Source organism: Mobula birostris, chromosome 1, assembly GCF_030028105.1.
Source record: "Mobula birostris isolate sMobBir1 chromosome 1, sMobBir1.hap1, whole genome shotgun sequence".
Classification (NCBI taxonomy): Eukaryota; Metazoa; Chordata; class Chondrichthyes; order Myliobatiformes; family Myliobatidae; genus Mobula; species Mobula birostris.
In genome coordinates this window covers 142925700-143058335 of record NC_092370.1, presented here as the reverse complement: position 1 = coordinate 143058335, position 132636 = coordinate 142925700, and the positions used below count along the sequence as shown (strand labels likewise).

Below are 132636 nucleotides of genomic sequence, written 5' to 3'. Positions count from 1 at the left end.
CTGTATTTTTTGAAGTGGTACATGTATAAGCTGTACCGATTTAAAACTTTAAAAGCTATCTTGGCTCTAGATGAACGAACATTATAAGAACAGTAATAGGTATTTATTTAATATTGTTCCTTAATGTGTATCATGCAGTGCTGAAGAGCAGAAAAAAGTCACTATACCAGTAATACATTCTCATATTTCCTCACAATTTTGAAAGAGGCTTTTTAACCTATTTTGTCTATGCCAGCTCTCAGAACTAACCAATCCCATTTTCACTTATATGTTTATCAACATCCCCCAGTTCCCAATTCTGCAACCACTTATACCCGTCTATCAATCTACCAGCACAATCTACCCCACCAGCGCCCGCATCTAGCTCATAATTCTCCAAAACTTCCGCCACCTCCAACTGGATCCCACCACCAAACACATCCTTCCCTCCCCCCCACTTTCTGCTTTCCACAGGGATTGCTATCTACGCGTCTCCCTTGTCCATTCATCTCTCCCCACTGATCTCCCTCCTGGCACTTATCCTTGCAAGCGGAACAGGTACTTCACCTGCGCCTACACCTCCTCCCTCACTACCATTCAGGGCCCCAAACAGTCCTTTCAAGTGAAGCGACACTTCACCTGTGAGTCTGTTGGGGTCATATACCGTGTTCAGTGCTCCTGGTGTGGCCTCTTGTGAGACCTGACGTAGATTGGGAGACCGCTTCACCAAGCATCAAGGCTTCATCTGCCAGAACAAGCAGGATCTCCCAGTGGCCACCCATTTTAATCCCACTTCACAGTCTCATTCCAATACGTCCATCCATGGCCTCACCACTGTCGGGATAAGGCCACACTTAGGTTAGAGGAACAACACCTTATATTCCGTTTGGGTAGCCTCCAACCTGATGGCATGAATATCGATTTCTCAAGCTTCCAGTAATGCTTCCATCCACCCCGCTTCACCATTTCCCATTCCCTTGTCCCTCTCTCATGTTATCTCCTTGCCCACCCATCGCCTCCCCCTTTCTTCTTTCTTCCATGGCCTTCTGTCTCTCTCAACAATCAACTTCCCAGTTCTTTGCTTCATCCCTCTCTCTCCAAGTTTCACCTATCGCCTGGCATTCCTCTCTCCCCTCCCCCACCTTTCAAATCTACTCCTGGGCTTTTTTTTCTCCAGTCCAGCTGAAGGGTTTAGGTCCAAAAAGTCGACTGTACTTTTCTCCATAGACGCTGCCTGGCCTGCTGAGTTCCTCCAGCATTTTGTGTGTGTGGCACAATATTGGGATCTGGGAAGAAAATGGAGCAGTTGAGGGAAATCCATGTGGTCACAGCAAGAACTAACTCACAATTACTTTTCTGGAATATCATTTGCTAACTATTTGCCCATTCTGCAAATATATAGTGGAGTACCATAGGAAATGGTACTGGGTCCATTGTTGTTTGTCATCTACATCAATGATATAATGTGTTATCTGGATCAGCAGATTTGTGGATGACACTAAAGTTGGGGATGTAGTGGACAGCCAGGAAGACGATCAGAACTTGTAGCTGGAAAAAGGAGCTGAAAAATGGCAGATGGAATTTAATGCAGACAAGTGTGAGGTGTTGCACTTTGGTAGGACCAACCAGGGTAGATCTGACACAGTGAATGGCAGGGCACTGAGAAGTGTGATAGAACAAAGGGATCTGGGAATATAGGTCCATAATTCCATAATTCATTGAAAGTAACATCACATTGAGTAGATAGGTTTGTAAAGAAAGCTTTTGGCACTTTGGCCTTCATAAATCAATATATTGAGTACAGAAGGTGAGGTGTTATGTTGAAGTTGTACAAGACATTGGTGAGGCCTAATTTGGAGTGCTGTGTGTAGTATGAAAGAGTATGGAGAAGATTTACAAGGATGTTGCCGAGATTGGAGGACCTGGTTTATGAGGAAAGATTGGATAGGATAAGGTAAATGCAAGTAGGCTTTTTCCACTGAAGTTTGGCGGGACGACAACTGGAGGTCATGCATTAAAGGTGAAAGGTGAAAAGTTTAAGGGGAATATGAGGGTTCTGAGAGTCTGGAACGAGCTGCCAACACAAGTGGTGCATGCAAACTCGATTTCAACGTACATGGATGGTAGGGATTGATGAGAGTAGGCAGTGTAAATGGTTCGCCAGAGATATATGGGCTGGAGGGCCTGTTTCTGTGCTATACTTTGTTATCACATTCCCTTAGCATCTATTACTAAATCCTGTACTTTTCTATGACTCTGTGACTCTATATTGAAATTATATTGTTGCTGGTCTCGTCAGTTTTAAACGTCTCTCCCAAATTTAATACCATTCAAAAATTTATAAATTGCATTTTTGATTTCAGACTCTAAATCATTAATGCAATTTTAAACTTTTTATTTAGAGGTATAGTATCCTAACAGGCTTTGGGCCCAGTGAGCCCAGGCTGCCCAGTTATGCCCAAATAGCTGTAAGTCTTCGGAAAGTGGTAGGGAACCGGAGTACTTGGAGAAAACCCATGTAGTCACAGGGTGAATGTACAAGCTCCCCACAGACAGTGATAGAATTGAACTTGGGTTGCAGCTACTACTGTTATAGCATATGCCAACTGCAGTGCTACCATGCCACCCACTAATTTTGAGCAGCCGTGTTCCCAATACTGACCCATGAAACACCAAATCCCTGTGTCCTCAATGCAAGATGACCACCTTTTCCACCCCCTTTCTGTCCCAAAGCCAGCCAGCAATCCATTCTGCCCCTTAACCTCCAATTTAGTATTCCCTTCCTTTAATCAGTAAGCTCTGTGGCATTGCATTTTTGGAACCTGGATAAATTACACAGACTGCATTACTGTCTACTCTCTCAGTTACCTCTTCAAAAAAATCAATCACCAGAAAGAATTTGTCCATTTTCTCATTTGGTAATGACACAGGCATTGAATATACTCAGGGGCCAGTTTATTAGGTACACCCGTACACCTGCTCGTTAATGCAAATATCTAATCAGCCAATCATGTGGCAGCAACTCAATGCATAAAAGCATGCATACATGATCAGGAGGTTCAGTTGTTGTTCAGACCAAACATCAAAATGGGGAAGAAATGTGACCCAAGTGACTTTGACCATGGAATGATTGTTGGTGCCAGATGGGGTGATTTGGGTGTCTTAGAAACTTCTGGTATTTTCATGCACAGAACTTACAGAGCATGGAATGAGAAAAAAAAATCCAGTGGCTGGCATGTCTGTGGGTGAAAATACCTTGTTAATGAGAGAGATCAGAGACGATTGCCTAGAATGGTTCAAGCTGACAGGAAAGTGACAGTAACTCAAGTAACCACACGTTACAACAGTGGTGTGCAGATGAGCATCTCTGAATACACAACATGTCAAACCTTGAAGTGGATGGGTTACAGCAGCAGAAGACCATGAACATACACTCCATGGCCACTTTATTAGATACAGGAGGTATCTAATAAAGTGGCCACTGAGTGTAGATCTATAGTTTTGTATCCCATTAAAGCATAAGAATTAGAAAAGTACAAAATGCAGCTTCTGGTACTATTTTTGTGCTGAAAACAATGATTTCCAGTTGACTCTTTTCAACAGTAGCTCCACTGGGTTCCAGATTTGACACAATAAATTTTTAAACCGGGTGTACAGTGATATAACTGGTTTAAAGTGGATAAACTACAGGCAAACAGCTGGCGGTTTGAACCACTGACTCAGAGGCGTGAGTTTGAAGCTGACCAGCTTAGAAGTTTAGATTCCTGTGTAATTAAATGTGCCCGCTAGAGAAAGCAGGATCTCCCAGTGGCCACACATTTTAATTCCACGTCCCATTCCCATTCTGATATGTCTATCCACAGCCTCCTCTACTGTCAAGATGAAGCCACACTCAGGTTGAAGGAACAACACCTTATATTCCATCTGGGTAGCCTCCAACCTGATGGCATGAACATTGACTTCTCTAACTTCTGTTAATGCCCCACCTCCCCTTTGTAACCCATCCGTTATTTATTTATTATTAATTTTTTCCCCCTCTCCTTTTTCTCCCTCTGTCCCTCTCACTATACTCCTTGCCCATCCTCTGGGCTTCCCCTTCCCCCTTTCTTTCTCCCTCGGCCTCCCGTCCCATGATCCTCTCCCTTCTCCAGCCTCATATCCCTTTTGCCAATCAACTTTACAGCTCTTAGCTCCATCCCACCCCCTCCTGTCTTCTCCTATCATTTCGGATCTCCCCCTCCCCCTCACACTTTCAAATCTCTTACGAGCTCTTCTTTCAGTTAGTCTTGGCGAAGGGTCTCAGCCCGAAACGTGGACTGTACCTCTTCCTAGAGATGCTGGCTGGCCTGCTGTGTTCACCAGCATTTTTTGTGTGTGTTAATTAAATGTGGATTTTTTTTCAAAAAAAGAACTAGCTTGTAAATACAAAGCCTCCCAACTGTCATTAAAAATGTCTAGTCTTTCAGAAAAGGTAATTATCATCCATACATAGATTTGACATATATATCACTGATGCAAGACCCATGATTGTGGTTGACCCTTAACTACCTTCTCAATTCAGAGGGAATTGAGGGGTAGACATTATCTATTGAAATAGTGATCTATGTCCATCTCTGTGAATAGATAAATAGACAACAGTCCATATTCCATCTCTGCATGAAATCTATATATTTCAGTAATTCACATCTGGCCTCTGTTCTGCTCTACCTCTGTTTGTGCTCATGTGTTTTCATTTTACTGAATAGAATACACCTTCCTCTCTACTTTTCTACATTTCATACCTCTAAAAAACATCGCCAAACTCTATTTTACAATTGTTCTTTCACTAATCCTCCCCTCCTCTTCTATTGTTTGGTCTCTCTTGTGGAAGATTTAAAAAAATGCACTAAATACATTCAAGTTTTTTTCTGTTCTTTAATCAACATCGGTTATTTTGCATTAATAGAATTTCATAAGTGTAGAAGCCATGCATCTATTCACTACTTGCTTTGTATCCTGTGTCTTGGTTTATTATGTTTATTACGGTAACTAGTCACATGAGTGGGGGCGTGGTAAAAGCGAAGGCAATCAGTTATGTCTTCATGCTTTGTTCCAGGCAGTTTGTAGCTTGGGACTGGTGAATGTTTTGCTGATGCTTAATAACGTTCAATTGTGCTTAACTTACACTTGGATATGCTGAAGTTTCATCACTTCAAGATTGTATGTTTGCTAATTGTTAATAAAGGGTCAAGTAAAGGATTCAACTTTTGGAGCAATCATTGGAGCTGGGGGCGTGTCAAGCAAGTATATCAAATCCGTAGGTTGAAGGCAGCTACAATTGTTTTGCTTTTGGTTTTGCCGTTACAATAAGGTTAAATTTGTATCAACAATTACAGTTTACATTTATATAATTTCCTTGACATAATACAAAGGTTCCAAGGCAGTTCACCTAAGAGTTAGTAGACAAACCCAACACGCCACCAAAGAAGGAGATTTTAAGAGAGCTCATCAATGCAGATGCACAAGGAATGTTTTGAAGCAAGAGAGAGTTGTAAAATGATACAGAGTTTTAAAAAGAGACTTTCACAGGATTAGCAATTGAAGGCATTAGCTAAATTCGGGTAAAGAAAATTAGGAATGCATGAGAAACTAGAAATAAATGAAGGAAAATGCCTCAGAGCATTTAAGTGCCGGACACAATTAAGGACATCAAAAGAGGTGATGTAATTGAGGTATTTGAACATATTGATGAGAAAATGTAAGCATTACCAGACTTCAAGACAGTGAAGCTCGTGGGCAAAGTGAATACAGGAGGTGGAGGAAGTTTGAAAATAGACCTGGATGCTTGAGCTGAGGGTGAATTAGTGTTCCACACGTCTTCCTTTCTCTCCTTCTACATGCCTCAATTATAAAGCTCAGATCCCATATGCTTTTTAAACTCCTTTCTCCACCTGTGCACATAAACCCCTAGATCTCACTTTCGTTGGAATTGTGCTCTGTATACCCAAGTCCACATCATTAATGCATGTTGAGAAAAGCAGCAACTTAGTACAGAACCACTTCTCCATAACATGAGATACAATTTCTCAATACTCTTGTTTCATGCTGCTTAACTGTTTACTTTCCACACTTTGTTAATCTATGCCTAAATTATTATCATGAGCCTCGGATGTGGCACTTTTTCAGATTCCTGTTAGAAGTTTACATTTACCACACAAACTAAATGTTCCTTATTTACTCTCTCTGTTACTTAATCAAAACACCTTTTTAAAATATTAAATACCACTTCCCTTAATTCATCCTAGCTTTCTCTAAGCCGCCAACAATATAGAAGTGATAGTTAATTCTGATCCTGATTATTGTTTCAGGAGTTTTCCTCACCACAGACACTATATATTGCCAGATCTGTACTTTGTAAGTACATCCCTGCTAATGATTGCTATTGTCCATTCTTCAATCCCCTCCCCTGAATACATGGATGTTTGACTGATTATGGCCAGGGTTTCTACTATTTCCTTCCTTCCCTCAAAAACTTGGGATTTATCACTTTAAGTACAGCTAGCTTTTCTATCTTTATTTCTAATTTTTTGACCTATCAGAATCTCAACCACATATTCTTCTGAGGCTCAAGCAGTCTTCATCCTTCTGAGAGGGATGTAAAGAACTCATTCATGTATTCTCCCAGCTATTCCCTTTGCCTCCATGAATAGATTTCTTTCTTAGTCTCTGATCAACAATTTCTTTTCCAACCCCACCTCCTCCCTCTCTTACAACCCTTTTCCTGTTCACATATACACATACTACTTTTGAATATTTCTATATTCACTGACATTCTTTTCTCATTCTCACTTTTCTTCCCGCATTTCTTTTCTCTTATTTCTGCTTTGAAGATTTTGTAATTTTTTTGTAATTAGTTTAATTATCATTTTCATACATATTTCTTTATCTCTAAAAAGTTCTAAGTATACTTATTATCAAAATCCATAGAGCCGGCCGGTGGTGTAGTGGCATCTGCACCAGACTTTGAGGCAAGTGGTCCCAGGTTCGAATCCGGCCGGTTCCTTGTACCCTTTGTATCTGTGCTGGGCTGAGCATCAAGCTAGCAACTTGGCCTTGTAAAAAAAAAGACAAATGCTAAAGAAACAGCAGTGGACCCCCAGTGGGCCACTAGGTACGGAGAGGAACAATATGTATGTCTCCATATACAACCCTGAGATTTATTTTCTTGTGGGCATACTCAATAAATCCATAAAAGAATAATAACCATAATAGAATCAATGAAGGACTGCACCAACTTGGGCTTTCAGCCAATGTGCAAAAACCAGCAAACTGTGCAAATACGAAAAGAAAGAAATAACAATAATAAATATTAAGAACATGAGATTCAAGATTGAAATCAGCAAGGATGAGAGTGGAAGCCAAGCAGGTGCTCAGCGCTATCTGCCTGTGTTTGATCAATCTCTCTCTCTCCCTCTCGCCCACTGCTGCTAGAGGAAGGGGCCTGTGTTTGAACGGTCTGTCTCTCTCTCATTCTCACATTCTGCTCCTGGAGGAAGATGTCTGCACTTGACTAGTTTCTCTCTCCCTCTCAATCAATGCTGCCAGAGTTTTGAGCTTGGGCAAAGTTTAATTGACATGACTAGATGCAGATTGGACTCTGCAGCTCATGTTATGTGCTTCTGGTTACTCCTTTTGCTGCTATCTTGTGCGATCTTGGTCGCAGCAGACCGGCTCTGCAGTTTGCGGTCAACGAAAGATACAGCGCTAAACTGAAATGAACTGAACTGAACTAAACATTCCTAGACTGTTTCCATGACACTGTGATTTGATGTTTTATATTCTGTGTTTTCTGCTTGCTTTTTGCAATTTGCATGATTTGTTCTTTTTTGGGAATTTTCTTTAAAGGGTTTTCATAGTATTTTTTTGTTTTGTGGCTGTCTGTGGGAAGACAAATCTCAGGGTTGGAAACTGCATACATACTTTGATAATAAATGTACTTTGAACTTTGAAGAGCCCCTGAAAGTGAGTCCATAAGCTTTGGGAACATTTCAGCGATGGTGCAAGTGAGGTTGAAACATAGAAATATAGAAATTTGCATCACGTTACAGGCTCTTTGGCCCACAACGTTGTGCCAATCATGTCTAGAAACCGCCAAGAATTTCCCTCATGCATAGCCCTCTATTTTTCTAAGCTCCATGTACCCATCTAAGAGTCTCTTAAAAGACCCTATTGTATCCACCTTGCTGGCAGTGCATTCCATGCACCCACCACTCTGTGCGAAAAACTTACCTCTGACATCCCCCTTGTACCTATTTCCAAGCACTTTAAAACTGTGCCCCCTCATGTTATCCATTTCAGCCCTGGGAAAAAGCCTCTGGCTATCTACATGATCAATGCCTCTCATCATCTTATGCACCTCTATCAGGTCACCTCTCATCCTCCATCGCTCCAAGGAGAAAAGGCCAAGTTCACTCAACCTATTCTCATAAGACATGCTCTCCAATCCAGATAACATCCTTATAAATCTCTTCTGCGCTCTCTCTATAGTATCCACATCCTTCCTGTAATGAGGTGTCTAGAACTGAACACAGTACTCCCAAGTGGGGTCTAACTAAGGTCTTCTATAGCCGTAACATTACCTCACGGCTCTTGAACTCAATCCCATGGCTGATGACGGCCAACACACCATACACCTTCTTAACAACACTGTCAACCTGCACAGCAGCTTTGAGAGTCCTCTGGACATGGACTCCAAGATCTCGCTGATCCTCCACACTGCCAAGAGTCTTACCATTAGTATTATATTCTGTCTTCTTATTTGACCTACCAAAATGAACCACTTTACACTTATCTGGGTTGAACTCCATCTGCCATTTCTCAGCCCAGTTCTGCACCCTACCAAGGTCACACTGTAACCTCTGACAACCCTCCAGACTATCCACAACACCCACAACTTTTGTGTCATCAGCAAATGTACTAACCCACTCTTCTACTTCCTCATCCAGGTTATTGATAAAAATCACAAAAATGAGTGAAGTTCAAAGCTTTCAAAGGTACATTTGATGTCGGAGAAATGTATACAATATACATTCTGAAATACTTTTTCTTCGCAACCATCCATGAAAACAGAGGAGTGCCCCCAAAGAATGAATGACAGTTAAATGTTAGCACCTCACAGCCCCCCACCAATTCCCTCTCCCACACATAAGCAGCAGCAAAGCAACAATCTCCCCCTCCCCCATCAACAAAAAAAAATATCGGCACCCACCACTGAACACTCAAGGTGTGCAGCAAAGCATCAGCAAAGACACAATCTTGCACTACCCCAAAGACTACTCATTCACCCAGCATTCGACATACCCAGACTCTCTCTCTCCCTAATGGGGAGAAAGAGGTGTCTCTGTTTCACAGTCAGAAGGGAGACATAACAAACAACTCGCTGATTTATGATGTTATAAGTCAGTTGCGTTGCTTTTTCCAAGCTCTGTGCCCAAAGAACTCAGGTCTCTGGGCACACAGCCAGCAGCCAGCTTGCTGCTTTCGATCTTCCATCTCCCACAACGCACCAGATTCCGGCAGAGACACTGACTTTCGGTCCACCTGTCTCCAGAGCCACGAGATCCCGGAATTCCAAAGATGAGCTAAGCCCTTAGGCTGCATCCTTGGCACGTCGAATAACAGCCAGTCATGAAATCCGAGAGCGGGTCCCATTCCCACAAAGAACCAAAGTCAGCGTGTAACTCCAGGTCAGGGTCTTCAAAAGAACCCTGAAAGGGAAAAATAAAGATATTAAAGATGGAAATAGAGCTGTTTCCAAAGATGCAAGTAAAGGAGTTTGGTGCCATTGTCTCCTCCTAAGCTCCTTCTCTAGTTATCCCCTTTGGTTCAGGAGCCCGATGACTGAGTGGTAAAAACTATTCCTGAACCTGATGACTGTGTAGTAATAACCGTTCCTGAACCTGATGACTGAGTGGTAATAACCGACCCTGAACCTGATGACTGAATGGTAATAACCGTTCCTGAACCCGATGACTGAGTGGTAATAACCGACCCTGAACCCGATGACTGAATGGTAATAACCGTTCCTGAACCCGATGACTGAGTGGTAATAACCGTCCCTGAACCCGATGACTGAGTGGTAAAAACTGTTCCTGAACCCGATGACTGAGTGGTAATAACTGTTCCTGAACCCAATGACTGAGTGGTAATAACCGACCCTGAACCCGATGACTGAGTGGTAAGAACCGTTCCTGAACCCGATGACTGAGTGGTAAGAACCGTTCCTGAACCCAATGACTGAGTGGTAAGAACGGTTCCTGAACCCGATGACTGAGTGGTAATAACCGTTCCTGAACCCGATGATTGAGTGGTAATAACCGTTCCTGATCCCGATGACTGTGTGGTAAGAACCGTTCCTGAACCCGATGACTGAGTGGTAACAACTGTTCCTGAACCCGATGATTGAGTGGTAATAACCATTCCTGAACCCGATGACTGAGTGGTAATAACCGTTCCTGAACCTGATGACTGAGTGGTAATGACTGTTCCTGAACCTGATGATTGAGTGGTAATAACTGTTCCTGAACCTGATGCTGCAAGTCCTGTTGCTCCTGTACCTTCTCTGTGATGATGGAAGTAGTGAAAAGAAAGCATGTCCTGGGTGGAGAGGGTCCCTAGTAATGGGGATGCTGCTTTCCTGCGACAATGATTCATGTAGACATGCTCAGTCGTGGGGAGGGCTTTAACCGTGATGGTCTGGGCCAAATCCACTATTTCTTGTACGATTTTCTGCTCCAGGGCATAGGTGTTTCCATATCAGACTGTGATGCAGCCAGCCAATATACTCTCCACCACACATCTATAGAAGTTTACTCTCATTTATAAAAAGTAATCTCTAGCTTACTCTCTAAAACTCCCCCCTGATGGGAGCTGGCTACATAGTATCCACACCAGGATCACCATGCTCAAAACGTTACTTACCCTAAGCAGTAAGGCTGAACAACACTTCCACCTACTAACTCACCCCTCCATCATTACTTTGCCATTTTCTGTCAGTCTCACCTTACATATGTACAGACACTCCTGTGCCTAGCGTCATTTTTGGACATGCAGTCAATCTATGTACGCAAGCTATTTTACGTATTTATACTTAGTGTTTTTTAAATTATTATTATTATTGTGTTCTCTATCTTTTTGTATTTTTTTTTTGTGCTGTATCGGATCTGGAGTAACACTTAATTTGTTCTTCTTTGCACTTGTGTACTGGAAATAACATTAAACAATCTTGAATCTTAAGCTGGATCAAAATGCTGGAGGAACTCAGCAGGTCAGGGAGTATCAATGGAAATGAATAAAGTCGAAGTTCCAGGCCGAGACACTTCATCAGGACTGAAATGGAAGGGGGAGGACGCCAGAGTAAAAAGGTGGGGGGGAGGCGAAGGAGGCAAACTGGAAGGTGATAGGTAAAGCCAAGTGAGCAGGAAATATGTAAGGCTGGAGAAGAAGGAATCTGATAGGAGATGAGAGTAGACCATAGGAGAAAGGGAAGGAGGACGGGTCCCAGCTGTAATTGATAGGTAGGTGAGAAGAGGTAAAATGCCAGAGCAGGCAATAGAAGAAGAGGGAAGGGGGAGGGAAAAAGAATTACAGGAAGGAAGAAAAAATTGACATTCACGCCAGCAGGTTGGAGGCTACCCAGAGAGAATACAAGTTGTTGCTCCTCCACTCTGAGGGTGGCCTCCTCTTGGCACAAGAGGAGGCCATGGATTGACACGTCGGAATGGGAATAGGAATTGGAATTAATATGCAGTAAAAAGTTACTTAAGCTATATGTAGCAGCCAATTCTAGCCAAACCAAATTGCCATGCTGGCTACCCCCCATGGGTTTGTTACTCTTGTATGACACACCCTCAGCTCCAATAATGATTGTTACAAAAATCAAAGATATCTATTTGATCCTTTATTAGCAATTAGCAAAGATAAAAGCTTGAAACAATGAAACTTAAGTGTACCCAAGTGTATGTTAAGCGTAATTGAGTGGTCAACAAAAGATACGATATCTGTCGGTCCCCAACTGCAAACTGTACTGAACAAAGGAAGAATATGCAACTTATTTCCTCACTTTTACCATGCCCCCACCCATGTGACTAGTTACCATAATAAATTCAAAACACAGAATACAAAGCAGATGGAGAACAGAGGCATGGCTCCTACACTGTAAGTGTCCATGAATACTACATAGAGTTGCATCTCTCAGCAACACTCTTTCCTGTATAATGCAAATGAATAACAATCCATGGATAGTGATGAAGCCTGGGTGTTACAGAGCCCCACTGCTGGGGATGTTGGCCTGGAAAAGGACAGCGGCATTGCTTCACTATTTTTCCAGTGCTTTTGAAGGACAGTGTTTAGGAAAGAGTGACAATATCTTACCGGAGCCTTGAGTTGTCTGTTGGAGGTAGTCCAGGTTTCCTAATTGTAAAGAAGAATCAGGATCCCTGGCGCCAAGAAGAGGATTTTTATCTTCAAACCCTTTACCTAATTGACCTTAGGTAACGATAGCACAATGTATTCTATTGTTAGGATTAACCAAGAGGTGGCTTCTAAGATTATGGAAAGTGGCTCAGATTTTCCAAAATGTTGACATGAAACTTTGTCAGTGGTTGGATCTAACTACTATAATACATCAAAAATCATACAATCAGATGTCACTGAATTCTTTAAACAGCAAGCACTAAATACCATTACAATAACATCTTAAGAGCCGAAATATTGCTTTAAATAATTTTGTTCTTAGTACTTGACATCCAGTTCTATCAATGCGTCTTGCAATTCCATTTTTTTTAAAGTTATGAATAACTCAGAAGTTGAGTTAAAAAGTTATTTCTTAGCCTTTTCCTTATTTGGAAAAAAAGTGAACCGCTCTCCGAAAGGAGATGTGAGAAGTCTGGACAAGGCAGGGGAAGAGCACCTTACCTCGGGAGGAGGAGGAGGAGGAGGCGGAGGAGGATCGAGATATCGCCTTCATCGCCGTCTCATGTCTGTGCGGTGACGTAGAGCGTCTGCTGACCTTTTACCTCGCGGAGTCGAGTGGGGAGAGAGGCTGCGGGGCCGAGCAGGATGTGGGGAGGGCACTGATTGCTGGCGGATTGGGGAGGGGGGGAAACTGACCGGTTGTTTCACTGTCCGCAACGGATACCTGGAGCGGTGGGGGGTAGGAGGAAGGGCTGGGCGCAGATTAGCCCGGCGGAGGCCAGGCGTTGTTATCTGCCTGTGTGATAATTAATCGGGGGGCGGGGGAGGGCCGGCGCTAGCACCCTTTGGTGTGAGGTTGCTGTGGCCCCGGGCGGATGCCTAGGTGCAGGACAGCCTCCGCCGCTTGAAGTTGTGTTGCTGTCCTTGGGCTCACTCCCTCGATCTCCCTCTGGCCGTGTCCCGTTCCCCTGTCAGCCATCTACTATGGCCGTCTCTCGCTCCACCAGCTGTTGTTCCTCATTCTCCAGCGGCCAGAGAAACCCATTGTACTATTGGACTCGGATATCGGCTTTCATTGTTCTCGGCTTCATCAGTGAGTATTGTACTTCTAATCTGATCAAATCGCACCTGCAAAGAAAACATCCTGTGTATTTCTATCTCTGCCCCGAATTGGAAAGCGGACACTTCGTGTATTCAGCTTATTGTTAACAGTTGTTGACTTCTCTTCTGTTGATTTTTGTTTAGACTCCCACATCAGAAGATCTAGGGGCTTTAAGTTTTAAAGCGGGTGTTATTTTAAGATTTGTAGACCTGTTTCAGAAAAAAAAAGACTGATCTGCTTATTGTGCCAGTAAATGGAAATTAGATTTTTTTAAAATTGTAGTCTTCCTCCCTTCCCCCCCCCGCCCCCGTCTTGATTGTTGTGCTATGCTCTGGTCTGTGCTCAATGAGTTTAGTTAATATTGTTAAAGGCTTTACTGCTAGTTCTGTTGCAAAGCAGATGTGAGGGTCTTATGGTATCTTTAAATAGTCTCAGTTAACCTGTCTGTTTTTTTTAAAAAACTAGAGTTTTTAGACTCGGCTTTATGTATCTGTAGAGTCAACCTGCCATCATGAGCATGCAATATAGGCTGGTCTGAATCTGCATTTCATCATGTACCCCACTGTATTTAATTATGTTGCCCCTTGTCCTGTGCAGAACATATGAAAGCAGTAAAGCGTTTTCTGTTTAATGTTTGCTCCTGTCAGAATTGCTTGGCTTCCTCTTTAACTAATCCAGCCTGCTGGCCTTCTGTGAACTTCATACTTAAAAACTCCCTTAATTCACAACAACCTTTGCTTCCTAGCCCTCTCCTGATGATGCTGAGCTACAATTGATTTTGGGTTCTTGAATGCTTTGTTGTTAAAATTGTTTCCATTGTCTTCAAAACCTACCATGGATTAGTTAGACTTTTTTCCATTTCTTTTAGTTAGAAAATTCTGAACTACCTGTGCTGTAATAATTTTCCGCTGCTTGTATTTAATTGTTCACCTTTTGATGGACAATACCTCAGTTGCCAAGGACTAAGCTTTCCTGCCTCCCTACTCAACTTATCCTTTTAAATTGCTTTTTAAAATTTGCCTCTTTGATCAAGAGCTTATGGATAATGCTGGTGTTTCAATGAGAACTAACAGTGCGCAGTCATTTCATTACAAGGAATATCCAACTTGAAGATATTCCAAGTCTAGAGCATAGTGGGTGACAAATGACAGTGCATGTGCCTCTCTGCTCTTTCATTGGAGTTCAGTAGTAGAGGGCAAAAAGACTTACTGGTATTTAGTGGGGGTTCCCAACTTGTGCTTTCCTGGCCTAGGATCAGAAAAGACACTCGTTTCAGTGAAAATTCTCTGATGAGAAAATGAGAGAAGTTTTTACATTTTAATGCACTTATTGAGAAATGTTTTAAAGTTTGAATTTATTTTATTTTTCTACACTTATTTGAATGTCAGACATTTAATGTTTCCTTTTAATATCCTTTACAGAGAGGGTTTTATCCCCAGTTTAGCCAACTGTGAAAGCACAGCATTTTGGGATGGGGCCTCAGCACCTTGCTGCTGAGACATACTCATCATTGAGGCTTTGGCTGCACCTTCAAGGAGATCAGTTGAAGTTTCTTTCCACATTCAGGCCAATGAAATGCCGAGAAATGGAGTAAGATATTTCTGGGAATATAAAATAAGTTCCAGTAACTCAGAGGTATAAAGAAGTACGTGGGTTAGATTCTGAGAGGTGCAACAATGAAACTACAGTAGTAGGAGACTTCAGCCACACAGGCATGAACTGAAACTGTAGTGGTATAAGGGCAGTTAAAATTACAGCTTTCAAATATTGTGTAGTGAGTTAAGTGAGACGGTGTGGTACCTAACTTTGTGTAGATTATGAATCTGGACCACCAGAAAGGATGACAATGCCAGACCATTTTGAAAGGGACCATTATGGAATTACTCAAAATAAACAAGCTTGAGTGTAAAATTGGGCATGGCTTCTTTTGCTACACTGAGAAATAATTTGTTAAAAGAGGGCTAGAGAGAGCTACTTGAGGGGAAATGAGTGACAAAACAAAGGAAATATACAGAGGAGCTGGTGATGGTTATGACCAGATATTTAAAAGGGAAGGCATGATCCCTACACCAACCTTAATATTCTTCCTTTTAGTGTTTGATTGGTTTTGAGGAACATGCAGGACAGAATAATAACAAAAGGAAGTGTGTATATAATGTATATGCTTGTATATGTGTAAATGTAATACATCTATTTTGAACTACAATGGGTTTCATAAGGTATTTCATTATATATAATGGAATAGGTTATGAAACCCATTACCACACAATGGAAAAGGTCCAAAATGGAAAATAAATGTGTAGCTCCTTTTTTATGCAGATGGTATCAACACTGATGTTAAGAAAATCTGGGTGTATTAACTGGCCTAGCATTTTTTAAAAAGTAGATAAATTTATGGAATTGGATTGAATATATCTGAGGCTCTTAGAAGGATCAAGCAAGCAAATGGTGTTCTGATGATTTTCCAATCCTCTTGCATTATTGGAAGTTGTCTGGTGGGGCTGTTCGTTGGTCAGGGTTGACCATGGATGTTGCTTCTCAGCTGTCTGTGATATGCAAGCCAGAGTTGTACAAGATGGAGAGCAAGCCATTGCCCATGTAGCAGCCCACCCCCAGCGCTGCTGATGAATCCAAAGGAACGTCGGAGACCGATGCCGTTTGGCACCAGCAGTGTTGCAGGTGTTGCCAGTCAGCATTGAACTCAACGTAAGACTGCCTTTCGGACTCCAGCTCCAGATTTTTCCTCGGGATTTACTCCTGAAGCCTTCCCATGAGTGGGTATAGCCATAAGGCAACAGAGATTTGAGATCAGAGTTTGCCTTCTAGATGAACTGCCAACGACAACTGACGAGCCCTATTTCCCCAAAGCGGCTGGTTTTAAAGTGCCAGTAATGTGCCTTTGCCCCTTCTCCTGTCAGTAGAAATGGTTCTGCTGGGTTTAGGAGCTAAGCCACAAGTCAAGGTCAGGAGCTGGGCTTGGTTGTGAAAGACTATTTGAGACGCACACCTTTAGGAGCATTTAATAGTTAGTAGGAGCATATATTTAAGGCTTGTGTGGTAAAAAGGGAGAATGGGAAGATTAGGTAACTACAAGCAGGAGTTCTGGTGGTGGACAAGTTTTTGGAAAAATCTGATTGACAGTATTTGGAGAGGCAGAGTTAATCAAGTAGAGATTGAATTTGAAAGGAAAGGTCATGCTGTAATAATCAGATTGCAGAATTTTGGAGGAGGATTGATGCAGTCTGCATAAATTGATGTCAATTTCTATGGGAATTTAAAGTTTTACATTTTAATAATCTTGAGGTGACTTGCAGCTTTGTCTTTAAACATTAATATGCTTTGGCATTGCCTGCATATTGCAACACTGACTGAAGTTGGAGTTTTGGAGTGGAGTGACATGGGTTGTATATCCATTTATTTTGTGGTTCAGCGCCCTTCTGGTGTGAAGGTTGTTGGTGATGAAGTGCAGTATTGAGAGAAGTTTTGAGGTATTCTTATTGTCACCAGTCTGAGCTGAGATTGGACCTGTTTTACACCTTTTTGGTTGATACTACAGCTTGCATGCCATCATGAATCGAATGCAAGAGGGAGATGAGTTTCCAAGAGTACCTGAATTTAAGAAGAATTCTTAAACTCCTCCTTGATTAGCAGAGATGAAGGGGCGGCACGGTATCGTGGCAGTTAGTGTAACACTATTCCTGCACCAGTGATTCAGTTTCTGTTCCGCTGCTGGCTGCAAGGAGCTTGGACACGGCTGTGTGGTTTCCCTCCCACATTCAAACGAGGTGAGTTTGTAGGTTAATTGGTAACATGGGTGCAGTTGGGCGGCATAGCCTGTTACTGTGCTGTATCCCTAAGTAAACAAAATAATGGCTTTTGTGAGGCCTAGGTAGGCAGTGCCACTCAGTGAGAAAGCTGATGATGACTTTCTCCCTGGTAGAGAACAGGAAGCCCCCTCTGTAGTTACTGAAATGAGAGTTGTCACTTACCACAGAGTTGAATACTGTTATGGTATCTGACTGACTGACTGACTTACTGCCTGTTACACCACTGGCATTTAGGGCAGCAATGAAGGTCCTCCATCTCTGGGGGTGCTCGGGGCTTCCTTCATTGTGTCAATAGTTTCCTCTCGGTTTTCTTTACTGTCAGTCACGCAAGTCCTGGTGGAGACTCAGGAATACTATCGCATTCCAATGTTGGAGGATTCATCATTGTTGATTCCATAACAATTTTGTTTTACCTGTCAGGATAGTTAGCCCTAAGTTAAGCTCCTGAACCTCAAGGACTGGTGGACCACTCTTAGTCTGTCCTCTACCCTTTGACCTGTTTGGCATGGATAACCCTGCCAAGAGCTGAAGGGTAAAGCCCTGACTCCAGCTCACATAGCTCTCCAGGTCATTGAGGTATGCAAACCTCCAGACTATGACAAGGTTGTGGACCTCTTGGAGGTGTAACATTTGAAGTGCTAGAGTAGTATAGCATGGAAACAGGCCCATTGTCTCGACTCATCCATGTGAACCAAGATACTCATGGAAGCTAATCCCATTTGGTCCATATCCCTCTAGACCAGCGGTTTCCAATCCTTTTTGTGCCATGAACCCCTATCATTAACCTGTTAGGTTAATGGACATTGTTAGGTTAGTGGACATTGTTAGGAACCCCTTCTCTAGACTTCCTATCCATGTACCTGTCCAAATGACTTCTAAATATCGTTATTGACCTGCTTCAGCCATTCCTGTGGTAGCTTGTTCCATGTAGGCACCACCCTGTTCATAAAGAATTTATCCCCTGGGGCCCTATTAAATCTTTCTCTTCTCAGCTTAAAACAAATAAATATAGATAGCATAGATTTTTGATTCACTTTCACTGGGGGTGGGGGAAGAGTGCTCATTCACCAGAAAATCTGCAGATGCTGGAAATTCAGGCAACCCGCACAAAATGCTGGTAGAACACAGCAGGCCAGGCAGCCTCTATAGGAAGAGGTACAGTCAACGTTAAGAGGTACAGTCAACGTTTCGGGCCGAGACCCTTCGTCTTGTCCTGACAAAGGGTCTAGGGCCGAAACGTCGACTGTACCTCTTCCTATAGATGCTGCCTGGCCTGCTGTGTTCTACCGGCATTTTATGTGTAGTGCTCATTCACCCTATTTTTGGCTTATGAATGCAAAATCAAGGATGCTTTGTAGACGCTGGTGAGGCCTCATTGAGGTATTGTGAGCAGTTTTGGGCCCCTTATCTAAGGGAGAGTATGTTGACATTCGGTTCAAAGGAGGCTCATGAGAAAGATTCGGGAATTGAAAGGGTTATCATATGAGGAGCATTTGATAGCTCTGGGCCTTGCTGGAATTCAGAAGAATGAAGGGTGATCTCATTGAAAACTATCAAATGTTGAAAGCCCAAGATAGAGTGGATGTGGAGAGGATGTTTCCTATGGTGGGGTCTAAGACCAGAATAGGGGGAACGTCCATTTAGAATGGAGATGAGGAAGAAATTCTTTAACCAGAGAGTGGTGACTGTGGAATTTGTTGCTATAGGCGGCTGTGAAGGCTGTCATTAGGTATATTTAAGGCAGAAGTTGATGGATTTTTGATTAGCCAGGGCATGAAGGGATATGGGGAGTAGGCAAGAGATTGAATTTGAGAGGGAAATGGATTAGCCATGACAAAATGGTGGAGTAGACTCAATGAGCCAAATGGCCTACTCCTGATTGTATATCTTATGACCTTATGTCACCATATACAACCCTGAGATTCATTTCCTTGTGGACATGCTCAACAAATCTATAGAATAGTAACTATAACAGAATCAATGAATGACTACCAAACCAGGGCTTTCAACCAGAGTGCAGTAGACAACAAACTGTGCAAATGCAAGAAGAAGAAACAATAATATAAATAAATAAGGAATAAATATCAAGAACATGAGATGGAGAGCCAATTAAAGTGAGTCCATTGGTTGTTCATATATGCTTATCCGTATATGTTGGGATCGTGAGACCATGAATAATTGCCAGCAAATATCTTCTGGACATTGATTCTAGTTCTCGGGTATTCCTGCAAAATAAATATTGCATGAAGATTGATGCCATCATATCTTTTGTTCAATTTACATGTGTATTTTATCATTTGTTAGCCTTCAGCAAAGTCTGTTTATTTCAACAGTTTAAAACGATGCACCATTCTCAAGTGAAATACACAAATTAAAATAACAACAAAGTTATGGGCTGATGTTTGTGTATGCACGGTTTCAACAAATTACATAGTGAAACCAATTATGATTTGGAAGCTACTTAATCTAATTTTAGTGGAAGACACTGTTCCTTAGTAAACTTGATGATAAACTTGGCTTTAATTCGGCTTTTAAGGAGGTGCTCATGCTGGTGCTTTATTCATTATTCATGCTGGGCTTTTATTCAGGCGTACACGTGAATTGAAGTAAATCTACTGTGCATCCATAGAAAATTGTGTGGCACCATAATGTCTAGCTGGTTTTTGTTTACTAAGGCTGATTGTTACTTACTGTGAATGAATGGTCTCGAGTCAATTTCAGTTCAGTGACAGCCTCTGGACTGAAATCTTTTGTTCTTTTCCAGCTCTTCCCACATCCATCTGCTCTTTAACTCTTCTGTTTTTTCTTAAGCCATCATGGCACTACCAAATAGAAATCCAAACATTATACTATAAAAAGGATATGATTAAACTAAAAAGGTGCAGAAAAGATTTACAAGGATGTTGCTGCAACTGAAAGACTTGGGTTACAAGGAGACTTAAATAGGCTGGGACTGTTTTCCTTGGAGTGAAGGAGGCTGAGAGGTGATCTTATCGAGGTTTATACAATCAGGAGTGGCATGGATTAATACAGAGAGGTGCAAGGTTTTGCATGTCGGTAGGAACAACCAGTGAATGGTAGGGCACTGAGAAGTGTGGTAGAACAAAGGGATCTGGGAATACAGGTCCATAATTCATTGAAAGTGGCATTACAGCTAGAGAGTCGTGAAGAAAGCTTTTGGCATATTGGCCTTCATAAACTGAGTACAGGAGATGGGATGTTATGTTTGAAGTTGTACAAGACATTGGTGAGGCCTACTTTGTAGTATTGTGTGCAGTTCTGGTCATCTAGCTACAGGAAAGATGTAAATAATGTTGAAAGAGTACAGAAAATTTACAAGAATATTGCCTGGTCTGGAGGATGTGAGTTACAAGGAAAGATTAAATAGATTAGAAATGATCTAAATGATCTCTCATCATGACCTTTTTCCCAGGTGAGGGAAAACTTTAGAGGGTCTAGTACAGACAATTGTGACAACCTCGGGAAGGGAAAAGAAACACTTTGGTTGGCATCGAGCCAAAGTGCTTGTTTCCATTATCTATAACTCTGCTACCTTCTGCCTCCTACTATTAACCCAGTTTGTCACAACCCAAAATGTTAATTGTGCAGTTCCTTCCACAGATGCTCCCGGAACTGCTTCAGTACCTTCAGCATCTTGTTTGTAAGTAATCAATTGGTTTGCTCACCCTGAATCTCATTTGTTCTAACTTTCTTGATGATGTGGGATTTTGTCAAGGCCTTGGTAAAGTTCGTGAGGCACAATTTTATACACAGCAAAGCCATACTGACTATCGCTAATCAATCCTAGTTTTTCCAAATGCAAATAAATCCTGTCACTCAGAATCCATTCAGTAACTTTCCACCTCTGGTGTTAGATTACTTGACTGGTAGTTCTCTAGCTTGTGCTTAAATAAAGATGCAGCATTAGCCATCCACCAATGTTCTGGTACCTTGCCATTGGTTAACTAAGATGTAAAAATCTCTGCCAGGGCTTCAGCAATTTCTTCCTTGCTTCCCACAATGTCCTAGGATACATCTGGTCATGCTCCTGTGATTTGTCCATCTTTATTAACTAATAACCCATCATTACTTCCTCTTCTATAATGTCAATAAAATGTACAGCACAGAGTCCATGCCAGAACGATTTAAACTGCCTATTCCCATTGACCTGCAATGGGAACAAGCCCTCCATACCCCAACCATCCATGTACCTGTCCAAACCTCACTTAAGCTTTGAAATTGAGCTCACATGTGCCACTTGCTGGTGCTGGCAGCTCATTCCATACTCTCATAACCCTCAGTGAAGAAGTTTCCCCTCATGTTCCCCTTAAATTTTTCACCTTCTACCCTTAATCCATGACTTCTGGCTATAGTCCCACCCAGTGTCAGTGGAAAAACCCTGCTTGCACTTACCCTATCTATACCACTCATAGTCTTGTATACCGCTGTCAAATCTCCTCTCAGTCTTCTGCGTTCTAATGAATAATTTTAATCTATTTAATCTTTCCTTGTAACTCACATCCTCCAGACCAGGCAACATTTTTGTAAATTTTCTGTACTCCTTCAACATTATTTACATCTTTCGTGTAGCTAGATGACCAGAACTGCACACAATACTCCAAAGTAGGCCTCACCAATGTCTTGTACAACTTCAACATAACATCCCATCTCCTGTACTCAGTTTATGAAGGCCAATATGCCAAAAGCTTTCTTCACGACTCTCTAGCTGTAATGCCACTTTCAACGAATTATGGACCTATATTCCCAGATCCCTTTGTTCTACCACACTTCTCAGTGCCCTACCATTCACTGGTTGTTCCTACCGACGTGCAAAACCTTGCACCTCTCTGTATTAAATTCCATCTGCCATTTTTCCCAGCTAATCCAAATCTCTCTGTAAGCCATGATGTCCTTACTTGCTGTCCACTACACCCCCAATCTTGGTGTCATCTGCAAATTTGCTAATCCAGTTAACCACATATTGTTGTTGATATACATAACAAATAACAGCAGTCCCAGCATCAATCCTTGCGGTACTCCACTAGTCACAGGCCTCCAGTCAGAGAGGCAACAATGTTCTATCACTCTGGCTTCTCCCACGAGCCCAATGTCTAATCCAACTTATTATCTTATCTTTAATGTGGAGTGACTAAACCTTCTTGACCAACCTTCCACGCTGGACCTAGTCAAATGCGTTGCTAATATCCATGTAGACAACATCTACTGCCTTGCCTTCATCCACTTTCCTGATTGCTTCCTTGAAAAACTCTTAAGGTTGGTTAGACATGACCTTCCATGCACGAAGCCTTACAAGTCAAAATCTGTAGATGCTGGAAGTTCAAGAAAAACACACAGAATGCTGGAGGAACTCAGCAGGCCAGGCAGCATCTACAGAAAAGAGTAAACACTCGAAGTTTTGGGCCGAGACCTTTTATCAGGACTGGAACAAAAGATGAGTTGGAGCAAGAAGATGGAGGGAAGGAAGGGCCTCAATATCTCCTGAAAATCAAGGTTCCCTATACCTGTCATATTTACCTAAAAGGATGAGGTCCTGAAAAGAGAATATAGGGAGCTAGGAAGGGAGTTGAGAAAAAGGACCGCAAAGGTAGTAATCTCGGGATTACTGCCTGTGCCACACGACAGTGAGAGTAGGAATGCGATGAGGTGGAGGATAAATGCGTGGCTGAGGGATTGGAGCAGGGGGCAGGGATTCAAGTTTTTGGATCATTGGGACCTCTTTTGGCGCAGGCATGACCTGTACAAAAAGGACGGGTTGCACTTGAATCCTAAGGGGACCAATATCCTGGCAGGAAGATTAGCGGGGGCTACCGAGGTGACTTTAAACTAGAATGGTTGGGGGGGTGGGAATCAAATTAAAGAGGCTAGGCGTGAGGAGGTTAGTTCACTACACGGGGATGGGAACCAGTGCAGAGAAGCAGAGGGGTGTAAAGTGAGGGTAGAAACAAAAAGTACTATGGAGAAAAGTAAAAGTGGCAGGCCGACAAATCCAGGGCAAGCATTAAAAAGGGCCACTTTTCAGCATAATTGTATAAGGGCTAAGAGAGTTGTAAAAGAGCGCCTGAAGGCTTTGTGTGTCAATGCAAGGAGCATTCGTAATAAGGTGGATGAATTGAAAGTGCAGATTGTTATTAATGATTATGATACAGTTGGGATCACAGAGACATGGCTCCAGGGTGACCAGGGATGGGAGCTCAACGTTCAGGGATATTCAATATTCAGGAGGGATAGACATGAAGGAAGGGGAGGTGGGGTGGCGTTACTGGTTAAAGAAGAGATTAACGCAATAGAAAGGAAGGACATAAGCCGGGAAGATGTGGAATCGATATGGGTAGAGCTGCGTAACACTAAGGGGCAGAAGACGCTGGTGGGAGTTGTGTACAGGCCACCTAACAGTAGTAGTGAGGTCGGAGATGGTATTAAACAGGAAATTAGAAATGTGTGCAATAAAGGAACAGCAGTTGTAATGGGTGACTTCAATCTACATGTAGATTGGATGAACCAAATTGGTAAAGGTGCTGAGGAAGAGGATTTCTTGGAATGTATGCGGGATGGTTTTTTGAACCAACATGTCGAGGAACCGACTAGAGAGCAGGCTATTCTGGACTGGGTTTTGAGCAATGAGGAAGGGTTAATTAGCAATCTTGTCGTGAGAGGCCCCTTGGGTAAGAGTGACCATAATATGGTGGAATTCTTCATTAAGATGGAGAGTGACATAGTTAATTCAGAAACAAAGGTTCTGAACTTAAAGAGGGGTAACTTTGAAGGTATGAGACGTGAATTAGCTAAGATAGACTGGCAAATGACACTTAAAGGATTGACGGTGGATATGCAATGGCAAGCATTTAAAGGTTGCATGGATGAACTGCAACAAATGTTCATCCCAGTTTGGCAAAAGAATAAATCAAGGAAGGTAGTGCACCCATGGCTGACAAGAGAAATTAGGGATAGTATCAATTCCAAAGAAGAAGCATACAAATTAGCCAGGGAAAGTGGCTCACCTGAGGACTGGGAGAAATTCAGAGTTCAGCAGAGGAGGACAAAGGGCTTAATTAGGAAGGGGAAAAAAGATTATGAGAGAAAACTGGCAGGGAACATAAAAACTGACTGTAAAAGCTTTTATAGATATGTAAAAAGGAAAAGACTGGTAAAGACAAATGTAGGTCCTCTGCAGACAGAAACAGGTGAATTGATTATGGGGAGCAAGGACATGGCAGACCAATTGAATAATTACTTTGGTTCTGTCTTCACTAAGGAGGACATAAATAATCTTCCAGGAATAGTAGGGGACAGAGGTTCCAGTGAGATGGAGGAACTGAGCGAAATACATGTTAGTAGGGAAGTGGTGTTAGGTAAATTGAAGGGATTGAAGGCAGATAAATCCCCAGGGCCAGATGGTCTGCATCCCAGGGTGCTTAAGGAAGTAGCCCAAGAAATAGTGGATGCATTAGTGATAATTTTTCAAAACTTGTTAGATTCTGGACTAGTTCCTGAGGATTAGAGGGTGGCTAATGTAACTCCACTTTTTAAAAAAGGAGGGAGAGAGAAACCAGGTAATTATAGACCGGTTAGCCTAACGTCGGTGGTGGGGAAACTGCTGGAGTCAGTTATCAAGGATGTGGTAACAGCACATTTGGAAAGCGGTGAAATGATCGGACAAAGTCAGCATGGATTTGTGAAAGGAAAATCATGTCTGACGAATCTCATAGAATTTTTTGAGGATGTAACTAGTAGAGTGGATAGGGGAGAACCAGTGGATGTGGTATATTTGGATTTTCAGAAGGCTTTTGACAAGGTCCCACACAGGAGATTAGTGTGCAAACTTAAAGCACACAGTATTGGGGGTAAGGTATTGGTGTGGGTGGAGAGTTGGTCAGCAGACAGGAAGCAAAGAGTGGCAGTAAACGGGACCTTTTCAGAATGGCAGGCGGTGACTAGTGGGGTACCGCAAGGCTCAGTGCTGGGACCCCAGTTGTTTACAATATATATTAATGACTTGGATGAAGGAATTAAATGCAGCATCTCCAAGTTTGCGGATGACACGAAGCTGGGTGGCGGTGTTAGCTGTGAGGAGGATGCTAAGAGGATGCAGGGTGACTTGGATAGGTTGGGTGAGTGGACAAATTCATGGCAGATGCAATTTAATGTGGATAAATGTGAAGTTATCCACTTTGGTGGCAAAAATAGGAAAACAGATTATTATCTGAATGGTGGCCGATTAGGAAAATGGGAGGTGCAACGAGACCTGGGTGTCATTATACACCAGTCATTGAAAGTGGGCGTGCAGGTACAGCAGGCGGTGAAAAAGGTGAATGGTATGCTGGCATTTATAGCGAGAGGATTCGAGTACAGGAGCAGGGAGGTACTACTGCAGTTGTACAAGGCCTTGGTGAGAGCACACCTGGAGTATTGTGTGCAGTTTTGGTCCCCTAATCTGAGGAAAGACATCCTTGCCATAGAGGGAGTACAGAGAAGGTTCACCAGATTGATTCCTGGGATGGCAGGACTTTCATATGAAGAAAGACTGGATGAAGTGGGCTTGTACTCGTTGGAATTTAGAAGATTGAGGGGGGATCTGATTGAAACGTATAAGATCCTAAAGGGATTGGACAGGCTAGATGCAGGAAGATTGTTCCCGATGTTGGGGAAGTCCAGAACGAGGGGTCACAGTTTGAGGATAGAGGTGAAGCCTTTTAGGACCGAGATTAGGCAAAACTTCTTCACACAGAGAGTGGTGAATCTGTGGAATTCTCTGCCACAGGAAACAGTTGAGGCCAGTTCATTGGCTATATTTAAGAGGGAGTTAGATATGGCCCTTGTGGCTACGGGGGTCAGGGGGTATGGAGGGAAGGCTGGGGTGGTGTTCTGAGTTGGATGATCAGCCATGATCATAATAAATGGTGGTGCAGGCTCGAAGGGCTGAATGGCCTACTCCTGCACCTATTTTCTATGTTTATTCTGACAGGCACAGACAAGCTTTGAACTCACTTTTGAAGGCCTCCCACTTACTAAGTACAGGTTTCCCCCGCCATCCGAAGGTAGAGTGTTCCTATGAAACGTTTCGTAAGCCAAAATGTCGTAAATGTCGTGGAATTCTTCATTAAGATGGAGAGTGACATAGTTAATTCAGAAACAAAGGTTCTGAACTTAAAGAAGAGTAACTTTGAAGGTATGAGACGTGAATTAGCTAAGATAGACTGGCAAATGACACTTAAAGGGTTGACGGTGGATATGCAATGGCAAGCATTTAAAGATCGCATGGATGAACTACAACAATTGTTCATCCCAGTTTGGCAAAAGAATAAATCAGGGAAGGTAGTGCACCCATGGCTGACAAGGGAAATGAGGGATAGTATCAATTCCAAAGAAGAAGCATAAAATTAGCCAGAAAAAGTGGCTCACCTGAGGACTGGGAGAAATTCAGAGTCCAGCAGAGGAGGACAAAGGGCTTAATTAGGAAAAGGAAAAAAGATTATGAGAGAAAACTGGCAGGGAACATAAAAACTGACTGTAAAAGCTTTTTTAGATATGTGAAAAGAAAAAGATTGGTTAAGACAAATGTAGGTCCCCTATAGACAGAAACAGGTGAATTGATTATGGGGAGCAAGGACATGGCAGACCAATTGAATAACTGCTTTGGTTCTGTCTTCATTAAGGAGGACATAAATAATCTTCCGGAAATAGTAGGGGACAGAGGGTCCAGTGAGATGGAGGAACTGAGGGAAATACATGTTAGTAGGGAAGTGGTGTTAGGTAAATTGAAGGGATTAAAGGCAGATAAATCCCCAGGGCCAGATGGTCTGCATCCCAGAGTGCTTAAGGAAGTAGCCCAAGAAATAGTGGATGCATTAGTGATAATTTTTTCAAAACTCTTTAGATTCTGGACTAGTTCCTGAGGATAGGAGGGTGGCTAATGTAACCCCGCTTTTTAAAAAAGGAGGGAGAGAGAAACCGGGGAATTATAGACCGGTTAGCCTAACGTCGGTGGTGGGGAAACTGCTGGAGTCAGTTATCAAAGATGTGATAACAGCACATTTGGAAAGTGGTGAAATCATCGGACAAAGTCAGCATGGATTTGTGAAAGGAAATTCATGTCTGATGAATCTCATAGAATTTTTTGAGGATGTAACCAGAAGAGTGGATAGGGGAGAACCAGTGGATGTGGTATGTTTGGATTTTCAAATGGCTTTTGACAAGGTCCCACACAGGAGATTAGTGTGCAAACTTAAAGCACACAGTATTGGGGGTAAGGTATTGGTGTGGGTGGAGAGTTGGTTAGCAGACAGGAAGCAAAGAGTGGGAATAAACGGGACCTTTTCAGAATGGCAGGCGGTGACTAGTGGGGTACCGCAAGGCTCAGTGCTGGGACCCCAGTTGTTTACAATATATATTAATGACTTGGATGAGGGAATTAAATGCAGCATCTCCAAGTTTGCGGATGACATGAAGCTGGGTGGCGGTGTTAGCTGTGAGGAGGATGCTAAGAGGATGCAGGGTGACTTGGATAGGTTGGGTGAGTGGGCAAATTCATGGCAGATGCAATTTAATGTGGATAAATGTGAGGTTATTCACTTTGGTGGCAAAAACAGGAAAACAGGTTATTATCTGAATGGTGGCCGATTAAGAAAAGGGGAGGTGCAACGAGACCTGGGTGTCATTATACACCAGTCATCGAAAGTGGGCATGCAGGTACCAGCAGGCGGTGAAAAAGGTGAATCGTATGCTGGCATTCACAGCAAGAGGATTCGAGTACAGGGGCAGGGAGGTACTACTACGGTTGTACAAGGCCTTGGTGAGACCACACCTGGAGTATTGTGTGCAGTTTTGGCCCCCTTATCTGAGGAAAGACATCCTTACCATAGAGGGAGTACAAAGAAAGTTCACCAGATTGATTCCTGGGATGGCAGGGCTTTCATATGATGAAAGACTGGATCGACTAGGCTTATACTTGTTGGAATTTAGAAGATTGAGGGGGAATCTTATTGAACCGTATAAAATCCTAAAGGGATTGGACAGGCTAGATGCAGGAAGATTGTTCCCGATGTTGGGGAAGTGCAGAACGAGGGGTCACAGTTTGAGGATAAAAGGGAAGCCTTTTAGGACTGAGATTAGGAAAAACTTCTTCACACAGAGAGTGGTGAATCTGTGGAATTCTCTGCTACAGGAAACAGTTGAAACCAGTTCATTGGCTACATTTAAGAGGGAGTTAGATATGGCCCTTGTGGCTAAAGGGATCAGGGGGTATGGAGGGAAGGCTGGTACAGGGTTCTGAGTTGGATGATCAGCCATGATCATATTGAATGGCGGTGCAGGCTTGAAGGGCCGAATGGCCTACTCCTGCACCTATTTTCTATGTTTCGAAAGCGAAGAAGCAATTACCATTTATTTATATGGGAAAATCTTGTGAGCGTTCGCAGACCCAAAAATAACCTACCAAATCATGCCAAATAACACATAAAACCTAAAATAACAGTAACATATAGTAAAAGCAGGAATGATATGATAAATACACAGCCTATATAAAGTAGAAATACTTCTCTATAACGATTGCCTGCACAGATCTCCGTAGCGAAAATCTCACGCAAACACTGTTGGCATAAACGCGCTCTCTAGTAACCTATAAACTATGAAGCTGCCAAATCTACCAAATAACACGTAAAAATACACAGCCTATATAAAGTTGAAATAATGTATGTACAGTGTAGTATCACTTACTGGAATTGGGAAGACATCGAGCATACTGATGATAGTGTGTTAGACTGAGTCGTCGCAGGTTGGGGTGGTGCAGTGGCCCCCACCCTCCAGGCCGCCGACTGATACATTGCCGCGAAGCAAGCAGGGGTAGCCAGGAGGCACTCAGCACATCTTTAAGAAAAAGCCGAAATAAACATGCTAATTAATTAGGTGCTGCCCGGCACGTAAATGTTGGCGCAGATCAGAGACGATTGCCGATTGCATCGGCACTGATCTGAGCCGAGAATTACGTGCTAGGCAGCACTAATTAATTAGCATGTTTATTTCGGCTTTATTCTTAAAGATGTACTGTGTGCCTCCTGGCTGCTGCTGCATTCTCCGCAAATTGGTATAGTATCTGTCCGGGGCCCGGGTGTTGGGGTGGTGGGACATGGGGGTGTCATCTCATTGTCGGTCAGGGCGGGCAGCTCATCTTTTCCTATGACTGCCTGCCTGGATGTCAAAGGTCGAGGTTCATCGTCTGCTGTGGCTGATGTGGAAGGCTTGCTTGACTGCTGAGCCTCGCGCATTTTTCTATCACACAGTTCTTTGTAAGACTCAAAACATCCTGCAAATATCCCCTAAACCTACGTACCCTTTCAAAATTAAAGTCGTACCTTATCATTGCAGCGAAAATCTCACGTAGTTGCTTCACGTTCAGTTCCTGGATGACTTCACTTTCGCTACTGCATTCGGTTTCGATTGTTATCCTTTCCTCTTCCAAGTGCATCAGCTCTTCATCTATTAGTTCTTGGTCATGGGATGCCAAAACCTCATCAACATCATCTTCGTCAGCTTCCACAAACCAAACTCACTTTGTCCTTGCTTCGTTCACCACGATTGAAACGTTTAATTATGTCTAGTTTTACGCTAAGTGTAACACCCTTACGAGCTCTTTCAGGCTTTTTTGACACCTTAGAACTCATCTTGCAAACGGCTGCTCACAGGCTCGTGCTTAAGCAATGCTGTTCCGAATCCGGGGGAGAGTGGCTGCTCGGGGCACGCGCTGATTTTTTTATCGCGCGCTGCCTTTCTTCGTAACAGTGAAGACACGTTCTGAAAGCAAAAACATGGTACTAATGTAGGTTTTTCGTAACAGTGAGGTTTCGTAAAGTGAACGTTCGAAAAGCGGGGGACACCTGTACACCTTTGCCAAATAACAACTTGTCCCAATCCACATTTGCCTCATCCTTTCTGATACCATCAAAATTGGTCTTCTCCAATTTTGAGTTTCAAATTGTGGACCAGACTTAACTTTTTGTATATTTCCTTTGAAACGACAGTCGACCCTCCTTATCCACAGGTTCCGCATGCGGGAATTCAACCAACCGCGAATCGAGAAAACCCGGAAGTGCTCTTCCAGCATTTGTTGTTCGAGCATGTACAGACTTTTTTTTCTTTTCATTATTCCCTAAACAATGCAGTAAAACAACTATTTTATGTAGTATTTACATTGTATTAGGTATTATAAGTAATCTAGAGACGATTTGAAGTATACAGGAGGATATGTGTAGGTTAAACCTGGATCGGGATCGAAAGGAAACCGGAAGTTCTCTTACTAAGTAAGTCGGAACAGGTACATCCGGTATAACAGGTACGTCCGGACATGGCTTTAAGGTAAGGGGTGGGAAGTTCAAGGGGGATATTAGAGGAAAGTTTTTTACTCGGAGAGTGGTTGGTGCGTGGAATGCACTGCCTGAGTCAGTGGTGGAGGCAGATGCACTCGTGAAGTTTAAGAGACTACTAGACAGGTATATGGAGGAATTTAAGGTGGGGGGTTGTATGGAGGCAGGGTTTGAGGGTCGGCGCAACATTGTGGGCCGAAGGGCCTGTAATGTGCTGTACTATTCTATGTTATTTAGCGTCAGTTAGTCAAACGTTTGTCTTAGTATATAGTATATATTTTACCTTTCTATGCATATAAAACACTTAAGAAACGTATGTTTCAGAGCTGGGCCCAGTGACAGACCGCTCCCGAGTGCGCTGTCCATCTATGCTGGGTTGATGTGAAGGATCAAAAACCCAAAACCGAATAAATGAACCACTGCGTTGCTTAGTAATAATTGTAGCTTTCATCGAGGCAGGGCCTTTCTCACTTTATCCTTTAAAATTGTTCCGATCGTTGACCGACTGTAGCCTAACGCTTTTCCAATGACCGATGGCGTTTCACCTCTTTCTGACCGCTTTAGTATTTCCACGTTATTTTCCATTCGTGATCGTGATTATTTTAGTGAACAGAAACACTGCGGATTCAGAGCTCTGCTGCTGGGTCCTAATGTCCACCGCACTGAGACAAGTTAAATGAGGTCCTGGGTTTTGCTGGGTCCTAAGGTCCACTGCATTGAGCCAGGTTGAATAACGAACTTGAGCATCCGAGTTTTTTGGTATCCGCAAGGGGTCCCAGAACCAGTCCCTTGCGGATAAAGAGGGCCGACTGTACTGGCATTGTAATCACTATATGCAAAGTATTCACCTACACAAACTTCTGTCACCTGCCCTGTCTCATTCGTTAATAGCAGATCAAGTATCACACACTCTGTCATTGGGATTTCTACGTACTGATTAAGGAAACTTTCCTGAACACATTTGACAAACTCTATCCCATCTCGTCCTTGTACAGTATAGGAGACCCAGTCAATATGTGGAAAGTCAAAATCACCTACTGTAATAGCCTATTGTTTCTTGCAACAGTCTACCATCTCTTTACAAATTTGTTCCTTGAAATCCCTCGGACTGTTGTGTAGTCTGTAATATAGCCCCATTAATGTGGCCATACCTTTCTTATTTCTCAGTACCACCCATAATGCCTCGCTAGATGTTCTCCAGTCTGTCCTGACAGTCACTGCCATGACAATTTCCCTGCCTAGTTATGCCACCCCTCCTCCTTTTATCCCTACAGCTCTGTCTCATTTAAAATAACGGAACCATGGAATATTGAGCTGCCAGTGCTGTCCCACCTACAGCTAAGTCTCACTAATGGCTCCAATATTATAATTCCATGTGTTGATTCATGCCTTGAGCTCATCTGCCTTTCCTACGATACTTCTTGCATTGAAATATACACAGCTCAGGGCACTAGTCGCCCCTGCTCAACCCTTTAATTTCTGACTTTGTCTGAGGTCTTAGGAACATCTGTCTCCTCAACCTCTCCACTAACTGTTCTGGCACTCTGGTTCCTATCCCCCTGCAACTCAAGATTAAGCCCATCATTCAGCACCAGCAAACCTTCCTGTTAGGATATTAGTCCCTTCCAGTTCAGGTGCAAGCTGTCTCTTCTGTACAGGTCCAACCTTCCCTGGAAGAGAGCCCAGTGATCAAAGTATCTTGTGTTCTCCCTCCTACTACACCAACTCCTTAGCCATGTGTTAAACTGTGTAATCTTCCTATTTCTGGCCTCACTTGTATGTAGAAACATAGAAAATAGGTGCAGGAGTAGGCCATTCGGCCCTTCGAGCCTGCACCGCCATTCAGTATGATCATGGCTGATCATCCAACTCAGAACCCTGTACCAGCCTTCCCTCCATACCCCCTGATCACTTTAGCCACATGTGGCACAATGCTGAGATCATAACTTTGGATGTCTTGCCCTTTAAGTTAGCACCAAACTCCTTTTGCAGAAAGATCCGAGATGTCTGGGATGCTGGTACCCAGGAGGCAACATACTATCTGGGAATCTTGTTCTTGTCCACAAAACCTCCTTCCTGTTCCCCTACTAATGAATCCCCTAACACCACAGTTCGCCTGTTCTCTCCCCTTGCTTCTGAATTGCAGACTCAGACTCAGTGCCAGAGACTTGACTTTTCTCTGCTAGGTCATCCCCCCACCTGCAGTATCTAAAGTAATATACCTGTTGTTGAGGGGGATTGCTACATGGGCACTCTATACAGACTGCTTAACCCCTTTCCCCTTCATGACTGTCACCTAGTTTCCTGTGTCGTGCACCTTGGGTGTAAATGTTCTGCACCATTCGTATCTCCTCAGATAGTGAAGCAGTTCGTACCCAAATGCAGCAGGACCGGGACAATATCCAGGCTTGGGCTGACAAGTGGCAAGTAACATTCGAGCCACTCAAGTGCCAGGCAATGACCATCTCCAACAAGAGAGGCTCTAACCATCGTCTCTTAACAGTCAGTGGCATCACCATCACTGAATCCCCTACTATTAACATCCTGGGGGTTACCATTGATAGGAAACTGAACTGGTCTAGCCATATAAACACCGTGGTTACCAGAGCTGGTCAAAAGCTAGAAATCCTGCGGCATTTAACTCACCTCCTGACTCCCCAAATCCTGTCCACCATCTACAAGGCTCAGGTCAGAGTGTAATGGAATACTCACCACTCGCCTGGATGAGTACAGCTCCATCAACACTCAAGAAGCTTGACGCCATCCAGTACAAGGCAGCCCACTTGATTGTATTCCCTTCTACAAGCATCCAATCCCTTCACCGTCGATGAACAGTTGCAGCAGTATGTGCTATCTACACGATGCACTGCAACAATACATCAAACCACCTTCCAGACCCACGACCACTACCATCTAGAAGGACAAGAACAGCAGCTACCTGGGAACACCACCACTTGGAAATCCCCCTCCAAGTCACTTACCATCCTGACTTGGGACCATGTCACTGCTCCTTCATTGTCGCTGGGTCAAAATCATGGAATTCTCTCCCTAAGAACACTGAGTGTATCTACACCTCAGGGACTGCAACGGTTCAAGAAGGCAGCTCATCACCACCTTCTCAAGGGCAACGAAGGATGGACAATAAATGCTGGCTTAGCTGGCGATGCCCACATCCTGTAAATGAATAAATTTTAAAATCCTACCTCTCTATATGTCCTATTACAACCTTAGCCTCCCAAATGATCCCGAGTTCATCCAGTTCCATCTCTAACTCCTTAATGTGGAGTGTTAGAAACTTGCAGTTGTCGTCGCCAGGGATACTGGAGGTCTCCTGGACTTGTCACATTCTGCAAGAGGAGCATTTCACTTTCCTGCTTGGCATCTCTACTGCTCTAACTGAGCAAATGTAAAGGGGTGGGGGAATCTACCTACAGCTTTTGTCTGCTTTCCCTGACAAAAGTCTCGAAGAGCTAAAGCCTCAAACTCTCCACTCTTAACTCTGACCACTACAACAATGGCTGCTTCGCCTTCCCCTGCCTTCCTTTAATTTGTTCTTGCTTATCAATCCCAAATGCTGATTGACCGCTGCTCAAAGCTCCAGGATTGCTGTGAGTAACTACCTTTTCCACTCAATCAGCGAACTTGAATGAACTATGTTTTCTCAGGCTTCTGATCTCTCCGATTGCATGTTGCCTCAGGATATCGCTCCTTTTCTCTGAACTAACTAGTCTCCATGTCCTTCTCCATGTTAAATGTGGATAAGAAGTATCATCTTTTTCGATTCACTTTTATGTTTATCTTGTGTCCTCTTTTTAAGATTCTGATTTCCACTTTACGTGTACTTCTACATCCTTTATGCTTCCTCCAGAGATTTGCCTTAGATGACATACAGTTTGCTTCCTTTTTCCTGACTAGAACCTCAATATCTCTTGTCAGCCAGGGTTCCCTAATATTACCAGCCTTGCCCTTAACTGTAACAGGAACATGTTGCATCCATTGTCAAAAGCCATGCCCTATTCTCGCTACTACCATTGGGTAGGAGGTACAGAATCTTTAGGTCCCACACCCAGCAGGTTTGGGAACAGTTATTATTCTACAAACATCTGGCTCCTGAACTAATGCGAATACTTTCATTCGTGACTGCTCTGAACCTATTCTATGATCTACAGATTCACTTTCAAGGACTCTTTCATGTTCTCAGTGATAGTTTTATTTGCAGTTTGTTGTCTTTTGCACATTCGTATTTGTCAGTCTTTGTTTATGTATAGTTTTTTGTTAAATTATATTGTTTGTTTCTTGAAAATGCCTGCAAGAAAATGAATCTCCATGCTGTATATGTAAACTTATATGTACTTTGATAATAAATATACTTTGAATTTTTCTTACCTCACTTTTTAAATCCTGCCACTTGCCAGACATCTCTTTACAAGCTAATAGCCTCTTCCAATCAACATTCGAAATTCCTTTCAAATGTCATGAAAATTAGCCTCCCAATTTAGGACTTCACCTAGCAGATCATTCCTATCTTTCCTATAAATAGTATTAAGCTAATAACTATGGTTGCTGGTCTCAAAGTGCTCCTGCACTGACACATCAGCCACTTGCCCAGCCTCATTTCCTAAGAGGAGGTAAAGGGTAGTCCCGTCTGTAATAGGGCCACCTATATATTGCTTAAGAAAACTTTCCTGCCTCGTCTAACTCCTAGCACAATGCCGGACCCAGTCACCTACCATTATAATCTTGCAGCTTGTTGCAATTTCCTTATATATTAGCTCCTCTGATTTCTTCTGACAATTGGGAGGGGAGGCAGTCTATAGTATAATCCCAACAGAGTGATCACCCCTTTAATTCTAAGTTCTATACTTACCCCTTTCTATGTTTCCCCTTGGAATATCCTCTCCAAGTACTGCTGTGATGTTCACTCTTAGCGATTTTGCGTTTCCTCGACCTCTCTTGCCTCCACCTCTATCGCACAGGAAGCATTGGTAATTGAAGATTGATTTGCCACTCCTGCCCATCCCTCAACCAGTTTGACTGGTGTAGGATTGCAGAGGTGGATTTCCCAGCATTTCCAGTGCATCTGTCACTTGGAACACTATGGACATGTATGTGTACTGTAATTTTCTTTCTTTTTGTATAGTCAGAGAACCTTTGGCCTTTATGAGTCTATATTGGCTTTCAGATCAATCCCTTTATTCCCACTTATTACTCCTAATTTATTTGCTTGCCCATACCTGCCCCGGTGGATTCAACTCCTGGTCAGCTACATGACGGGTTATTTACAGTTAAACTACAAGCGCATCTTTCAAATGTGGGGAAGCCAGAGCAAACCACATTGATAGCACTTGAACCTGGATTGCTGGAGTTATTAGACAGCTGGACTTCCTTTAGCCCCACCATATCACCCCCCCCCCCCCCCACCAATCAAGTAGGGGTAGTGTAAGTCCAGTAAGTTTATTTTTGGTTTGCTTCATAATTGTCCATGTCTGCCAACTCGATTCAACACATGGCTGAATCCCGGCTTTTGTAAATGCAGGAAATCTAAATTTTTATCTGGAGCTATTGAACAATCGAAGCAAGATTAAACAAACTTTTAACATTATTAGTCTAAATCATGCTTTGTAATTTTTCTAAATGTAGAGCAATTTTATTTAAATTTTTCTGAGTGAGTACTTTCCTCAGTATGGTAAAATCCAGATGGACTGGCAGTAGGTAACATGCAGTTCATAATGATATTGATAGAATTACATCAGTTATTTGCCTTCTATCCTCCGATAAGGAAAGACGACTCTAGCTCTACACATGGATATACTCAGTTGAAAGCTGCACTGTTGCTAAAAGCAGTTGATATGGAGTACATCAAATTTATGATATTACATTGACTTGTCTTTTGGGAATTATGAATCAGCAAATCTGCATGGGAATTCAGCATATGAGCTGTTTCTGAAATATACATGGTCTGCTTGAAATCCTTTTTTTTAGAGGGAAAGGATGAGGGCATTTTCTTCTTTTAAGCAAATGCATGAGTAGACGATTATCACTTTTTAAATAAAATAATGCCTTAGTGATGCTTGCATTCTGTGTCACTCATGAGATTAATGATTGATTGTTGTATCCAACAATGACAGGAAACTGTATAAGAGTGTTTTTAAAGTGGAAAAGCTGGGGCAGTTCCACTCTCTCTACCTCAGAAGTCACAACATGCTGACAGGACGAAGGGTTCCAGCCCGAAACGTTGACCGATCTTTTCCACTGATGCTGCCCGACCTGCTGAGTTCCTCCAGCGTGTTGTGAGTGTAGCTTTGACCCCAGCATCTGTAGATTATTTTGTGTTTACCTCAGAAGTCTAGGTCCAGTGGTATGAGTAGTTGTCACAACTAGGTCCCCTTGGTTGCAATGGATGACTATGATTTCCCTGCCTTGTCATACGCTTCGCTCGCGACGAAGCATTGTGAAACCTGCCTTTCTGGCTGTTGGATCTCACTGTACATCTCATCCACCCAGTCTGCTGGAGCTGACTTTGCGTGCTTGGACAGGCATGTCCCTATCTCACCAGGTATGAGGTCCCTGACTACCCTCACCTGGTTTAGCCCATCTGTTGAAGCAGTGTACCGGGTTGCGGCCGCTGTTGTGTGCAAACAGCTACTTGGAGTCATAGGTGAGAGATGAGTGGGACCAAAGGTGAGTGAGCAACCTTGGAATAGACACGAAGAGCTAATTTACCAGACGTGCTATCCCTCCCTGGACACCCCATAACACTCCTATACACTACCTAATACCTAACGTGGATATAAGGTGACGCTTGTGATGGATACACTTTAAGATTTATTTCCTGTACATGTGCAGTGCCTCAGTTACTGGTTTTCCTTAGTCTTGTGTGTCTACTTTGTAACACTTGCAAACTATATATCCCAAAAACAAGTGTTCAGTGGTTTGTTCAATGAGTTCATGTTCCAGATGGGAGTGTGTTCCAACCATTGCTATTGTCTTTGCAGTGACCTTCTCAGTCGTTATGATAATGAGATTATAATACAGCTGCAGTTCTATCTTTGTTTGCATTTTGCTTGAGGCAAAAATTCTTATTGCATCTTGTATGATGTTTTCATTTCTGGTGTGTATTGTACCTTTTGTTAGTTTGAGTGAATAGATCTTTTGAAATTTCTTGATGCTTTTCTTTAAATATTATTACTTTTGTGTTATGTTACTTTTATCGGGAGTTACCAGTTCTGTCAAAATGAGGTTATTTAACCAATTGCCCTTTTATGTTTCTTCCTTTCCCTGCAGTATTTTGTTAAACTCAAAACAACATTTGTGCAGTTTATGAATTCAATAAAAATAAATGTGGATGGTATCTTAACTAGTAAGAATCACAGTGGTTCTTCCCTGTGTTAAATGTAGTTATGAGACTTTTGCTATTCCTCATTCTTTGCAAAATATTTCATTTCAATTTATCAGGGAAATACTATTCTCTCTTGGATTGTGATTCATCAGCAAGTTAAATGGACATTTCTTTTTGAACTGTGGAAAATTTATTTCTTTCACTAAAAGCAAACAAAATCTACATGTCACAGTTTGAGCTTAAATTTATTAAATATTTTATTTCACTTTAGGAAGCACTGTTCTGGGAGAAAAGCATGGTTTGGCAAATACGCAAGTTTCCGATATCTCCACTGGTATGTTTGCATTCATTCTAATAAGATGATTTTACTTGGGTGGTGGGGAAAAGATGTAATTTGGTACGATGGTTTTCTAATTTGCTCTTGTGGTTGAAGGACATTATTCAGACCTTTTTCAAAGTAACATCTTTATATTGGGTATAATGAAAACCAAATAAGAGGTGAAAGAAAATTGAGTTAATGTAGAACGTTGTATTTGGATATTATTTTTGGAATTGGATTGAATTAAAGTTAATTGTAATATATTTTATTTTAATTGTTATAATAGTTTAATTGATTAATGTGTAATTGATACAAATATGGTGGTCAATTAGCATAATATTCCAAACCCCTGGTTCTGTTCAAAGATGAAAATGCATTGGTGTTTACAACACACACAAAAAATGCTGGTGGAACGCAGCAGGCCAGGCAGCATCTATAGGAAGAGGTACAGTCAACATTTCGGGCCGAGACCCTTCGTCAGGACTAACTGAAAGAAGAGATAGTAAGAGATTTGAAAGTGGGAGATCCGAAATGATAGGAGAAGACAGGAGGGGGAGGGATAGAGCTTAGAGCTGGAAAGTTGATTGGCAAAACGGATACAAGGCTGGAGAAGGGAGAGGATCATGGGACGGGAGGCCTAGAGAGAAAGAAAGGGTGAGGGGAGCCCACCATAGTGAGAGGGACAGAGGGAGAAAAAAAGAGAGAGAGAGAGAGAGAAAAAGGGGGGAAAAATAATAAATAAGGGATGGGGTACGAAGGGGAGGTGGGGCATCAATGGAAGTTAGAGAAACCAATGTTCATGCCATCAGGTTGGAGGCTACCCAGATGGAATATAAGGTGTTGTTCCTCCAACCTGAGTGTGGCTTCATCTTGGCAGTAGAGGAGGCCATGGATAGACATATCAGAATGGGAATGGGACGTGGAATTAAAATGTGTGGCCACTGGGAGATTCCCCCTCCCCCTCCCACTTTCAAATCTCTTACTATCTCTTCTATCAGTTAGTCCCGACGAAGGGTCTCGGCCTGAAACCTCGACTGTACTTCTTCCTATAGATGCTGCCTGGCCTGCTGCGTTCACCAGCATTTTTTGTGTGTGTTGCTTGAATTTCCAGCATCTGCAGATTTCCTCGTGTTTGGTCTCTACAAGTTCATTTGTTTAAATACCCTACATCAGGGGTCCCCAACCTTTAATATTGACAATATTCTTGCGGACTGGCCGACCCGGGGTGGGAGGGAGGGATAGGGTTGCCAACGGAGAAGAGTAGCAGTCAAATACGTTGTTTACCCAGATTGAGACTACAACGACCATGAAGCCTTGCGCAGGCACCAGCGCGCATGCGTGACTTGCGCATGTACCTGCCTATTTCTCCCTACAAATCGTTTTTGGCGATTCTGTTCGGGGGGGGCGGGGCAGACTGTTAATCACAACTGGAATACAGGTGATTAAGTAGCTAATACACTCAATTTTGTTTCTAAAACGGTTTATCTAACGAATTTAATATTAAACACACAGCGCATATTTTCCTCGCATGAATATAGTGATAAGTCAATTATCAGGAGAGCTTGAAGTAAGTGTTGAATTAAATTCCAGTAGAAGTGGTAGAGGCAGGTTCGATATTATCATTTAAAGAAAAATTGGATAGATACGTGGACAGGAAAGGAATGGAGGGTTATGGGCTGAGTGCAGGTCGGTGGGACTAGGTGAGAGTCGCGTTCGGCACGGACTAGAAGGGGCGAGATCGCCTGTTTTCGTGCTGTAATTGTTATATGGTTATATAGGTCTGTCAATAGCATCATAGTATTTAAGTAACGTTTAGATATTAAACACACAGCACATATTTTCCCTGTATGAACATATAAAATCATTGCAACACACCAATATCGCTGCATCAGTGGAAGACCTGGGCTTGTTTCCCTGCAACAACACGGTCCTATTGAGGGGTGATGGGAGACAGCGATACTCGAAGGGAGTTCCTTATGTCCAGTCTATTCTGCAATTTAATTTTCGTTGCATTCATTGCAGAGATATGTTGGAAATGGAAGAAACGTTTTCAGTGCTTTCGTGGCTATCTCAGGATATTCAGCCTTGACTTTGATCCAGAATGCTGGCAGATGTTATGTCAAACATACTTTTAAGCCTGTCGTCATTTGCAAGCTGGAGGAGTTGATTTCCTTCCCACGCGGACATGGATATGCGCGGGTAATGAACTCACGTGCGTTCAAGCTGAACAGTGGGCGTGACAGGGAATGAGGAAAGGTGCAGCTGACTCATATCGCCAAATCATATCGTTTCCTCGCGGCCCGGTAGCACATGTTCTGCGGCCCGGTACCGGTCCGCGGCCCGGTGGTTGGGGACCGCTGCCCTACGTGCATTGTTGAAATTAATGCATACAAGGAGAAACCTAAAATAGATTCATATTGTAGAGCTGCTATTTGTTTGATTGTTGTGACATTGAGGCATTTTGTGTTAGTAAATTCATTCAAATATGCTTAACTGGACATACAACTTTTCCCCCAATGCGTGGGAGGATAACTAAGAAGGATTTTCAGTATGATGCCTTGTCAGTTCTGTATATTAAAGTAACTAAATAGTACAACTTGAAATCCACAGTACAGTAAAACTCTGGCAGTCTAGCAATTGGAAATCCATAATGTTCAGCATCAGGATTATGGGGGGAGTGGGGGCGGATGTGTGCAGTCATAGCCTGGGATCTGGAATGCTTGTAAATTTCCTGCTCCTGTGTATCTCATGTGAAAATTTACTTGACTACAATGTAACTTTTAACAAGTGAAATAAATATTTTTGGCTATCTGATATTGAATACCCAGCAGACTGAAAATCTGAGAGAGTATCAGTAATAAAATTCCAAGGGTGCCAGATTATCAGAGCTTGACTGCACGTGCACCACTCGGTGAACTTACTCTTTCTTTTAATCTAATTTACATTACATTACATTTATTGACACAATAATTAAAAGTTGAATGCCAATTCCACAATATGCTTTTTACTGTAGCAGTAATTGTAAAACTTTAATCCCTGAAAGTCTCTTGTCGCCTTCATGATAGGATCATCCAGCACTGTTTGGTTTAAAAAAGCATTTGAGAATGAAATTTTTTTGTGAGAACTTGCATAATTAAAATTTGAAAGTAAATACATCAGATTTAATTTGGGAATCTGTCTACTATTAGCCACATGAATACAGAAGACATAATATTATAAACTGGTATCGCTCATATAATTTGACCTGGAATTGCTTCCAGGATATCTTGCAGTCCTGCTCTATATGGGTCTGTAGCTCAGTTTGCACCTTGCCTGCTTAAGACTCACTAGAGCCCAGAAGGAGAGGGATGAATGTATGGAAAAAGAAATGTTTGTACTATTCCTTCAATCTTCTCCTTGTTGAATCTGGAGATTGTCCAGAAAGTTCTTCAAAAGTCAAGAATGAAGGGCAAATGTTATGGTTACAATAATTTCATTTGGGGCAGCACAGTAGCATAGAATTAGCACGACGCTTTATAGTACGGGCGACCTGGGTACATTTCCTGCTGCTGCCTGCAGGGAGTTTGTACGTTCTCCCCATGACCACACAGGTTTCATCCCACAGTCCAAAGGTGTGGAAGTTTAATTGGTAGGTTAATTGGTCATTGTAAATTGTTCTGTGATTAGACAAGGATTAAATGGGGGATCGCTGGGCAGCATGGCTCGAAGGGCAGGAAGAGCCTATTCCATGCTGTATCCCAGTAAGTAAATAAATTAATTAATAAAGTTGTTCATTATAGTGCAGGTCAGATAGTCAGCCTGTTCTAGCCAGCTAAGTAACAAAACAGCAGAGAGAAAAGACTAGTACAGAGGGAGAGGGAACGCAACAACAAAAAGCTGCGGGCTGTGTTTTCCCTCTTTGTACTGTAAAGTAGTTCAAACCAGGTAGAAAGGTGATGATAAGAATGGTCTACGAACAAGAACAGTCTTGATTTATGCTGCCATGGTATCTCAGGCTCACAGACAAAGAAACCGCAGAAATACAGAATCAACTATACTACAGATTACTGAAAATTTACAGACAAATTTTATAATAAAACCTGCAACCAAACTACAACAATAACAATTTAACAGCAATTTAGACCTAAATCCAGCAGCCTCGCCTCCCCACTTTGATTCTGAATACAACAATTTGAATCATGGCACTTGAAAATTTAGAGGCAGTAAAACTTGTGATATCAGCATTGAATAAAGAATTTAATCAACTGTGAGTTATAAAAACATAAGGGTTCTTGTACAGTCATGTGATAATTGGGTGAATTGTCCTTATGAGTTCAAACTTGCATGAGTTTGGACAGCTCATTTGATTATGGTCCTTATACAAGTAATTAAGATGTAAAATACAATAAGGCAAACTGGAGGAAATATTCTAACTTGTAGTGTTAAATAACCCCAGCTCCTAAGGGCTGATTTGATACGGTTAGAGAAATCCCATCTATCAGATTGGTGTATCTTGACTATACACACAATGCTGGAGGAACTCAGCAAGTCAGGCAGTATCCATGAAGGGAATAAGCAGACATGGTTTTGGGAAGAGGGAACACCTTGTGTTGCCCCGGGAATTTACCCACTCTAATTTGCCTCAAGACTGCAAACACCTGTAATATGTATAGAGTCCATGAATTTGATGCCGTTTTGCTTTACTTGTATAGACTCAGTCTGTCTCCTAAGTAAATATAGATGCAAAAAATGCATTTAAGATCTTTTGGCTCCACGCATGGATTACCATTCTGATCTTCCAGAGGATGAATTTTGTCTTGCAGTCCTTTTGCTCTTAACGTGTATCTGTAGAATCCCTTGGGATTCTCCACCACCTTGCCTACTAAGGCAACCCTAATGCATTCTTTTATCTCCCCTGATTTCTTTCTTGAGTGTTTTCTTGCATTTCTTATACTCCATAAGCACTTCATTTGTTCCTACCTGCCTATACCTGTAATGCACCTCCTTTTTCTTTCTTAAGCAGGGCCTCAATATCTCCTGAAAACCACGTAAACACAAAATACTCTGCAGATGCTGGGGACAAAGCAATGCGCACAGCTGGAGGAACTCAGCAGGTCGGGCAGCATCAGTGGAAATGAACAGTTAACGTTTTGGGCCAAGACCCTTCGTCAGGACTGAAGAGGGAGGGGGCAGGGGCCCTGGAAGGCCTACCAGCCTTCTCCTTCCCACCCTCCCCCCCCCCCACCCGCTCTATAGGGCCCCTGCCTCCTCCCTCTTCAGTCCTGACGAAGGGTCTCAGCCCGAAACATTGACTGTTCGTTTCCACTGTTGCTGCCCGACCTGCTGAGTTCCTCCAGCATGTTGTGAGTGTTGTCTTGAAAACCAAGGTTCCCTACACTTGTTATCTTTACCCTTTATTCTGACAGACAAATACAAGCTTTGTACTCAATTTTGAAGGCCTCCTACTTACTAATTACACCATTGCCAAAAAACAGCCTGTCCCATTCCACGCTGGCCAGATCCTTTATGATACCGTCAAAATCGGCCTTTCTCCAATTTAGAATGAAAACCTGCGGACCAGCCCTATATTTTTGTATATTTACTTTGCAACTAATGGCATTGTGATCACTAGATGCAAAGTGTTCACCCACCCAAACTTCTGTCACCTGCCCTGTTTCATTCCCTAATAGCAGATCAAGTGTCGCACTCTCTCTTATTGGAACTTCTACGTACTGATTAAGGAAACTTTTCTGAACACATTTGACAAGCTCAATCCCATTTAGTCTTTTTAGAGTATGGGGGTTCCAGTCAATATGTGGGAAGTTTAAAATCACCTACTATAGCAACTTTGTGTTCCTCGCAACAGTGTGTGATCTCTTTACGTATTTGTTCCTCTAAATCGCTTGCACTATTGGTGGTCTGTAATGTAACCCCATTAATGTGGTCATACCTTTCTTCTTTCTCAATGCCACCCATAATGCCTTACCAGATGAGCTCCCCAGTCTGGCCTGACTGAGCACTGCCATAACACCAGGTTTCTTCCTTTAATCCCTTCCATTCTCTTGCATCTAAAACAACTGGATCCTGGAATATTGAGCTGCCAGTCCTGCCCCTCCTGCAACTAAGCCTCACTAATTGGTACAATATCATAATTTCAGGTGTTGATCCATGTCCTGAGCTCATCTACCTTTCCTATGATATTTCTTGCATTGAAATATACACAGCTCAGGACATTAGTCGCACCATACCTCAACCTTTTGATTCCTGACTTTATCTGAGGTCCTAGGAACATCCGTCTCCACAACCTGTCTACTATCTGTTCTGGCCCTCTGGTTCCCATCCCCTGCAACTCTAGTTTAAACCCCACTGTGCAGCACTAGCAAACCTTCCTGTTAGGATATTAGTCCACTTCCAGTTCAGGTGCAAATTGTCTCTTCTGTACAGGTTCCACCTTCCCTGTGGAAGAGAGCCCAATGATCTCTCTGGCCCTACATTCCTCCTTAGAACAGCTGGAGAATAAAGATGCATACGTAAGGCTCCTTTTCATTGACTACAGTTCTGCCTTTAATACCATCATTCCAAATGATTCCTAAGCTCCGGAACCTGGGCCTTAGCACTCAGATCTGCAGCTGGATCTTCAACTTCCTCACAGACAGGACCCAGGCTGTAAAAATAGGGGACAAGCTCTCCTCTGCAATCACTCTGAGCACCGGTGCCCCACAAGGCTGTGTACTCAGCCCCTTGCTGTACTCACTGTACATTCATGGTTGTGTAGCCAAGTTTCCATCAAACTCAGTATATAAGTTTGCTGATGACACAACAATTGTAGGCCGTTATCTCGGGTAATGATGAGTTTGAATACAGAGAGGAAGTTAAGAACCTGGTGGCATGGTGCGAAGACAATAACCTATCTCTCAACGTCAGCAAGACGAAGGAATTGGTTGTTGACTTCAGAAGGAGTAGCGGACCGCATGACCCAAATTACATCGGTGGTGCGCAAGTGGAACAGGTCAAAAGCTTTAAGTTCCTCGGGGTCAGTATCACAAATGACCTGACTTGGTCCAACCAAGTAGATTTCACTGCCAAGAAGGCCCACCAGCACCTTTACTTCCTGAGAAAACTAAAGAAATTGAGCCTGTCCCCTAAAACCCTCACTAATTTTTATAGATGCACCGTAGAAAGCATTCTTCTAGGGTGCATCACAACCTGGTGTGGAAGTTGTCCTGTCCAAGACCGAAAGAAGCTGCAGAAGATCGTGAACACGGTGCAGCATATCACACAAACCAATCTTCCGTCCTTGGACTCACTTTACACCGCACACTGTCGGAGCGGTGCTGCCAGGATAATCAAGGACACGACCCACCCAGCCAACACACTTTTCATCCCTCTTCCCTCCGGGAGAAGGCTCAGGAGCTTGAAGACTCGTACAGCCAGATTTGGGAACAGCTTCTTTCCAACTGTGATAAGACTGCTGAACGGATCCTGACGCGGATCTGGGCCGTACCCTCCAAATATCCAGACCTGCCTCTTGGTTTTTTTGCACTACCTTACTTTCCATTTTTCTATTTTCTATTTATGATTTATAATTTAAATTTTTAATATTTACTATCGATTTGTAAATCAGGGAGCGGGAAGCGCAGAATCAAATATCGTTGTGATGATCGTACGTTCTAGTTTGGTGACAGTAAAGTATAAAGTATCTAAAAATCTTCTGCTCTCACGCCTAAACCAACTCCTTAGCCATAACTGTATAATTTTCCTATTTCTGGCCTCACTGGCATGTGGCATGGGTAGCCATCCTGAGATCAGATCCCTGGATGTTCTAACCTTTTGCTTAGCACCTAACTCCCTGAACTCTCTTTGCGGAACCTTGTCACTCAACCTACCCATGTCATTACATGAACCATGACTTCTGACTGCTCACCCTCCCACTTAAGAATGCTGAGGACTCGATCCAAGATATCCCAGTCCCTGGCCTAACATTGGTGAGCTATGTGGTATGTATTGGCATACTCAACTGCCAAAGACATTGACAGCATTTGCAAACTCAGATGATACTCTTAAGAGCATATTATAGGTCATTTCAATTGGCATATTGTGAGTTGACTGCAAACTACATCAGAATGAGATTCATCATGTCAAGTTGTTAGTGACTGTTCGATGTCTTCTGGGTGGTTAGTGATTTAATTGCTGTAGCCCACTTATATAGGCACTGAATCAGAGGTTACTAGCACATTAATCTCTGTGCTTGTTGCCTCCATCCTCATCTCCTGATACCACCTTAGCTCAATAGCAGTGGCTAGTGTACATCCACTTACTCTTTCCTATAACTTTTACTGCTGAATTAGTAATTAACAGCACCTGATAGAGTCCATCCCACTGAGCAGCTGATGGCTGTTTGTGGTTTCTTGATCAGGACCCTCTCAACAGGAATTAAAGTATATCCTCCTGCTGCATTGCTCTAGAGGGCAGAAACCTGTTGTGAAGCAGACAAACAGCTTGGGTTAGTTTTATACAATAATCAACTAAACTGTCTGTCATTATGTGTATATCAGGTTCTCTGAGATCAATAGCTCCAGCTAATAACATGCATATTTCATTCTGACATCACCTTAAATGGACTTAATCTAATCTTTTTGTTTGGAGTTGCTGTGCTGCATAAGATCATGGGGAGGCCATAGGCCATGTTGCATCCTCCTTGTGATGATGATTGTTTGGTAGTACCATCTATTTGTTTCACCTTTCCTGATGATGTGGACAGTGGAAGGATCATTCAGTGTATATTAGTCAGCATACCTTGTGACATACACTTCCGTGAAATGTGTCCTTTAATCAGAATCAATGTGACACATCAACCTCCATCCTGGAAGGTAGTCATAGATCAGAGATTTTTTGTACATGTAGTAGTGGCTTTCCTTGCCAGAACAACCCCCACCCACCTTAAGACCTTGTCCACTATAACCAGTATATTTGAGTATCCTTGGCAATTCAGTAAGATGATGTAATTCACTTGTAAGTGCAAAAAAATGCCCAAATGGGACTGGAGCACTCAATTGTAGCATTCTGCTGCTCGCAGGTTTATTTTCTGTCTTGCCATGCATATCATTACATTGAGTTTGTGACATAACTTAGGATTCCACCACAACTAGGAAAATCTACCAGCCATCTTTTCCACTATAATGTGTATCTGGGAAGTAATGTGCTTGGGGCCACCAGTCTTTGACAAATACCGTATCTCCATGCTCTGTTAATGTTTAAGTTCCCACTGCTCTCCACTCAGAACCACTTCTTTGTTAGAGCATCAGGCTTCCATTTCTTGAATATCCTGTACATCCTCTTGGAATTGTTCAAATTTGCTCTCACAATTTTAGTTGTTGGATTCACTATTCTCCCCACCCCTCCCTGTGCTACCTTGTCTGATTTCCATGGCTTTAAATTTGAAATGACATTTATATTTCATTACAGCCACTTCTGGCAGTAATTGTATAACGTCCATTAATTCTTGTACCAACTGGTCATTCTTGATTCGGGTTTCTGCAGCCTTAAGAAATCCCCTTTGCTCCATGAATTGTTAAAATCATGAACAATACCAAAAGCATATCAGGAGTCTGCATTGATGTTAGCTGATTTTTTTTTTCCTTTGCCATTTTACAGGTTTCCATCAGGACTTATAGTTCTGTCTGTTGTGCAAAAGCACCAGGAGCCATACTTACTGATGCCAGCACATCAGTTTCTGAGACAATAGCCTTTCCAGCCATTCTAACTACGCCTTCAGGCATTGAGAAGTTGTCTTTGAATTTGATCTGGTTTTGGCAGGGACATTTCTTTGCATCTTCATAACATATTATCTTTGCACATTTATGGACTTTTTGTGTCCAATGGCAACACTGTAGCTGTACTCACAAGATTTGCTTTTTTGATGTCGATGTTAGGTGCCTCAAGAACAATGGACCATTGGGCAACCATTACTTGGTTCTATTCATTGTCAGTAAAGTAGACTCAGGGCATCGGGCGTTGGACATACACGCCTTGATCTAGCATAACACTGTAAACAGCCACGACTGACAGATAATTGCCTTGGTTGCAAATGTGAACACTGTCATTGTGCTACGTTGTCCATCTGGCAGAATAATAGCCAAGGGGAAGCTGTTGGTTTCCTTGTTCCTAAGTGAAGACTGCTGTCATGCAGCCATGTTTCTCATTGACATGGAGGGTGACTGGTTTGCCTGATCCTTCTGTTGTCTTCAGAGTTTAAACAGTTCCAGTTCTCAGTAAGAGTCACGGACTTGCTGTCCTTTAACAGACTGAGTAGTTGAGCATTTTCAATACAGTATATATAGTTGTAGTTGCACAAATTGGAAAAGTTGAAGTTGCTGGACTGGTGCGGATGGTTTTGATAGCCTTCGTATGATCCTTGGTGATTCCCCACTTACTTGGGGCAATTCTTTGTCTCAAGTAAATCCCTTATTCTTGCTGCAATTGTGTCTTGTCCAAGCTTGCTATGTGGCCTTTGAAGGATAAATAATCAGGTAAGAAGAGTACCTTGTGTTCATTTTTGTCTACATTGTCACTGCAATAAGGGCATTATTCATATATTGTATGAAAGTTGAATCAGTGGTTGGTAATTCTGTCAGATGTTGTCAGAGGCAGGTGGTAGACATTTGGGCTATTGTGAAATCCTTGTGGCAGCCTCAACCACTGGTATTACTATCCATTAACTGTAAAAGGCAACCATGATATTCAGGGTACAGTCCAGAACCCATTGACCATGCCAATAACTGTGAACAACCTGTGTGATGGTTTCATTGCATTGAAAATGATTGCTGGATCATCCATTGGAGTGGCTAACTACTGGCAGCCCTGTAATCCACTATCAGTCTCCATGTGTCATTTGCAATCTTAACAGGCTGAAACAGATTGTTTGACTGTGAGTTTTGACAAGAATCCTTTAATTCTCCAGCTAGTTGACAACAGGTACAGTACCTTCTATAATATTTTGCTAAGAGGATGCTGTTTGGCACATGGTGTCACCTTTCCAATAAACTTGACTGGATCCATTTCCAGCAGGCCCCAGTCATTTTTCTGTTTTGATCAATTGGATGAGTTGTTAGTACAGCTTTGACCAACCACATGAGGTTCCAGACAACTTTACCTTTCATTAACTCAAGACATCCATCCATTCCAAGGAAAGGTTGCAAGATGTCTGCCACTCAGAATAGTATTATTCATAGATGAAGACCAAGCTGCACTTCAACTGGTCTGGTTTTGGTTAGAGTAATTTTCTGTCATCCAGCACCATGTGCACATCTGCAAATATTGGGTGGTGGTACTTTGCATTTTGTGCACTAGTTTTGTTTATGCACATTAGCTCAGCTCTGGTATCTATTAAGAATTAAACATGTTCATTCTTGTTCGGGAGTGTAACATATAGATGGTCCTTTTTTTTTTGCTCTATCAAATCAAACAACAGCTGCAAGGAAGTAGATAATTGTTTCTTGACTTTGGGACTGTGTCAATCAAGTCAAAAAAATCCTTTGAGTTGCTGTCACGTTCCTGTCAATGTGAACTGGTCTCGCCATTCTCCTCTAACCCCTCTCATTAACAAGGCGTTTTCACTCTTAAAACTGTGGCTCACTAGATTTTTTTTTTGTGCCATCCTTTGTAAACTCTAGAGACTATGTGAAAATTGTAGATCAGCAGTTTCTGAGATATTCAGACAAACCATATCTGGTACCAACAATCATTCTACAGTCAAAATCACTTGAAGATATTCCTTCCCCATTCTGATTTCTGGCTTCTTAATCATATCTGCATGCTTTCATGTATTGAGTTGTTGCCACATGAATGGATGATTAGATATTTGCATTAACAAACAAGTGCAGGGATATACCTAATAAAGCGTCCACTAGGTATATATTATTGCAATTTATAGTTTATTTTTTACATAAGTACTGTGCAAAATTCAGGCATGTAAAAGAAAATTCTGTAAAGTGAAGATACTTTTAAAAATAATACAATTTCTAAATTCAAAAATTACTATAAAAACACTTTTAAAAAAAAATCAAATTGGTGTTTGAAGTGCCCATCGTTTGCTTTTAACCCTGCATCAGTTATCTTAGGTACACTGTCACGCAGTTTTATAAGAAAACCAGCTGGTAGGTTGTTCCAAGCACCTTGGGGAACTTGCCACAGTTCTTTTGCAGACTTTGCTGTCTTGCTTGCTTCTGTCTCTCCAGGTAATCCTAGACATCCTCATTGATGTTGAGATCAGGACTCTGTGGAGGCCATACCATCTGTTGCAGAACCCCATGTTCTTTTTTTCACTGAAGATCGTTCTTTCTGATTTTGACTGTGTGTTTCTGATCCTTGTCCTGCTGCAGAATTAAGTTGGGACTGATCAGATGTCTCCCTGATAGTACTGTGTGATAGATGAGAATCTGCTTCTATTTCTCAGCATTGAAGATTCCATTAATTATGACCAAATCACCAACTCCATTTACAGAATTCCAGCCCCAAACCTGTAGGGCAGGGGTCCCCAACCTTTTTTGCACCGCGGACTGGTTTAATATTGACAATATTCTTTCATACTGGCCAATGGGGGTGGTGGGGTGGGGTGTTCAAGTTCAACAGTGTGTGACAGGGAATGAGGAAAGGTGCAGCTGACTCATATCGTTTCATATTGCCAAATCATATCGTTTCCTTGTGGCCCGGTAGCACATGCTTTGCGGCCCAGTGGTTGGAGACCACTGCTGTAGGGAACCTCTGTCATGCTTCTGTTGACCACAGACACATTGTCGTAGCGTTGTCCAGCTTTTCTATGGATAAACTGCCTCCTGTTTGAGCCAAAATTTTCAAATTTTGACTTGTCAGTCCAGAGCTCGTGCTGCCATTGGCCAGTTCCCCAATCGTTGTGTTTTTGTGCATAGGTGAGTCTCTTGGCTTTGTTTCCACTTCAGAGGAGTGGCTTTTTGACATCAACTCATCCATGAAGAATACCTCTGACAAGATTCTCTAGACTGTATAGGGGTGTTGTAGGTTCCAGTGATTTTTGTGAAATCAGAGTGCAGAGCTGACAGCTGGGCTCTTTCTGATTTCAAAAGGAGGTCAGTTTGATGTACCTCCCGTCTGCTGCACTCTGTTTCTGTGGCATTTCTGGTCTTTAGCCTTGCCCATTTATCTGTGCTTCTTCAGAAGAGCTTGAACAGCATATCTTGAAACCCTTGTCTGCTGTGAAGTTTCTGCTTGGGAGAGACCTTGCTGATGCAGGATCACCACCTTGTTTTGTTGCTGTGCTCACTCTTGCCATGGTGTAAGAATTGATAATTTGAAGATTAAATTGTCACATCTGCCACACCCTCACCTTTTACTTTGCTTGTCTTTCACCCAGTTTGATTCCTCCTCCTCCTGACTTTTTATGGTGGTTGGTAGTCTAATTTAAAGGTGCATTACCGCCACCAATTAGACTGGAGTGTGGTGTAGAAAATTGGGGGGAACCCTTATTACTCTTTCAAATGAAAGCTAAATTACCCTGAGAAATGAAAATCCCTATAGATTGTGGGTTAATCTAATCTAATCTAATCTAAAGAAAGACTGTACTATGAATTAGAGTCCTCCCATAACTTGGTTTTTAAATGAAAACTATCACCCCACCCCCAAAGATTGTAATGAAGCTTGCATATTTCTTTCAACCTTATATGCCTCACACTGTAATAGTATATGTTCAACTCTTTCATAATGATGGCAAAACCTACACAAATCAGAATGATGTTTCCAACAAGATATAAAGAATAACTAGGCAAAGTATGCCCAATTCTAAGTCGTGTCAAAATAATTCCTTCCCTTTTTGTTTTACCCCCTTCTCCCATCAACCCAACAGTTTTATGTCCTCCCCTTATGCCTATTATCCCACCAGTCTTACCATAACCAATTATTTGTTAACCCTACCAACCCCTTAGCTTCTAAGTGGAAGGTCTATATTCATTGTTCAACTTTTAATAGCTTTCTATTAAAAGTTCAATCCACTCATTCACTTCAACTCCTCTATGTGCAGGGACTCATGAGAAGCAAACATATAAACCAGTACTTTGTATATGAAATAATATTTATTGAGTTTCCACCATTAAATCTCACCTACTGCTAGAAAATCTAATCAAAACTGAAAAGGAATCTGAACAAATTACAACTTTATATGGACAAATTTCCTCCACTCACTGTAAGCCTAAAATGAATGGCAACTAATACTGCTGTATATACTGATAAATGCTCAATAAATTGTTTCTTTATCGTTGTCTATAATTCAGGCACAGAAAGATCCACACCATCATTCCCAGTTAAATTATCTTTTGATCAATCTGTACAAATAGTTAACATACCATAATAATTCTCCTTAATATATTGATGAACCAGCTGACTCTCAGGCAACTTTATTGTCGTGTAAACTAAAACTTAAATTCGTCAGGGGGATAAAAAACAAGGTTGGGTTACTGAGAAAGCTATAGTAGGACATATTGCATAATCCAACAATCCTATATTCCCAGCATGATAAGAACCCAGCCACCTAAAGATATAAACGCTCTTCTTGTGATGTTCCCAACAGCCCTCCAACACACCTTTAATAGAATGATCATTTCTTTGCTCCCTCAGATTAATCCAGTATGTTAACATAAACCTCAACCTCCACGATTATGAGGGTAATTGTCCCATTTCAACCAGTAAAGCAGAAACGGGATGACCTTATTACACCACAACACTGTCTTAAACTTGTATTTGTATCATATCCAAACACTGAAAAGTTGAAGATGAAGCTGACCCATAAGCCACTCAACCATAATCAAGAACAGATCTAATTTAAAAAAAATAGAAATAGTCATTTGATTCCTTCTACACCTGTTTCTGTTTCAGTTAATCAGATTAGTTCATTTAACTCTGTCATTCATCATTAGCACCTATATAGCTGCAAAGTCATCAAGTATTTATTTGTAAAGTGGTCTATTGCTTAATTTGTTACTTTAATGAAATACAAAAAATCCTCTAACTTTTTTTTGAAAAAATGCTTGAAAATCTAAAATCTGTTCTTTTGTACTGATATACTAATGCAGAAGACAAAAAGTAACTATCTAAAATAAAATTTATACATAAAAAGAATCTAGGGTGCCTAACACTTTTGCACAGTTAATAACATACTGGTTGTGTAACAGAATATGTTTGTACTTGTCCATCCTTATTTTGTTGTTCCCTTTTCCTCAGGCATTCTCTGGATCTTGTCCCATACCATTTTAATCCAGAAGCCAGATTCCATTAATGGTCGGGGTCCATGGCATAAAAAAAAGGTTGGGAATCCCTGCATTAGACTCACATTGATAGTATATTGCATTCTGATTTCTTTGCTAATCTTACCAAGTTGAAGTAGTTTAGATAGGAACTCGAGCCCTGAGGTATCTGTTCATGTACAACAACTGGAGGTTTGGTTCCCCTTTTACTTAAGTAGATTTCTTTTTTAAATTTGGCTTTAGTGTTAATTCTCCTCCTACTAGACATGGAACAGTTTATTGACTGCTTACTAGCGCTCAATCGATGGGCTCAAGGAGCTCCAGTATGCAGGTAATTAGTAGGAGAACTTTGCACAACCAAAATTCAGGGAGAGAGAGACAGAGAGTAGCTGGATAGATAGGACTGTAAAAGCTAGGGGCATATTTAGGCACACTTAGGCCACTCGGACCATTAAGTCTGCTCCGCCATTCCATTGTGGCTGATTGTTTATCTCTTTCAGCCCCATTCTCTTCCCTTCACCTCTGACAACTTAATAACTAATCAAGAGTCTATCAACTTCTGCTTTAAGTATACCCAGTAACGGCCTCCACAGCCATGGCAATGAATTCCACAGATTCTCCACCTTCTGGCTAAAGAAATTCCTCCCATCTCTGTTCTAAAGGGATGTTCTTCTATTCTGAGGCTTTGCCCTCTGGTCCTAGACTTCTACACAATAGGAAACATCATCTCCACATCTGTTCTGTCTAGGCCTATCAATATTTGATAGGTTTCAATAAGGTTGCCCCCTCATTCTTCTAAACCCCAGTGAGCACAGGCCCAGATTCATCAAATGCTCCTCTTACCCTTTGATCCCTGGAATTGTCATAAACCTCCACTGATTCTCTCCTTGTTTTTATGTTCTAGTCCTCTCAAAATTAATGCTAACATTGCATTTGCCTTCCTTATCACTGACTCAACGTACAAAGTAACCTTTATGGAATCCTGCATAAGGATTTCCAGGTCCCTTTGTACTTTCGATTTCTGAATTTTCTCCCCATTTAGAAATTAGTCTATGCTTTCATTCTTTCTAGCAAAGTGCATGATCATACTCTTCCCCACACTATATCCCACCTGCTGCTTCTTTGTCCAGTCCCTTAATCAGTCCTTTTACAGTCTCCCTGCTTCCTCAACACCACCTGTCCCTGGATCTATCTTCTATCATCCACAAACCTGGCCACAGTCATCATTTACATCATTTACATCATTGACATATAATGAGAAAAGAAGTCCCAATACCAACCCCTGCAGAACACTACTAGTCACTGGCAGCCAACCAGAAAAGGCCCTTTTATTTCCACACTTCGTCTCCTGCCAGTCAGCCAAACTTCTTTCCTGTAATACCATGGGCTCTTGTTAAGCAGCCTCATGTGCAGCACCCTCTCAAAGGCCTTCGGAAAATCCAAGTGAAGACATCTATTGGTTCTCCTTTGTCTATCCTGCATATTATTTCCTCAAAGAATTCCAACAGATTTGTCAGGCAAGATTTCCCCTTAAGGAAACCATGCTGACTTTAGCCTATTTTATCATGTGCGTCCAAGTACCCTGAAACGTCAACCTTAATAATGGACTCCAACATCTTCCCAATCACTGAAATCAGGCTAACTGACCTATAATTTCCTTTTGTTTACCTTCCTTCCTTTAGAGTGGAGTGATGTTTTTAATTTTCCAGTCCTCACGAACCATTCTGGAATATAATAGTTCTTGAAAGATCACTATTAGTGCCTCCATAAACTCTTTAGCTACCTTTTTCATAACCCTGGGGTGAACACCATCTGGTCCAGGTGACCTTCAGACCTTTCAGTTTCTCAAGCACCTCTCCTTAGTAATAGCAACTATACGTTTCTGCCCCTTGACACTCTTGAATTTCTGGCATATTGCTATTGTCTTCCACAGTGAAAAGAGATACAAGAGATTTATTAAGTTCATTCACTGTTTCTTTGTCCCCTAAAACTACCTCTCCAGTGTCATTTTCCAGTGCTGTGACATCCACTCTCCCCTTTACTACGTACTGTGTGTAACCAATTCTTATGCCTGCCATTATAATACTCGCACAGCAATTTGCTGTAATTTTGTTGAATCTTTTGCTTGGCACAGTCCAAACACATTAAGGTTAACCCTTTTGTTGCCAGTTACAGCTTAAAAACAAAATGATGGATTTGTTAACAGTATCTTCATAATTCCTTAGACTCTGCCTAATCTTATGAGTATTTTGTAAGTGTTTTGTCACTAGTTTAATAATAGATTCCAAGATTTTATCTTCTATTTGTATTGGGTTACCTAATTCAAGTTTTCTCTCTCCCTCATATTTAATGGGTTATATTTACTATATATATAACTTATGGGAACTGTTCTCGAATCTATGGAATAATGTTCCCCTCCCCGGCAGCTAAGCTTGTTAGCGACCAGAAGCAAACCTCCACTGGCTAGAATAATCCCAAGCAAAAAGGGAGATGGGTATAAATTTTGGAGACAAGAGCTCCCGAGACTTTCTTAGTGCTGCTCTGAGACCTAAAATATTCTAGATCATATATTAGAGACCTTGCCTCTAATCTATGATCTAGAGTTTGGCTGCTCACTAGAGTTTTCAGAAATATTCAATTCCATTAGCCACTCCTCAGGCACAAACAATATGACACGGACATTTTGGCATGAACCATTGTGTAGAATGCAGCATTTACATCACAAGCACCAGGCAACAGCCATCTCCAAAGAGAGTAAACACGTTCCCTTAGAATCCATTATTATTGCTGTTATTAAATCCCACTGTCACTTTGTGGCTTGAAGTGGGTGCAGGTCCGAATTGACCAGAAACATAACTAAACCAGGTAAGGTACATGCAAGAAAGGAACAAAGGCAAGGTAACTTGTCTCTTGACAGCTTGAAGCCTTTACAGGAATAGTGGGTTGTAGAATTCTTTTGAATTCCCATTTTGCTTAGGCCTTGCTTGATATCAGTCACCAGCTTGAGCTTGGACACATCTTTCATTGGCACAAAATGCAATTTCAAAGATTTCATTGTAAAGAGCTGTTGTAGGTGTAATGGGCTGTAAATATGTGTGTGTTTTTTTGTTTAATTGCCAATCTGCCCAGCCTCCATCCCAAATTACATAAGGCTAAAGGCTCCTAGAGTGGTAAAGGAAAAACACCTACAGGTTTCTGACTGGTGGTTGGAAATGTTAGCTCTCTGAGTGAAAATGGTTAACCTTTTTGTTGCATTTACATTCAGTAGTCAAAGTTTGGGAGCAATTAATGGGTAAATGCCGCTCATTATTTTGTTTAACCTTTTTTGAACAACATTGGCCATCCAAATGTCCTTGCACTGTTATTCACAGCCACATAATGGATGTTTGGGACCATAAATATGTATTGCAGCACAGTAATGTGGAACATTGCTTGGGATTCTGTAAGGAGTTTGTATGTTCTGCCGGTGACCACATGGATTTCCTCCCACATTCCAAAGACATACGGTTAGACTGAGTGTGTTGTGGGTATACTGTGGTGCCCAGCTCAATCTCCACTGATCTGGTTTGACACAGAATGACACATTTAACTGTATGCTTTAATATACATGTGATAAACAAAAATAATATTTAATCTCTGATGTCTCTCCTTTTATCTGGTTTAGACATAAACGTTGGCTGCATTGTGGCTATTGATGCTACTTTTTTGACTGACTTTGATACCAGCACTATTTGTATTTGCATTGTTGACCCCCGACTAACAGGACAAAGATTAGTTCGGTGCACGAGAATGCTGCAAAGTTCCCCTCCAAGTCGAATGTAATCCTGATTTAGATCATTTTGTCAGCGGGTCTAAATCTTGGAACTTCCTCTGTGATTCACTATAGAAATACCTTCACAGTGCAAACGGGCTATTTCAAGAAGAGCAAATTGTAATCATGATGAGGCAAAAAAAAGCTTTTGCTGTCAAAGATACCCACAACTTGCAGAATGATCTTTTTTTTTATTTACTTCCTCTTGCTAACCAAGTTATTTGACTAACATCAAATCTTGGATCAGAGAAATTACATTTCACTGTACTCTGGGCAGACCTAGTCCGAGCTTTTTTGGTTTATATTTGTCCGGCACAGAAACCATTGATCACAATCCATTAGTGTTTTTGGCCACTACGAAGGATAAAAACAAACGCTTACTAAGTTGGAGCCGGGTCTTACAGGAATTTGATATTGGAATAAAACATATAAAAGGAACGGACAATGTGATTGCTGACTGTCTGTCAAGGTGTTAAAATTTAAAGTTCTCTGTATTAGCCGAATAGCTGATGACTACCTGTATATTATTGCGTATCTAATAATGTCCATTCATGCCCATAATTTTTACCCCGGTAAAAATCCTTTTAAGGGTGGGGGTGTCATGTGTGACACCCAGCAGAGGTACTGGACTGATGATGCTAATGAGAGAGATAAGAAAGACAATGGAGAAACATTCAAAATGCTAATAAGGGAGAAGAGAGGGATTAACGGGAAAGAAACACAATTCAGCGATTGACAGATTGGTTTCTTTGAACCTGAACTGTTTGAAGTTTGGTAGACAGGTGGTACCCCAGCAGGGGGATAAAAGGAGCAGGTTTGCTAAGGCACGACACACCACGAGACCCTGGAAAGAGTAGTGTGCCCCCACAAGTTGGTGGGAGTTTGGAGGTCCGGTTCGCAGGAACCGACCAGAGGCTCACAGGGTGTAAAGGTACGATCGGTGGGAACCTGGGGTGTGTGTCCGCCCTTGCCTGGGTGCCGGGTTCACCGGGGAAGAATGATCGTATCCGGAACGGAGGGGTCACAGTCGGTGACCACAGCGGGATAGAAGACATCAAAGGGTTTGCCCGAAACCAACTGCGAAGACATCCAAAAGATCTGCCTGAAACCAAATTGCATCGCTCTCTCACTCTCCCTCTCCAATGGTACGACAACAGCGATTACTGCGAACTGCACTAAACTGAACTGAGCTCTGCTTCACTTAAGACTGATCATTTTACCCCTAGACTGCGATAGAGTTTGGTTGATTCCTATTACTCTAGTTCTGTGTATGTGTGTGTATTATCATTGCTAACCTGTTACATTTACATCCTTACGATTAGTGTACTGTATTACTTATTTCTTTAATAAAACTTTATTAGTTTCAGTAATCCAGACTCCAATGAGCGTTCCATTTCTGCTGGTTTGGCAACCCAGTTACGGGGTACGTAACACTGTATGCTTTAATATACATGTGATACATAAAAATAATATTTAATCTCTGATGTCTCTCCTTTTATCTGGTTTAGAAATAAATGTTGGCTGCATTGTGGCTATTGATGCTACTTTTTTGACTGACTTTGATACCAGCACTATTTGTATTTGCATTGTTGACCCCTGACCAAAGAGGACAAAGATTAGTTCGGTGCATGAGAATGCTGCTGAGTTCCCCTCCAAGTCAACTATAATCCTGATTTAGATCATATTGTCAGCGGGTCTAAATCTTGGAACCTCCTCTGTGATTCACTATAGAAATACCTTCACAGTACAAACGGGCTATTTCAAGAAGAGCAAATTGTAATCATGATGAGGCAAAACAAAAAGCTTTTGCTGTCAAAGATGCCCACAACTTGCAGAATGATCTATTTTTTTTATTTACTTCCTCTTGCTAACCAAGTTATTTGACTAATATCAAATCTTGGATCAGAGAAATTACATTTCGCTGTACTCTGGGCAGACCTAGTCCAAGCTTCCTTGTCACCAGTATAAAAACAGTGCCTTTTGACTGTTGACTGATGCTGAAGTGAACTCCTTGTAACTTCATAATTTAGTTTTGCCAAGTCAAATTTTCAATCCCTTATATACTCCACCTGTACAATTTCATTGCCCTCTGCTACCTTTTCCAACATTACTTACATCTGAAGTCCTTATCAGTGCCATCATTGTCATCTGACACAATCCATCTGTTTCCATTTTTACAATTTCCAGATCCTAAAAAAAAGCATCCCTTTCATATCTATATACTACTAAAACTCTCATGCTCTGTCTGTCTGTTTGTCTGTTGGTGACCTTCAATTAACGCAAACGGTGTATTACAGCGGCACTCTTTTTGGCTAAATCGAATTAAAATGTGCTAACTTACAGAATGCAGGCAAAGTTCAGGGTTATATATTCGTATAAAATTGCTCATTCACCAAAAATCAACAGGCTATATTTCACCTGAGACCCGATTGGCCATCATGGAAATCGGGATGCCACAGCTCGACGCATGCGCACGGATAGCCTTAGTGCGCCTCACGATGCTCACAGAGTTGGCTCCACCGTCCATGGAGACTGCGATGCCACACCACTGCGCATGCGCACGGCCAGCCTCAGCAGCTTGGAGGCTTGGGTGTTACTGCTTCCTATCTTCTATCAAGCATTAGGGTGAAAATATATGGATAGCCTAATTATGCCACGTGGAAAGAGAAGGAGGACATTATGGTCAAGAGATGACACCAAACGTCGTCGGGAAGCGGCAAGGAGAGGGAGAGAACAACAATTGGATGAGGCCAGGGCCGCACGACTCCAGGATCAAAGAGTCAGGACAAAAAAGATGAGAGAAGGCGAAACAGAGGAGGACAGATAGATATGCACGTCTCCAAAATGACAACAATAGGCACAAATGGAGGAGAGGACAAGAATCCGATCAGGCCAGGGCCACACGACTCCAGGATCAGAGAAGAAGAACAAGTGGTGAAGAGAGGAAGAGACGAAGGATGAAAGGGCTGCGTGTCTCCAGAATGATAAAAACAGGCAGAGAAGAAGGTGAGAGGAAGAGACAGAGGAGAAAAGGAAAGATCAACTCGAATATGCGGCACAAAGTAATTATTGCGAGAGTTGCTGAAGACAACAATGGCCGCTTTCGACAACAATACCTCAACAGAGGAAGAGCAAGGCAAAATGCATGACTCCCATGCCGTCACGTTTCTGCTGATGTTGGTTCGATGACCAGAGTATGCCCTCACTGTCGTGCCTTCCTATTCACTGGAGAAACCACACATTTCTGCTGTATGAAGGGACAGGTCAGGATAGGCAATTTGCAGCCTCTACCTAATGAGCTCCTCAATTTGTACAGCAATGATGAACCTATTGCAAATGAGTTCAGGAAGAACATCAGACAATATAATTGCCTCTTCCAAATGACATCCTTTGGTGCCAAAGAAGTCATTCCAACTAGGAATCGATGGAATCCTCCTGTGATTATTCAAGGCCAAATCCATCATTACATCGGACATTTAATTCCAGACCCGATCCAGCAAGCCCGATTCCTTCAAATTTACTTCATGGATACTTAATGTTCATTCTGGTCACATATTTGTCTTGCTATGTGTCTTTTAATAAGCTGAGTTTTTCTTCTTTAATTTCCAAATCAAGGAGATAGCAATAGCATTCAGGAAAATTTACTGTTCATTCTGGCCGCATCAGACTGCACTACCCTTCTCTGAAAGGGTGCCCCAACGGGTCACCCCGTTGTCTAGTATTAAACTAAACTGTATTCACTTTCCGTACTTATTCTTAATATTCTGTTACTCCTTCACAGTTCTTCTGCAAAATTTCCAAGGCCATTGTCACCTAGCCGCTCTTGTCAGAGTGTAGGAGAGCCACTGAATTTATAGACTCCGATCTATTCTGCATCCCACAGAGGATGAATGCTCTCAGACCTCATTTCACTTTTTATACCTTCAAAGGTAAACTTTGTTCATGATAGTTAGTTGTCAGGAATGTTCTCTGTTCTATGCTGTCAAATAGAACATAGAACATTAAAGCAGAGTACAGGTCCTTTGACCCACAATATTATGCCCATCTTTTAACATACTCTAAGATTAACCCTTCGTACCTACATTCTATTTTTCCATCATCCGTGTGCCTATGTAAGAGTTAAAAGCCACTAACACCACCCCGACAAGGTGTTAGATTGTGCAGTTTGTGGTGGCCTTGGGCTGAATAGTTACCGTACCAAGCTATGTTGCATCAAGACAGAGTGCTTTCTGTGGTCCATCTATAAAAATCAGTGAGAATAAACAGGGACGTGCCAAATTCCCTTATCCTCCTAAGGAATTAGAGTAGCTAGTTTGCTTTCTTAACCATTTTGTCTATGTGGTTGGACCAGGACGGATTACACTAGTGATAGTTACACTAGTAACTTGAAACTCTCTGTCATTTTGAAGCAGACTCAATGGGCTGAATATCCGAATTCTATTCTTATGTCTTACGGTGTTTATTCACATCTCAGCACCATTATTAATACATAGAGGGGTATGTACTCCTGAAGTTAATGACCATTTCTCTTGTTTTGATGACATTGAGGGAAAGATCTTGTGGTCTTGTTGATGTGCCACTAGGTTTCTTATCTCCTTTTTCTGAACTGCAGTGTGGTCAGGATGTTTAAATCCCATATATTTATATTTTTGTATCAAATTCTATAAAAAGACCTGTATTCTTTAGGAACTGCACTATATATTTAAAGCAATAGTCTATGATCCTTTCTACAAAATATTGTTATTGTTAATGTTAAGTTGTATTGTTTTCCATATTAACTTTAAAATCCGTTCCTTTCTCCTGTGCTCTGTCTCATTATGTTTAAGATCTGGTCCACTATGATGGTGTCATCCATGAGTTTGTAGATGGAGTTACAGTTGTTGGTGTTTTGAGATTATGGAGACTATTTTGAGGATAATCATGCCTATTCTTACTGATTGAGGTCTGTTGGTCAGGAAGTCAAGGAGAGGTATTGAGTCTTGGAGATGAGTTTGTGTGGATTCTTTGTTGACAAGATATTCCATAGATGAATATAGGGCCAAGGAAATGTCATCTGCCATGGATTTATTTTGGCAAAAGACAAATTGCAGTGAGTGGAAGTTATCTGGGAGACTAGAGTTGATGTGTACCTTGACTGACCACTCAAAGTACCTCAACATAGTGGATATCTGAGTCACTGGGCAGTTGTTATTAAAGCATGTTATATATTTTTGTTTGGCACCAAGATGATAGCATTCCTAAAGCAGGTGGGAACCTTGAAGAAGCGAGAAGTTAAAAATGTCTGTGAATACTCCTGAGAGCTAATCCTGCAGTATCTAAGGACGTGGCCAAGGACTCCATCTGGGCCGAATGCCTTGCACCTGTTCACACGCAACAAGGCTGGTCTGATGTCTATAATGGTGACTGGGTACGTGCAACAGAAGCTGTTGGAACAGGTGGTGGCATTTCATTGCCCTTTTCTTCAAAGCGTGTGTAGAATGCATTGAATTCATTGGGGGTGGATGCATTGTTGTCAGCCATACTGCTGATTTTCATTGTGTAGTCTGTTCTTTTGTTTTATCTTAAAAGTATGTGTCTGTCTACTTACGCAGTGATGTAAAATTTGGAATTCTTCCCCTTTTAAATAGACATTTATTTGTTTTGAGCCTTTTTTTAAAAAAAATGGCATGTAGAGATGCACATAGATGATGAAAAATTGGAGGGCTATGTAGGAGGGAAGGGTTATATTGATCTTAGAGTAGATTTAAAAGGTCAACACAACATAATGGGCCAAAAGGCCCGTACTATGCAGTAATACTGCCTTTTTATCACTGGTGAGATCACTCCACATGGAGATGGAAAACTGCATTTTGATCACTAGTGTGATTGCTTTGCTGTGGAGAGGGGAGACTGCCTTTCGATCGCTGGTGGAATTGCTCTGCTGCTGGAGAGGGAAAGGCCTGCCGCCTGACCTGAAGAATGTCACCAGGTTTTCTGTGTTTTTTATATGGACGTGGACTATAGACTTCTTTTCAGTCTTGTAGTTTTTTCGCCCTATCTTTCTAGCTTTTTTTTTGTGTGTGGGAGAGGGGGATTTGGGGGTTGATGAGCCTATTCCATTTTTTGCTTGTTTTTTTTGTGGGGAGGAGGGATTTTGTTGGGGGGGTGTTGATGATCATGATGATCAAAAGGCAGTTTCGTGGCTATCTGGAGAAGAATTTCAGAGTTGTATACTTTGATAATAAATTCACCCTTGGTGTTCTGAGCCTATGTTCTGAAGCTGGTGAGGGAAAATGGTAGATACGGAAAGTGATTGGTGGACCCAAATAAAGGAGGGATAATGGGCAGATGGAAATGGGTATGGAAGGGGATAAGAAAGGTGAACCAAGGAAGAAGGCGGCCAGGTAGATGGGTATGTGGGTGAATTTTATTTCCTGTATAATTTAGTTTTGTGATTTGTTTCCACCGATCACCTACCAACTGTTGTCTCAATATTCTCCTCTAGTTCCATGTATTAACTCTCTTGCATTTCTCTACTGATTATCTTCCCTCTGCATTCTGTCTTGAATTGAGGTCTCATCCCAAAATCTCGATCATCGCTTTGCTTCTAGGGATGCTGGACTTCTTCCAGAAGTTTGCTTTTTGTTTCAGCTTCCAATATCTGCAGTCTTGTGTCTCTATCTTGGTATTGCAATGACATCTTAATTTGGGTAATATTGTCTGTCTTAATCACACTAATTATCTAACTTACCTTTTTTTTTTAGCTTGTGGTGATGTACCAGTACAACTCAGGGCACCAAATGGAATAATTACAAGCCCAGGTTGGCCTTTTAACTATCCAACTGGAACTAATTGCAGTTGGTATATCCAAGGCAATCGAGAGGAAATCATCACCATCAGGTAAGCTTGATCAATTTGATGTTTATATGTTACTAATTGGCATACAATAGCCGGCACAAATTTGTAGTGTCATTTGGAAGTTTACCTTGTTTAAAAGGTTAGAATATATTGTTCCATGCCACTGATGTATACACATTGCATACTAAGCTCCCTAGCTTAGCTGTTAATTTTCTACCAGCATTGCTGTTAGAAGTAAAATCTTGTGAGTATTGAATGAAGACTGTTTAAAAGTAAGTTTTAAACTCTGCCCTTGATCAAAATTCAGTGGCGTCCCTTGTCAAAGTGAATTGGCAGTTGAACATAGTTAAATTTTGTTGTAGCTAGTACTTTGAGGTGACTGTGTCTATTACCTGTTAATAATTTGAAAGTTTCCTATAGTGGGAGAGTCTAAACCAAAGGGCACTACCTCAGAATAGAAGAGCATCCCTTTAGAATGGAGAGGAGGAAGAATTTCTTTAGCCAGAGGATGATGAATCTGTGGAATCAACTGCCACAGATGACTGTGGAGGCAGGTCACTGGGTATATTTAAAGCAGAGGTTGATGGGTTCTTGATTAGTAAGGGCATCAAAGGTTACGGTGGGGAAATCCATAATAAATCAACCATGCAGAGCAGACTTGATGTGCCAAATGGCCTAATTCTGCTGCTTTGCCTTGTGGAAAGGAAAACTGGACAAAATATCCCAATATGGACACACCATGCTTGATCAATTTGACACTTTTTTTTGTAGCCATGCCTTTGAGAATCTTCCTGCATTATTCGAATGATGCTGTTAGTGATTTGTCAATTTTCTGAGGTATCTCTGAAGGAAGTGCAGTGGTTTGGCTGCATTGACTTGGGTTTAGGTCTAATCTCCAGTTGTCCCTGTGACCATATTTGTTTCTTCCTCACACATCCTGAAGACATAGAGAGGTAACCCATGGACATGGGTTGCCCCTTGTGTGTAGGTGCATGGGAGAGTTTGAGGGGAGAATAAAATGGCATTAGTGAAGGATGGTTGCTGGAAAGTAAGTACGGACTCTGTGAGCCAAGTGGCCTGTTTCCATATCCTTTGCTTATGATCTGTTCCCAATCAATCCCATTCATATTCCTTTTATGAAATTCCATTGCTAGGTATGATTAAACTAGAGCTGCTCACCTTCTGTTCTTGAATAAAATGTCTCCAAACTTGACAGAGTCTGAATACTGTTTTCTGTCAGTTGGTGCTGATCTCATCAAAATGTACACAGTGGCCATATATTAGGTGCATCCTGTACCTAATAAAGTGGTCACAAGTTTATGTTCAAGGTGGTGTAGCCTATCCACTTCAAGGTCTGCTGTGTTGTGCATTCAGAGATGCTCTTCTGCACACCACTGTGTAGTCATTTGAGTTGCTGTTGCCGTCCTGTCACCTTGAACTAGCCTGGCCATTCTCCTCTGATCTCTCATGAACAAGATATTTTCGCCCTCAGAACTGCCAGTCACTGATTTTTTTTTTGTTTTTCACACCATTCTCTGTAAACTGTAGAGATTGTTGTGTGTGAAAATCCCAGGAGATTTGCGTTTTCCAAGATATTCAGACCAGCTCGTTTGGCACCAACAATCATTCCATGAACAAAGTCACTTGGATCACATTTCTTCCCCATTCTGATATTTGGTCTGAACATCAGCTGAACCTCTTGATCACATTTGCACGCTTTATGCATAGAGTTGCTGTCACATGATTGGCTGATTTATATATTTCCATTAACAAGCAGGTGTACCTAATAAAGTGTATATCTTCAGTTTTGCATAGGAGTCTTTTGCAAAATTGAGTGGCATTCCCTGGCACTTTTATTTGACGATATGAAGTTATTGATACTTTTTTACCGTTATCCTGTCCTTGCTAATCATTCAGATATGCATTTCTCATGAGAGCTGCTAGATGTGATATCAGATCTGAAATCCTGTCTGCCCACTACCCTGGACCCCCATCGATTTGCCTATTACACCAACAGGTTAACAGAGGACGCCATCTCCACGGCACTTCGCTGTGCCCTGACCCACCTGGACAGCCCCAACTCTTACGTCAGAATGCTGTTCATTGACTTTAGTTCGGCATTCAATACTGTGATCCCCTCCAAGCTGATTGCCAAACTTCGCCAGCTTAGTATCAGCTCATCCCTCTGCAATTGGACCTTGGACTTTCTGACTAACAGAAGTTAAGTTAGACAACCTCTCCTCCTCCACTCTTACCCTGAACACTGGCGTGCCTCAAGGCTGTGTGCTGAGCCCTCTTCTGTACTCCCTTTTCACCTATGACTGTGTTCCTGTACATGGTTCTAACTCCATAATCAAGTTCGCAGACTACACCACGGTGGTTGGCCTGATCAGAGGGGATGACGAGATGGCCTACAGGGATGAGGTCCGGCACCTGGCCTTGTGGTGTGCCGACAACAACCTGGCCCTTAAAACCCAGAAGATCAAGGAGATCATTGTGGACTTCAGGCATGCTAGGAGCCACACTCACGTCCCCATCTACATCAACGTAGCTGTAGTGGAGCGTGTATCAAGCTTCAAATTCCTTGGTGTCCACATTTCCAAGTATCTCACCTGGTCCCTGAACTCTTCCATCTTGATCAAAAAGGCGCAACAATGCCTTTATTTCCTGTGGAGCATCCAGAAGGCTCACTTCTGTCCCAGGATAGTGACAGAATTTTACTGCTGTGCCATTGAGAGCATACTCACCAACTGCATCTCTGTGGTATGGCAATTGTCCCGTATCGGACCGCAAAGCATTCCAGCGTGTGGTGAAAACTGCCCAGCGGATTATCGGCACCCAATTGCCCACCATTGAGAACATCTACCATAAACGCTGCCCAGGCAGGGTGAAAAGAATTATCAAGGATGCATCTCACCCTAACCATGGACTTTTTACTCTCCTCCCATCTGGTAGGCACTGCAGGAGCCTCTGCTCCCGCACCAGCAGGCACAGGAAGAGCTTCTTCCCTGAGGCTGTGACTCTGCTGAACCTCATATCACAGCGCTAAGCAATATTGCACCCATATTGTACAGCCTCAGTACTTCTATATTTGTGTGCTGTAGTACTTTTTATTTGCGGTTATTTTGTAAATAACACTATTCTTTGCATTTCTGGTCAGATGCTAATTGCATTTCATTGGCTTTGTATCTGTACTCGGCACAATGACAATAAAGTTGAATCTAATCTAATGTGATAAACCATTTATAGTCACTGGTTAGGCCCCAGAGGAAGGCCAGGTATCTAAGAGTGTCAAAACTTGGAAGGACTCTCCAAGTAAGTTACAGCAGTGGTACCGAGGAAAAGGAGCTGCTTACATGGAGACTCAACGGAAGCTGTAGTTGTCCTTGGAGTAGGGGCAGTTAGGTGGAGATCTAACGGATGCAGTTAAAGCATTAATTTTGATATTGTAAATAGTGGATGGATTAGCATCTGAGTTGAGGAGAAACTTATTTTGCAAGTTGAATGTCACTGAACCAGACATCTCACCTCTCCTGGAAGTTTTGGGAGTCTCCCTCATATTGATAGTGGCTCCCTGATGCCTGGAAATTATATACAATATTCCGCAAATCGATTTTTTTTTGAGAGCGAGTATCCTGATTGGTCTCCCTTCGTGCTAAGTAGACCTATCAGTTTTCTCTGTGGGTGAGCTTTACAGTCGACCTCAAAAATGATGAGTGTTGCTCGCTGCACTGTTTGCAACAGTGACTTTTCTATTGCCCGTGGTGGGTTAAAATGTAAAAGACATGTTGAGGTGAGTTTAACAGGTGTCATTCGTTCATTAACGTAGCTAACGTTATTTAAACTAGCTGGCTAGCTGCTAAGGGGCTACTCTATTGATGTCCTACATGATGAGGCCAAACTCCCTGTAGACTTGCTTAAAGTTGTGATAGAATAAACATGATAATATAATATAAGTACATATTTTAATGCCACATTTTCTGCATATACCCAACTTGATTTACAGATTAGACAAAATCACTGAACAAAGAACCCTTGGAGGTCGACGGGGGGAGGAGGGTGGGAGATGTGGGGTTGCGGGGGGCGGGGCTGCTACCTCCCTGAAATGAGTTTTTGCAGGGCGGGATGTCTGCTGAACTAAAGAGTGGTGGAAGCGCAGTTAGCAGAAACTTCCCAAAGGAAATTTGATAAATATTTAAAAGTGAATCAAAATTCAACGATGATGTGTGTGGGGTGTCGGTGGAATGGAGAGGCAATTGAAACTTGGACTAATTAGAAAAAAATTCAGAGAGCTGATGCAGCTTTAATGGACATTACAGATAGTCTTTTTCTTCAGTTGTAAAGGTCAATCGTTCTTTGAAGCTGTTGTGATTTGCACTGGGAACCTTGATCTGTTTTATTTTCCTAAAAATTTAGTTTGTTGACATGGAGATTATTTTTCAACATCTAGACTTCTATTTTGGTTATGATCAGATAACGGATGCAAACTAATAATTGATTATGGGACCTGTCAGCCTGTATTTCTCAGCCTCCTTGCTTTATTCTATATAATAAGTAGCAGTGCACAAATCATTTTTGAATCTCTATTTCATGAATTTGTATTTTTAATGTTGACAGTGATTACTAATATGTTCTGAGCCGTTGCTGAGACAAGCTGAATAAGTGTTTATACTGTGCTGGGGAATATTTTTGGTTTCTGGAAAATGGAATTTGTATCTGTAAAGTGCAAATTCGACTGCATTAAAGATACAGAAATGCCTTTGTGTAGGAAGTTATGCTTTAAATGCTGTATGTGCTTAAGCTCTTGGGTGGTGTAAAACTTTATTTTTGAATTTTTCAACATGCAATAGTTTCCTGAAGATGATCTATTTCAGATAAAATAGCTCCCATGCTGTAAGAACATTCTTTGCAAATGTCATTTTAAACATGGAGAAATGCATGGTGAATATCCTTCTTTTTCAATTGTCAGACAACAGCTTCAGATTTCCATGAGGCTATCTTTAAGTTTTATGATTAAAGGAGTTGTGATGTGGTACAGGAAAGTGAAAATCCTATCCCTTCAGCTTTTGATTCTGTATGTTATTTTTACCACAATTTAGCCGGCCAGTTTTCAGGCTGTGTAAAAATTTCCTGCTCAGTGCAATGGATGGTCTGTGCACCTGTTTAAAAAAAAAGAACACACACAGAGGGAACATTGACCACCACATTAAACTAATAACAAGATATATTTGGGTCGAGTTCAGTGAAAGCTTGAAGGTTGCAGAATACAGCAAGTGGAAAAGATAATTTAGAAGCAAGTGTAGTTGATTTGCTGAGTGTGATTATATTCTTGTTTAGTTTAGGAATGACTCTCTTCCTGTAACTAGAATGACCTTCTTGCCTGTGTTTGACCTTAATGCTTCTGATTGTCTTGCAGGTGGGCATGTTCATGACCATGAATTGATATTGAGCAGATGAATTTGCATCTAGTGGAAATGTTTTTTTTCTGGTCAGAGCGTTAATCAGCTAGTGAATCTTTGTAGTGTGTTCCAAGAGATAAGATTAAAATAAGTAACAAAGTAATAGAGACCTAATGGGTATGGGGCTTTCCAAAGGCCTTTGAAAGATTCCAAGAAACTGTTCAATAAAGTTAGTGCTGATGGGAATGAACATAATAAAAATCATGTGCATTAAGGACTTCTAAAATGATGGTGGGAATAAACTAATCATTTTCTGGTCGGAAGGCTAAACTATTGAAGGTATGAAAACATTGTAATAGGAAACAAGCTGTTCACAATCTTAATTATTTGCATGAGGAACTGATGTAATAAATGTAACTTTTATATTTGAAAGTTGAATGTGGTGGGAATTAAAAGGAGCATACCAAGAAGCTTCTATGGGATATAGTCGTTGTCGAGGATGATGGTCTTCGTTCTGAAGAAGTGGCCCACAGAGCGAAGACGCCTGTGCGTGTATTTGTTTAATGTGTACTTGATGTTGCACTCCAAGAAGCACACGATACTTCACAAATCAACCAACTGATTCCAATGGCATGGAAACCACAGCGATTGGAGCTGATGGATTTGTTGCAGCCTTCATTCGCCTTTATGGTCGTTGAGTTCGAAGTAACTTCGTCCGCCTGTTCCACCGTTGAGGTCTTGGTTGCATTGTTCTTTGTCAGGGACCTCACCCTCGACCTTACCACCATGGGTGACCCTACCAGGAGCATGGCTCCAGGCGGCATTGCTGTCGGGATCACAGGACCACACAAGCTTCTCTACCGCGACAAGGTGACAATCCATGGAGAAGGTGGGATATAGATAAGCTAAATGAATGTGTGAAGACTTGGCAAATGAAATATTATGTAGAAAAGTGTGGAGTAATATGCTTCAACATAAAGAATAGAAAGATAGCATATTTTTAAATGGTAAGAGATAAAAAGCTGTTGGTGTCAGAAGGAATTTCTTGTCCTTGTAAATGAATCATTGGTGCTAAACCTGACGTGACAGTAAGTAATTAGAAGGGCAAGCGGTATGTTAACCTTCATTGAAAGAGGATTTGATTACAAGAGTAAAGACCTTTTTTTGTAATTATACAAGTCCCTCCTGAAATCACTCTAGGAATATTCCATACAAGTCTGGTGTCCTTACCTGGGAAGAGGTATGCTTATAATAGAGCTAATGCAACAGATGTTCTGCAGATTGATTCCAATGTGAGTGGAATGTGCTGTGAGGAAGATTAAACAGTTTGGGCCCATAATTTCCTGAATAATAAGAGACAATTATTGAAACATCTAAATTCTTGTAGTGCTTCACAAGATAGTTGCTAATGACCAAAGGTTGACGTGACACTAGGATTCCAGATATTAACAACTGGAATTTTAGTATCTTGCTGATGCCTTGATTTTCGACAGCCAGTCGTGTGAGTTTCATTTAAAGCATCATGGCAAACCTAAACCAAAAATTAAACATGGGTAGATAATAAGATTTAAAGTACATTATTATCAAAGTATGTACGCAGAATACAACAGTTTCGTGGCTGCTCGCAGAAGGATGAATCTCAAAGACCTCAGAACCCTTTGAAGAAAATATCACACAGCGAGCACACGAAGAAAGAACAAATTGTGCAAATGGCAAAAAGCAAGCAGACAACACTAATAATATGAAACATCAAACCAGGAATCCAGCAGTATTCAGTTTAGTTCAGTTCAGCATTGCGTTGTGCTGCTGGCCCACTGCAGCCCGCAGGGCAAAGCATTCTTTGCTGAAGTGCTCCAGACCACATCGATTGCTCCAATTAAACCACTCAAAAACAGCAAATCAAATTAACCCGAATCCAGGAATGCATGCAACATGAACCCAGAAGTCCCCCAATACGAGTCCACAGTTTCTCCGATCAATCCTTGTAATATGGATCCCAGGACTACTGCACTTTCCTTTGAAAACAGCTAGTGGGATGGAGAGAAAGACAGGTCAGGAGCAGGCAGACGGTGCTGTACACCTGCCTGTCCTCTGCTCTTGTTCTTATCGCCTTCAACCTTGCTTGATGCCTCAGTTGGAGATTAGCAGCTCACGCCCCGTCTCCAGGCTCCCAGGCTATACACTCTGCTCCAAACATCACCAGACTTACTCAGAGACAGCAAAGCACCTGATCATTCAGTCAGTCCAAAAACAAACTGTCAAAATGGTTCCAGTCACATGCATTTTAGTTGTAGAATCATTTTGAAAGTAGAGGAAGTAAAAGAAGTAGTTTCGTGAACTGTCCACAGGATGTTGCCGTTGGTCACATTGTTCACTGGTGCCATCTGGAAACAATCAATATATAATGGTAACTCCAGTGAACAGTTAGCACACAGCCGCATGACATGCATACAGTGCTCTCATATGATGTATGGTGGAACAGACACCTGATGCACTCAAATGCTTCTGCTGCTCAGATAAGTCTTGAGCACTGCAAATTCGGAAAATCTAATATCCATCTTCGCTGTTGAGCCTTGCTTTCAGGACAGGATGCCTGTTCAGCAGGTAGTTGAAGAATAATAATAAGATGAAGGAAGGCTTTGTGTTTATCTTTAAATTGATCTTATTGTGTTACAGTTTACCAAACCTCATGTTCCATTCATTAACCCGTTTCCCCTGTGCTACGATGCAGATGTAGAGGCCACCACAAATTTTCATATCAAATTTGTAAGTGAAATCATACCTGAAGATTAAAAAGGTAGAATTCCATGGCAATTTTTCAGAGTTCGACTGCGACTTATTTCTGAGTGGAATTCATTCGAAAGGGCAAATAAAAATAATGCAAGTGCCAGTGGAGTAGCCATTCTTGTGAGTGGGTCAATGTTTAGAGTGGCTTTGGTGCATCAGGCTTAGGCAAGGATAAGTATCTGGTAAGTTTCTCTTTTTGTTCTTAATTTCTCATTGCTCATCTCTTAGCGTAGTGAGAGTGGCTTTGGGGCAGTGTATGGTACTGTGTGTGAGATGTGGGAATTCTGGGAGACCTCTAGTCTCCTGGATAAAGACGTCTGCATCAGGTACACAGAGTTGCAGCTCCTCAGAGAGTGTATTAAGGAACTGGAGCTGTGTCTCATTGACCTTTGGCATGTATGGGAGAATGGATTAGAGCTACAGGGAAGTAGTCACCCCTACATTGCAGGAGACAGGTAACTTGGTGACTGTCAGGAGAAGGAAGGGAAATGCACAGGCAGTGCAGAGTATTCCTGTGGCTGTTCCCCTCAATAGTAAGTATACCACTTTAGATACGGTTGAGGGGTACAGCCTATCCGGGGGGGGTGGGGGGGAGCTGCAGTGACCAAGCCTTTGGCACTGCGTTTGGTGCTGTTGCTCAGAGGAGAAGAGAGATGAAATGAACTGCACTGGTGATGGGAGATTCCATAGTCAGAAGAACAGGGATGAGATTCTGCGGGCTCGATAGAGAAACCTGGATGGTACATCGCCTCGCAGGTGCCAGGCTCTGGAATGTCTTGGATCAGGCCCATGGCATTCTAAAGGGGGAGGGTGAGCAGCTAGAAGTCATGATACATATTGGCACCAATGACCTAGGTAGGAAAGTGAGGAGTTCTGAAGAGAGATTTTAGGAAGCTAGGTAGAAAGCTGAGAAACAGGACCTCCAGGGTAAATCTCTGGATTGCTGTCCATGCCATGCGCCAGTGAGGATAAGAATAGGATGATTTGGCAGGTGAATGTGTGGCCGGGGAACTGGTAATGGGTAGGGGTTCAGATTTATAGGTCATTGAGATCTCTTTGGGGAAGGTATGACCTGTACAAAAGGGACAGGTTACACTTGAACCCAAGGGGGGGCCAATATCCTTGTGGACAGATTTACTTGAATTGTTTGGGAGAGTTTAAACTAATTTGGCAGGGGGATGGAAATGAAGTGATACTGCTGAGTATGTGGTAGTTGGTTTACAAACAGGCAATGTGTAGTGAAACTGGTAGCAAGGAGAGGCTGATGATAGGGCAAAATTGCAGTCAACAGGATGAGTTGCAATGCAAAAGGTGGATAAAATCGAGAAGGGTGAATACAAGACTGAAAGTATTGTATTTGAACGCGGGCAGTATATGGAATAAGGTAGATGAACGTAGCACAGTTACAGATTGACATGTATGATATTGTGGTCATCACTGAATCGTGGCTGAAAGAAGATTATAGCTGGGAACTTAATGTCCAAGGACACACATTGTATCAAAAGAACAGGCAGGTAGGCAGAGGGAGTGGCATGGCTGTGTTGGTAAAAATGAAATCAGATCGTTAGAGAGAGGTGACATGGGGATAGAAGATATTGAGTAATTGTAGGTAGAGCCAAGGAATTGTAAGGGTTAAAAGCCTCTGCTAGGAGGTTTAGAATGGCGATGAGGAGGAATCTGTTTAGCCAAAGAATGGTGAATATGTGGAATTTGTTGCCTCAGGTGGGTGTGGAGGCCAAGTCATTGGGTATATTTAAGGCAGAGGTTGATTGATTCTTGATTTAGTCAGGGCATGAAAGGATACAGGAAGAAGGCAGGAGATTGGGGCTGACAGAGAAAATGGATCAGTCATGATGGAATTGCAGGGCAGACCTGATGAGCCAAGTGATCTAATTCTTCTCTAATATTTTATGGTCTTATGGTTTTTATGCTTGTTAACTTAATATTAATACTAATGTATCGTGCAAGAGTGGGCTTCTTGATCACCTTTTGTGTGTATGCATGTGTCAGTACTGTTACATACAGTATGTCATTGTAGTTACTCAATGTCTGATGGAAGGCAGAGTAATTTCAGTGGGGAGCACTGCACATCACTGTGAACTGTCTGGGCACAATCACATGACTATAACAACAGTTTAGGTTGATGAAAGACAGGCAACAATAAAATAACTTGTAGCATTTGTGAAAAATAACTCCATGGTCAAAGCTACAGTGCCTATAAATCTTATTAATCTTCTAATCCTTCAGTGTTTCATTACCCTGATTTATTTTGTTTCTTCAATTCATGTACTTGTAGCAGCAATTAAACCACTGCTTCTCATCCCTGAAAGAGGTACAGATGTGTTTTAAACACTTAAGTCTAGCCTTAACCTCAGCTAGACACTTGAATATTGGTACACACTGGTGTGTTCAACTAATCAGCACCTTGTTGGATTTGGTTGGATGCTGAACATATTGAGAATATGTGAATAGGGCATGTTCTGATACTATGTCATGACATCTCTGTTTTGTAATGTTGCTCTTAAAAATGGTAACTATTAAACTTTTCTGTCACAGTTTTCAGGAATTTGATATACAGACCTCAGCTTGGTGTAGTTCAGACTGGTTAACTATAGGAACACGTAAAAGCATCGAAGGAATTCGGGTGTGTGGTTCGTCTATTCCAGCACCATTTATTTCTTCAAAAGGCCATGTCTGGATTGAGTTTCATTCAGATGACAGATACACTGGAAAAGGCTTCAGGCTCTCTTATGTGATAGGTAAATACAGAATTGGTATATCTTTTGAAAAATGAATGTAGGATATTTTACAGCCTTATTTAACAACGTTCAGACATACAATCCACCGATATCTCTGAGTTGTTTCCGTACAGGTCTTTTGTATATCCCCAGTTTAAATTATCTTGTGGATGAGCTAGGAAGTTGAGGCCGTATGGTTAATCTCTAGCCATATCCTGGAACATTGCCTTACCCTGACTCTACAAACTCATTCTTCCACTTGCTTCTTCTCGACTTCACATTTTTAGTCATCTTCTGGCTTATATCCCACATTCTATCTTGTATAAATTTGAAACCATTCAAAATAGCTGCCCGTTTCCTAACTCTGTCCAAACACTCATGTGTACAATGAATTATGTTAGCTTTGGTTTAAACAATGTCGCTGTTTTAATTTTCTTACCTTTGTGTCTTAATTCTCTTCTTTGTATCCTCCTACAGCTTGCTAATATCTCTGTGTTCCTCCAAGTATGATTGCTTGAGCATTCTGATTTTTACTAAGAACTTTAGTGGCTGTGAATTAAACTGCCATGGCCCATACCTTCTGGTATTCTCTCCCTAACCAAAACTTTTGGTCATCTGTCCTTTTTAACTCCCTTTCTTTTAGATTGGCACTGAAGTTTGTTTTAAAATGCTGCTATTGATGAACTCACATATATTATTATTATGGATTACCGTATTGTTGGAGAAGGCTGGAGTATGAGATATCTTTGAACTTGGGTGTGTTGAGATCTTGCATCTCAGATCATTCTTTGAGTATATTCTTCAATTTTATATGTATAATATTGCAAGGGCATGTGTATTTAAGGAAATGCTTCCTTAGTTTGTATTAAACTGACATTTGCATGTCATCTGAGGTTCCTCCCCTCCCCCCACCTTCTTCCTCTGATATCTCTTTCTTTCTCCAGCCCTGACAGAGGGTCTTAGCCCAAAATGTCAACTGCTTACTCTTTTCTGTAGATGCTGCCAGTCCTGCTGAGTTCTTCCAGCATTTTGTGTGTGTTGCTTGGATTTCCAGTATCTGCAGATTTTCTCTTGTTTGTGGTAGTACACATTAATTGGCAATAATATTAATCATAATGAATTAATGAACAGATTGGATTGCTCATTTTTGGAGTTAGGGGGTGTTCAGAAATTCACAAATACATAAAGACTGAAGATTTTTCTTGGGCTGCAGGAATGCAGGTCCAAAGTGTTCTTTTTCCCCATTATTTCACTGTTACTAAGATTTAGAAAGTACTTGCATTGTAGAACAGCAGTGTTTTCGCAGTGAAATCTTAGAGCATTTCAACAGGGAGGAAGGCCCATGACAGGGCCAAGTACAGGACCAGAGCAACGTGGCACGAATTATCTTCTATAATTTTCGTGTCTGAGATTGCGTGAAGAAATCTCATGCACCATTCTTTGGCAGTACTTGCCTTCCATTAATTATTTACATTCATTATGTCCCCAAACTAGCTCTTTATCTTGCTCCCTTAAATGCAGGGGTCACACCGCAATAGAATGAAACTGTTAAAGAAGGGTGAATGTGTCATTAGAAAATAACAGTGAAAATGAATGAATGATATTTCTGCTGTCATTGATTATTTTTGCTAGCAAACAACTGGAATAAGGCTTTCTTAGATAATCCATTTTAACCTCTTGTGCTCCGCCTTAAATATCACATGCTTAGTACAAATCATCATGCGGAACTAAAAGCACATTTTGCCTTTTGAGTGGTTAAAGTGACAGCTGCTTTTATGAGGAGGAAAATTATTAGAGTACCAACAGCATTGATTTTAATTGTTCAGGTTTACAGCTTTACATTCTGTATGCTATGCTTCCTGCAAGGTAAAAATGGGTACATATGTTAGAATGCTTCATTAGCTATAGAATGTTTTAGGCTGTCTTAAGGTTGTGAAAAGTGTTAAATAAATGTAACACACATAAAATGCTAGAGGCATCTATGGAAAGGAATAAAGAGTCGCCGCTTTAGGCTGAGACCCTTCATCAGGACTGGAAAGGAAGCGGCATTCAGTAACTTTTGTTGAGGAATTCTAATGAAAGAACTGTAAGAAAAATTTTTTGAAGTTTTTATTTCTCCAGTTACTTGCTTTTCACATTGTGATTTAATTATATTTTCAGGAAGGTCTGCGGAGGCAAGCTGTAACTGGGACCAGTTCCACTGCAATAATGGAAAATGTATCCTAGATATCTGGAAATGCAACTCCATGGATGAGTGTGGAGATAATTCTGATGAAGAATTTTGTGAGCTGTCAATGCCTCCTACTGATTTCCCATTTCAGCCTTGCACTTATGATCAATTCCAGTGCCTTTCCCGATATACAGCATCTTATACATGTTTACCTGAATCCCTGCGATGCGATGGAAATATTGATTGCCTTGATTTGGAAGATGAAATAGATTGTGATGTCCCTAGTTGTGGTGAATGGCTAAGAAACTTTTATGGCACGTTTAATTCTCCAAATTATCCTGCCTTTTATCCTCCTGGAAGCAACTGTACGTGGCTAATAGATACGGGAGACCGACGTAAAGTTATTTTACGCATTAATGATTTGAAGCTGGATGGCATAGGCTATGGGGATTATATAAAAGTGTATGATGGTCTGGAGGAAAATTCACACAAGTTGCTCCGTGTTCTAACGCCCTTTGACTCCCGGACACCAATAACGGTTATCTCTTCTTCGGGTCAAGTTCGCATACATTTCCATGCTGACAAAGTGAATGCAGCTAGAGGTTTTAATGCCACCTACCAAGTTGAGGGATTTTGCCTTCCATGGGAAATTCCCTGCGGAGGTAATTGGGGTTGCTATTTTGAACAGCAGCGCTGTGATGGTTATTGGCACTGCCCAAATGGACGAGATGAACACAACTGCAGCTCATGCCAGAAGGACGAATTCCCCTGTTCCCGCAGTGGTGTGTGCTACCCTCTGGCTGACCGTTGTAATTACCAGAATCATTGCCCAAATGGCTCTGATGAGAAGAACTGTTTCTTTTGCCAACCTGGTAATTTTCACTGCAAGAATAACCGCTGTGTTTTTGAGAGTTGGGTGTGCGACGCACAGGACGACTGTGGTGATGGCAGTGATGAAGAAAACTGTCCTGTGATCATCCCCACCAGAGTTATAACTGCGGCGGTCATTGGAAGTTTAATCTGTGGGTTGCTGCTTGTGATTGCTCTAGGATGTACCTGCAAACTTTACTCTCTCAGAATGTTTGAACGCAGGTAAGTTCTGAATTATGATACCATATTTGTTGTGAATAAATTAAAAGTACAGTTCTTGCTTGTAAAACAAAATTATTTCATATAATCTAAAGAAATATTTTCAGATACTCTGTGCCTGCTTTAGAATGAAGGTGGAAGCATCTTCCTATCTGACTGGTTTTAAGTATTTTGGTGGGATTGTTATGGCAGGAAAGGTTTCACTGCTAACATAATAGTCTTTCTGTAGAATCAGTATTTGGGTTATGGTTAGAGATAACGGATGCTTTGGAATGTGAGTTGGGTCTGTTATTTGGCATGAGAGGAAGAGAGAAGACATTGGAGAGAACCAGTTGTAGGATATGACCCGGTGGGGAAATCATGTTTCGATGGAGCCGAGTGGTGAGGTTGACTGAGGATCAGTGAATTGAGTTACAACTGGTGCACATTTGACTGTTTAACTATAAAGGGCCCTTTTTGTTTTTTCAGTTCTGGCAAAGGGTTTTGGCCCGAAATGTCGACTGTACTTTTTCCCATAGATGCTGCCTGGCCTGCTGAGTTCCTTGGATTTCCAGCATCTACACATTTTCTCTTGCTTGCCTTTTTGTTTTTACTTTCTTTTCTTTACTAACCCAAGCAGAGGAGATGAAACACTCTGTGGTGTCTCTACTACTAAGAGAATGGTCCAGATTGGAGTTAGGAACCAAATTCTATACTGGGTCATGTCACCTCCAGACCGGCCTCTGATACTTCTCAGACAGAACCAGCTGGTAGCACGGAGGATTGTGTGGAAGTCACTTGATGATGATTCTGGCCATTTGGGGGTTGATGAGACCTATGGATTGCTCAGAGATCAGTTCTACTGGCCCTGAATGAAGCCAGAGGTCGAAGAGTACTGCAGGTCGTGCATTTGACATATACCGAGGAAGACGCTGTTTACGAGGACCGCTCCGTTATCCCACTTGTAGAGTGCAGGCCACTTGATCTGGTGTGTGTGTATTTCCTATCAATAGAACCTGATGCTAGCAACATGGTGAGTGTCTTGGATCACAACACCAGATATGTGCAAGCATCCAGTGCAGCCAAAGTGTTGTGGGAGAAGTAGTTTGTTTGTTGTGGCCTCCCCAGCTGGATACGTAGCGATCAGTGATGGGATTTCGAGAAGCTCATGCTTGAGTTACTGAGCATGCAGGGAGTCCCGATGTCGAGGACTATGCCTTATCACCCGCAGGGTGATCCCCAGTCCGAGAGGTTCAATTGGACCTTGCTAGATGTGCTCAGAGCCTTGGAAATCAGTAAAAAGAACAAGTGGAGTCAATATATTGGACATCTGGTCCAATGCTACAGTTGTACACAGAATGAAACTACCGGGTGCTCGCCGTACAATCTGATGTTTAGGTGCAAAGGGAGACTGCCCGTTGACCTCTGTTTTGGGACAGGTGGGGAAGATCTACAACAGAAGACTTACCTGAAAAGGGAGCTGAAAAAGGCTTGTAAACTAGCTGAGGCCTCGGTTATCAAGCAGAGTCAAGAAAATGAGTGGAGGTATGATCAAAAGGTTAGGTTCTCCCACCTAATGCCTGGAGTCAAGTCCTCAAAGAATTTGGGGCAACCTGGGAAGCATAAATTGGCTGACTGCTGGGTGGCTACGCCTTGTGTAGTGGAGAGTCATATGCTAAACGTACCAGTTTTCCAGGTGAAACCAGAGGATGGGAAAGGGCCTGTCAAGACTCTCCATCAGAACCGCCTTCCACCTCTGGGACAAGAGGTGCGTGTTGACCCAGAGCCTGGCCTGGACCCTTTCTAGTTAGAGGACTCTGTGGAAATGTGCGGGAACCGAAGGACCAGCAGCGGGAAGGATTAGACCGGACCCCACCCTGAATATGATACGGATTTGGAGAATGAGGAAATGGAGGTATATGCTGCCCTTCGTTAGCTCCCAAATAATTGATGAAGAGATTCTCAACCCTTTTCATGCTGAGGTGGGTGAAATGGGGAGAACTAGCCATGGATTGGCAAGTTTGCAGATAGAAAATAATGAGAGGCTGGACTCTAACTGGGCATTGAGAGTGAGCTCAGCCAAGTGACAAGGGGCCCTTAGTTGTCGGGAGGCACAAGTAATGGACAGGCAGAAGCCTCCCCAGGTAGACAAGAAAGAGCCTAGGGAGTGTCTGAAGCTGAAGAAGTAGATGATGGGGTAAGGAGATCCCGAAGAGTCAGGAGACCCCCCACACAGACTGGCCTATGTCGCACCCGGGGAACAGAGTGTGGCACCTGTCCCCTTGATGAGCTATGTCACTACCATTTACACCTGGGTTGGACCTTGTGCTTTGTATGAAGGGTGACAAATTATCTCAACATCATGAAGGCATAACTAATTTTGGTGGGGGGAGAGTGTAATGCCCTGGTAAAGGTTTTACTGCTAACGTAATGGTCTTTCTGTAGAAGCAGTGTTTGGGTTATGGTTAGAGAAAACAGATACTTTAGAATATGAGCTGGGTCTTTTGTTCAGCATGAGAGGGAGATAGAAGGCGCTGGAGAAAACGGGCCGTAGGATATGACCCGGTGGGGAAATCGTAATTCGATGGAGCCAGGCAGCAAGATTGACTGAGGATCGGTGAATTGAGCTCCAGCTGGTGCACATTTGACTGTTTAATTATAATAGGCTCTTTTTGTTTTTTCTTTACAAACCCTTCTAGTTAAGATTCATAAATATTAATTCCTTTAATCGTATGCAGTGTGCTGTCTGTAGTTTGTCGGCACTGAGTTGTACCAGGGCTGCAAATTGCACAGTATCCACACAAATCGAGGTTTTGAGTGGGAGAGCCATTTCAGAGTCATGGGTTTGGCGGGATCGGACTGTGTCTTTCCTAGACTTGCGCAGCCAAGGAAACCAGCGGGGTTTCAGTTATACATCTGAACAAGAACTGGAAGATGAAAAGCCAGGAAATTGACGTGTCTGGACAGTGAATGTTACTTCTTGTGTCTTTGTATGGGGCATGTGTTGATGGGATTTTTGACGGATGGGAAATCAGTAAACATATCAAGAATTTGTACTTGTTAATCTTGCAATCATGTGGTCATTTGAAACACATTATTATTATTATTATTATAATTATATTTTGTTTTCTTGGTTCAAACTGGTAAAACCTGAAGTGCAGGCACAGCCAAGTACACCATTACTCAATTGCTTGAAACTTTCGGACTATTCTACTGGTGTTTAGTATTGTTATTTTCCGAAGATTTACATAGGCCGAGTTGTTTAATGCTATTGTGTTGTTTATTATTATTATCCCTTTACTGGTCACCTCACTACAGGAAGGATGTGGAAACCATAGAAAGGGTGCAGAGGAGATTTACAAGGATGTTGCCTGGATTGGGGAGCATGCCTTATGAGAATAGGTTGAGTGAACTCGCCCTTTTTTTGCCTTGGAGCGACGGAGGATGAGAGGTGACCTGATAGAAGTGTATAAGATGATGAGAGGCATTGATCGTGTGGATAGTCAGAGGCTTTTTCCCAGAGCTGAAATGGCTAGCACGAGAGGGCATAGTTTTAAGGTGCTTGGAAGTAGGTACAGAGGAGATGTCAGGGTAAGTTTTTTTACGCAGAGAGTGGTGAGTGCGTGGAATGGGCTGCCGGTGACGCTGGTGGAGGCAGATACAATAGGGTCTTTTAAGACAGGTACATGGAGCTTAGAAAAATAGAGGGCTATGGGTAACCCTAGATAATTTCTAAGGTAAGGACATGTTTGGTTCAGCTTTGTGGGCCGAGGGGCCTGTATTGTGCTGTAGGTTTTCTATGTTTCTACTTGCATAAATTTTCCCTCTCAGTCCTCCTGATCTTGCCTTGCACAGAGGTTTTATCTTTTGGAGCCCACTGGTTTTGTAGGCCAAAGAATTTCCACGTCGTCACCCCCCCCCCCCCACCCCCCAACCCCCAAGACCTCCTTAGCCTTGTATTGAACTTCCAGGATTGCAGTGAGTGTGGTGTATGTGCTGATGACTGTTGTCTGCTAGTTCCATTTTAGAGTGTGCTATAAGGGTCATGACGCCTTCACTTATTCTCTCCCACCGCCTTTCCACCCAGGGGCAGTCACTGAGATTTTAGATTAGTTCATTGTTGATGATAAAACCTGGTTGTAAAAGAGGTCTTCCTCTTCTGGATTAACCCTTCCAGAAAAGAATGTGCTGGTGGCTTGTACTTTTGACTGGTCATCTCTTGCCTATTGTGGTTCACTCAGGACAACAATGTAAATATTTCTGAGGAACCTTTAGCACTGCCGATGCATGGGTGTTTCTTAACCCGAATCAGGGCCAAAAAATGGAGGTGAATTTATCAAGGACAGATGGGCAGTCAACACCCACTGGAATGAACATTTCAAAGAATTCTTCAGCCCTCACTCTGAAATGAGCAACGACGACTCCTGTTTCCAGCAAACTATCAAGTCCAGCCTTGCTGCTAATCCTCACTGACAAAATGTCAAAGGCTCTGTGTGGAGTAAAAACTTTAAGGCCTTTGGATCAGCTGAAGCCCTAAAACCTGGACTGGAAATTAATTGACAAATTTATAACTCCCTTCTCTATTTGGGAAGAAGAAAATGTGCCGGGGGTTGTCAGAGATGCTGTAATCACATCCTTGCTCTGGACTGGAAATAAATGAATTGCTGCTACAGAGGAGTCTCTCCCTTGACTACCACAGGGAAGGGTGTCAGCCACCTGGCTATCCTAAACTGTTTTGATCAGAAAGCAAGGAGCTGCTTTTCAAATTGCTTTGTGAATTCAATCCATCTAGAGACACAATGGATGTGATCTTCACCAGGTGACATCTCTGACCGGTATAGAGAGGAAATAAACTATTTAGGTGGCCTTCCTTGACCCTGCAAACGCCTTTCACTTTCATAATTGAAGGAAATATGAAGCATCCTTCACAAATTTGGCTGTCTGCAGAGCTCCTTTTCTTTTTGCTCGAGTTTGTTGAGGATATAGCAAGCTAAACCAATGGAGATGTGGTGTATTTGGATTTTCAGAGAGATGTGTGAAATGTAAAAGGCTGGAGCACAAAATAGTGTATTAACATAGATTGAAGTCTTGCTATTACTTAGATGATAAAGTCAGAATAAATGGATCTGCAAGCTGCGGGGAAAATGAGAATGACAGTGTTCGAATAATGGTCTTGGGCTCTTGATTATTCACTATCAGTATTTATTGAGGATGAATTAGAGTGTTAGGTATCCAAATCTGAGGTGACGTGAGAATAGGTGAAAAGATGCTGTTAACTAAGAGCAAGCTAGATGTTTTTGTGCATGAAAAGTAAATTACAGTGCAGAAGCAACAAATAACTAAAACACGAAGTGGCAGGGGTTTGAAATGTAATAATAAAGAGGTAATTATTGCAGTTATATGGGGTATTGTTGAGACCACACCAGGAGTACTGCATACATCTTTGCTCGTATAAATCTTTAATAAAATGTCACTGTTAGGACTTCAGTGTGTCAGACTGGCAGATTTTCCAAACTACCGGATGTTGTTTGTCAAATTTAAAAAAAAATCTATCAATGTTTTTAAAGAAAATGACAAACAGCATCCAATAAGGGAGTAAAGGGAGCATGATAAGTGGAACACAGTAAGTTTCAATTTGTATGGTGTTCCCATCTCCAGCTCTGACCCTCACGCCCAGCAAGGCAAGACTGACCTTGTAAACAGTCAGATGTGTGATGATGAGGACTTAATTGACTAATGAATGTACTGGGTACCAAGTCAGGATTTCTAATAATTAAATACTGTATTATTGCAATTTAAGCATACAAGCATTGGAGGCAGTTTGGAAGAGATTCAATATGCCAATTCCTATCCTGAAGAGTTGTCCTATCAGGAACAACTGATACTGGTTAGACTTGTATTCTTTGGATTTTCAAAGGATGAGGAGTGCTGTCTTAGTAAGATAAAATCTTAATGGGGGCATGATGGGAACTACGATGTTATGTTCCTACTGCTGGGAGAGTCTTAGCAAGGGGGATTGTGACAAGTGGAAGTCCATGAGATTGTTTTCTCACAGACTGGTGAACCTCTGGAATTCTGTACCCCAGATGGAGTCTGGATAGATCACCAGAGATATTTAAAGAGGAAGTAGATAAAATTTTGAAAGGTTGGGGAACTGAGGTTTAGGCACATTGGTCATGATCATAGTGAATTGCAGAGGCAGGCTTGAGGGATTATATGGCCTTGTGTATAAGAAATTTGTTTCATGACAGTTATGCAAGATCAGTCACTGTGCAGTCGGGTATCAGGCAAGGCAGTGTCACTGCTCCAGTGTTCCTTGCAGTCTAATAGACAATAGGTGCAGGAGTAGGCCATTCGGCCCTTCGAGCCAGCACCACCATTCACTGTGATCATGGCTGATCATCCACAATCAGTTCCCTTTTCCTGTGCCTTCTCCCCATATTCCTTCACTCCGCTATCTTTAAGAGCTCTATCTAACTCTTTTTTGAAAGAATCCAGAGAACTGGCCTCCATTGTCTTCTGAGGCAGAGCATTCCACAGAACCACAACCCTCTGTGTGAAAAAGTTTTTCCTCCACTCCGTTCTAAATTGTCTACCCCTTATTCTTAAACTGTGGCCTCTGGTTCTGGACTCCCCCAACATCGGGAACACGTTTCCTGCCTCAAGCATGTCCAATCCCTTAATAATCTTATATGTTTCAATCAGATCCCCTCTCATCCTTCTAAATTCCAGTGTATACAACCCCAGTTGCTCCATTCTTTCAACATATGACAGTCCCTCCATCCCGGGAATTAACCTCGTGAACCTACGCTGCACTCCCTCAATAGCTAGAATGTCCTTCCTCAAATTTGGAGACCAAAACACTACACAATATTCCAGGTGTGGTCTCATCAGGGCCCTGTACAACTGCAGAAGGACCTCTTTGCTCCTATACTCAGTTCCCCTTGTTATGAAGGCCAGCATGCCATTAGCTTTCTTCACTGCCTGCTGTACCTGCATGCTTACTTTCAGTGACTGATGAACAAGGACCCCTAGATCTCGTTGTACTTCCCTTTTCCTAACTTGACACCATTCAGATAGTAATCTGCCTTCCTGTTTTTGCTACCAAAGTGGATAACCTCACATTTATCCACATTAAACTGCATCTGCCATGCATCTGCCCACTCACCCAACCTGTCCAAATCACCCTGCATTCTCATAACATCCTCCTCACATTTCACACTGCTACCCTGCTTTGTGTCATCTGCAAATTTGCTAATGTTACTTTTAATCCCTTTATCTAAATCATTAATGTATATTGTAAATAGCTGCGGTCCCAGCACCGAGCCTTGCGGTACCCCACTAGTCATTGCCTGCCATTCTGAAAAGGACCCATTAATCCCTACTCTTTGTTTCCTGTCTGCCAACCAATTTTCTATCCATGTCAGTACCCTACCCCCAATACCATTTGCTCTAATTTTACACACTAACCTCCTATGTGGGACCTTAACAAAGGCTTTCTGAAAGTCCAGGTACACTACATCCACTGGCTTTCCCATGTCCATTTTCATAGTTATATTCTCAAAAAATTTCAGAAGATTAGTGGAGCATGATTTCCCTTTGGTATATCCATGATGACTCAGACCTATCCTGCCACTGCTATCCAAATATGCCGCTATTACATATTTTATAATTGATTCCAGCATCTTCCCCACCACTGATGTCAGACTAACTGGTCTGTTTTCTCTCTCCCTCCTTTCTCAAAAAGTGAGACAACATTAGCCACCCTCCAATCCGCAGGAGCTGATCCTGAATCTGTAGAACATTGGAAAATGATTACCAATGGGTCCACGATTTCTAGAGCCACCTCCTTAAGTACCCTGGGATGCAGACCATCAGGCCCTGGGGATTTATCACCCTTCAGTCCCAACATTTTACCCAACACCATTTTATGCCTGATGTGAATTTCCTTCAGTTCCTCTGTTACCCTAGGTCCTCTGGCCACTATTACATCCGGGAGATTGTTTGTGTCTTCTCCAGTGAAGACAGATCCAAAGTACCTGTTCAGCTCATCTGCCATTTCCTTGTTCCCCATAATAATTTCACCCGTTTCTGTCTTCCAGGGCCCAACTTTCATCTTAACTAATTTTTTTTCCTCTTCACATATCTAAAGAAGCTTTTATTATCCTCCTTTATATTTTTGGCTAGCTTACCTTCGTACCTCATCTTTCCCCCTTTTTAGTTATCTGTTGCTCCTTAAAAGTCTCCCAATCCTCTGGCTTCCCACTCATCCTTGCTATGTTGTACCTCCTCTCTCTTATTTTTATACTGTCCTTGACCTCCCTTGTCATCCACAGTCGCCCTTTACTCCCCTTAGAACTTTTCTTCCTCTTTGGAATGAACTGATCCTGCATCTCTGTATTATTCCCAGAAATACCTGCCATTGTTGTTCCACTGTCATCCCTGCTAGGGTATCTTTCCAGTCAACTTTTGCCAGCTCCTCCCTCATGTGTCCATAGTCCCCTTTGTTCAATTGTAATACTGACACTTCCGATCTTCCCTTCTCCCTCTCAAATTGTAGATTAAAACTTATCATATTATGGTCACTACCTCCTAATAGCTCCTTTACCTTGAGTTCCGTTATTAAGTCTGACTCATTACACAACACTAAATCCAGAATTGCCTTCTCCCTGGTAGGCTCTAATACAAGCTGCTCTAAGAATCCATCTCTGAGGCATTCCACAAACCCTCTTTCCTGGGGTCCAGTATAAACCTGATTTTCCCAGTCTACCTGCATGTTAAAATCCCCCATAACAACTGTAGAATTACCTTTGCGACATGCCAATTTTAACTCTTGGTTTAACTTGCACCCTATACCCAGGCTACTGTTTGGGGGCCTGTAGATGACTCCCATCAGAGTCTTTTTGCCCTTACAGTTTCTCAGTTCTATCCATACTGACTCTACATCTCCTGATTCTATGTCCCCTCTCGCAAGGGACTGATTTCATTCCTCACCAACAGAGCCACTCCACCCCACCCCCTCTGCCCACCTGTCTGTCCTTTCAACAGGATGTATGTTCTGAATATTCATTTCCCAGCCCTGGTCCTCTTGCAGCCATGTCTCTGTTATTCCCACAACATCATACTTGCCAATTTCCAGCTGAGCCTCAAGCTCATCCACTTTATTTCTTATACTACTTACATTATTTCTTAACGTGCTGTAATGTTGCCTATCACCTCCAATAAGCTTTGTGCTGAAAGGGAGCTAATCTACAGGATAAATTGGACATTGTTCAGCCTATGTGAATGTTCTTGTCTAGATCCAAGGTTACTGACACTATCTGCAAGCCATTGACTAGTATAATGAGCCTTGCATTTCACATCTGCAAAACAAACCAACTACTGTCTACTAACCTTGCTACAGTGGTGCAAAACCATCCTCCAATGATAAAAGACCTGAACTAGACACACTCTAAGTTCAGAGCTACCTCTCAGTAAATGTAGACATTAAAAGGGATGGGGACTTTTATCATCAATGCTCCAGCACAGCCCCAGGTTCCTCTATGATCTTTGTCTCAGAAGCTGATGCCAGAACATCCTTCAAGAGGATGAGCCCTCACGGTGCTCAGGAGGAACGTGGTGAACTTCCTCAAGACTATCACCCAGTAGCTGTCACCCTTACTGTGATGAAGTGCTTTGAGATGTCGATTGTTAGTATTTGCTCCTTTCTAAGCAAAGGCCTGGACACACTACAATTTGCCTATTGCCACGACAGGTCTACATTGGATGCAATCACACTGGCTCTCCACTGGGCTTTGGACCACCTGTACATAAGCAATACCTACATCAGGCTGATGCTTATTGATTAAAACTCAGTGTTTAACACAATCATCCCCTCAATATTAATCAACAAGCTTCAAAATCTGTGCCTCCTTCTGCAAATGGATCCTTGACTTCCTCATCTGGGGACCATAGTTGGTGCAAATCAGTCATAAAACTTCCTCCTCACTAGTAATCAACATGGGTGCACCTCAAAGATGGCTCAAACGCCCTATCCACTGTTGTTGGCAGAATCTCAATGGCTATACAGTGTGCAGGAGCAAATAAGATCAGCTGGTCAAGTAGTGTTGCAACAATAACCTTGCATTTCATGTTAGCGAGACCAAAACCAACAACTGATTTATGGATGTTAGGAAAGAGAAGTTGGAAAAACATGCACCAGTCTTCAGTGGAAAAGGTCAATGTCTATGCTGAGTGAGGCCTCCGTCAGTCAAGGTTGACCGTGGATGTTGCATGGTAGCTATGTAGATGTGCAAGCCTGGGCAGTACAATATGGAAAGCAAGCCTTTGCCCATGTAGCTATCTTCCCTTCTCCATGCATCTGATGAACCCAAAGGAACAGCAGAGACTGATACAGTTTGGTGCCAGCAGCTTTGCAGGAATTTGCCACTTAGTTTTGAACTCAACGTAGGACTGCCTTAGGGACTCCAGCTTCAGATTTTTCCCTCAGGGCTTACTCCTGAAGCCCTCCCCATGAGTGGGTATCACTGCAAGGCACTGGAGGTTTGAGATCAGAGTTTTCCTTCTAGCTGAGCTGCCAACCATGGCTGACGAGCCTCATTTATCCAAAGGAACTGGTTTTAAGGCGCCAGTAACCCGCCTTTGCCCCTTCTATCAGTAGAAACGGTTCTGCTGGGAATAGTAGTTAAGCCACATGTGAAAGCCATGAGGTAGACTTGGTTGTCAGAGGCTATTTGTGGTGCATGCCATGGGAGCATTTAATAGGTAGTGGGAGCTTAACTCCTGGCTATAACAACCTTAAGATCTATGCTAGACCTGCCATATTGATACAATCAGGATGAAGGTATGCCAGCAGTTATTCTTCATTAGGAATTTGAGGAGATTTGGTATGTCACAAAGACTAGAAAATTTCCTCAGCTGTATTGTGGAGAGCATTCTAACTAGTTGCATTACTGTCTAGTATGGAGCCGCCAGAGCACAGGATTGTAAGAGGCTTCAGATGGTTGTAGACCGAGCGGCATCTTTCATTAAGGACTCACCATCCAGGACATGCCTTCTTCTCATACCATCATGGTAAACATCCTGAAGGCCCTCATTTGATGTTATAGGAAGAGCTTCTGAAGAACCCATGAACATTACCTCACAATTCCTCTTTTGCAATATTTATTTATTCTTATTGTAACTTGTAGTAATTTGTCATTCCTGCACTGTACTGCAGTCATAAAACAACAAATTTTATGATTTATGTCAATGACAATAAATATGATTCTGAGAACTGATCTGTAACTGCTGCTTTTTTGTGCCACTTTGAGAAGAACTCAGTTGTTATTTTTTTATTATGTTTGTAAGGTCTTTTGAAACCCATTTATCAAGAGTTGAAGCAGAACTACTACGAAGGGAGGCTCCACCATCCTATGGTCAGTTGATTGCACAAGGCTTGATTCCTCCAGTGGAAGATTTCCCAGTGTGTTCATCAAGTCAGGTAATATCTTAACTGATTCTTATTTGTATTTACACACTGCAGCTGTAAGCTGTGCTGTTTCAGTTATGATAATGTATATGAATAAAATTAAAGGCTATAAAAGCCTACCTTTGATTCTAATAATATGAATCATGATCTTATTTGTAATCCTAGGAAGCATCACTGGAACCAAGTTTTTTTTTCACTAGATCTTTGCTTTGCCTAATGACTATGTAGTTAGTCACTGTTCTTATTGCTAGTTACCTATACTAGTTATCGCAACCCCATCAGGGGTTGGTTGCATCCTGATTATAGGTTTAGGATAAAACTGATGATGAGATAGAGGAGGATTTCGGATATAAGAGAGTTATCAATGAGTGGCTTTATTTGCATGTGAATTGGAGTTGGGGTGTTATAGCATGGTCATGTTAATAATTCAATAACTGGGTAGTGCTTGTTTCTACTAGCTTGCTTAGTTTCCCACCTGGGTGTTACGGATGCCGACAGCATGATAAAATTGGTCATAAGGCTGAGGGGGGAAAAGTCATTGGCAAACTAAGATCATTCTGAATTGGCTTAACCCCTACTTCAAACATGGATTTGGTCAGGGGAAGATTTATTACATTCCCAAGAAAGGGATCATTGAGTCATAAACAGTCTGCTGGAAGAACTTAGTGGGAGAAAAGGAATTGTTGACGTTTCGGGTTGAAACCCTGCATCTGTACTCCAAGGGATCTGTAATATTGGCTTCAGCTATTGGTTTAGCTTCTCCCACTTGATGTCAGGATTAATTTGAAAGATTTTGAGCTAGTGCCAGGAGGTAGCTTGGAATCATAGAATTGTTATAGTACAGGAGGCAACCATTTAGGTTTGTATTGCCTTTTAATACCATTTCTCTTCTGCAAATTAATTTTCCTTCTGAATGGGCAAGTTACAGGTTTAAATCATCCAGATATCTTGTGAATAAAGAAAATTAGTTTGACAGTCCAGTGCATCAGAGGAAGTTAATCCAGCATTAATCAGATATTATCCATTCAATAACCGAATGCTCTCATGTAAAATCTCAAATTAACTGTTGTGCTTTCAACATTATAAGTGACTATACCGACATGTGGTAATGTGAAAATAAAGTGATTAGCACTATATATTAGCAAATATCTGGTTTGTGATGTTACATACCCATTGTCTGAACCTATCACTGTGCTGCATACAGATGCTTTGATATTGGGTAAAGGTTGGGCCATGGAGGGAGACATCGATCAAACATCGATTATGAAAGGAACTCAGATAAGGAGGTTGTAGATTGCAGGCACTATTATAAAATGAAAACCTGTCAATATTGTTAATAAATCTAGCCCATTTCCTGTCACTTTGAACACCAGATAACTAGACCAAATACAGCCATCAAATCATACTAAGCTGGATAATGGAATGGCAATTAAAAACCAAACAAATCTAGGAGAAATAGAAGGATTAGATGGGATAGAGTCTGTGAAATATGTTGAGGAAAGCTTCCTATTTCAATGTGGAGGTCCCAACTAGAGAGAGCATGATATTGGATTTCTGTTACTCCTCTAAGGGCACGAGTAAGGCAAGTGACAGAGAACTGTTTTGGGGGAACACTTTGGATCTAGTGGTCATAATTCAATTAGTGAAGTATAGGACTGATCCTTGGGTTGAGATTCTAAGTTGGAATCAGGCCAATTTTGATGACGTCAGAAAGGATTTGGCAGGCATGATTCAGCAAAAAGATGCTTGATAACTGGGAGGCTTTCAAAAATGAATAACTAAGAGCACAGAATTGGTAAGTTATTGTTAGAGTAAAAAGGCAAGGCTAACAAGTTTAGGGACCCTTGGTTATTCAGGGACATTGAGGCCCTGGTAAAGAAAAAGAGGAAGACGCATTTGCAGTTAGGATCAATTGAGGAACTTGAGTATAAGAAATGCAAGCGAACACTTGAGACAAACCAGGAGAGTTAACAGAGGACACTTTTAACCCTTGCAGACAAGGTGAAAGAGAATCTCAGTAGTTTCAATATCTATATTAAGAGCCGGAGGAGAGCAGGGAGCAAAATTGGTCATCTTGAAGATCAGTGTGGTTATCTATGCATGGAGTCGAAAAAAACGGGGAGATTTTTTTTTACTTAGAAGACTGATGCATAGACTATAGAGCTAAAGCAAAACAGAACATAGACCATATCTGGATTACAGAAACATAGAAACATAGAAAATAGGTGCAGGAGTAGGCCATTCGGCCCTTCGAGCTTGCAACGCCATTTATAATGATCATGGCTGATCATCCAACTCAGAACCCCGCCCCAGCCTTCCCTCCATACCCCCTGACCCCCGTAGCCACAAGGGCCATATCTAACTCCCTCTTAAATATAGCCAATGAACTGGCCTCAACTGTTTCCTGTGGCAGAGAATTCCACAGATTCACCACTCTCTGTGTGAAGAAGTTTTTCCTAATCTCGGTCCTAAAAGGCTTCCCCTCTATCCTCAAACTGTGGCCCCTCGTTCTAGACTTCCCCAACATCGGGAACAATCTTCCTGCATCTAGCCTGTCCAATCCCTTTAGGATCTTATACGTTTCAATCAGATCCCCCCTCAATCTTCTAAATTCCAACGAGTACAAGCCCAGTTCATCCAGTCTTTCTTCATATGAAAGTCCTGCCATCCCAGGAATCAATCTGGTGAACCTTCTTTGTACTCCCTCTATGGCAAGGATGTCTTTCCTCAGATTAGGGGACCAAAACTGCACACAATACTCCAGGTGTGCTCTCACCAAGGCCTTGTACAACTGCAGTAGTACCTCCCTGCTCCTGTACTTGAATCCTCTCGCTATAAATGCCAGCATACCATTCGCCTTTTTCACCGCCTGCTGTACCTGCATGCCCACTTTCAATGACTGGTGTATAATGACACCCAGGTCTCGTTGCACCTCCCCTTTTCCTAATCGGCCACCATTCAGATAATAATCTGTTTTCCTATTTTTGCCACCAAAGTGGACAACTTCACATGTATCCACATTAAATTGCATCTGCCATGAATTTGCCCACTCACCTAACCTATCCAAGTCATCCTGCATCCTCTTGGCATCCTCCTCACAGCTAACACTGCCACCCAGCTTCATGTCATCCGCAAACTTGGAGATGCTGCATTTAATTCCCTCATCCAAGTCATTAATATATATTGTAAACAACTGGGGTCCCAGCACTGAGCCTTGCGGTACCCCACTAGTCACCGCCTGCCATTCTGAAAAGGTCCCGTTGATTCCCACTCTTTGCTTCCTGTCTGCTAACCAATTCTCCACCCACACCAATACCTTATCCCCAATACCATGTGCTTTAAGTTTGCACACTAATCTCCTGTGTGGGACCTTGTCAAAAGCCTTCTGAAAATCCAAATATACCACATCCACTGGTTCTCCCCTATCCACTCTACTAGTTACATCCTCAAAAAATTCTGAGATTCGTCAGACATGATTTTCCTTTCACAAATCCATGCTGACTTTGTCCGATCATTTCACCGCTTTCCAAATGTGCTGTTATCACATCCTTGATAACTGACTCCAGCAGTTTCCCCACCACCGACGTTAGGCTAACCGGTCTATAATTCCCCGGTTTCTCTCTCCCTCCTTTTTTAAAAAGTGGAGTTACATTAGCCACCCTCTAATCCTCAGGAACTAGTCCAGAATCTAACGAGTTTTGAAAAATTATCACTAATGCATCCACTATTTCTTGGGCTACTTCCTTAAGCACTCTGGGATGCAGACCATCTGGCCCTGGGGATTTATCTGCCTTCAATCCCTTCAATTTACCTAACACCACTTCCCTACTAACATGTATTCCGCTCAGTTCCTCCACCTCACTGGACCCTCTGTCCCCTACTATTTCTGGAAGATTATTTATGTCCTCCTTAGTGAAGACAGAACCAAAGTAATTATTCAATTGGTCTGCCATGTCCTTGCTCCCCATAATCAATTCACCTGTTTCTGTCTGCAGGGGACCTACATTTGTCTTTACCAGTCTTTTTCTTTTTACATATCTATAAAAGCTTTTACGGTCCATTTTTATGTTCCCTGCCAGTTTTCTCTCATAATCTTTTTCCCCCTTCCTAATTAAGCCCTTTGTCCTCCTCTGCTGAACTCTGAATTTCTCCCAGTCCTCAGGTGAGCCACTTTCTGTGGCTAATTTGTATGCTTCTTCTTTGGAATTGATACTATCCCTAATTTCTCTTGTCAGCCACGGGTGCACTACCTTCCTTGATTTATTCTTTTGCCAAACTGGGATGAACAATTGTTGTAGTTCATCCATGCAACCTTTAAATACTTGCCAGAGGTGCTGGCTGTTTTTAGGTGAATTAGGGTGGGTAAATCCCCAGGACCTTGCAAGGTGATCTGTCAGATCATGTGGGAGGCTAGTGTAGGAATTGCGAGGACTCCTGCAGAGATATTTAAACCGTCTCTAGCCATGGGTGAGGTGCCAAAGACTTGATAACTAATATTGTTCCATTGTTTAAGAATGGCTCTAAGAATGAGTTGGGAAATTATCGGCTGGTGAACCTGATGTCAGTTGTAGGTAAATTATTAGAAGGTATTCTAACGCACAGCATGTATAAGTATAGGGTAGAGTGAGCCTTTTTAGGGATAGTCAGCAACACACAAAAATTGCTGGAAGAACTCAGCAGGTCAGGCAGCATCTATGGAAAAGAGTATATTTGATGTTTCGGGTCAAAATCCTTTGGCAGGACCCTTTTGTGTAGTGGACAATGAGAAAGGTGATCAAAGCTTGCAGCCTGATGTTGACCAGCTAGGAAAATGGGCTTAAAAGTGTCATATTGAATTTAATGCAGATAGGTCTGGGGTGTTGCACATTGGGATGACAAACCAGGGTAAGATGGTGAATGGTAGGGGTCTGAGGTATGCAGTAGAACAAAGGAACCTGAAAATAGAGATACAGGTAGATATGGTCATATAGAGACCTCTTTAGCACATTGACCTTAATAAATCAGAGCATTGAGACAGGAGTTGGGATGTTGTGTTGAAGTTGTACAAGTTGTTGGTGAGGCCTGGTTTGCAGTATTGTGTGCAGTTCTGCTTACCAACCTACAGGAAAAATATAAGCAAGCTTGAAAGAGTGCAGAGAAAATTTATAAGGATGGGACTTGATCTGAGTTGCAGGGAAAGGTTGACTAGGTTAGGACTTCATTCCGTAGAAAATAGGAGAATGAGGGGAGATTTGATAGAGGTGTACAAAATTAAGGGATATAGATAGGGTGAATGCATGCAGGCTTTTCCCCCTCAGGATGAGTAAGATTTGAACTAGAGGTCAGGTGTTTAGGGTGAAAGGTGAAATATTGAAGGAAAATTTGAGGGGAATCTTCACTCAGGAGAATGTGAATGTGGAATGAGCTGCCAGTGGAAGCGATAGATGCAGATTCAATTGTAACATTTATGAGAAGTTTGGATAAGTCGATATAGATGGGAGGGATTTGGAAGGATATTATCCAGTTACATGGGACTAGACAGAAGATGAGATCAGTATGGACTAGATGAGCTGAAGGGACTGTCTCTGTGCTGTAGTATTCTGTTTCTTTAAGTAATGGGGACAGAATGAAATCTGGGTGGGATTTTGGAAAGTTTGGTATGTTCTGGAGGTGAGAAAAGGTTGGGGAAGGAGCAAATGTCTGCTTTCTAAGGATACAGAAGTGCTGTATGGAAGCAAATGTTTTGTGCTGATTGAGGAATATTATAAGGGTCCAGCATGTTGGGAATTGGGTCCTAGGGGAAAAAATGATTTTTATTTTTATTGAAGTGGGTGCTGCTTGACAAAATATTGCATAATGAAGGTAAGCTATTGTGTAGATTGACTAAAAGGCATGTTAGTGACGGGTGGGATAATGGTTGATTTTTTAAAAAATTAACTTTTAGTTTTTAAATTCACAATTATTTCTTGGGGTGGAAGCCATCATGCTGTTTCTTTTTTAATGATGGCTATGAATAGAAGTGATACTAGCATTACTTGGCCCATTCTAACCTTGCCTTGCCTTCTTCGGGTCTACTGTCACCATTCCTTGGAAATCCTGGTATTAGTGCTCGTAAAGAAAATGAAATTAGGTGATTTTCTTTACCCCTGTCCCTTTCACCATTTAATTGCATCAGAATAGTTAAGATTTCAGATGCCAGAATGCTATGGTGGACTAAGGAGGGATGGGAATGTGATAATATGGCTTAGCATACCATTTCCCAAGATTTCATGTGGCAAACTCTGGTTTGGTAGAACATAGCATGCCGTATAACCAAGGTAAAAGGGGAAGAAAGTTAATATTTAAAAAGACTGAGCTATACAAGCACAAAACAAATCTGTATAGATTTTTTTTGTTAAAATGCTTGCTATTCTGATTCAGCAACAAGTTTACATAAAATAATTTGTTAAACCTATTTTAATTCTTTCTTTAAAAAGAAAACTCAATCTTTAGCTGCTTTCACCCCTGCAAGTGGGTAATATAGACTATGTAGAGTATTGGGATCAGTTTTGAAACTATCCAAATTAAGTTCAGTATTTACAGTGGAGAGTTTATATTGTTGCTTCTTCAAGGCCACACATCTCTTATTTGTCATTTTCTTCCAGTTTCCCTATTAATTTTTTGGTGTACTTGTATTGCTTTTCTATTTTAATTTTATTCACAATGTTACAAGTGAAAAATAATTTAAATAAGATGCAGAGCTAACAGTCTTGATCAAATGAATGCCACACAACAGTGTAAACAATGTAGTTTTGTTCTTTGTAAAGGAAACAAAGCTGTTTTATGAAGGATTGTTTAGTTCAACAATTAAAGGAATTTAAAAATTGAAAACTGGAAAAACAGTTTGAAGTTGTATTTTGTTATTTTTTCAAGCATTTTCTTTTAAGTCTTGTATTTAAAAATATTAATGATTTGTGCAATTGTAATAACTCACCTCACCCATCATTTGCACTTTGACTGTAACAATCAGCTTACCCTTAGAAAGCCATCACTAAAACTGGTAGTACTAAAGACAAATGAATTAAATTTTATAACATGGACGCACATAACCTCGATATGGTTAAGGTCCACTTTGTTTTTCCACTGAACCTTAAAAGATCTGCGTTAATTTAATTTTGAAGGCAGCTTTGAACTGTGTCAGATCAGTGGGTGGGTACCTGAGTGGAAGGGAAGATTGATCAGTGCTTTTAATGTGTGTGAGAGGGAGATAGGAATTGCTGAAAGAAAATCAGAATGCAATTGGCGTGGCATAAATAACATCGTAGGAGGAGACCATCATTGAGAATGTTTACATAATTTTGTTCTGTACCCCCTTTTGCTTTTCATTCAGCAGACCAATATAAATTACTGTTTTTGTGTTTTTTTGCAAATAGCTACCCAATTTTTTTAGGCAGCCTTAATTGCTACTTTTCACTCTAATTTAAAATGTCTGGAAGATTCTGAGTGGTACAATGAACCAAAACAATTAAAGTTTGAATATACTGCTAAACCTAATATTGTTTATTTAAATTTTAGGCATCCATTTTGGAAAACCTCCGATTAGCAGTAAGGTCACAACTTGGACTAACCTCCATTCGATCTTCTGCATCTAGTAGTCGATCTAACTTATGGAATCGCATCTTCAGTTTCACAAGATCCAGGAATTCGGGGTCTCTAGCGCTTGTGTCAACAGATAGAGATGATCCTACCGGTGAGCAAAATGTTACAAGGGAATCAGAAAGTCTACACCGTAGACTTATGACATTTGAATCTGATGATGCAGATCGAGACAGTGAGCGGAGAGATATACCTGGCGCTGTTGGTGGGCTTGTCGTCCCTCTACCTCAAAAGGTTGCACCCACCGCAGCAGTAGAAGTTGTTGTAGGAGCAAGTGGAATTTCATCTGGTTACCATATAAATACGGCTGCAGAAGTACCTACCTCACAATTGGAAACCTCAGAGCAGCCCAGCATTAGTCCAGCCAGACAGCAGTTGACCAGTGCACTGAGCAGAGTGACTCAGAGTTTGCGATGGATGAGATTTTCCATTGGGAGATCTAGTTCATCTCGTCAGAACCAGAGTCCCTTGCGACAGCTTGATACTAGAGTGAGTGGAAGAGAAGATGACGACGATGATGATGTTGAATTATTAATTCCAATTTCTGATCCAGCATCAGACATTGACATGAGGGGCTGCTGCAGACCTGTTGGTGAACCAAGCCCTAGAAGTGTGCAAGGAATCAGACAGCACTCTGCTTTAATGCCTGATAGAGAACAGTCTAGCAGTAGAGATGGGCCTTGTGAGCACTGTGGGATTGTACATACGGCCCAAGTACCCAATGCGTGTCTGGAAGCAACACTGAAGAATGAAGCCAGTGATGATGAATCCTTGCTTGTCTGCTAGCTGTGCAATACAATGAGTACTAATTTTATTTATGCTTCTGACGGTACTGTGCATCTTGTGACTTTTAAGTTTTTTTGGTACTTGAAACCAAATTTGTGTGACTGTCAGATACAATATTTATTACAGTTTATTTTGGTTTATGGGAGACAATGCATGTTTCATTCAATTTTTTGATTTTTTTCTTATACATTTAGGATATGTATTAAATTTATTTTAATGTGTAGAATGAAACTAAATTATAACTCATTTCTGTATTAACATTTTTCCTAGCTATTTCTAAAAATATTGCCTATTTATTTATTGCTTTTTCACAAATTGCATGTTTTATGATTTCTAACAAATAAGCTGAAAATTGAATCTGGAACATGAAAAGTAATGTAACAAATAAAAATTCACTTTTACAGAGAATTTTTGCTCTCTCATTCCCTTCATTTGGTTGCCTTGTATCAATATGATTATGCAGATGTTTTAGTTCAATGTCATTTTGCCTTCTCCAATATCCATCTTCAAATGACTGTTATGATATGTGATGGTGTCATATCACGTCCAACTGGCTATGCAAAAATTTCATATCTGGCACTGCAGTTTGAGATTCCAGTCATTCGATAACATTTACAAGTTACAAATAGAAGGCTGAAAAATATTACCAGCCTTGTGATAGTCAATGAGTTGAAAGGAGAAGTGAAGCTTTTTTGAAAAAATTTTGTTTCTATGATTAACAATGCATGTTTTACAGCAAACAAAATTAATTAGTAAATAGTACATTTAAAGAGGAGAATGCAGGAACCTCTATCTGGAAGAAGATGGCACCAGTGAACATTGCTACCTTGGGCAACATCTTCCAAATGGTCCATAAAACTGTTTCTTTCACGTCCTTTACATCTTTTCCTTTCAAATGTGGTTCTGGTACTGTTGGAGCCTGTGATCTACAGTTAGACCGTGTGTTTTCGGGTCGATTGAGTGATCTGGTGCTTTGCTGTATCTGAGAAGGTCTGGGAGGCGAGCAACCTTGAAGCTAATAAGCTTAGAGCCCATAATTGAACCCATGACTGACTCTATTTCTTGCCGACTCACTAATATTTGTCGAGGAATATTGAAAGCATCGAGGTGAGCATGGAAGGTGAGCGAGTGTTCAGCACCGAATACCAGCCTCTGGCTCACTGCTGCGGGAGTAAGATGTCTGCGTGTGACAGTCTCTCCTCTCTTCCTCGATACTGTTGGAGGATGGTACCAAAGTTCTGGGTCTGTAGTTTGTGAATTGGATTGTAGTTCCAAGTTGCTCCTTGCTTTTTTGCTATTTTGGGTGACTTGAATCAGGGCAGATAATGAACACTGAGCTGAACCGAATACGGACTCTTTTGATTTGTGTTTTATATTGTGTTTTTGTTTGTTCTTTCTTGTTGCCATTTGCACTATTTGTTTTTTTATGCATGGGGGGTGGGTTGATGTTTTTCTTTGAATGGGTTCCACAGATTTCTTTGCTTTGTGGCTGCCTGTGGGGAAGATGAATCTCAGGGTTGTATACTGCACACATTCTTAGATAATAAATGTACTTTGAATAAGAGAAGTTTCTCCAGGAAAGTGTCCTGTGGTGGATGAATAATATGGATGAAGTTGTTCCCAATCGGATATACCAGTGTGAGCAAGAAGCTTGTTGGATACAGGAATTTCTCAGTCATCTTGGGATGGGGCTGCAATGTTGATATCAGACACTGACTTCAAATCCAGATACAGTTGATTCCAGTTAATTGGGACACATCAGGACCAATACATTTTGGCTCAATTAAGTGGCTGTCCTAATCGGACAAAGTTTCAGAGAAATAATTAAAAGGCTATTTTTTAAAAAAGACAAACTATCATTTAATTTCATTCTGTACTTAAATGAAATACAGAACAAATTAGAACACTATCAATACTATGACAGTACTATAAATCTGTATTATTTCATCCAGTGTATGCTGGCATGTTCTTTGACAGTAAGTAAACAAAGTCAGCACAGACACCTAGTGCAGATAGTGGACTGCCTTCATACAATACTATCAATGATTGCATCGTCCAAATCTTCATTTTCATTGTAACATTCAAGATGATTGTTGATACTTTTAAATTCTTCATAGTTCCTAACTTGAAGTAGTGAAGGTAGTGCAGCTTGTGTGAAGTAGTGAAAGTAATGAAGCCTGAATATTTCAAACAACAATGCACAAAGCAGTTCTGAATTGTCTTGCTGTTTATTTCTCTCCAACTATCAGGTTCAAAAATCGCTGCTTTTTGAGCACAGGCTCATGCGACTGTCGCTATTTAAAAACTATTTGCTCTAAGCATGGTGTAGTGTCTAACACCACACAAGTGCACGTGTTTGATTCTAGTTAGAAACTGTTTGGCAACTGTCTTCTGCCTCAATTAGGTGGTCTTGTGTCCCAAATCAACAAACTTTTTTGCACAGTAGGGGAATTAAAGGTTATGGGGAAAAGGCAGGTAGGTGGAGATGAGGCCATGGCCAGATCAGCCATGATCTTATTGAATGGCGGAGCAGGCTCGACGGGCCAGATGGCCTACTCCTGCTCTTATTTCTTGTGTTCTTAAAGGGAATTCCGGCTATTTTCTTGATTAGTTTTTGTTCTTTAAGGGTTGTCCCAAATAAGCAGCTGCCCCAATTAACCAATGGCCCAATTAACTGAAATCCACTGTACTGATTTTCTTGATCAGTTTGAATGCAAGCCCGAAAATGCTATTAAAATGTTACTAAATTAATTTATTGGTACCTTTGTTGGTCTAATGCTATCACTTTGGACTGTTTAAATATTTAAGTTGAACAAAAACATCTCTTGACTGAGTTTTAAAAACCCATTTTATGGGTCTTGGCTTCACTATTGCTGCTGATTAATCAACCTGCTATTTGCAACTGGAAAACTAAGTTATCAAATAGTATATCTTATTTACTTCATCAATCCAGTTCAAGTTAGGAGTTTAGCAGGATTGAATAGGCTATTACCAAGGACTTCAGCTCCATAAATAAAGAATTTTGATCCATTTATGTATACATAAAAAAAAAATGCCTTCCTTGTGTTAGTGCTCAGACAGCATAGTGGTGTAGTGGTTAGCATAACACCTTACAGCACCAGCGCCCTGGGTTCAATCCCCACTGCTGTCTGTGAGGAGTTTGTATGTTTTCTCCGTGTTTCATCCATGTGCTCCAGTTTCCTCCTACGTATGGATTAATAGGTTAATTGGTTGCAGCGTGGGCTCATTTGGCTGTAAGGACCTTTTAGTATGTTGCATGTCTAAATAATATATAAAACATAGGTGCTAAAGACATCAATGGGTCCTGACGAAGGGTCTGGGCCTGAAAGGTCGACTGTACCTCTTCCTATAGATGCTGCCCGGCCTGCTGCGTTCACCAGCAACTTCGTGTGTTGCTTTAATGGAAAAGTAATATTTCTTTTGCAAGTTGTATTAAGTGGTCATAGCAATAGTTACTGTTTAACTTGGACACTAAAACTACTGCCCAGGGGTCCAGGGAAAACACAAAGTTGTTTGAATGTGGGTTAAAATAGATTAGCGGACACATTTTTTTAGTGCTTTACCAAGTACATAATAAACAGAGTGGACCAATGATCCTTAGCGGAGGTACCGGATTGGGTACAAATCTTAACCTGATTGATCCATCCAATCTTAGTCTTGTGTTTTGTTCTGATAGTGTGCTTACGACTAAGTAACTTATCAGGACATTTCAGAGAGCAGTTAGAGGTTAGCTAAATGCTGAGATTCGGGAGCCACATATAGGCTGTACATGTCTTTATTATTTTCAATACTGTTAAGATGGTGCAATTGTGAGTTTCTGGGCAGTTTGCGAAGATTTGGCATGACACCTGATACTTAAACAAACTTCTATAGATGTGTGGTGGAGAGTATATTGACTGGATGCGTCACAGCTCGGTATGGAAACACCAATGCTCTTGAACGGAGAATTCTACAAAAAGTACAGGATATGGCCCAGTACATCACAGATAAAGCCTTCTTCTCCTTTGAGCACATCTACATGAAACACTGTCACAGGAATGCAGCATCCATCATCGGAGACCCCCACCACCCAGGTCATGCTCTCTTCTCGCTGCTGTCATCGGGAGAAGCTACAGGAGCCTCAGGACCCACACCACCAGGTTCATGAACAATTACTACTCTTCACCATCATACTCTAGAATCACTGAGGATAACTCAATCCAACTTCACTCAACCCATCAATGGACTCACTTTTAAGGAGTCTTCATCTCATGTTCCCTACTTATTGCTTATTTATTATTATTATTTTTTGTTTTGTATTGCACAGTTTGTTGTCTTTTACACATTGGTTGTTTGTCCACCTTGTTGGGTGCAGTCTTCCATTGATTCTGTTATGGTTCTTGGAGTATACCTGCGAGAAAACTAATCTCAGGGTTGTATATGTACTCTGATAATAAATTTACTTTGAACTTTCAATTTCTTCAGGTTTTTTTTAAGTAGAATGATATCCACTCTTCCCCCTCACCTTTCTATGCACACTCCTATGAGAACTGATTAAACAATTATAGATGATGAGGTATTAAAAGTAGATGACCACCTAATATGATTTGGAAATAAATTCTTACTTTTGCATTGATGACTTTGTCTCTTCGTGAATCAACAGGTTACACAACAATCTGATCATAAGCTCAAGTTAAAGAAATCAATTTATAACTATACTTTAAAGAGCATTCCCATCATCCATAAGCACTGAGGATAATTACTAGCACTGTTTCAGTTAAAAGATGAACAGCTTCGAACTTTAGGGATTAAAAGAACACCCAGCTTAGCATAGAAATATAAACATTTGAGTGTTTTATATGAATCATGACTTGTGTCCTGCATAAGATGTATATTTTCACTGATGGTTTACCTCTCCACGAATCGATAAAGATGGTGATCTCACTTCATTTATATAATTGACAAATTTTTATCTTGTAAATTTAGCATTTTAAGAATGAAACTTGCAGAGAAAAGTAATTCAAGGAGGTAGATCAGGTGGGTCTTTAATTTATCTAGTAAACAGTGAAAATCCATTTGACGAAGGGTCTCGGCCTGAAACGTCGACGGTACCTCTTCCTAGAGATGCTGCCTGGCCTGCTGCGTTCACCAGCAACTTTGATGTGTGTTGCTTGAATTTCCAGCATCTGCAGAATTCCTCGTGTTTGCGTTTTTAAATCCATTTGTAGTAGTTTTGGTATTAGAAATCGTGGGGTCGTACAGTGGCACAGCGATTAGCACAGTGCTTTACAATACAGGTGACCCTGGCTCAATTCCTGCGGCTGCTTGTAAAGAGTTTGTATCTTTTCCCTGTGACCACGTGGGTTTCCACCGGGTGCTCCGGTTTCCTCCCATAGTCCAAAGATGCACCAGTTTGTAGGGTCTCGGCCTGAAACGTCAACTGCACCTCTTCCTAGAGATGCTGCCTGGCCTGCTGCATTCACCAGCAACTTTTATGTGTGTTGCCAGTTTGTAGGTTAATTGGTCGTTGTAAATTGCCCTGTGATTAGGCTAGGATTAAATCGGGGGATTGCTGGGTGGCACGACCGGAAGGGCCTATTCTGTACAGTATCTCAATAAATTAAATAACTAGAACAGAAGATGTACATAATCAGAGGATCTCAAGTCTCCTGTCTGTGTGTTTATCCTCACTTTATTTTCAATCAAAACAGATGCAATATTAAGCAAAATTAACATAATAATTTTGCAGCACTGATGTTTGTTTTGCTGCTCTGTTTGCTAATCCAGTAAAAGGTTGTAGTAATGAAAAGTGATCATTCCAATGTTTATCTTAGCTGTTTCTGTCTATGTGCACTACTGTTAGGACTGCCTTTTTTTCCCTCCTGTTTATGCTGAGTGTCCTTTTAATCCCTAAATCTAGAAGCTGTTCATCTTTTAGCTGAAACAGTGTGCTGGTAATCACTCTCATTGTTTATGGGTGATGGGAATGCTCTTTAAAGTATACTTCTCAATAGAATTATTTAACTTGCAATCATAGAAACATAGAAAACCTACAGCACAATACAGGCCCTTTGGCCCACAAAGCTGTGCCGAACATGTCCCTACCTTAGAACTACCTAGGCTTTACCCATAGCCCTCTATTTTTCTAAGCTCCATGTACCCATCCAGGAGTCTCTTAAGGAACCTATCGTTTCCGCCTCCACCACCGCTGCCGCTGGTAGCCCATTCCATGCACTCACCACTCTCTGCATAAAGAGGGGAAAAGAAAACAACTTACCCCTGATATCTCTGTACCTACTTCCAAGCACCTTAAAACTATGCCCTCTGGTGCTAGCCATTTCAGTCCTGGAGAAAAGCCTCTGACTATCCACACAATTAATGCCTCTCACTATCTTGTACACCTCTATCAGGTCACCTCTCATCCTCCGTGGCTCCAAGGAGAAAAGGCCGAGTTCACTCAACCTATTCTCATAAGTTATGCTCCCCAATCCAGGCAACATCCTTGTAAATCTCCTCTGCACCCTTTCTATGGTTTCCATGTCCTTCCTGTAGTGAGGCGACCAGAATTGAGCACAGTACTCCAATTGGGGTCTGACCAGGGTCCTATATAGCTGCAACATAAACGGGAATAAACGGGACCTTTTCAGAATGGCAGGCAGTGACTAGTGGGGTACCGCAAGGCTCAGTGCTGGGACCCCAGTTGTTTACAATATATATTAATGACTTGGATGAGGGAATTAAATGCAGCATCTCCAAGTTTGCGGATGACACGAAACTGGGCGGCAATGTTAGCTGTGAGGAGGATGCTAAGAGGATGCAGGGTGACTTGGATAGGTTAGGTGAGTGGGCAAATTCATGGCAGATGCAATTTAATGTGGATAAATGTGAAGTTAGCCACTTTGGTGGCAAAAACAGGAAAACAGATTATTATCTGAATGGTGGCCGATTAGGAAAAGGGGAGGTGCAACGAGACCTGGGTGTCACTATACACCAGTCATTGAAAGTGGGCATGCAGGTACAGCAGGCGGTGAAAAAGGCAAATGGTATGCTGGCATTTATAGCAAGAGGATTCGAGTTCAGGAGCAGGGAGGTACTACTGCAGTTGTACAAGGCCTTGGTGAGACCACACCTGGAGTATTGTGTGCAGTTTTGGTCCCCTAATCTGAGGAAAGACATCCTTGCCATAGAGGGAGTACAAAGAAGGTTCACCAGATTGATTCCTGGGATGGCAGGACTTTCATATGATGAAAGACTGGATGAACTAGGCTTATACTCGTTGGAATTTAGAAGATTGAGGGGGGATCTGATTGAAACGTATAAAACCCTAAAGGGATTGGACAGGCTAGATGCAGGAAGATTGTTCCCGATGTTGGGGAAGTCCAGAACGAGGGGTCACAGATGAGGATAAAGGGGAAGCCTTTTAGGACTGAGATTAGGAAAAACTTCTTCACACAGAGAGTGGTGAATCTGTGGAATTCTCTACCACAGGAAACAGTTGAGGCCAGTTCATTGGCTATATTTAAGAGGGAGTTAGATATGGCCCTTGTGGCTAAAGGGATCAGGGGGTATGGAGAGAAGGCTGGTGCAGGGTTCTGAGTTGGATGATCAGCCATGATGATACTGAATGGCGGTGCAGGCTCGAAGGGCCGAATGGCCTATTCCTGCACCTATTTTCTATGTATCTATGTTTCTAACATTACCTCTCAGCTCTTAAACTCAAACTCAATCCCACGTTTGATGAAGGCCAATGCACCGTATGCCGCCTTAACCACAGAGTCAACCTGTGTAGCAGCTTTGAGTGTCCTATGGACTCGGACCTCAAGATCCCTCTGATCCTCCACGCTGCCAAGAGTCTTACCATTAATGCTGTATTCTACCATCAATGCTGTATTCTACCATCATATTTGACCTACCGAAATGAACCACTTCACACTTATCTGGGTTGAACTCCATCTGCCACTTCTCAGCCCAGTTTTGCATCCTATCAATGTCTCGCTGTAACCTCTGACAGCCCTCCACACTATACACAACACCCCCAACCTTTGTGTCATCAGCAAATTTACTAACCCATCCCTCCACTTCCTCATCCAGGTCATTTATAAGAATCACAAAGAGTAGGGGTCCCAGAACACGTCCCTGAGGCACACCACTGTCACCGGCCTCCAAGTGGAATATGACCCACCTACAACCACTCTTTGCCTTCTGTGGGCAAGCCAGTTCTGGATCCACAAAGCAATGTCCCCTTCGATCCCATTTTCCTTTGGATTTTGAATCACACAGTGTGTGCAGCCTTTTCAAAATTTTAAAGGAAATATTCACTGATCTGAAGTTCCTTTGATTCTACAGAATATTGACTGAACAGCCAGTAAATCTCTGACCCTTCTCATGAGTCCCTTTAAACATAAAATTTGACTTGATGGGTATTTACCATTGGTGTTAAATAGTGTATTCACTTGTACATTCAACTTGACACAATTGATACTTCTACATCTTGGATAAGAGAATTTTCATTGACCTAGGTGTATTGAAATGAAAAGGAATAGGAAGGTGATTTGTTTAGTGTTGTAAATGGCACAGCTTCATCTTCCTGTGAAGCAATGACATGTACAAGGATCAGAAATTTGGCAAATTTTCTTTTCAAAGAAAAACCTAACTTTATTCATAAATTGTAATCATTTCTCATTTTAGTGATTATCTGAATATTGTATATTGGATGTTTGTTTACAAACAACATTAAGTGATACTCATTTCCTCTGTTTTGGTTTCCCACAATTTCTCTTGGACAAAAATAATTGTTACCTTTGATACCTTTCTTAAACATTAAGTATCATTGATTGTGCTCTGACACAGTTGTCCAGTTTTGAATCATCATTGAGCTCACTGATCAATTTTTGATCCCTTTCTCCAAAAGCTGTTCATAAATGGGAATTCTTAATGACTTCTCTTTTCCTTCCACACCTCGCTACCTTGAGGCTGGCTCTGCTAGCATAACAAATACATAATTTCTAAGACTCTTCCACTCCCCTCTCTGAGACAACTAGTTTAGTCAACTGATCTTGGATGTGCTCATTGCTGGTGTACCATGAACCACTGGGGAAAAAAAACATGACTTTTTAAAAAATCTTTATTAGTGGAACCTCTCCAGGATAGAACTTTATGGTATCAAAATCATTCTGTCCATTCAGATACAGCCTCTCTTGCACTTTCAATATTTATGTACAACATGATCAGCTTTTTACAATTGCTCATAATTCAAATTTTGTGGATTTTATTATGAGAGTCTTTTGTGCACAGAGCAATGTGAACCCAACACAATGTTCAGATCAAAGATTTTCAGTCGTACTACACCTAGTCATGAATGTTAATCAAAGAGTTTTTAAGAAAAAAGAAAATTTGAAATTAATGCAGTATGTTGTAAGTACTCGGCGAGTTAAGTAGCACCTGCAGAGAGAGAAAACAGAATTAACAGCTCAGGTTGAATAACTTCCATTACAACTGAGAACGATTAGGAATCACGCATGTTTTAGACCATAAGATACAGGAACAGAATTAGGTCATTTGGCCCATCGAGTCTGCTCCACCATTTCATCATGGCTGATCCATTTCCCTGTCCTGCCTTCTCCCTGTATCCCTTCATTCCCTGACTAACCAAGAATCTATCAAGCTTCGCCTTAAATATACGCAATGACTTGGCCTCTACAGCCACCTATGGCAATGAATTCCACAGATTTGCCACTCCTGACTTAAGAAATTCCTCCTCATCTCCATTCTAAATGGATGCCCCTCTATTCTGAGGCTGTGTCCCATGGTCTTGGAATTGGACTCCGCCACCATGGGAAACATCTTTTCCACATCCACTCTATTGAGACCTTTCAATATTCCATAGGTTTCAATGAGGAATCCCCCCCCCCCCCACAATTCTTCTGAATTCCAGTAAGTACAGGCCCAGAGCCATCAAATGCTCCTTATATGATAAGCCTTCCAATCCCTAAATCAATCTCGTGAACCTCCTTCAAACCCTCTTCGTGTCAGCACATCCTTCCTTAAAAAGGGGCCCAAAGCTGCCCACAATACCCCAAGTGAGGTCTCACCAGTGCTTTATAATGCTCAGCATTACATCCTTGCTTTTATATTCTAGTCCAATTTGTGTTACAGAGGGAAGAGAGGATGGAAAGAACAATGTGAATGTTGGGATCTGGTGGAGATCAAATAACAGTAATGGTGACGATACTGGCTCACAAAGTGAGGTAGAGGCTTGTTCATCACATGAGTTGTTTTGCAGGTGACGTGACTAGAAGATGAATACAAACTGAAGGCTGTAAAAAGGGAAAAACAAAATGCTGGGATTTAGCAGAACATCAAAGAAGTGAAACACTCCAATCTGAAATTAACAAAGAGCTAGGAATGTTTCAGGGATGTAGCAGATTAGGCAGCAACTGTGGAGAGAAAATCAAAGTTTAATATTAGTGGCTGGTGTTATTCCTTCATTTTATCTTAGTTGTGAATGGTAGGCAATTAAACAGCTATGAGTTTAGCAGTTTTTCTCCATATCAGGCTTACTAAATATGACTCAAAGCCTTATTGTTAGCAACATGTAACACTGATAAAGAAGCATAATCTAATCTTAATTGCCACATTTGGCATCTCATTTTTATGTATGCCAAATGAAGGGTGAGGATGAGACATTGTATATTCAAGGATTCTACAATAGTCTAGACTGGTAAAATTGGTGTGGACAATTTCATAGAGGATAGAATCAGAGCACCACAGCACAGAAGCAGGCTGTTGGGTTCATCTAGTCTGTGCGGAACTATTATTCTCCCCAGTCCCATCAACCTACATCTGGACCACAGCCGTCCATACCTCTCCCATCGATGTACTTATCCGAACTTCTCTCAAGCTTTGAAATCAAATCCGCATCCACCATTTCCACTGGCAGCTTGTTCCACATACTCATCACCCTCTGAAATTGTTCCCTCACATGTTCCCTTAAACATTTCATCTGACCCCCTTAACCCATGATCTCAGGCCTCAGCCAACCTCAATGGAAAAAGCCTGCTTGCTTTAACCCTGTTTATACCACTCATAATTTTGTACACCTCTTGCAAATGTCCCCTCATTCTCATTCTCATTCACTCCAGGGAATGAAGTCCTGGCCTGTTCGACCTTTCCCTATAACTCAGGTCCTCAAGTCCCGGCAACATCCTTGTAAAATGTTTCTGTACTCTTTCAATTGTATTGCTATATTTCCTGCAGGCAGGTGATTAGAACTGCATATAATACTCCAAATTGGATCTCACCAATGTATTATACAATTTTAACATAATATCCCAACTCCTCTACTCAATACATTAATTTATGAAGGCTAATGTGCCAAAAGTGTTCTTTATGACCTCAATTAATTATGGACCGGTATTCCCAGATCCCTTTGCTCTACCGTACTCAGTGCCCTACCATTCACTATGCAAGTCCCATTCCTGTTTGGCCTCCCAAAGTGCAACATCTCACATTTTTCTCAATTGAATTCATCTATCAATTTTCAGTCCAGTTTCCAGCTGATTCAGTTCCCAGTACAAGGTGATGGCCGCCTTCACTGTTGACTATACCCATAATCTTGGTGTCATCTGCAAGTTTGCTGATCTATTTTGCCACATTATCATCCAGATCATTGATATAGATGACAAACAACAAGGGACCCAGCATTGATCCCTACGGGACATCACTAGTTACAGGCCTCTAGTCGGAAAGGAAACCATCTACTACCACTCTCTGGCTTCTCCCATGAAGCTAATGTCCAATCCAATTTACTACCTCATCCAGGATGCCAAGTGGTAGAACCTTCTTGAACAACCTCCCATGCAGGACCTGGTCAAAGGCCTTGCTAAAGTCCATATAGACAACATTCACTGCCTTGCCTTCATCCACTTCCCTGGTAACCTCCTGGAAAAACCTTGAAATTGATGGAATCACTAAATCCAAAGTGTTCCCCTACACACACTTCTATTGCCTTCCTGCCTTGTTACTTAATAGGAGATCCAGTATCACACTGTAGTTGGGACCTCAAAATACTGATTAAGGAAGCGTTCCTTAATACATTTGACAAACTCTATCCAATCCAGCCCTTTCACAGAATGAGAGTCCTAGTCAAAATCACAGAGAATCATACGTTATGTTTGCGATCCTCTGCAAATTTGCTTCTCTAAATCCTACTAACTATTGGGTAGTCTATAATATCCAATTAATTGTGATCATCCCTTTCTTATTCCTTGGGTCCTCGTTCAATTAAATTTCACCCATGTGTTGTAAGTTTGAATTGATGCAAAACCCATGGTGCAGTTGAATCACTCTTTGTAATGAATATCGATGTCTAATTACAGTGCAATTGTGACTGAGATATACAGTATGCATTGCTGCTCCCAGTTGTTCAACATGGAGGATCATTGATTAGTTAGTGGAGAGAGATTGTAGGTTGAAGTCAATGAGGTTTCCTTGACTTTCCATGAATGACCTAATATCATGACAACCAAATTCAAGGATTCTCAGTAGTCTAGACTGGCAAAAACGGTGTGGACATAGGGAGCATAGAGCACTGCAGCACAGAAAGTGGCCATTGGGTTCATCGAGCTTGTGTGGAACTATTATTCTCACAGTCCCATGACCCACACCTGGACCATAGCCCTCTATATCCCTCACATCAATGTACTTATCCAAACTTCTCTTAAACTTTGAAATCAAATCTGCATCATGAGTTGGGAGGGCAGTAGGGCAGCTCACCCCAGCCTTTCCACCAGTTGGTCTATCCCGCTAGTGAGAGAACATAACTTGGAAAACTAAATCTAAAATATTGGATGTGAAAAATCATTTATGAAGGATGGGATTGGAATTTTTTTTAGAAGTGACAAGCATTGGACAAAGAAATGCCTATGATGTTAACTGTTTGGATTTTGAGAAGGCCTTTCATTTAGATTTTCATAAAAGATCATTAACCAATATTGAAGTTTCTGGTACTGAAGACTCATTGTTAGCCAAACTGTTTTCTTTCAGAAAATAACCATGAAGAATCAAGAATGTACTGAATTTTTTCTAAGGAATAGAACTGAGTAACTTGAGTTGAATAGAGCTTAACATTATACAGCCTGCCTTATGACTTCCTTCTAAATTAAAATTCTAATTATCATAAGTAATGCAGTATGCTTTTTAAACAGAAAAAAATTAACTAATCTTAGAGCTGGAAGATAGATTTTTTTTGTGCAGCCAGTAATGTCTTTAATGTAACAGAGTTTAGGAATTCATAACCATTGTACATTTATGCATTCACTTCATTGATCTCAATAAGAATTAAATTTATGTTCTAACTATAAACATGGATTTAATTTAAACTTTGAACAATAACAAAGAACTTTTTATGCAGAGTTCAAATATACTCAACTAACATGCTAAAAATTAATATATTGACACATGTACTAGATATTTTGAGTGAGAATCAGTGTAGTCTCCTGCCTTCTCCCCATAACCTTTGACAACCTTACTAATTAAGAAACTATCAACCTCTGCATTAAATATACCCAGTGACTTGGCTTACAGAGCTGTCTGTGGCAATAAATTCCACAGATTTACCACTTCTGGTTAAGAAAATTCCTCTTCATCTCTTTTCTATAGATACGTCTTTGTATTCTAGGGTGGTATACTCTGGTCCTAGACGCTCACACTATTGGAAGTATCCTCCCAATGTCCATTCTGTCTATTTGGTAGGTTTCAGATGCTCATCGTACATTAACCCTTTCATTCCTGGGATAATTCTCCTAAACCTCCTCTGGACCTTCTCTTAATGACATCTCCAAGGCCACAAACAGTTCAGTTCTCAAAATGTGGTTTGACCATTGCCTATAAAGCCTCAATGAAATATTCTTGCTTTTAAATTCTAATCCTTTTGAAAAGAATGCTAACATTGCATTGCCTTCCTTACCAGCTACTCAACCTGTAGTTTAACCTTTAGGGCAGGGGTTTCCAACCTAGGGTCCACAGACCCCTTGATTTGGGGTTAGGGTTGGGGAAAAAAGGATTCCAAAGACCCTTTGCACTTCCTTTTGTTGCCCATTTAGAAAATAGTCCATGATTTTATTCTTTCTACCAAAGTGCAATACCATACACAGTATTCTATCTGCCTCTTCTTTGCTCATTCTCCTAATCTGTGCTAGTCATTCTGCAGACTCCCTGCTTCCTCAACATTACCTGCCCCTTCACCTATTTCTACAAACCCCATTTCCAGAAAAGTTGGGATATTTTCCAAAATGCAATAAAAACAAAATTATAGACTCACTGGTCTATAATTTCCTGGGTTATCTCTACTTCCTTTCTTGTACAAGGGAACAACGTTTGCAACCCTCCAATCCTCTGGTACTTCTCCCGTCCCTATTGATGATTCAAAGATCACCGCCAGAGACTCAGCAATCTCCTTTGCTTCCCACAGTAGCTTGGGGTATATCTCTTCCAGACCTGACTATTTATCTAACTTAATGCTTTCCAAAAGTTCCAACACATCCTCTTTCCTAATATCTATATGCTCAAGCATTTCAGTCTGCTGTAAGTCATCCCCGCAATTGCCAAGATCCTTTTCCCTGGTGAATACTGAAGCAAAGTACTCATTAAGTACCTCAGCTGCCTTCTCTGACTCCATGCACGTTTCCACTATCGCACCTGATTGTTCCTATTCTCATACGGTTCATCCTCTTGCTCTTCATATACTTGTAGAATGCCTTGGGGCTTTCCTTAATCCTGCTCACCAAGGCCTTTTCATGGCCCCTTCTAGCTCTTCTAATCTCATTCTTAAGCTCCTTCCTGGCAACTTCGTAATTTTCTAAAGTTCTAACGGTGCGTAGTTTCTTGAACCTTTCGTGAACTTTTCTTTCTTCTTAACTAGATTTTCTACATCCTTTGTACACCATGATTCTTTTAGCCTACTATCCTTTTCCTGCCTCATTGGAGCATACCTGTGCAGAACGCCATGCAAACATTCCCTGAACACTTGCCACATTCCTGCTGTGCATTGCTCTGAGAACACCTGCTCAAAATTTATGCTCCCAAATTTCTGTGTAATAGCATCTTATTTCTCCCTACCCCAATTAAATGCTTTCCCAATTTGTCTGCTCCTATTCCTCTCCAGCACTATGGTAAAGGAGACAGAGTTGTGATCACTACCTCCAAAATGCTCTTCCACCAAGAGTTCTGACACTTGACCGAATTAATTTACCAATACCAGATCAAGTATGGCCTCTCCTCTGGTTGGCTTATCTATATATTTTGTCAGGAAACCGTCCTAAACACACCTAACAAACTCCACCCCTTGCTCCAAAAATCAGGAAAGTGAGAAAGTTAAAACCACCCATCACAACACACAACAACCCTATTGTTATTGCACCATTCCAGAATCTGCCTCCCTATCTTCTCCTTGATGTCTCTGCTACTACTGGGGGGGTGGTCTATAAAAAACCACCCTGACTCATCCAAGTCTGTGTAATAACCACAATGTCATAGTTCCATGTATTGATCTATGCTGTAAGTTCATCTGCCTTGTTTATGATACTCTTTGCATTAAAATAGACGCATCTCAAACCACCTGGCTGAGTACATCTTTGCTGTATCATCTGCCTATCCTTCCTCATAAACTCCCTACAAGCTGTGTCTACTTGCTTACCCCCTGCAAGTCTAGTTTAAACCCTCCCCAATTGCATTAGCAAACCAAACCAAATGGAATAGGGATATCAGGTATTAATACATAAAAGAACCAACCCCGGTCTTCAAAAAGAACCTGTCGAAATGTAAGGTGCGGGCAGTAATGACTTTTGAAATTAAAAAGTATCTACATTGCACAAGCTGCTAAAGATAGGGTTTGTAAAGTGACATGGCCATGAGGTATTCTTATCTGCATCAGCCAAACATAAGATAATGATCTATATCAAATAAGGCACCTATAGCTAAGCTATTAGTCATAGAAGTCATAGAGAGGTACAGCACAGAAAGAGGGCCCACGGACTATCTAGTCCATGACGAAACCTTTTAAACTGCCTACTCATATCGACCTGCACCAGGACCATAGCCCTCCATACCCCTACCATCTAGGTACCTATCCAAACTTTGCTTAAACATTGAAATCGAGCTTGTATGCACCACTTGTGCTGGCAGCTCATTCCACACTCTGATGACCCTCTGAGTGAAGAAGTTTCCTCTCATGTTCTCCTTAAACTTTGCTCCTCTCACCTTTGACCTCTTGTTGTTGTCTCGCCCAACCTCAGTGGAAAAAGCCTGCTTGCATTTACCCTATCTATACCCCTCATAATTTTGTATACCTCTATCAATCAAATCTCCTCTCAGTCTTTTACATTCTAAGGAACAAAGTCCTAACCTATTCAATCTTCCCTTGTAACTCAGGTCCTCCAGACCCGGCAACATCCTTGTAAATTTTCTCTGTACTTTCAACCTCATATACATCTTTCCTGTAGTTAGGTGACCAAAACTGCACACAATATTCCATATTCGGCCTCACCAACATCTTATACAACTTCAACATAACATTCTATCTCCGGTACTCAATACTTTGATTTCTGAAGTCCAACATGTCAAAAGCTTTCTTTCTGACCCTATCTACCAGTGACACCACTTTCAATGAATTATGGACCTCTGTTCCCAGATCCCTTTGTTCCACTACACTCCTCAGTGCCCTACTGTTCACTGTGTAAGATCTACCTTGGTTGGTCCAACTGATGTGCAACACCTCACACTTGTCTGCATTAAATTCCATCTGCCATTTCTCAGCACATTTTTCCTGACGATCCAGATCCCTCTGAAAGCCATGATAGCCTTCCTCACGTTCCACTACACCATCAATCTTGGTGTCATCTGCAAATTTGTTGATCTATTTAACCACATTATCATCCAGATCGTTGATATAGATGACAAACAACAGCTGATTCAGCACTGATCCCTGTGGCACTCCACTAGTCACAGGCCTCCTGTCAGAGAGGCAACGCTCTACTACAAATCTCTGGCTTCTCTCACAAAGCCAATGTCTAATCCAATTTACTACCTCATCTTGACTGCTAAGCAACTGAACCTTCTTCAACAAACTCCCATGAGTGACCTCATCAAATGCCTTACTGAAGTCCATGTAGATAACATCCACTGCCTTGCCTTCATCAGCTTCCTGGTAGTTTCCTTGAAAAACGGTATAAGATTGGTTAGACATGACGTACCATGTATGAAGCCATGCTGACTACCCTTCATCAGTCCAATACACCTTTTTTTTGCTTAACTTCAGCCTCAGTATCTTTTGAACACAAAGGTTCTGTACACCTGTTATATTTACCTTTTATTCTGACAGGCACACGCAAGCTTTGTACTCTCAAAATTTCTCTTTTGAAGGCCTCCCACTTATCAAGTACACCTTTGCCAGAAAACAGCCTGTCCTAATCCACACTTGCCAGAGCATTTCCGATACCATCAAAACTGGCCCTTCTCCAACTGAGAATTTCAACTGCGGACCAGCCCTATATTTTTCCATATTTACTTTGAAACTAATGGCATTGTGATCACTAGATGCAAAATGTTCTCCTACACAAATTTATGTCACCTGCCCTGTCTCATTCACTAATAGCAGATCAAGTATTGCACACTCTCTTGTTGGGATTTTTACGTACTGATTAAGGAAACTTTCCTGAACACATATCACAAATTCTATCCCCTCCATCTTACAGTATGGCAGTTCCAGTCAATATGTGAAAAGTTAAAATTGCCTACTATAACACCATTATGTATCTTGCAACAGTCTGCGATGTCTCTCCAAATTTGTTCCTTTAAATCCCCCGGATTGTTGGGTGGTCTGTAATATTGCCCCATTAACGTGGTCATACATTTCTTATTTCTCAGTACCACCTATAAGGCCTCATTAGATGAGTTCTCCGGTCTGTCCTGACGGAGCACTGCTGTGACATTTTCCCCAACTAGTAACTCCACCCCTCCTCCTTTAAACCATCCCACTCTATCACACCCTTTTTTCTGAGATCATGGAAGATTGTCAGACCAGACAAAATTTTGTCACTTAGCTTATCAAACATGATCATAAGCACATTTGTTCCATCAATAATTGCAATATCTGTGTACACAGAGTCAACACTCACAACACTAATATTGGGTAGGTGGTTCTTAAAAGCTTTTTGACCGTACCTGGGAATGAATTTGTCCAAATCAAGGTGTCTGAACTTTCAGAGGTATATATCAGTTTCAGTGTGCTCCCACTGTAAAAATGTACTTCAATTGAACCATTTGTTAGACACAAAAAATGATGTCATTGTGGTTTTGAAATTGCAATCAAGCACTGACTGTTAGCATTGTTTTTAACAGTATCAAAAACTTGATGGATTTTGCATTTGAGGCACACTACCAAGAGAGACTCTAAGAGTATGTAACTACAAAGGATTAAAGAGTATCATTATTCTGTCTCCTTTACCATAGCATTGGAGAAGGACAGGAACAGATAAGCTAGGGAAGCGTTTAATTGGAGTAAGGGGAAACATGAATCTATCAGACAGGAACTTGGAAGCATAAATTGGGAACAGATGTTCTCAGGGAAATGTACAGAAGAAATGTGGCAAATGTTCAGGGGATACTTGTGTGGAGTTCTGCATAGGTATGTTCCAATGAGACAGGGAAAGAATGGTAAGATACAGGAACCATGGTGGTACAAAGGCTGTTGTAAATTCTAGTCAAGAAGAAAAGAAGAGCTTACGAAAGGTTAAAAAAAACTAGGTAATGATAGTGATCTAGAAATTATAAGCTCCTTTCTGCTAGCCTTAAGAAAGAAATTAGGAGAGCCAGAAGGGCCCATGAGAAGGCCTTGGCGGACAGGGTTAAGGAAAACCCCAAGGCATTCTACAAATATGTGAAGAATAAAAGGATAAGAAGTGAGAGAATAGGACCAATCAAGTGTGACAGTGGAAAAGTGTGTATGGAACCAGAGGAGACAGCAGAGGTACTTAATGAGTACTTTACTTCAGTATTCACTTCAAAAAGGATTTTGGCCATTGTAGGGATGACGCAGTGGCCTGAAAAGCTTGAGCATGTAGATATTAAGAAAGTGGATGTGCTGGAGCTTTTGGGAAGCATCAAGTTAGATAAGTCACCAGGACCGGATGAGATGCACCCCAGACTACTGTGGTAGGCGAGAGAGGAGATTGCTGAGCTTCTGACGATGATCTTTTCATCATCAGTGGGGATGGGAGAGGTTCTGGTGGATTGGAAGGTTGTGGATGTTGTTCCATTATTCAAGAAAGGGAGTAGAGATAGCACAGGAAATTATAGACCAGTGAGTCTTACTTCAGTGGTTGGTAAGTTGATGGAGAAGATCCCGAGAAGCAGGATGTATGATCATTTGGAACAGCATAAAATGATTAGGAATAGTCAGCATGGCTTTGTTAAAGGCAGGTCGTGCCTTACGAGCCTGATTGAATTTTTTGAGGATGTGACTAAACACATTGATGAAGATAGAGCAGTAGGTGTAGTGTATATGGATTTTAGCAAGGCATTTGAAAAGGCATCCCATGCAAGGCTTATTGAGAAAGTAAGGAGGCATGGGATCCAAGGGGGCATTGCTTTGTGGATCCAGAACTGGCTTGCCCACAGAAGGCAAAGAGTGGTTGTAGACGGGTCATATTCTGTATGGAGGCCGGTGACTAGTGGTGTGCCTCAGGGATCTGTTCTGGGACCCCTACTCTTCGTGATTTTTATAAATGAGCTGGATGAGGAAGTGGAGGGATGGGTTAGTAAATTTGCTGATGACACAAAGGTTGGGGGTGTTGTGGATAGTGTGGAGGGCTGTCAGAGGTTACAGCGGGACATTGATACGATGCAAAACCGGATTGAGAAGTGGCAGATGGAGTTCAACCCAGATAAGTGTGAGGTGGTTCATTTTGGTAGGTCAAATATGATGGCAGAATATAGTATTAATGGTCAGATTCTTGGCAGTGTGGAGGATCAGAGGGATCTTGGGGTCTGAGTCCATAGGACGCTCAAAGCTGCTGCGCAGGTTGACTCTGTGGTTAAGAAGGCATACGATGCATTCGTCTTCATCAGTTGTGGGATTGAGTTTAGGAGCCGAGAGGTAATGTTGCAGCTCTATAGCACCCTGCTCAGACCCCACTTGGAGCACTGTGCTCAGTTCTGGTTGCCTCACTATAGGAAGGACATGGAAACCATAGAAAGGGTGCAGAGGAGATTTACAAGGACGTTGCCTGGATTGGGGAGCATGTCTTATGAGAATAGGTTGAGTGAACTCGGCTTTTTTTCCTTGGAGCGACAGAGGATGAGAGGTGACCTGATAGAGGTGTATAAGATGATGACAGGCATTGATCGTGTGGATAGTCAGAGGCTTTTTTCCCAGGGCTGAAATGGCTAGAACTAGAGGGCACAGTTTTAAGGTGCTTGGAAATAGGTACAGAGGAGATGTCAGGGGTATGTTTTTCACTCGGAGAATACTGAGTGTGTGGAATGGGCTGCTGGTGATGGTGGTGGAGGCGGATACGATAGGGTGTTTTAAGAGACTCCTGGACAGGTACATGGAGCTCAGAAAAATAGAGGGCTATGGGTAACCCTAGGTAATTTCTAAGGTAAGTACATGTTTGGCGCAGCTTTGTGGGCCAAAGGGCCTGTATTGTGCTGCAGGTTTTCTATGTTTTATTGTGTCTAAGAGTATCTATAAATTTGTTGATGACACAACTATTTTTGGCAGAATTTCAGGATTTGATAAGAAGGCGTACAGGAGTGAGATAGATCTGCTAGTTAAGTGGTGTCACAACAAACAACCTTACATTCAACGTCAGTTGATGTGTTCTTTACATTCATACGTACCGTAGGTTACTAATAAAGAATGATGTTCTGGAAGAAATAGAACTTTTATTTAACAACAACTACAATGTTTTTACAATGCCATGTTTCTCGACCTTTCTATCATCCCTGTGCATACTGAGAACTCTCTCCAATCACGTTCTTACACGTCATATCACCACATCTTCCTTTCCTTAAAAAAAACAATTAGCAAGATTAACCAGAGCAAATGTATAATTTTACATGTTTCTATCAGTCTCTCTGGGGGTTTATGAACACGAGTAGATCTTCTAAGTGGTTCACACAGTTCTTGTGTTTCATTGTTATTTCCATGTTTTGTCTGGTCTGCATCAGTTAACTGAAACTCTGAAGTTAGCTCTTTCTCAAGGTCTTTGCAATTTCTTCTTAACACTGCTCCTGTTTGGACCATGTATGATCTAGGTTGTACTTCAAGTATTGTAGCTTTCTGTGTCCATGTGTTCATTTTGTCTTGTATCCTTACTTCATCTTCTTGGTGCAGTTCAGGTAATGGACAAGAACATCTGTCAAAGTATGTTTTCTGCTTTGCTTTGTGTTCATCTTTCCATCTTCTTGCTTGCTCACCTCCCTCTGTTCTCAGAAGGCTCTCATCTATTGGCAGATTGGATCTCAAACGACGCACCATCAAGAGCTGAGCAGGTGGAAATCCACATTCAAGTGGAGTACTGTGATAGGCTAACAAAGCTTTATAAAAATCACCTCTACTATCTTTTGCTTTGTGCATAACTCCTACCGACTTCTCAACTAATCCATTGGACTGAGGGAAAAATGGACTAGATGTTGTATAACCAAGCCCCATTCACGAGCAAAATGTCTCATGCATTCACCTTTGAATTGTGGACCATTGTCTGTGAAAACTTCATCAGGTACACTATGTCTGGAAAAACCTGATTTCATGCATGTAATTACATTCTCTGCAGTTGTTCTGCTCAGACCACGCACTTCAGGATACAATGAGTAGCAATCTGTTATTAATAGATAATCTTTGTTGTCAGTTACAAAAAGATCAAGGCCTACCTTCTCTGAGGACTAGGATGTGGATGCAGTGGCTCCTTAGGGTTGCTAGATTGGTATTTAAAGCATATTTGACAGTAAGACACCAGCTCTGCAATCTCTTGATTCATCCTGGGCCAAAACATCACTTCCCGCGCCCTTCTTTTACATTTTTCAATACCTAGGTGGCCTTCATGAATTTTCCCAAGCATTTATTTTCCGAGACTTTTAGGAATCACAATTCTACTACCTTTGTACAATATTCCATCCACAACAGACAGTTCTGATCTGTGGTTCCAATATTCTTGTACTTCTGAGGTACAGTCATGCTTATTATCTGGTCATCCATCCATCACCACTTACATTACCTGACTGAGAATTTTGTCCTTCTCTGTCTCAAGACGCAGCAGTTCCAACTTTTTGGGAGCAACAGGTACAATCTTTATGATCACATCAACAAATGCCTGAACATCAACAGCATCCCTGTGAATGTCTTTTGTTGTCAGATCCACAGCTCTGGAAAGTGTGTCAGCTGTGTACATGAATTTTTCAGGTGTGTATGACTCATTCAATGCATATCTTTGCAATATGATCATCATTCGCTGAATTTGCAAAGGACAGTCACTTAAAGGTTTGTGAAACAATGCAGTCAGAGGCTTATCACACATCGAAGTTGCTGGTGAACGCAGCAGGCCCGGCAGCATCTCTAGGAAGAGGTACAGTTGACGTTTCGGGCCGAGACCCTTCATCAGGAGCAGCAACTTTGATGTGTGTTGCTTGAATTTCCAGCATCTGCAGAATTCCTTGTGTTTATGTTTTAAAATCAGAGGCTTATGATCAGTTTCAGCATCAATAGATTGCCCTGCCACAAACTGATGAAATCTCTGGCAAGCGAACATAATGCTGAGCAATTTTTTTTCAATTTGGGCATACCTCGTTTCTGGATCAGAGAATGAATGAGATGCATATGCCACTGGGAGCCATTCCTGATCATGTTTCTGGAGTAATACTGCCCCTAACTCTGTTTGAGATGCATCACATGAGATTTTGATGGGTCTCTCAGCATCATAGAATTTCAACACAGGTTCTTTTGTGAGCATATAATTGATTGTGGACTTCAGGAAGGGGAATTCGAGTGAACACACACCAGCCATCATCGATGGATCAGCAGTGGAAAGGGCGAGCAGTTTCATCACTGTCTGGTTTGGAGGGGCAACTGCACAGGATTGAAAAAAGCCGCAAAAATTTGTGAACACAGCGAGCTCCATCATGGGCACTAGCCTCCCCAGCATTGAGGACATCTTTCAAGGGCAATGCCTCAAAAAGGCAGCATCCATCATCAAGGACTCCTATCACCCAAAACATGTCCCTTTTCATTGCTACAATCAGGGAGGAGGTACAAGAGCCTGACAAGACACACTCAATGTTTTAGGAAGAAGTTCTTCCCCTCCACCATCAGATTTCTGAATGGACAATGCACTAACCCATGAATATTATCTCAATAAATTTTTTTCTTTTTTATTGCTCACTTTTTGCATTTCTTATTTAATTCAAAATTTTAAAATATAATTTTATTGTAATTTATATTTATTGTGTACAGAAATGTACTGCTTCCCAAAACAACAAATTTCACAACATATAACCAGTGATATTAAATCTGATTCTGATTATGTCTGCTTGTTGTGATAAATGAAGTCTTTCATATCCACCAGTTTCTCCACTGACTTAGTCGCACAATGGTGTCAATTAAATCCAGGGTGAATCTTGATTCACCTGTTCCAGTTATTAGTAATCAATTCCTGATTCCATTTTGTCCTGCACAGCCTAATCAGTTGGTAAGTAGAAAAAGATTTCTGGGTTTCTTGTGTCATGTACCCCATGACGGGTTAAAGAACCAGCAGAGATGGTAAACACTTTGGAGTCCGGTATTGCTACTAACTAATGACATTTATTAGTAACTATGCAATATAGTAATATAAATGCAGATAAATCAAACAGGTTAGCAATGATTTTTTATATATATATATATCAGTAAATGTGGAAATATATGAAAACCAAGCTTCTTCAAGTCTAGGGGTAAATAGATTGTCTTACGATAATAAGTAAAGTTCAGTTCAGTTGGTGGTATTGATTTGAGTAGTGATGGAGAGATTTGAGTCTTCCGGTGAGCTGTCACCATCGATCTTCCAGTTGTCCTCCGAGTTCCTTTAGAAGTCACCGACTGTGACCACAACAAAGGGGACCGTTCTTCTTTGGTGGAGCTATCAACCCTGGTGAGGGTTGGACACACAAATAACTCCCCACCGGTCACGCCCCTTTCACACTGCGAGAGCCACTGATCGATCCACCTAATTGATCCTCCAAAACCCACTTTTTCTGTGGGCACAACAAAGTTCATTCAGTGTCCAAAATCATGTGTGTGAGGTCTATCATCTGACCTTCTATTTATCTCACCATACTGAGTACCAACTGTCTCTCAAATAACTCCTCCCTTCTCTGTCTGTGTAAGAATGTACAAGCAGGCAATGTCCTTGGGAAATGTAAACATACTATGAGCAGTCTTCATCCCTCTCTCTCTTAAAAACAAAATGTCTGTGTTAAATATCTCTCTCTCTTTCTCTTCAAAAGCACAGTTCATAGGGGTAATTCAGGACCCCGTCACACTTGTGCTATTGAAAATGATCTGCTTTCCATACAACTCTTCCACCTCAATTCAAATCCATCTGGTAATGAAGTTCAGACAATAGTCATTATTACGGTTGTTGATTAACTATAGTTGGTCTACAAGATCAATGCAAATGTAATATAGCCCAGCTATGCCAGTCTGTGTCACGATGCCCATGCCTGCTACTGTCATTATCTCTGAGTTTGTATGGATCACCCAGTGAGCACTTCCTTCTCAATGTTGTCCAGAACCATCAGCAGCAAGTTCCTGCCGAGGAAACTGCTGGAAAAACCTCACCCCTGTGAGCTCACTGGCTGTACACAGTTTACACTTACAGCTCAAAGAGTGCACAGCATTGGCTAATATTAAGGATCAACAGGGAGAGTTAGTTCGAAGTTAAAACTATCCATAACCACTACCTCCATAAATCAGAGACAACTGATTAATATAATAACATGTGTTGCATTGCTCTATTTACACCTGCTATAATTCTCTCATTTCATTGAATCATCAGTTTAACACTACACTTAATTAAACTAATGAAATATATACCATATCCAGACATTAATGAGTACCATGAAACATTTTATTATTATTAGCTTGAAAAACTCCTTAAAAACGCTGGGAGAATTTGCGTAAAGTTGAATTTCTGTAAGTTAGGTCATTCCTGGACTAGTCTGAGCCCCTGCAAAAACCTACGCTGCCATCAATCTATCAGACAAGATTTGAGTTACAGTATCCTAAGCCCAAGAGATTCGGCAGATGGTGAAAATCCAGCAGGGCAGGAGAGAAGTGAACAGCCGATGTTTTGGGCTAAGACCCTTAACCAGAAATGATTAAGTGTCATAGCCCCAAATATCGGCTGTTCACTCCTCTCCGTTGATGCTGCCTGACCTGCTGAGTTCCTCCAGCATTTTGTGTGTGTGTTACTTTGAGCTGCGGAGACTAACAGGGCATAGTATGTAAGCTATGGATTATTACCACTGTTGCATGTGGAATGACATAATATTTGGCATTAAGATATTTATGGTAATGGGATTATGATTTGTTTTATTTTATATGGTCCACATATATATATATCACCTCTGGTGAAGGGGCTTGTCATGTACACTCTGGGGCAGCTCACTCACTTTTGATCCCCACTGCACACTCATCTTTCACCTGTGACCTCAGGTAGCTGTTTTCCCCACACCCCAGTACACCGCTTTGGCAGGCGGGCTAAACCAGTTGGGGATAGCCAGCGACCTCATACCCCGGTGAGTTAGGGACGTGCCTGTCCCAGCATGCGAAATTAGATCTGGCGGACTGGGCAGATGAGATCTACAGTGAGATCCGACAACCAGGAAGGCGGTACTGCAACGCTCTGTGGAGAGCGAAGGGAATGACAAGGCACAGAAGAAGTCTTGGTCATCCACTGAAACCAAGGAAGACCCCAGTTTGTGATGCTTGTACGTACCACTGGACTTTGACTTCTGAGGTCAAGAGAGTGGAACTGTACAGATGCAACAACTTTTCCACTTCAAAAACTCTCCCGCACAGGTTTCCTGTCATCGTTGGACATGACAGACAACCACCACCACCGTCATATTTTTATATTATATTTTTTATTTTGCTTACTTTCAGAATGTAACTATCAGTAGAATGGCCAGGATTTGTCACCTATACCTACCTGCCCTCCTCAAACTGAAGGTGAGCTACTTTTCTGCTTTTACTGCTCTAGCCATCAGGATGAAGATTCATCGTGCTGTTGATATTCCAGATTCAAGATTGTTTATGGTCATTCTTCAGTACACGAGTGTAAAGGAGAGTGAAATGATCGTTACTCTGGATCTGATGCAGCATAAAAAAAAACAATAAGCATAAAGAACACAATAAATATAAACACAACAGATTAACTTATACATGGACTAAATGGATGTACTATGGCAACCCCCACTGCCTTGTGGGCAGCCTCGGGAGAGACATAGAAACATAGAAACATAGAAAATAGGTGCAGGAGTCGGCTATTCGGCCCTTCGAGCCTGCACCGCCATTTATTATGATCATGGCTGATCATCCAACTCAGAACCCTGCACCAGCCTTCCCTCCATACCCCCTGATCCCCCCAGCCACAAGGGCCATATCTAACTCCCTCTTAAATATAGCCAATGAACTGGCCTCAACTGTTTCCTGTGGTAGAGAATTCCACAGATTCACCACTCTCTGTGTGAAGAAGTTTTTCCTAATCTCAGTCCTAAAAGGCTTCCCCTTTATCCTCAAACTGTGACCCCTCGTTCTAGACTTCCCCAACATCGGGAACAATCTTCCTGCATCTAGCCTGTCCAATTCCTTTAGGATTTTATACGTTTCAATCAGATCCCCCCTCAATTTTCTAAATTCCAACGAGTACAAGCCTAGTTCATCCAGCCTTTCTTCATATGAAAGTCCTGCCATCCCAGGAATCAATCTGGTGAACCTTCTTTGTACTCCCTCTATGGCAAGGATGTCTTTCCTCAGATTATGGGACCAAAACTGCACACAATACTCCAGGTGTGGTCTCACCAAGGCCTTGTACAACTGCAGTAGTACCTCCCTGCTCCTGTACCGAATCCTCTCGCTATAAATGCCAGCATACCATTTGCCTTTTTTACCACCTACTGCACCTGCATGCCCACTTTCAATGACTGGTGAATAATGACACCCAGGTCTCATTGCACCTCCCCTTTTCTTAATCGGCCACCATTCAGATAATAATCTGTTTTCTTATTTTTGTCACCAAAGTGGATAACTTCACATTTATCCACATTAAATTGCATCTGCCATGAATTTGCCCACTCATCCAACCTATCCAAGTCACCCTGCATCCTCTTAGCATCCTCCTCACAGCTAGCACTGCCGCCCAGCTTCGTGTCATCCGCAAACTTGGAAATGCTGCATTTAATTCCCTCATCCAAGTCATTAATATATATTGTAAACAACTGGGGTCCCAGCACTGAGCCTTGCGGTACCCCACTAGTCACTGCCTGCCATTCTGAAAAGGTCCTGTTTATTCCCACTCTTTGCTTCCTTTCTGCTAACCAATTCTCTATCCACATCAATACCTTACCCCCAATACCGTGTGCATTAAGTTTGCACACTAATCTCCAAATATACCACATCCACTGGTTCTCCCCTATCCACTCTACTAGTTACATCCTCAAAAAATTCTATGAGATTCGTCAGACATGATTTTCCTTTCACAAATCCATGCTGACTTTGTCCGATGATTTCACCGCTTTCCAAATGTGCTGTTATCTCATCTTTGATAACTGACTCCAGCAGTTTCCCCACCACCGACATTAGGCTAACCAGTCTATAATTCCTCGGTTTCTCTCTCCCTCCTTTTTTAAAAAGTGGGGTTACATTAGCCACCCTCCAATCCTCAGGAACTAGTCCAGAATCTAACGAGTTTTGAAAAATTATCACTAATGCATCCACTATTTCTTGGTCTACTTCCTTAAGCACTCTGGGATGCAGACCATCTGGCCCTGGGTATTTATCTGCCTTTAATCCCTTCAATTTACCTAACACCACTTCCCTACTAACATGTATTTCGCTCAGTTCTTCCATCTCACTGGACCCTCTGTCCCCTATTATTTCTGGAAGATTATTTATGTCCTCCTTAGTGAAGACAGAACCAAAGTAATTATTCAATTGGTCTGCCATGTCCTTGCTCCCCATAATCAATTCACCTGTTTCTGTCTGTAGGGGACCTACATTTGTCTTTACCAGCCTTTTCCTTTTTACATATCTATAAAAGCTTTTACAGTCAGTTTTTATGTTCCCTACCAATTTTCTCTCATAATCTCTTTTCCCCTTCCTAATTAAGCCCTTTGTCCTCCTCTGCTGAACTCTGAATTTCTCCCAGTCCTCAAGTGAGCCACTTTTTCTGGCTAATTTGTATGCTTCTTCTTTGGAATTGATACTATCCCTAATTTCCCTTGTCAGCCACGGGTGCACTACCTTCCTTGATTTATTCTTTTGCCAAGGCTACGGGACTAAACCAATACAGCAAATTAGGAGTGGAGCCCCTGAGGCAGCTGGACATCATTGAACATCCTTCCTGCAGCTCCTGTAGCCAAGCTGCTGCCATACTGATTGCTTCATAAGCTGTCCTTTGGACTACACTAGTGAGGCCGGGAGGGGGACCTTGCTGACTGGGCATCTCAGGATCTCCATACCTTCCACCCAGGCTTGTGATGATGATCATCATCTGTTGTCCTTTGAGACCGACTGGATGTACATAAAGTGACCCTAGGTACAAGAGTATCTGTATATAAAGTAACTCTGACAGGAAATGATAACATATTGGTGATGAGGGGTGTGCTGAGGTGGAAGTGTTGATCAGCCTGATGGCTTGGGGGAAGTAGGTGGTTTTGACTCTTCTAGTTGTGGCATGGATGGTGTGTGGCCACTTCCCTGATTGGAGTGGGGCAAACGGTCCACAAGCAGAGTTTCCAGGATTTTGACTCTGATAATTAGGGAACAATCATATATTTCCAAACGTATTATTTGCTAGAGAGCCTGTGCTGTTCCCACACATCCTCCACTTTTCTCTTTCCTACTTTTTTGGGAGGTGATGCTACATTCTTTGGAAGATTTTAAAGATCTACATTGGTATATCAGCAGCTTTAAATTCCTGGAAATTAATGTATCTGATATCCATAGCCCAGCACATAGATCAAATCACGAGATAAGATTAAGATAATAATCTTTTTATTCTGAGGTGCCACAGTAAAGTAACATTTATGTGACACTTTTAAGCTCGGGGTGTTGGAGTTCAGAGTTCATTTCCGACGTCCTCTGTAAGGAGTTTATACGTCCTCCTCGTGGAATGCATGGGTTTCCTCCGGGTGCTCCGGTTTCCTCCCACAGTCCAAAGATGCATAGTTAGCAGGTTAATTGGTCTTTGTAAACTGTCCCAGGGTTAAGTTGGGAGTTGCTGGTGGTGCAACTCGAAGGGCCGGAAGGGCTTATTCCATGCTGTACCTCTAAATAAAAAATAAATAATGAAAGTAAAGAAGGTTTGGCATGTCACCAAACACACTAATAAACTACTACAGATGCATTGTTAAGTGTTTTGACTGCTTGCATCACGGTCTGGTATAGCAATTTGAATGTGTAGAGACAGTGGACTCACAGGCACATCCCTCCCCACCACATAGTCTCTACATGAAGTACTGCCTCAGGAAGCTGTATCTATCATCAAAGATCCCCACCTTCTGGGTTGTAACATCTTCCTGCAGTTGCCCCCAGGCGGGAGCGACAGAATGCTGAAACCCCATACCACCAGGTCGAGAACCCTCCAAGAGGACCACAACCTGGTTGTGGTTTGGAGGCTAGCATGCCTCAATGACTTGGAAAGTTATGTTGGCTGGAGCTGGGGCTTTACACTTTGGCCCTTAGTAGGGTCACCCATGCCGAACAGGTCAAAGGACAGAGGACAGACTTAGAGTGGTCCACCAGTCCAGCATCCTGACTGGTAAAACGAAATTGTTATGGAAACAGCACTGAATTGAAATGACTTTATTTCTTACAATCTTCACATACATGAGGAGTAGAAACCTTTTATGTTACATCTCCGTCTGAATGTGCAAATTATAGTAATTTGTAATAAATAGTATGTACAGTAAGATATACAACAGAACAGTCAATATATCTTAGAAATTCAATGATGTCAGTGTGAATTAATCAGTCTGATGGCCTGGTGGAAGAAGCTGTCCCAGAGCTTGTTGGTCCTGGTTTTTATGTTGCAATACAGTTTCCTGGATGGTAGCAGCTGAAACAGTTTGTAGTTAGGGTGACTTGGGTCCCCAATAATCCTTCAGGCCCTTTTTACATGCCCATCGATATAAATGTCCTGAATAGTGGGAAGTTCACATCTTTCTACATCTGAGTGTGACGGTATTCCTAAGTCTCCACCTGGAATTTGCATGACTGAAAGTAGGAAAAACTGATCTGCTGACACGATGAAAGAAGCCCTGAATACTGCCAGAGATGGAGGAGCTTCATTCCTACCCTAAATACCTGCAGAGAAAGAGATCAAGGACAGCTACCTTGCTTCATCCATTCAGTTCTTGAACTGACCAGTTCAGTAGTGTAGTAGTTAGTGTAATGCTTTACAGCACCAGCTGTAAAAAATAATAGGGTTTTATTCTGCTGCAGTCTGTACAAGAACATTCTCCCCATGACCGCATGGGTTTTCTCCGGATGCTCCAGTTCGTGAGTTATGGGCATATTATGTTGGCACCAGAAGTACGGCAACACTTGCAGGCTGCCCAGGACAATCCTAGCTGACTTGATTTGATGAGAATGTTGCATTTCACTGTATGTTTTGATGTACATGTGACAAATAAAGCTAAATACTATCTTATTAATCACATCTTCAGTACAGCAACACTTTGCACTGCAATGGACACTTCTTTGTTCTTATTGTTGCAATTTTGTAAAATTGTGCATAATATTTAATCTGATTATCGTCTGAATGTTGTGTCTCTGATGCCACTTGCCTATACTGCTGCATGTAAGTTTTTCATTGCACCTGTGCAAACATGTTCTTGAGTATATAACAATAAACATAAGTCTGAGATGGTACAAACTACTGCCCATGATAGTGTTGGATTCTGCTCTTTAAATCCAAGGCTCTTTTAGAAGTCAGGAATGAGACATAAAACTTGCTTATTCACGATCATTTTATTGAGTTGACAGAACAAAAGGAATTTGAAACAAGCAGGGACAGAAGTCTACTATTTGAAGAAAGGAAACTAAAGAAAAGAGAAAGATGGTGCTTAGCACAAAACAGCTACTTTTATACCCAGTGTTAAGAAATTCCAATAGGGAATAAGTGTTTTCCCCATTGATTAACTTTTTACTACAGTACTGAGTAAGTATTCTATCAATAATTCAAGAACACTTATTTGATATTGTAGAAAAAAGTTAATGAATGGGGTAAATATTTATTCACTTAATGCTGTACAAAGCTTCCAGAATTATGTTGTATAGCCACTAGAGGCATATTGGAATTATCAGGTTCTTCTCATGCTGCCTTTTCTGCAATTTCATCTTCATTTCCATTGTAGTCATTTTGAAGTAACTTTTACATTTTAGTATGGCAACCTCTGATGTCAATTGTATAACATTCACAAGTTCTCTTGCCAGTTCACCACTCCTGATTGGGGATCCTACAGACTTAAGAATTCCTCTTTGTCTCCATAGGTTTCCAAAGTCACGAACAGCTCCAAAACTATATCAGTGTCGATATTATCTGAACTTCCTTCTGCCAACTTACGGGCTTCAGTCAAAGCTTTCAGTTCTGCCTGTTGCACAGAGAAGCCAGGCTTCCTGATGCCAGTACTTTGGTTTCAGAAACAACCATCTGAATCTCTTCTTCAAACATTGAGGAGTCGTCAGTGTATACAATCCAATCATTGGCAGAGTAGTAACCTACAAGATGCTGTTGGTCTCCACGTTCTTGAATTAAGGCTACTAACATGTGTTTCTCATTGGCATACAGGATGAATTGTCCAGCCGTATCAGGGATTCTTAATGCAGGTGCATTACACAATGTCTTGTTTAAAGTTTAAAACACTTTCAGTTGCTCTTCAATAAGAGTCACAGGGTCTTCTGAGCACTTCAGGTTGTTGAGCAATAGTCGATTGATCTGCTACTAGCTTGTCAATGTATTAATTAGCAAGAGTTTCATCTGACATAGCTGTCAATCTTTTTCTTTCAAAACTGTCATTCTCACCTGAGTCACTACAGGCCACTAGAGTCCATGTCAGGTCCACATTGTAATTCCTCCGAGTTCGTATAGAGTCGCTGTTCCTGGAGTCCTGTCATTCTTCTGCGTTTGAATGGTGGCGGTGTATAAGAAGATTGTCCGATGTGAGCTGTAATTCCATGGGTGGAGTTTAAGAAGTAGGTGCTTTCCCAGGGTGAAGCACTAGCAGCCGTGTCACTTGAAGCATTAGGATCGCCCACGCAAAGTCGTGGTGGTACTTTTTCATTCACTTTGAAACTTCATACAATGCATATCAATTGAACTACAGTGTTCTTTCACTCGTTCAGTTAATGTAAAGATTTGCTCTTGAAACTTTTGACTCTATCATGCTGTTTTTGTAGTTTATCACATATTTTGTATTTCTTTTGATTTGTAAGACTTTACTCACCTCATTAACTCTTAAAATCCCTTACGAATTTGATCAAACTGACAATGTGGTATTACCTCTAACTAAGTAGCAGCTATTCCCTCGAACTTAATAAACTAGGCATTGTTGGTTTTATGGCGGGTATGTGGTCCATAATGGCAGACCAGGAAGTTTGTTATCTCAACAACCTTTTTATTGTGATAAACTGCAAAGACCTGGCACCATGACCCGGAGCGTGAACCCAACCAGTCTTACACAGACGGGGGAGGTGACCATCACACACCCCAGTTACAGTTAGGGTGACCCACAAATAACCCAAGATAAAATGTAACAATAAATGAACTGGAACTTCCGCCCCTCATAATCCCACAAAAGCATTTTAACACAAGAACAACAAACAGTACTGGTTATTAGAAATAAAGGGGTGGGCTGTCGACCACACGCCGCCAGGGTGTCACACTGCCTCTACCTGATGGGTCAGTCGTTCCCGCCAACCTCAGAGTCTATAACAAAGTCCAAAAGTCCCGATGGGTGTCGACACTGCCACCTGTTTGCGTGAGGCAAGAGGCAGGACACCCAGAGTATCATTTCCTTACTTCAGCCTCGCTGAGTTAGTGATGGCCAAGGGCTTGTTGTAGCGTGGATGAAATCACTGGAGAGACAGGGATACTGGTAGATACAAAGCAGCTTCCTTATTCGACACAACAAGGTACAGCAGGCATCATATGGATGGAGACGCTTTCGGTAGAAAGGTCTGCTAGCCCAATGTGGGCTCGATATTTATATGCTAAACACAAAAAGCAATCACTACTTACAAAGTTATAGACAATGCATGGACAATGCTTCCTTTTGAAGCTACATACAAACATCATACCTTCTGACTTAATCCTTTCCTCCTGACGTCAACATGTCTGAGTTGGTACTCACAGCCTTTAGGAATGCAAGTCAAATCCACAATACATTTATTTGGTATTTTCCATGCTAACATAGAGGACAATTAATATTTATAAAGTATAGATAATACTGTCTTCAAAACTACAACATCTAGTCAAACTACAGCATCAACAGCATCTAGTATTCACAGCTTTTAGGAAATGCATTGTTGTGAACTCAATCCACAGTACTTTGTCAAACAGAAGACTGGTGACCAGAGTCATTTAAGTGTAAATTAATCATCTACCCAAAAACGCACTCTAACAGTCCCTCCTCCTGGCCCTCCTGGACAAAAATTAAATTTGTACCAGGAAAGGCCAGCCTAGGAGGATCTGCTCAAATCGGACACCAAAAATGGCCTGTCTCGAAATTTCCCCCCTCCCCCCAATTTTATGTACCTCCATATCTATCCTAGCATTCCCTAATCGCTACCTACCAAATGTTAAGCGGAGAGGCTGTTCCAAGTCCTTAGAAAATGCAGCTCCTTTCGTGTGCCTGTCGGCTCTTTCCCTGCAGGCTGACTGCAGCTTAATCGCATTCCTTTGTCTTCATCCCTTTATCCTCTGGTCGCTGAAATCTCATCGCTGTACAGGATGAGTGGCCTCTACGTAAATGTCTGCAAGGACCTTCCCCCAGTGGCACCC

General features: G+C 41.7%; 1 protein-coding gene and 1 long non-coding RNA gene across 3 annotated transcripts in view; one reads left to right on the top strand and one right to left on the bottom strand.

The window, feature by feature from the left end:
• The first annotated feature begins 13169 nt into the window (after nt 1-13169).
• Nucleotides 13170-98630, top strand: lrp12 (low density lipoprotein receptor-related protein 12). Of its 2 annotated transcripts, XM_072262960.1 has the most exons (7): nt 13173-13525; nt 38348-38410; nt 64198-64333; nt 75034-75236; nt 77376-78477; nt 89803-89935; nt 97457-98630. In XM_072262960.1, the coding sequence occupies exons 1-7, from the start codon at nt 13417-13419 to the stop codon at nt 98321-98323; spliced, it is 2613 nt and encodes an 870-aa protein (XP_072119061.1). In that variant the 5' UTR covers nt 13173-13416; the 3' UTR covers nt 98324-98630. The 2 variants fall into 2 exon arrangements, with proteins under 2 accessions (XP_072119070.1, XP_072119061.1); XM_072262969.1 differs by lacking the exon at nt 38348-38410 and having other exon boundaries at nt 13170-13525.
• Nucleotides 98631-127670: 29040 nt separating this feature from the next.
• The window catches only part of LOC140206674 (uncharacterized), an 11807-nt gene continuing 6841 nt past the window's right edge, over nt 127671-132636 (bottom strand). The window contains exon 3 of the long non-coding RNA XR_011888360.1: nt 127671-127903. This is a non-coding gene — a long non-coding RNA (uncharacterized lncRNA). The remainder of the gene's footprint in view (nt 127904-132636) is intronic.

Excerpts from the sequence above, each read along its gene's own strand:
- lrp12 (XM_072262960.1), top strand. The coding sequence starts at position 13,417 with ATGGCCGTCTCTCGCTCCACCAGCTGTTGTTCCTCATTCTCCAGCGGC. Across the intron at positions 13,526-38,347 it reads CATTGTTCTCGGCTTCATCA|GAAGCACTGTTCTGGGAGAA; the intron begins GTGAGTATTGTA and ends ATTTCACTTTAG. Across the intron at positions 78,478-89,802 it reads CTCAGAATGTTTGAACGCAG|GTCTTTTGAAACCCATTTAT; the intron begins GTAAGTTCTGAA and ends TATGTTTGTAAG.